The following is a 144,179-nucleotide window of genomic DNA, read 5'->3' as shown; positions in this document are numbered from 1 at the left end:
AAATGCTAACAACAACTCCATAATTTCATATCTGAAAATTTTCTCTCAAAATTCTCTCAACTTTTTCATCAATTTTCTTCATCTCCTTTGCTTGGTTCGTGGTTTGGTCATCATCTACAAGCATTATTGAAGATTGTTGAAGCCAGATCTTGAAGAATTCAAGCAAAATCGTGGACTGTTGAACCTTGCATCATCCATGGCAACTGAAATTTCAAGAGGAATCAAGCACTGTTGAGCTGAATTTCTTCATCCATTCATTCATTCAAGTGTTGAAGAAGATCTGTTTCAGCCTTTCCAAGCCTAGATTGCACGATTCCACTTCTGTTTCTCCAGCAAGGTTAGAATTCGACTCTCATGTTTTGTGAAATTGATGTATGCATCTTGTAGATCCTCCATTGCTGATCATGCTGAACTTTAGATCCATTAATTTCATGCAATATTGAAGTAGTTATGCTGATTTTAATTTTGACATGTGGAACTTTTCTTGCTCGATTTGTTTGATACAGTTAGAATTAGGTTAAATTAATTATGGCATAATGATGTATGTTAGAAGACGAATCCAATGGTATGCGTTTCATGAATTTCTGTGATGATTTGTTCTTGAGGTGATGAACACGATGAACATGTGATGAACACTTAGGGTTTTGCTTTTCCAGATCGTGTTTGATCCATGCCTGGCGCTGTATGCATGTGTTTTTGTGTTAGTCATCATGTATTGGACCAAGTGTCGGCTTCTGATTGGCCAGCGTTTCAATTAAATGAAACGCGGCGTTTAAACCTGGCGCCACTTTCAAATTTCCACGCGATTCGATTCTGGCCTGGATCACATTTCCACATTGGCCTTGCATTTTATTTCCTTATCCCATGCCATTCATGCTATGCCATTCCATGTGATTTTTATTTTTTTTCTCCACTTCAAAAATTCATAAGTCCATGAATAATTGTCCAAATGAAATGAGATTTTTTGCACATTGTTCCTTATCATGTCTACTTTTTTATGGATATTTTTTCAGAATTTGTGCTCGGATGGAATTTTAAATTGCCTAGGGTTTGTTCATGCATATGCTATCTTGCACCTTGCTTGCCATTTTATTTGTGAAATAATGATGGTTGATCCAATGAAGCTGAAAATTGATATGCATAAACTAAACATCCTAATGGTCATTTTGGTATAGAGTTTGTATTTTTCTCATTTCTGGTTGTTGAGATATGATATGATTAATGTAGGTGTGACAATGTGTGTCACACCTTGGCTTGCTTGATTTACTGATTTTATTTACCATGCCAAATAAATGCCAAATGATCTGATTTTTTGCATGAAGCTTCTTCTGGATGTTAGAATTGATCATGAATTTTTGTAGAATTTTTGAATCCATTTTTGATTTGTTTGAGATTTGCTTTGCTGGTTGGTCATGTTTGGACTTTTGATGAGTGTTGAATTTAGATGATTTGTGAAATGCTTATGCCTTATCATATGGACTTGAAATTTCACACATGTTTTCTAGACACTTTAAAGTTTGTCTTGGCTTTGGTTTGAGTCATTTATCACATGTCATCTCTGTTTTAGGATTGCCTTAAGTTGATGTATCAATTTGTGCCTCCTTTGAGCTTGTTTATGCTTACCTTGACTTAGTGAATTTCTTTTACTTGCCTATAATTGTCCAAATGCCATGATTTTGGGTGTGTAGATCATTTGATGTGTGCTGTTTAGCCTTGATTTTTCTTGGAATTTATTAAGCCATTTTGGAATTAATATGCCTCTGCTTATTCTGTTGCTCCAATGTGATTCCAACTTGCATACATTGACATGTTTTGTTTGTGAAATGAAATTGGTTGATGCTTTTGACATTAGACCTTGTGGATGTTGTTCTTAGTTGATTAAACTTGGTTCTTACCAATTTTCATGTTCTGTTTTGGATTATTTCTCCTTCTTGGACCCTAGGCCTTGTCCTAGTGGTTTGCTTCTCATGTTTGAGTTTGTTTTCAGGTTAAGAAGTACATGGCCATAAGGAGATTAATTCACATTGCTTGAGTTGGTTTATTTGATTGATATTGACTAACATTGACTTGTTTTGTAGGATGCTTCTAGCTCATTTGAGTTGGGCTTGTGCCTTGCACATTGTAGCCTTACTTCTTTGATTGTATATTGTCCGTTGACTGTTGGATTATCTGTTTGACTTTTTGAATTGAGTACTGATTGAGTTGGATTATTTTCAGGTACATTAGTTGCTTAAGTTCATTTTGAACTTGCTTGGTTGCTTAACCAATTAGGTATAACTTCTCTTCTTCATGTAGTCTGGAAGACCTGGCCTGTTACTTGGCCAGGCACCTGTCTGAAGTCCTCCTTAAGAGGCAATGTTTGTGATTGTTTATTTTTGTCCCCAAGCAGGAAAAGTCCTTTGATAAGGCAATTGGTAGATAAAAGAGATGTGTAGTCCATCTCCTACTATTCTGTGTGTCATCCCTTTGCTCACATTACATGTTGATGCATTGTGGATCTTAACCCAAGATCTATAGAGTCATTCTCTTGTGGAGAGAGATCCAACTTTCTGAACTCCCACACCTTCTGATATTCAAAGCTCTCCCAGGCCAGGGATAAGAGCAATGAGGCACACCCCTCATTTCCTTTTCATCTGCTTCACCTTAACTCTCAATGTTAAGGTTAAGAGCACCACTACCTCATTCCAGTTGACTTTAAAGTCTAACCCTTGCTTGAGCCTAATTGTTTGTATATAGTGTGTGCTAACTGAATCATTGATTGCTTATTGATCCATCTGTACATGTTTGCTTGTTTTCCTTTGTGCATTTATCATCATTGATTGTTCATTATTGCATGATCATCATTTCATATCTTTGTGACACATCTTTGTTTGTCCATTGAGGAATCAACTGTAAGTCCATTAATTGGCCATTATTCCTATGATTTGGAAGGGATTGAGTGTAAGACCATTTCATTGGCCACTTATGTCCTCTTTGCTTAGTGCTTTTGTTTGAATGTTGTATGTGAGGATGCAATTGTAAGTCCACGTTGTTGGCATTTGTTTTCCCATGATCATCTGTTGGAGATTAGAGTAAGCCCAGATATATTGGCATCTGACATCCATGTTTTGTTTTGTTTTAGGAGATTGGAATAAGTCCATTTATTGGCATCTGACATCCATGTTTTGTTTTGCTTTAGGAGATTGGTATAAGTCCATTTATTGGCATCTGATATCCTTGTTTGTTTTAGGAGACTGGTGTAAATCCATTGATTGGTATCCGGTATCCACCTTTGTTTGTGAGATTGGTGTAAGTCCAACAATTGGCATCCGGTATCATTTGTTTTGCTTATTTGTTATTGCTCATTTGCCTATTCCTAAGGACACACTTGAATCATCTTCTATATGATTTCAAGAGGTGAACTTCTAAGAAGTTTTACACTCCTCTCCACATCCTTTTGTTTCAAAACTCCCTTTTCACATTGTTAATTCAAAACTTTGAAATATTGTGCAAACATCTTCATGACTTTCCAAATTAGAAACTTGGACCTTAAGTCCTTGATTTTTCAAACTCCATTTCATAACAGTTCTTTGAATTGAATCCTAATCATACTTTGACCATACTTTGTGAATACTCATAATCAATTAACTTTCTGTACCCCAGTTAGGTTGATCCATCACTCAGAGATTTTGTGATTTCCTAATATCTCGGATCTTTTGCCTCCCCGCAGATCTTTGCTTTTCAGCATATAGATCTCCAGCAGATTGGCTTTCCAGTTGGATTTTTTCCCCTGGAAGTATAGTACCGGGCGTTTGATTCCTGGACCTGTTTGTGCTAGCTATGTCTGTTTTGTCAGCATTCATCAAACATAAATCACGCATATTCATGCATACTCATAAACATTCAGATATTCATGTTGCATTTTTGCCATATATCTCTTGTTTGTTGTCTCCTGCTATGGGTTTCATATATCTCTTCAATAGATCTTCCCAAGCAGATGTCGGGCGTTTAAATCTCTCCATATAGAGTCAGCCCCATAAGCAGAAAGTGTCTGTCGTTCCTTCTGCAGTTCCCCAACGAGATTATCCTTGTGGATGACGGTTTCTTCTGTTTCCTCCCAACACATATATTGGGATGGATGTTCCTATTGAGTTATATCCTCATTAGGAAGCATCTTGATTCAGTCTGTCTTTTCGGATTGATCCTGAATTGGCATTTGTCAGCTGTTTCTCGTGCTTCCCTGTGGAATAAATGAATGAATTGCCCAATAACTGGCATTAATTCTTTTATCCCCAGCGGAATCTTTTTGGGCCTCTACCCAGTAACCGGTAGTTGTAAGTCCTACGTTCCCTCTTCTTGGCGGAATTTGTGGTTATATACTTTTTATTCCTCAGCAAGAGTGGGTGGTTTGTTATAAACCCTATTTTGTTTCCCGTGCGGAATTGTGATTCGTTCATTCCCCACGTGGAGTTGGTGGTATTCTACCCAGTATTCGGTGGATGTAAACCCTAATATCTTTTATCCTTATCAGAGTTTTGGCCACTACCCAGTTTTCGGTAGTTGTAAGTCCTATCTCTTTTCCCCTAGCAGGGGTAACCTTTGTGGTTCGTTCTGGTTGATGGTGGATTTTTGTGCTGTTGTGGTTTTATTCCCAACGGAGTCTGTGCTTTTTGTGGATAATTGCCGGTTGCTAGCAATTTTATCCTTAGCCAGAGTTTTGGTATTCTACCCCGTATTCGGTAGTTGTAAACCCTAATTTCTCCCCTTTGCAGAGTTAACCTTGTTGTTCATCCTAACCGATGATGGTTACTCTTTGTGGTTATCTTCATTCAGTATTCGATGTTGATATTCCTTCCTTGCTTGTGGATAATTGCCGGTTGCTAGCAATTGTATCCCTAGTAGTCTTCTGGATCATTGCCGTATGCTCGCAATGTTATCCCTTTGAAGTCGTTAGCAAGTCCTTGTGGGTAATTGCCGGATGCTTGCAATTTATCCCCAGCGGATCGCCTTTCATTTACCCGTTTGCTTGGTAATGATTGTTGCTCTCTTTGATTGGTCATCTTTATATACCTAGTTTTGGTATCCCGATGCCTTTCTTTTCGGTTGATTTATCCTTTATTAACCCAGTAACCGGTTGTGGATAATCTTCCATGCGAGTGTGTTATGCACGTTCTGACGGTAATGGATAATATATCTCATGCACTCTTCAGTCAAAGCCTTTTGTGTTTCCCCAGTCGAGTAAGATTCGTTATTCCTTTGTGGAATCGAATATTTGTTGTTTCTTGGATAATTGCCGGATGCTTGCAATTTATCCCTTTGAGTTGTCTTTCGTTTACCCGTATGCTTGGTATCGATTGTCTCTCTTTTTGGTTGGTCACCTATTATATGCCCTAACCGGTATCTCTGGTGTCTCTTCCTTTTCGAGTATATTATTCACGTTCTGACGGTAATGAATAATATATCTCTTTCACTCTTGGGTTGGAGTCCTTTGTTGATTTTCCCCCACTCGAGTAAGATTCGTATTCTTTGTAGAATCGAATATCCATCCTTTAACCAGTTTGTGTTTTGGATGATGAGTGTTTTGGCATATATACCAATTCACGTTTTCGGTAGGACACCTATTATATACCCTGGTATCCTTGGTGTTTCCTACCATGCGAGTGTATTATCTACGTTCTGACGGTAATAGATAATATATCTCATGTGAGTATTCTATCCACGTTCTGACGGTAATAGATAATATATCTCATGCGAGTATTCTATCCACGTTCTGACGGTAATGGATATTATATCTCATGCACTCTTTGGGTTTGTGTCCCCAGTTGAGTAAGATTCGTTTTCCCGTTGTGGATTCGAATGTCCATCCTGTAAGTCGATTTGCTTTTTCAAGCCCTCCTTTTGGATGATGAGTGTCTTGACATATATAGCAATTCACGCTTTGGTAGGTCACCTATTATATACCTAACCGGTATCTCTGGTGTCTCTTCCTTTTCGAGTATATTATTCACGTTCTGACGGTAATGAATAATATATCTCATGCACTCTTGGGTCAATCTTTTGATTGTTTTCTCCGCAGAGTAAGATTAGTATTCTTCGTAGAATCGAATATCCATCCTATAAACAAGTCTGCTTTTCTAGTTTTCTTCAGGATGATGAGTGTTTTGGCATATATACCAATTCACGTTTCGGTCGGTCACCTATTATATGCCCTAACCGGTATCCCTGGTGTTCCTTCCTTTCTGCTCCCTATTATGACCTTGGTCCCCTGTGGAGTCAGATTTTCCTGAGTTGATGTACCTTTTTCAGGTCTTTCTCAGATGTTGGTTGATTGATATCTCTCACCCTTATACCGGTCTTAGATATTCATTCTTCCTGAGTTTGTTACCCTTATACCGGTAACACCTCATTTCCTTGTTGCTTCCCCAGGAGAGTCTCTTTGTTAGACACTTCTCTAGTGGAGTTTTCTGTGGTGATTTGCCCTTTTGCTGTATTGGTGTTTTCCCCGGCAGGGAGGTTCTTTGTGAATCTTTCCTGGTCCGAGTCCGGATTTTCATCCGAAGTATCCTTTGTGGATAGTTTGAGTCAGCTTGTGTCTTCCCAATGGATGTATTTTCCTTTGAAATTCTTCTGATCCCCAGTTTGAGTCCTTCACTCCCCAGTGAGGTCTCTAGTCCAGTCGTGTCTCGTTCACGCAGTGTCAGTTTTGTACCCTAATTCAGAGTCGTGTCCTGCTCACGCACTTCTTTTTCTTTCTATCCCCAATAAGAGTCCCCATAAGAGTCCTGTTAGAGTCTCTGTTCCTGGTGAGTGTATTACTCCGATGGATTGTCTTTTCTTCTGTATGAACCATATCCCCACAGAGTTTGTGTCTTTTACATGCATACATCTACATCATGAGGTCTCTTAGGGACCAAAATTTGTCTCATTACTGTTATTTAAGTCCATTCTACCGCGTCGAGACGAAGATTTCTAACCTTCACTTCTCCGGGTAGAATGACCTTAAATAGGGGCATCTGTAAGACCCCAATTTTGTCCCTAAGATCCCTCATGGCATCATATCATATTATATCATTGCCTCAAGGATCATTGTGCACCTTGCCTGCTTCCCTGTGGGTGGGTTATCTTTTGAGAGTGGTTCTTGATCACCAAGCATGTTTTGCATATGTATATCATTGCTGTTCATTTGTTCACTAACCAAAGGTACAAAAATATGTCATCTAACCTTGTTACTTGCAGATGAAGCAACACTAGGTCAAACCAGTCAAAGGCATTCATTGAGCTATAGATGGTGGCCATTCTGAAGAATTTGGGCACCATTGATCATTCACAAGAGCTCATATGAGTTATAATATCATTTTGAATCAAGATCTCAAGTGGTAGAGGCTTGGATTTCATCAGAGCATAGCTAGGTCAACTGAAACCCTAGAAAAGTCAACACCAGTCAACTGTGCATTCAATCATGGATTTGAAGGTGGGAAGAGCCTAGAAAGGCCTCATTCATGTCCATACAAGTCTCATTTGACATTTCAAATATCAACAATGAAGAATTTGAGGTCAGATGAAAAGTTTCGAAAAATAGTAAGTGACCTGTAATTCAAAATTGCCAAAAATGGAAAGGTTTTCTCCTCAAGTTTACATCATCAAGAAAGCTTCAAATGAAATTTTGTCCAACATGAAAGTTGAAGATCTTGCTCTCACCTTTCCAAAAAATCCAAGAACATCCATTTCTCATGTGTGGTTGAAAAGTTATGGATCAATCATTGCCAAGCAAATTTGAACTTCAAGCTAGCATAACTTTTGAACCAAAAGGCCAAATGGAGTGGTTCTTTTTGGAGCATTTCTCTCTTGATCTCTACTATCATAATCATGCATTACATTTCATCAATTCTCGTCACAAAAATATTGGATTTTTCACTTGAAATTCATTTGAATTTTGGAGGGAAATCTCCAATTTAAAAAAATATGCATTGCCTTTACATTTTTCCATTGGCATTTGATTCAAAATCACATTTGGGGTGCATTTCAAGCAAGCCACGAGCACTGTTCCATTGGCATACATGCATAAGGGTGATTTTGCCATTTTGCATCAACACTTGCATTTCATTAATCCTTTTGCATTAGCCTAATCATGATTAACCAGCTTCATTAGCAGATGGTATATAACCATAATCATAACAGAAAATGCTAACAACAACTCCATAATTTCATATCTGAAAATTTTCTCTCAAAATTCTCTCAACTTTTTCATCAATTTTCTTCATCTCCTTTGCTTGGTTCGTGGTTTGGTCATCATCTACAAGCATTATTGAAGATTGTTGAAGCCAGATCTTGAAGAATTCAAGCAAAATCGTGGACTGTTGAACCTTGCATCATCCATGGCAACTGAAATTTCAAGAGGAATCAAGCACTGTTGAGCTGAATTTCTTCATCCATTCATTCATTCAAGTGTTGAAGAAGATCTGTTTCAGCCTTTCCAAGCCTAGATTGCACGATTCCACTTCTGTTTCTCCAGCAAGGTTAGAATTCGACTCTCATGTTTTGTGAAATTGATGTATGCATCTTGTAGATCCTCCATTGCTGATCATGCTGAACTTTAGATCCATTAATTTCATGCAATATTGAAGTAGTTATGCTGATTTTAATTTTGACATGTGGAACTTTTCTTGCTCGATTTGTTTGATACAGTTAGAATTAGGTTAAATTAATTATGGCATAATGATGTATGTTAGAAGACGAATCCAATGGTATGCGTTTCATGAATTTCTGTGATGATTTGTTCTTGAGGTGATGAACACGATGAACATGTGATGAACACTTAGGGTTTTGCTTTTCCAGATCGTGTTTGATCCATGCCTGGCGCTGTATGCATGTGTTTTTGTGTTAGTCATCATGTATTGGACCAAGTGTCGGCTTCTGATTGGCCAGCGTTTCAATTAAATGAAACGCGGCGTTTAAACCTGGCGCCACTTTCAAATTTCCACGCGATTCGATTCTGGCCTGGATCACATTTCCACATTGGCCTTGCATTTTATTTCCTTATCCCATGCCATTCATGCTATGCCATTCCATGTGATTTTTATTTTTTTTCTCCACTTCAAAAATTCATAAGTCCATGAATAATTGTCCAAATGAAATGAGATTTTTTGCACATTGTTCCTTATCATGTCTACTTTTTTATGGATATTTTTTCAGAATTTGTGCTCGGATGGAATTTTAAATTGCCTAGGGTTTGTTCATGCATATGCTATCTTGCACCTTGCTTGCCATTTTATTTGTGAAATAATGATGGTTGATCCAATGAAGCTGAAAATTGATATGCATAAACTAAACATCCTAATGGTCATTTTGGTATAGAGTTTGTATTTTTCTCATTTCTGGTTGTTGAGATATGATATGATTAATGTAGGTGTGACAATGTGTGTCACACCTTGGCTTGCTTGATTTACTGATTTTATTTACCATGCCAAATAAATGCCAAATGATCTGATTTTTTGCATGAAGCTTCTTCTGGATGTTAGAATTGATCATGAATTTTTGTAGAATTTTTGAATCCATTTTTGATTTGTTTGAGATTTGCTTTGCTGGTTGGTCATGTTTGGACTTTTGATGAGTGTTGAATTTAGATGATTTGTGAAATGCTTATGCCTTATCATATGGACTTGAAATTTCACACATGTTTTCTAGACACTTTAAAGTTTGTCTTGGCTTTGGTTTGAGTCATTTATCACATGTCATCTCTGTTTTAGGATTGCCTTAAGTTGATGTATCAATTTGTGCCTCCTTTGAGCTTGTTTATGCTTACCTTGACTTAGTGAATTTCTTTTACTTGCCTATAATTGTCCAAATGCCATGATTTTGGGTGTGTAGATCATTTGATGTGTGCTGTTTAGCCTTGATTTTTCTTGGAATTTATTAAGCCATTTTGGAATTAATATGCCTCTGCTTATTCTGTTGCTCCAATGTGATTCCAACTTGCATACATTGACATGTTTTGTTTGTGAAATGAAATTGGTTGATGCTTTTGACATTAGACCTTGTGGATGTTGTTCTTAGTTGATTAAACTTGGTTCTTACCAATTTTCATGTTCTGTTTTGGATTATTTCTCCTTCTTGGACCCTAGGCCTTGTCCTAGTGGTTTGCTTCTCATGTTTGAGTTTGTTTTCAGGTTAAGAAGTACATGGCCATAAGGAGATTAATTCACATTGCTTGAGTTGGTTTATTTGATTGATATTGACTAACATTGACTTGTTTTGTAGGATGCTTCTAGCTCATTTGAGTTGGGCTTGTGCCTTGCACATTGTAGCCTTACTTCTTTGATTGTATATTGTCCGTTGACTGTTGGATTATCTGTTTGACTTTTTGAATTGAGTACTGATTGAGTTGGATTATTTTCAGGTACATTAGTTGCTTAAGTTCATTTTGAACTTGCTTGGTTGCTTAACCAATTAGGTATAACTTCTCTTCTTCATGTAGTCTGGAAGACCTGGCCTGTTACTTGGCCAGGCACCTGTCTGAAGTCCTCCTTAAGAGGCAATGTTTGTGATTGTTTATTTTTGTCCCCAAGCAGGAAAAGTCCTTTGATAAGGCAATTGGTAGATAAAAGAGATGTGTAGTCCATCTCCTACTATTCTGTGTGTCATCCCTTTGCTCACATTACATGTTGATGCATTGTGGATCTTAACCCAAGATCTATAGAGTCATTCTCTTGTGGAGAGAGATCCAACTTTCTGAACTCCCACACCTTCTGATATTCAAAGCTCTCCCAGGCCAGGGATAAGAGCAATGAGGCACACCCCTCATTTCCTTTTCATCTGCTTCACCTTAACTCTCAATGTTAAGGTTAAGAGCACCACTACCTCATTCCAGTTGACTTTAAAGTCTAACCCTTGCTTGAGCCTAATTGTTTGTATATAGTGTGTGCTAACTGAATCATTGATTGCTTATTGATCCATCTGTACATGTTTGCTTGTTTTCCTTTGTGCATTTATCATCATTGATTGTTCATTATTGCATGATCATCATTTCATATCTTTGTGACACATCTTTGTTTGTCCATTGAGGAATCAACTGTAAGTCCATTAATTGGCCATTATTCCTATGATTTGGAAGGGATTGAGTGTAAGACCATTTCATTGGCCACTTATGTCCTCTTTGCTTAGTGCTTTTGTTTGAATGTTGTATGTGAGGATGCAATTGTAAGTCCACGTTGTTGGCATTTGTTTTCCCATGATCATCTGTTGGAGATTAGAGTAAGCCCAGATATATTGGCATCTGACATCCATGTTTTGTTTTGTTTTAGGAGATTGGAATAAGTCCATTTATTGGCATCTGACATCCATGTTTTGTTTTGCTTTAGGAGATTGGTATAAGTCCATTTATTGGCATCTGATATCCTTGTTTGTTTTAGGAGACTGGTGTAAATCCATTGATTGGTATCCGGTATCCACCTTTGTTTGTGAGATTGGTGTAAGTCCAACAATTGGCATCCGGTATCATTTGTTTTGCTTATTTGTTATTGCTCATTTGCCTATTCCTAAGGACACACTTGAATCATCTTCTATATGATTTCAAGAGGTGAACTTCTAAGAAGTTTTACACTCCTCTCCACATCCTTTTGTTTCAAAACTCCCTTTTCACATTGTTAATTCAAAACTTTGAAATATTGTGCAAACATCTTCATGACTTTCCAAATTAGAAACTTGGACCTTAAGTCCTTGATTTTTCAAACTCCATTTCATAACAGTTCTTTGAATTGAATCCTAATCATACTTTGACCATACTTTGTGAATACTCATAATCAATTAACTTCACTCATTCAATTGTTTTGTGGCTTTGTCCATTTGTTGATATGTTTTCATACATTAGCCATAGGTTTCAATTACCATAGTGGTTGATTTAAATCCTACCTTATCCTTAGTTGAGTTGATTGTAAGTCTTCCATACTTATTATAGGGTTAACCCCTCACTAGTATGTTGAAGCCGTCCTCGCATGGTGGATTGTTGATTCAGGTTGAGTTTTCTCCCATTGGTAATGAAAAACCTTAGGGCTTGTGTTTTAAAATGAATTCATTAATTTTTGGAAATCTTTTAGCCGAACTACGGCGTTTTGATCCTTACCTTTTATGGAAGGTACGTAGGCAACGGGTTCATCCGTTCAAACACAAAAATAATAACTTGTATATTCTTTTCTCATCCCAATCATGTTTGCACAATATGTCATAAACAAATAAACTTTTTATACAACAAGTGTGAAAAGGGCTCCCTAGGAGTACCTAGGACGTTTTGGGTGCCTAACACCTTCCCATTGCGTAATTAACCCCTTACCCAGATTCTCTGATCTTTTCATTAGTTTTCTATGTGTAAAACTTCTTAGGCTTTTGTTCGCTTTTTAGCCATTCCTTAGGATAAATAAAAGTGCGGTGGCGACTCGAACTCTTTGTATGCTTTGCTTTTGATTTAATCAATAAATCATAAAGTGACGAATACACCGCTACAGTTATTACTCTGTGTTTCTTTGTTTTCAGGTTTTTACTTTAATCGGAGCCCCGGTCGAGAAAAGGAGTGAAAAAGAGCTAAAAACCCTAAAATTCAGCATTTTGTACTTGTGGCTTCCACCATGGCTGGCGCCATAGACCCTGCCATGACGTGTCCAAGCTCAACCTCCCTCAATTGCCACGTTCCCCACTACTTCCACTAAGGCGCCTCAGATTAGCCTTGTGGCGGGCGCCACAAGAGGAAAAAATTTCCCTCCCATTTTCAAGTTGAAGGGCATCCTTGTCATTTCCATCTTTTTACTTGCTTATAAATAGAAACTCGAAATCACTTTTTCAATCATCCAAACTTAGAACAAAGGCAAACTCAGAGCAACTTTGTTTCACTTAGGCATATATTCAGTATTTTAAAGTGGTAATCGCTTCGCATTAGGGTGTTACCACAATTGTGTAATCGAGTCTGTAATCGAGTTTGGAGCACTTTGGAAGGAAGTTAATCATGTCGCCATTTTCATTTCTGCTTTGCAATTTACTCAACCCTCCGATTGGAGCAGGTTTTTATTACTTGTCTTTATCTTATTTATTTTCCCGCACTCGCTTTACTTTTATTTATTTCTCGCACTCGCTTTAAATTATTTATTTCCTCGCACTCGCTTTAAATTATTTATTTCCTCGCACTCGCTTTAAATTATTTATTTTCTCGCACTCGCTTTAAATTATTTATTTCCTCACACTTGCTTTAAATTATTTATTTCCTCGCACTCGCACTACTTTTATTTACTTTCCGCACTCGCACTACTCTTATTTAAATTAATGCACTTTTACTTTACCATGTCTAACTAAATTTATAAGGTTAGAATGTAAGGATCGTAATCAAACCGATAATCCGTACAATTGATCGTAGAAGCACTTAAGGGCTATTTTAACTTTCAACTTAAGTTTTCCCGCACTTCAATTCCGTTGGGTAAGATCGAAAGTCGTCCGTCTATCTAAACTTAATTGTTTTTAACTATTTCAAAAATAGCGAAAGCGCTTTGTTTAGTTCATTAGGAGATTTTAACTTAAGAAGAAAAGAGATTTTAAAACTATTTTCGGACGTGTTTATAAGTTTAGAGTCTGGTTCGTAAGAACCTCTTTTGGTTAAGAAATCCAGGTTATAATACTTTTCAACTTAGTCAAGATACTATATTTCTTAAAAATAGGTTTACTACTCTAACGCAATGCGCGCCTTTTTATAAGTGACAATAAGAGGGTTTGATTAGAGAGTACAACTCGGTTCTGAATACGCGAAAGCGACAGTTCCCGTTAAATTAGTTCTTTTCAAAGTAGGAAACATTGCCCATAAGTAGTTTTATTAGCAAGTACTTGGATTATTAATTGATTATGTGAATTACATTCGACCCTGTCTTTATTAATTAAACTTTATTCAATACTTTACTTTTCATTGCACACTCTAAAAAACACATATTTTGATTGCCTTTGATAAACACCATAACAATAGATAACGATAGATTGACACTTGGTCTCTGTGGATTCGACAATCTTTTATATTACTCTGACGCGTTCGTATACTTGCGAAGAAGACCGCATCAATAGTCATTTTCCCTAATGTGAGTGACTTTGTTGATGTTGTTGCTACCAACATCTTTTGGGTTGTGAAGAATCTATAAGTAGATATAGTGCCATCTCTGCTAGGTGATGTATGTTACACCATAAGCATCTACCACAATAAAGAGAAGGGATGATTATGATGTTGCATTCCATTGTTGTACCAATGGTTTGCCTCACACCTTTATAAGGACATCCATATGATAGAGACCAGGGATAATCATGCTCGGGCTCAAAAGCTTATGTCCCTCAATGAAGGATCGATCCTCTGGTACCCGAAGAAGATAAACGCCAGGGATATAATTATTAATTGTGGGAGTTTTCCCAATGTACCCATTATTTGTTCAAAGGGGTGCATTAATTACAATCTTGTGTTGGCTCTAACACAATTGGGTCACCCCATATGGGAGAGGCCTAAGGAAGACGAGCTAGAGGAGTTTATCTTGCATGGAGAAGAGACCTCACACAAAGAACTGCTTAGAAAGGTTACTCGTGCATGGGAAAAGGTGCATGTTCCTTAACCCATGGGGAACATATCAGGTCACACAATTAGAAGGAGAAATCCAGTACCTAAGGGACCTTGCCGCTGCTGGTCAAGTCATTATCCAGGAACAAGGCGACTTGGCTGAAGCATGGAGGGTGGAACATTCCAATTTGGCAGAGTTCGCTAACAAATTAGTTTGGGACATCCCTAGGATGTACAAAAGAGATGATGATATTGTAAACTTCCACAACAAGTACTTGAGTTTATACGGCTGTGTGATTTCATGTTTAAGGAGTTTAAGGCCCACTTGAAGAAGGCCATAGAGGTACCACTCTAGTTTTTTCTTTATTTTAAGAATTTATCTTTCCAATTTTATTATTTTATGTATTATTGTCAGCGGGCATCATCCCCGTACGAACCTTTGCTTTGTATTTATGAATAAAGTTATTTTTATGGTATCTAAAATTGTGTTCATATTCCTAAAAAATGTGCAATAACGAATTTTGAATGTTCCCTAAAGAAATAAAAATAAAACATTTTTTACATGCATCATCAAGCATTCATACACACTTCATTACACATGCATTGAAAAGAAAAGAAAATCATATTTCTCATACTTTCCCAGTATCTTTGAACGCGACAACCTGACTCTCCAAACTCGAGCTCAACGTAAGAAGGCCATGGAGTAACTTGAACAAAATCAGGCAGCACTTACAGTGGATATGGACTCAGTCAAAGAGAAATGGAGGAAATGAAGGATAAGATGGATCAACTCGCGAGAGCCATTACCAACATGTTGGAAAGAGAGGTTGAGACTGATAAAAGGAAGGTTGTTTCCATGACTACCCCTCCACCCAGGGATGGTAACCCTCTACAAGGATTTACCTCTGACATCCAAGGGGGTGAAACTAAGGATGGTACCCTTCATCCTGAAGGGTCTATCTAAACCCTTATTCACAATGGGGCATCTCGTCCCGTACAAATACCAATTTCATAAGACTATGTGGATATAAGCTAACATTATGAGGAGGAATATCCTAGGGGTATGGTCCAAGAAAGTAAACCAGCTACTCACTCTGATGTCACTATTGGGGAAACAAGAACTAAAGACAAATATAAAATCCTAGAAGAAAGGTTGAAGGTAGTTGAAGGTTTCAGTATCTTCAGAGTTGATGCTATGGGGATGTGCTTGGTACCACATGTTGTTATACCTCCAAAGTTAAAAACACATGATTTTGAGAAATACAAGGGTGTAAGCTGCCCTAGGAACCATCTTTGGATGCTCGTCAGAAAGATGGCTGCCTACGCAACAAATGAGAAACTAATGATGCATAGCTTACAAGACAGTCTAAGTGGGACATCCCTAGATTGGTACTTTCAGTTGGAAAGAATACATATCAAGACTTGGGAAGACCTAGCTAATTCCTTCTTAAGGCAATTTAAATAGAACCTGGATATGGCTCCTAATTGCATGCAACTTCAGAATCTGTCTCAAAAGGGCAGTGAATCCTTCAAGAAGTGTGCCCAAAGGTGGAGAGAACCGGCTTCCTGCGTGCAACCTCCACTCTTAAAAATGAGTTAGTTGACATGTTTATGGGCATCCTACAAGACCCTTACTATAAAAATATGACCGGTTCAATATCTACTAGATTTTCTGACTTTGTAATAATTGGGGAAAGAATTGACAATGGCTTAAAAAGAGGTAAGATTGGAAAACATCCCTCAAATCAAAATAGTAACAAAAGGTACTCCAAGAATAGCAATTTGAAGAATGGTGAGACCAATGTTGTCACAATTGAAGGGAGCTCTCATGTGCCCTACAATTCTTACGTAGTTGTAGTAAGTCCTAATCACTATCCACAACATGCATACTCTAGGCCTCAAGCACAATAGGCTAGAGCACCGCCTAACAAAATTAACAAAATGGGTACGCCCAGAGGGATCGACATAGACCATGGAAGGAATTCGACCCCATACCTATAACATATACTTAGGTCTTGCCATACTTAATTCAAAAAGGATTGGTAGAGATTAAACCTCTAGCACCTCCGCCAAATCCTCTTCCCCTTGGTTACGATGCTAATTCCAGGTGTGACTTCCGTGCTGGATTACCAGGACATACTACTGAAAAGTGTTTAGCACTCAAGTTCAAAGTACAAGACTTATTAGATCACAAGATTATCTCTTTCACTCCAGAGGGTCCAAATGTGAAGGGAAATCCAATGCCATGTGATTAGTCTCCAATTCTCCTTATTTTCTGACACTCATTCGGCACCCTTGTAAGAAGTCGGTAACACATTAGTCCACTTATTTTATTATTTTGTTTGGTTATTTATATGTTTGGTATTGTTGTCTCCATTTGTTGAGTACATGTTATATGCATCATCATACTCCATTTTATGTCCTTTTGTGGTAGTTATTTTGGTTTCAAGTGTAAACAAGTGTACCCGAGGGATAGACAAGCAAAGTAGATGTTTTGGGCCCGTCGGGAGAAGAAAATTGGACCTACAGTAGCCCTGACACGGCCACCCATGTTGGCCAACACGGGCCGTGTCAGGAGAAGGGGCATGGAAGAGGAAAACAGGGAGCTAACACGGGTGCCCGTGTCAGCCTCCCTGAGCAGGCGCGTCAAGGCCTTGTGCCCCAGAAGCCAACACGGCCAGTGTTGGCTTGGGCACTTGATGTTCCAGTTTTGTGTTGTTTTTGGCACAGCTTATCCCGGAGGGTACTTTGGACTTTTACGCGAGAAAAATTGTCATCAGGAACTATTTACAGGAGATTTGAATATGGAGAAAGGGACTTTTTAAACGATAGAAAATTGGAGACAATCAAGATTGAAGTAGTGAAAAGCGAAGAAGAACGAAGATCCTTCAAGAGCGGACGCGATTGAAGATCAACGGAATTCCGAACTTTTTATAATGTCTTAATTTTATCTTGTATCTGATTTGAATAATATGATAGTCTAAACCCTCCCCCCCAATGCCATGGGGTGTCCCCTAATTGATCATGTAATGACCCTGTTGTTAGATTTTCCTTAATATATGTTATTTGTTTTCAATTTCACTGTATGATTCACGTAATGCTTTCTATATGGCAAAAATTAAGATTGATGTATGGTTAACGATTAGCAGGACTCCAATGGTTAAAGTTTTCATACAGTGAAACCATAGTAGATATCACCTAGGACTAGGGATACCCTATGGTTACCAGATTATTCTTGTTAAATTAAAATGCTTGATTTCATCATAATCACCTAAGGGCTTAGAGGTTAGATTAAATACCAAAGGTTTTCCTCTGAGGTCTTAGAGGTAAATAATCTTAAGATCCGGTAATTGAAACAATGTTCAGTATTAAGGAGTACACTCAAGGGTCATTACAGGAGATTTTTATACACCTTCCTTGGCATATTATATTAATCTGTGAAAATATTTATTTGTTTTATTTTTCCTTACATTAATTTTTACCAAACCCAAACTCTTACTTTTGTTCAATTGAGTGACTGTTTACTCTTATATTTTTGCGCAATCCTCGAGATCGATCTTTGGGAAACATCCCTCTTATTACTACATCCGTAAAAATAGTACACTTGCTATTTTTCCGATCAATTTTTTGGCGTTGTTGCTGGGGATTTCCAAATATAAGTTTAAAATTATCTCAATTGAAGTTTTGTTGCTCTGGAACTAAAATTTATTTTCCGTATTTTGAATATTTTATTTCTATTATATCAACTAATATGTGTATGATATTTATATGTGAGGTAAGGCCTCAACTGATTTTCTTTTTGACACAGAAATCGAGAGAACCTTGCGGGCAAGACTCAGACAAGCTCGATTAGCCAGGTCGGAATCAGACGAAGATCAATTTTCCATCCATTCAAGCTCAGATTCAGGTTCAAATAGAGAGATCGAAACTATGGCCGATATTCCACCGCCACCAGAAAGATTGTTGGAAGACTACGGAGGTGCCAATGCACAAACCGACAAATTAACTATTGTCAACCAACCAGTGAACGTGGATAATTTCCAGCTGTACCCGAGTACCATTAATCATCTTGAAAGGAAGCATTTTACTGGAAAAGTGAATGAAGATGCAAACAAGCATTTGCAGAGGTTTCTGACCATGAGCAACACTCTGAAAATTGATGGTCACACTGAAGAAGCCAAGAAGTTGAGAATGTTCCCGTTTACCTTAGAGGAAGAAGCTGAAGAACGGTTTTATTCTTTACCTGTCGGTAGCATCACAACTTGAGAATAAATGGAAAAGGAATTCCTGAATGAGTATTTTCCAGCGTTGGTATTTCAGCGGAAGAGGTATGAAATTTTGAATTTTAAGCAGAAGGACGAGGAAACTTTGGGAGATGCCTATAAGAGATTTAAGAGAGTCCTGGTAGCCTGCCCCACCCATAATATGGATGCAACTGAACAAATGAAAATGTTTGTAAAGGTCTTAAAATAAAGACCAAACAGCTGATCGATACTGCAGCCGGGGGTTCCACAAATTTTTTAACAACCACCAGTATCAAGAAGATCATTGAAGCTATTGCTGCTAATAAGCACATGGAGTTGTATGATAGGTGTCAAAGAAAACCAGAAGGGGTTATAGATTTAAAGCTGGAAACTAATAAAATTCGTATTGAAGATACTATAACTGCTAAAGTTGATAAGAAGCTGAAGGCGATGAATATAGGGACCCAACCGGTGGCACAGGTTCAACCGGTCCCTACTGTCTGCTGTGAAATTTGTAGTGGTCCGCACCAAACTTGTTATTATTTTGCAACTCCTCAACAAGTGGAGGAAATAAAATTTTTGAAGAAAAATAATCCTTATTCCAACATGTACAATCCGGGTTGGAAAAATCGTCCCAACTTCTCATGGAAAGACCAAAAAGGAACCGCTCCTCAACATGGTCAGTACCAAACTCGATATCAACAACAACAGTAGAAACAGGCCCTTAAGAAAGCTGAATGGGAAATTGCAATTGAAAGAATGGCTGCCCATAATGTTAAATTTCAAGAAGAAACCAAGAACAATCAGAAAAACACCACGACATCTATAAAGAATCTTGAAGTCCAAATGGGGCAAATCGCTCAGCAACTAGCTTCGAGTTCTCAAGCACAAGGTGCTTTACCTAGTGCAACCGTGACAAATCCTAGAGAGCATAATAATATGAAAGTGGTGACAACACGAAGTGGTAAAATTGATGAAGTTGTTGAAGAAGTGAATGAAGAGGAAGACCAATTGATCGAAGTGGACCTTGAGATCAAAGAAAATAAAGTTGTTAGAGAAGAAGTGGTAGCACCGAAATCGGTTGTGAAAGAAACAGTCATTGAGCCCAAGCCGGTTGTTAAGCTCTCATTCCCCACTAGAAACAAGAAAAAAGGGCAACATGAGAAACACTTTGAAAAATTCTTAGAGTTGGTCAAGAAGTTGGAAATTAACATTCCGTTGTTGGAGGAACTTGAACAAATGCCTAAGTATGCCAAGTTCATGAAGGATATCATTTCTAAGAGGCGTGTCACCGACACTAACCCAATTATTCTAACTGAAACTTGTAGTGCTATTTTGCAGGGTATGAAGATTCTGATAAAGAAGAAGAATCGAGGAGCTGTCACTATTCCATGTACTATTGGAGATAGGTCGTTCCACAAAGCTCTTATTGATCTGGGAGCTAGTATGAGTCTCATGCCCTTATCTATTTATAAGAAGCTCGGTATAGGGGCTGTACAAGATACCAGAATGACACTCCAATTCGCCGATCATTCGGTCAAGAAACCGTATGGCATTGTTGAAGATGTTCTGGTGAAAATTGATAAGTTTGTATTTCCGGTGAATTTTGTAATTCTTGAAATGCCGGAAGATGAAGAGATCCCTCTCATTCTGGGGAGACCCTTTTTGGAGACAGGATGATGCTTGATAAACATAGAAGAAGGAACAATGACACTGAAGGTTTATGATGAGGAATTGAAAATCGATGTTCGAAACACCATGAGGTACAAGGATGATATTTGTACCAGTCATACTATAGAGGTCATGGATCAGGTGACGACATATGATAACCCTTTGCATACACCCCAGTCATCTTTGGAAAGAGTGTTGAGTTTGTCCATTTTCGAGTCGGATAAAGAGGTGGACAACAGGGAATCTTAAGTGCTTGCCTTGTTGGACGCACAAACCCCGTGGAAATGATCTCGACCACGCCGGTGGGAGGATTTACGCCTACCTCAATGTAGTGAGGGGAATGAAGAACCTAAGAAGGAAACAGAGTTGAAACAACTTCCCGACAATCTCAAATATAATTTTCTCGAACCTGAAGGAAAATGTCTTGCTATCATAAACTCAAGCCTTCAGAATATCCAATAAGAAAAGCTCATCCGAGTCTTGAAAAAGTACAAAAATGCTATTGGATGGGAAATTGAATATTTGAAGGGTATTAGCCCTACTGTGTGCATGCATAAAATTCTCATGGAAGACGACCACAAGCCGGTAGTCTAACTACATAGGAGACTCAATCCGGCAATGAAGGAAGTGGTTTGGAAAGAAGTGGTAAAATTGTTGGATGCAGGTCTTATATATCCCATTTCTGATAGTCCGTGGGTGAGCCCGATGCACGTTGTCCCTAAAAAAGGGGGGGACCACCGTAATAAGGAATGAAAAAAATGAGCTAATTCCCACGCGGACAATAACCGGGTGGTGCGTTTACATTGATTACAGAAGGTTGAACACAACAACTAGGAAGTACCATTTTCCTTTACCATTTCTTGACCAGATGTTGGAGAGGTTAGCTGGGCATGACTACTACTGTTTTTTTAGATAGATACTCCAGGTATAATCAGATTGTTGTAGCGTCAGAAGACCAAGAAAAGACGACATTCACATGCCTGTATGGTGTTTTTGCTTACCGAAGAATGCCATTCGAGTTGTGTAATGCTCCTGCCACCTTCCAACTGTGCATGACTTCCAGTTTCGTTGACATGTTCGAAAAGCATATGGAAGTCTTCATGGATGACTTCTCAGTCTTTGGATCCTCATTTGATAACTGTTTGACTAATCTCTCTCTTGTTTTAGACAGGTGCCAGAAAATGAACCTAATTTTGAATTGGGAGAAATGTCACTTCATGGTGCGTGAGGGGATAGTGTTGGGTCATAAAATTTCTTATAAGGGAATTGAAGTTGACCAAGCAAAAGTTGAAGTGATCCCTAAACTCCCACCCCCGGTGAATGAGAAGGGTATCGGGAGTTTCTTAGGACACGCAGGTTTTTACCGCAGGTTCATAAGAGATTTATCGAAAATTGATAAAACGCTAACCACTCTGTTGATTAAAGATAAGGCGTTTCTATTCAACAAAGAATGCACCATGGCCTTTGAGACATTGAAAAGCAAGCTGATTTCTGCACCTATTGTTATTTCCCCCGATTGGTCTCTACCATTCGAGATCATGTGTGATGCTAGTAATATTGTTGTAGGGGAAGTCTTAGGACAACGAAGAGAGAAGTTATTACATGTCATTTACTATGCTAGTCATGTGTTGAACCCGACACAGATGAACTACGCAACCATGGAAAAAGAGTTGTTGGCCGTTGTTTACGCTTTTGACAAGTTCAGGCAGTATTTGTTGGGATCAAAGGTTGTAGTATATACGGATCATGTCGCTTTAAAGTATTTGTTTGCTAAGAAAGACTCTAAGCTGAGACTCCTCAGGTGGATCTTACCCCTCCAAGAATTTGATGTCGAGATCCGAGACAAAAGAGGGTGTGAAAACACAGTGGCGGATCATCTATCCCGCATGTCACCTATTGAAGAAATAGAAGAAAAGAGACCGATAAAGGATGAATTCGCTAATGAACACATCCTCGTTGTTATCGGTATCCCGTGGTTCGCAGACTACGCAAATTATTTGGTGGGGGTGTAATCCCCAACGATTCTGATTCTAACAAAAAGAAAAAGTTTGTTCATGATTGAAGGTTTTACTTATGGGATGACCCATTCCTATACAAAAGAGGAGTGATGGGCTGGTCAGAAGATGTGTCCCGGAGGAGGAGCAAAGGGATGTACTTAGAGCTTGTCATGATTCAGACTATGGAGGACATTTTAGTGGAGACTGAACAACAGCCAAAGTTCTTCAATCAGGTCTATATTGACCCACTTTGTTCAAAGATGCCCAGGACATCATCAAAGAATGCGACAGATGTTAAAGAACGGGGAACATTTCAAAGAGAAATCAAATTCCACAAAATGTTATGCTTGAGGTTGAATTGTTTGATGTCTGGGGAATAGACTTCATGGGGCCATTTCCACCATCCTGTGGCAAAAATTACCTCTTGGTAGCAGTTGACTATGTATCCAAGTGGGTGGAAGTTGTGGCATTACCCACCAATGACGCTAAAGTGGTGGTGACATTTCTGAAGAACAATATCTTTTCGAGATTTGGGGTGCCAAGAGCACTTATCAGTGATGAAGGCACTCACTTTTTGAACAAACTGATGGAGAACCTGCTGAAGAAGTATAATGTTAAACACAAGATCGCCACTCCGTATCACCCTCAAACGAGTGGCCAGGTCGAAGTGTCCAACAAGAAGATTAAGCAAATATTTGAAAAGACTGTGTACGCATTTAGGAAGGATTGGGAACTAAAGTTAGAAGATGCACTATGGACGTACAAAACAACTTTCAAAACGCCCATAGGTATGTCCCCGTATCAGTTAGTTTATAGTAAAGCTTGTCACTTGCCACTAGAGTTGGAGCACAAAGCATTTTGGGCATCCAAATTCTTGAATTATGATCTGGCTAAAGCAGGTGAGTCCCACATCCTTTAGCTCCATGAGTTAGAGGAATTTCGAAATCGAGCGTATGAAAACGCCAAGATATACAAGGAAAGGACAAAGAAATGGCACGATCAGAAGCTGCAGAAAAAAGAGTTTGTCGAGGGACAACTGGTGCTCTTGTTCAACTCCAGGTTAAAGCTTTTCCAGGAAAGTTGAAATCCAGGTGGTCGAGTCTATTTGTAGTTCACAAAGTGTTTCCCCATGGAGCTATCGAACTAAAAATACAAATAATGGAGATACCTTCAAGGTAAATGGACAACTGCTGAAGCACTACTATCAGGGACAGGAAAGTGGTCTAATTGAGAATGTTCGTCTCCAAGGATGAGGGAGACGACCATCGAGCCATGCGACGTTAAACTCAGCGCTTCATGGGAGGCAACCCACACGGTTTTTATCTAACTATTTCCATGTTTGGTGTGTTTATAGGTTCACTCGTAGGTTCACGGTTACATTGCGTAGTTCAGAAGAGAAGGGTTGATTAAGATGGTCGGACACCAGAAGAACAGGGATAAAACCAAAAAACAGTTGAAAAGTCAAAAAATTTTGAAAAAACAGGGCCCTGACACGGGCACCCGTGTCACCTGACACGGCCCGTGTTAGGCAAGCAAGGAAACACCAAGTTTACAGTAGACTGACACGGTCGCCCGTGTCAGCTGACATGGCCCGTGTCAGCCCTACTAGGAGAAGCCTCAAATTACAGTGGCTTGACACGCTCGCCCGTGTCAGGCCCAACGACCATATTTTTCAAATTTCGTCTTTTTGTGTTTTTGTGGACCCCACCCGAAATTTTCACCACTTAAACACATTTTACCCTTAATCTACCAATAAAATCTGATTTTCTTTCACTCTCTCTCTCATTTTCACATCATCCTTCTCCTTCCTCTCATTTTCTTTACATTCCTCAATTATCAAACTACCTTAAAACTCCCAACTTTACCGCCATACTCCGTCCATATTACCAGCACCCTTCACGAAAGTTGTTCTACTCGCCATCCTCTACAAAACTACGGTAATCTTTTTCCGTTTTCCTTAAAAAAAAATTGGGTGATAAATTGTGTTTCAGGAAACAAAAATGTCGCTGAAAAGAATCTCCAAAGGGAAGCAAGCAGATGCAGAATCATCCCGTCCACGGAAACGGACAATTTGTCATCCAAATTCACATGACATAACCTCGAAGCATGAACGGAAGTACGCATCTCATGTCAAACGGAAAATCACTCCAACAAGGTACCTTTGCTCCGATACTCTATTTCAATTATGTATGTCTAAAGAATTGGATAGGATGTTCCATGTTCTAGGAATGCTTGAGTTTGTGCGTTGTGAAGCGCCAACCTATGAGCGCATCACATTAGAATTTCTGAGCATAATTGAGTTCAAGCTTAAAAAAGGTTGGACGGGTACAACGATGTACTTTAGAGGAACGATGTCTTTCAGGTTATACAATGTCGACCACGAGTTGACAGTGGAGGAGCTGGGTGAAATTCTTTGCCTACCCCTTTATGGCCCCGGAGCCGTACCAGATAGCTTCGATGCTAAGACGTTCTGGTTGGCCATTACGGGACGATCCAACTATGTGGCTAAAGGGGCGAAGATATCGGGTATTTAAAATCCCTGTTTCAGGTACGCCCAGAAGGTGCTGACTTTCACACTTTTTGGCAGGGGTGACAAAACATGTGTAGCCACCCAAAGAGAGTTGTTCTTTTTGTTTTCCATGGCAAACCGAGTAGCTGTGAGTGTTGTAGCATTTAATGCAGATTATCTGGGTCGCGTAGGGAGATCAGCCCAAGGGGAATCTCCATAGGGGGAATCATCACTCAGATAGCCCATCATTTCGGATATGACCCGGCTGCACTTAATGAGACACCGGTAGTAGGTAAGAGCAAACTGGACATGAACGCATTGGTCCAACAAGGTATCGTTTCACAAGTTTCTGATTATTATGCCTTAATGAGTTCGGGTCAGTTTATTATGGCTCTTCCTAACACTACACGAATTAGCATCTCAAACATGGTCAATTGGCTATATGAAAGTGTCGTCCAATATGATATGGACAAGCACAATGCTGACACATTTGCTGCAGGTGACCCACCGGAGGAAGAAGTACATGAAGAGATGTAGGATCAGGAGCAATTTGCTGCTCCACCAGAGGACTCCATGCACCCATGTGCCGGTTCGTCAGATGTGATGATGGACCAATGGTCACGGATGCAAACAGAAATTGGCGATCTCTGAGTGGAGCAAACACGCCAAGGTGTAGAGAAAGCCTGTCAAGGGACTCTTATGGACGAGATGCACACGATGATGCAACGTCTGATGTTGCAATTTCCTCCACCACAGTGAACTGATGTGAGTCCCTCTCTATCTTGGATTAAACATTGCGGACAATGTTTAGTTCAAGTGTGGGTTTTTTTTTTATTATTTGTTGTTTTTGATTGTTTGTGTTGTTCTTAATAGTTTTGTTTTAATTAGTTGTGTGGTACTCTATGTGTTACAGATAAAGGACATCCGTACCGGATGAACGATGAAGCTTGGAGTGATTGGATGGAAGACACACCCCTCTACTTGCTCTTCTAGAAACCCCCGAAGGTTGATGCTACTGACCTGAAAAATCGGACGCGACTCTCTGTCACTGGATTTTGTCGGGACACTCCGTAACCGAAGAGAAGACGAAGCTACATCACACTGAGAGACATCTTGGAAGCCTGAAAGCTAGACAAAACATGGTGAGAACTACAAAATGCCAAACACTTGTCATCATGAGAGTTGTTCAGGTATGCCTTTGTCTCTCTGGGTTTGCATTAGAGATCTTGAAATTTCATAACACACTATACACACTGAGGCATTGTTTTTGTATTTTAACCTTGTGCCTTTCCAGCCAACCCGTCATTATTACCCTTCATTCACCAATTTTGAGCCATATTTCCTTTTGTTTGTTATTTCAACATTGTATATAGCCATATGCCCATACACTACCACACCTTGCTTAGATAAGTGTTGTTTACCCCAAAGCTGCTAAAAAGCCTAAGTTTGGGGTTTCATCAAAATTTGGGGACACCGGCAAACCTTAGATAAGTGCAAAAAGATGAGAAAATTCAAAGAGAAAAATAAAAAGAAAATATCATGCTCAAAAGAGCGATAAAAGAAAATATATGAGCCAATGAACCTCAACAAGAACAGTGTCCAAAAGAAATACCCCCGAGTTTTAAATTTGAACAACAGTACGAGGGTAACAACACGAAATCTGAGCCTAAACCCCTAGTATTTCCCTTTTTTGTTTTAACTCCCCACGTTACACCTTAGTCCCGCTACAACCGAAAAAGTCTTCGAATAGTGTGTGTTGTGTGTTGCTTGTTATGAAGGTATCTGTATTTCAAACCTAAGAGTTGACTTTGCATGCTCTATTTTTTTGAGTGTAAACACTTTGATCCCGAGAGATTTGGTGAGGGTGTGAAAAGCTACAGGATAAAAGATATGTCAAAGTTAAAGTGTGGCTAGAGTCGGAAATCGGGAAAGAGAAAAACTGTGACTGAAAAGTGAACAGGAGATCGCAAAAGATCGCAGTAGCATTGTGGATGCAAAATTTGGGGGCAACCGTCTTGATGTCTCGAGCATCACTTGAGGACAAGCAACGAGATAAGTTTGGGGTTGTGACCAGTCTCCAATTCTCCTTGTTTTTTGACACTCATTCGGCACCGTTGTAAGAAGTCGGTAACACATTAGTCCACTTATTTTATTATTTTGTTTGGTTATTTATATGTTTGGTGTTGTTGTCTCCATTTGTTAACTACATGTTATATGCATCATCATACTCCATTTTATGTCCTTTTGTGTAGTTCTTTTGGTTTCAGGTGTAAACAAGTGTACCTGAGGGATAGACAATCAAAGCAGATGTTCTAGGCCCGTCGGGAGAAGAAAATTGGACCTACAGTAGCCCTGACACGGCCACCCGTGTTGGCCAACACGGGTCGTGTCAGGAGAAGGGGCATGGAAGAGGAAAACATGGAGCTGACACGGCCCGTGTCAGCCTCCCTGAGCAGGTGTGTCAAGGCCTTGTGCCCCATAAGCCAACACGGTCTGGCGTGTTGCCTAACACGGCCAGTGTTGGCTTGGGCACTTGATGTTCCAGTTTTGTGTTGTTTTTGGCACAACTTATCCCGAAGGGTATTTTGGACTTTTGCGCGAGAAAAATTGTCATCAGGAACTATTTATAGGAGATTTGAATATGGAGAAAGGGACTTTTTACACGATAGAAAATTGGAGACGGTCAAGATTTAAGCAGTGAAAATATGATCGGTTCAATATCTACTGGATTTGCTGACTTGGTAATAATTGGGGAAAGAATTGATAGTGGCTTAAAAAGAGGTAAGATTGGAAAAGCATCCTCAAATCAAAATAGTAATAAAACTTACTTCAAGAATAGCAATTTGAAGAAAGGTGAGACCAATGTTGTCACAATTGAAGGGAGTTCTCATGTGCCCTACAATTCTTACGTAGTTGTAGTAGGTCCTAATCACTATCCACAACATGCATACTCTAGGCCTCAAGCACAATAGGCTAGAGCACCGCCTCAACAAAATTAACAAAATGGGTACGCCCGGAGGGATCGATAAAGACCATGGAAGGAATTCGACCCAATGCCTATAACATATACTCAGGTCCTGTCATACTTAATTCAAAAAGGATTGGTAGAGATTAAACGTCTAGCACCTCCGCCAAATCCTCTTCCCCGTGGTTACGATGCTAATGCCAGATGTGAATTCCATGCTGGTTTACCAGGACATACTACAGAAAAGTGTTTGGCACTCAAGTTCAAATTACAAGACTTATTGGATCACAAGATTATCTCTTTCACTCTAGAGGGTCCAAATGTGAAGGGAAATCCAATTCCAGGACACAATGGTCCAACTATCAATGTGGTGGAAGGACTAGACGATAATGTTCTGACCCAAATGGTAGATCAAGTGAGGACTCCCATATCAAGGATACATGAAAAATTGATCGGCTACAAGGAATTTGAAGAGTTACATGCTAACTGTAAAATATGCCAAATCAATCCAAACATGTGTGGAAGGATGAAGGAGTGCCTTTAATAAATGACGAATGAGGTTTTTGTTCAAATTGGGTATACCAGGAAGATAAAAGATGGCTCATTCAAAGAATCTCAGGGACACACACGTTTTGAGATCCCTTACAAGAAAATGGAAACTCCTACACCATTTCAAATATTGTTCCCAATGTCTTCCAAAACATCAGTATAAATACTAGTTCCAGTTCCATCTCAAATTCCATTTCAAATACCAGTAAAGTTGGAAAACCTTATTGTCTTCCATGTTCCTACACTGTTCCCATTCAAAAGCACTAAGTTTGTACCTTGGAATTATAACTCTACAGCATATATAGGAGACAAACCTATAGTACTAGACCCACTAGTCACTAATATTGTTGGAATTGGGGGCATGACCCAAAGCGGGAGAGTGTTCGCTCTTGAGCCACAATCAAAAGGAAAGACACATGAGAATTCAAAAGAGAAGGAAGCTGAATCATTCAAGAAGACTATACCTCAAGGAGATGCCGAGGAATTCTTAAGGTTGATAAGAAAGAGAGACTATAAGGTGGTAGACCAATTGAGCCATACACCATCCAAAATATCCATATTATCTCTAATGTTAAGCTCTAAGGCCCATAGAGAATCCTTGTTGAAAATATTAAACGATGCCTATGTCACTAAGTACATAACAGTAAATCAATTTGATGATGTGGTGGCTAATATTACCACTAACATGTATTTGGTATTTAGTAATGATAAATTACCACCAGAGGAACATTCTCACAATAAAGCTTTACACATATCTATCAAATGCCAAGATAGTCTCCTATCAAGGGTATTGGTGGACACAGGTTCGTCTTTAAATATCATGCCTAAAAATACTCTGGGAAAGCTGAACAATGTAAGAACTTCCATGAAAGCTAGTACTTTGGTGGTCAAGGCTTTTGATGGTTCGAAGATGATGGTAATTGGAGAAGTTGATTTACCAATAATTGTGGGACCTCATACCTTTATGGTCACTTTTCAAGTAATGGACATCAATCCATCCTATAGTTGTCTCATAGGACAACCTTGGATTCATGCCGCAGGAGCTGTAACTTCAACCTTACACCAGAGATTGAAATTCATAATTAACGATAATCTAATAATTGTCGAAGGAGAGAAGGACATGTTAGTTAGCCACCTTTCATCCTTCAGATACATAGAAGCGGATGGGGAAACATTGGATATACCTTTTCAATGCTTGGAGATTGCAGCAGTCAGTCGAAGAAAAAAAATCAATATCCCCATGGGAGAAGATGTCAAAATTGATCAAGGATAGAGATACCCAGGGTTGTGGCAAGTTGTTGGAAATACTAGAGAAAAAGGATCGGCTCGGGCTAGGTTACAAACCAGCTAATGAAGCAATTCAAAAGACAGACTAGAAGAAGCTTTGTACACTTCAAGAAACCTTCCATAGTGCAGGATATAGGGATGAAGATCAGGTGGCTGTGGTTGAAAAAGAAGAAAAAGGGATACCTAACTTGGTGTGTCATTGTTCACCAAATATAACTCTCAGTAATTGGAAGGCCATCGAGATCCCGGAGATGATTTCTAGTTCGAAGTAATTTACCATTTAAAAAATAATAATAATAAGTCCTTTGTTATGCCCAAGGAAAATGGACAAGCTTTGTAGGGCTCCCTTCGTTTCAATTACTTATTTATTAATAAATTTTCATTTTTGTTTTCAATCAAAATCCTTTTCTTTCATTTTAAATTTTCTTTTCAAAAAACAGCAATACCCTTTCATAATCTTTCATTTCTATCAAATCATCCAAAAGATAATAATAGATAAAAAATTCCTCACGTAGATTAATGAATGAACCTATTGAAAATGACACTGCTATAATCCCTTATAACTTCGAATTCCCAATTAACCAAGCGGGAGAAGGTGATGAGGGCGATTATGAACTTCCAGAAGAGTTAGCAAGGCTGCTAAAGTAAGAGGACAAATAAATTCAACCTCATCAGGAACCAGTGGATGTGATCAATCTGGGTACTAAAGAAAACAAGAAGGAGGTTAAGGTCGGTGCTTCCTTAAAAGATGAAGTCAAGAAAAGGTTTATCGAGCTCTTTCATGAATACTCAGATGTGTTTGCTTGGTCATATCAGGATATTCCTGGGTTAGACACAGAAACTACCGCTCAAACCATAGTGTCTGCGAGTTAAGCAAAAATTAAGAAGAACCAGGACATACATGTCTCTCAAGATCAGGAAAGAGGTCAGGAAAAAACTCGACGTTGGATTCTTAGCTGTTGCAAAATATACATAGTGGATGGCAAACATTGTTCTCGTTCCAAAGAAAGAAGGCAAGGTCAGAATGTGTGTAGATTATCAGGATTTGAATAGAGAAAGTCTTAAGGGAGACTTTCCCTTACCGCACATCGAAGTACTAGTAGATAACACCACTCAGTTCTCACTCTTCTCATTCGTGGATGGATTCTCTGATTATAACCAAATAAAAATGGATCCTACAGACATGGATAAAACCATGTTTATCACTTCTTGGGGCACCTTCTATTATAAGGCAATGCCTTTCGGATTGAAAAATGCCTAGGCAACATATCAAAGGGAAATGGTGACCATGTTCCACGACATGGTCCATAAATAAATAGAAGTATACATTGACAATATGATTTCCAAATCACAGACCGAAGAGGATCACATAGTCAACCTATGAAAACTATTTGATTGTCTAAGAAAGTTCAATTTACATCTGAATCCAACAAAGTATACTTTTGGGGTCAGATCAGGGAAGTTATTGGGGTTCATAGTCCGCCAGAGGGGAATTGAAGTTGATCCCGATAAAGTAAAGGCTATCCAAGAAATGCCAGCTCCAAGGATGGAAAATGAGGATCGAGGATTTTTGGGGAGACTGAATTACATTGCTAGGTTCATCTCATATCTCACAGCTACGTGTGAACCAATCTTCAAGTCACCCAGGAAAAATCAAGCCATTAAGTGGAATGAAGGTTGTCGAAAGGCCTTCGATAAAATCAAGGAATATTTACAAGAGTCACCTATCTTGGTACCACCAGTCTCGGGGAGACCACTTATGATGTACCTAACAGTTCTTGATAACTCTATGGGATGTGTACTGGGGCAACATGATGAGACTGGAAGAAAGGAGAACACAATCTATTACATAATCAAGAAGTTTACCATTGTGAATCCCGATATTCACTCTTGGAGAAGACTTGATGTGCCCTAGTTTGGGCTGCTCGACAGCTCATACAATATATGGTGTGTCGTATAACTCTATTGATATCCCGAATGGACCTTGTCAAGTATATCTTTTAGAAGCCTGCGGTAACTGAGAGAATAGCCTGATGGAAGATGTTGCTAATAGAATATGACATTCAGTATGTCACACAAAAATCCATAAAAGGGAGTGTGCTAGCAGATTATCTTGCACATCATCCAACATAAAATTATCACCCTATACACTTTGACTTTTATGACAAAGATATTATGGTAATAAGGGATTGCGAGACCCCAAGTCCCAATGAAGGACCCGAACTAGGATCACGACGGAAATTGGTATTTCATGGTGCCTCGAATGCAACCGGACATGGAATTGGAGCTGTCATAACCTCCCCAATAGGGTACCATGATCCCTTCATGACTAGGTTGTGCTTTACTTGTACAAATAACATGACAAAATATGAGGCATGTATCCTAGGGATTGGCGAAGCCATTGACCTAAAAATCAAGATCCTAGAAGTATATGGAGATTAAAATCTCGTCATCAATCAAATCAATGGAGAGTGGGGAATCCATAATGCTAAGCTAATCCGGTACCGATACCACGTCCAGAAGATGATCACTTACTTTGACGAGGTTACCTTCCACTATATTCCTCAAGAAGAGAATCAACTAGCAGACTCCTTGGCCACTCTATCATCCATGTTCAAAGTCAAGTGGTACAACGAAGCGCCAACTATAAGAATTCACTGTTTGGATGAGCCTTCCTATTGCATATCCATATAGGTAGAAGTGGATAATAAACTATGGTTTTATAACATCAAACAATTTCTTCAGAAACCGGAATATCCTGCAAATACCTCGAGTGAGGGGAGGTATTTTACAATAGGAATCATGACATGGTCTTACTCATATGTTTGGGCGGGTATGAGAAAGACATGCTTATCAAAGAAATTCAAGAAGGATCCTTTGGCACTCACGTCAATAGGCATTCCATGTCTAATAAAAGTTCTCCGAGCAGGATATTATCGGTTGACTATGGAAACTGATTGTTTCAAATACGTCAAGAAGTGTGACAAGTGTCAGATCTACGTGGATAAGGTCCATGTGTCATCCACTCCCTTAAACGTTTTAACTGCTCCATGGTCATTTTCCATGTGGGGTATGGACATAATCGAGATGATTGAGCCCAAAGCTGCAAATGGACACCGATTCATTCTGGTTGCTATCGATTACTTCACCAAGTAGGTAGAAGTTGCTTCTTACGCCAATGTGACAAGAAAAGTGATCGCACGATTCATCAAGAAGGAGATCATTTGTCGATACGGGGTTCCTAACAAGATTATCATGGATAATGGGTTGAATCTAAATAACAAAGTGATGGATAAGTTATGCGAGAGTTTCAAAATTAAACACCATAAATCATCACTCTATCAACCAAAGACGAACGACACAGTAGAAGCGGCCAACAAGAATATCAAAAAGATCATCCAGAAGATGGTGAAAACCTATAAAGACTGGCATGAGATGCTCCCTTTTTCACTACACGGCTATAGAACTTTCATCAGCACCTCAATAGGAGAAACTCTTTTTTGTCTGGTCTATGGTACCGAAGTTGTACCCCCTATCAAAGTCAAAATCCCCCCCTTAAGAGTCTTGATGGGAACCAAATTATATAAAGCAGAATGGCCGACTTAGACAAAAATTAGGGCATCCTGGTGGATTGAAAATTTGAAAAAGACATCCAGGCAAAAATTAGGGACTAGTATAAAAAAATAGAACCCGATAAGTCGAAAACCCAAAAGGGCGGCTAAGGAAAAATAGGGTATATCATCCCGGTGGACTAAGACTCGAAAAGAGAGGTCCAGGAAAAAAATAGGGATATCCAAAAGGTATTTGACCACGTCATTTATTTCTTCCTACGACAAGAATTCAGATGGGAGTAATCAATTCAATCATCACCGTCGGAAGCAAAGTATTGTGACCTCAAAGTCATAGGGATAATAGCATGTGTTGGGTTCAACAAAGACATGAATAAATCTGTTTTTCATTTCCAATTTTACATCTTCTTAGATTTTTGGTAATCTCTCCTTACAGGAATGACTTCTTTATGTAATATCTCTCATTTACGGGCCAAATCTCAATTAATGAAGTTTGTATTTTGAATCTTTTCCTTTGCTTTTCAATTTTTTTCTGCTTGATTACAAAATATCAATTATTTGTGAATAAAGCATTGAAACGTTGGGCATAATAAAAAGCTTGCAAGAGAAAACATATTTTACTTTGATTTCAAAAATGTCAAAGTGATCATGTTCTTCAAACATCACTTCTGAAGCAAAACACTGGATCCATAAATCAACAATCACGATCTAACCAGTACAAAAGTTTCTTCCTTTACAAAAAAGCACATTGCATATTCTCGGATATCAAGAGCCTCACGCCCGGTTCCAGGGACATATCAAAATCTCAAGGGGCCAGGGAGTCGAAATGTCACAAAAACAATGATTCCCCCAAAGTCATGCATCACATACACATATCATAAAAGAGGAGTTAGCCCGAACACCACATCATGCATAAAACATACACCAATTCAAAATATGCATACACATAAACATACATAATACATCGCATAGGATTTATGATTACTCTTAGAGGTTCACATCTTCATCTATATCAATACATTTCCCCAAGCAGGAACATTTATTGGTCTTCCCCAATAAGTAACTTCCATAAACACATTTTCAATAAGGAACTTCCCCAACAAGCTCATTCACTACGAGTTTTTCGGAATCTATCCAATTGTAGATCGTCCCAAAAGATCGTTATTAACTAGTGAGCAGGTCTTTACCTCTCACATCCCTAGCTTATCCCACACATGCGATACATTCCATCAAGTACATCAGGGATAATATCAAGGGATCTTATCAACAGTTTTATATCAAGGGAATTCAGCATAAGGGTCCATCAAGGTTATCACGGGGTTCTATAAAGCATTTTTTAGCAAGGGTTTCACTAGGGGTTTCGTCAAAGGAATTTCACCAGGATTATATTAAGATTTTTGTCACCAGTACATGAGATTATATCAAATGATTATATCAAAGGGGTTTATCAAATAATTCTATCAAGGGAATTCTACCATAAGTCGATCAAGGGGTTCTACTGGAATTTTATCAATGGGTTCAATCAGAATCTGATCAAGGGGATTTCACTAGTATTTTATAGAGGGTTTACCATGGGGTTTCATCATGGTTTTTGTCATCAGGGTTTCCATCATGAGATGGTTTGGAGGCCAGCGGAGTGTCATAGATTGTCCAATCCTTGCTCATTCCCAGGGTCTATTGACTTTGTGGTTAAAATTAGGGTTTCCTCTCTATATTTAACTATCTTCGCCTAGAGAAGATGAAGGCTCGTCGTCATCATCATCTTAGTCTGGAGTTGATTAAATAGGGACAACTGTCATACCCCAAACTTTAACCACAGTATTTGTCTTTACTACTAACTTAGGATATAGATCACTCATATATTCAGAGTCCCATATAGGTCATTTGGTCGACTCCAATGACCTAAAATGTCAAAGGAGGACCATTTTGACTTTTAGTTCCTCATAGGGACTTAATTTTGATTTAGGGGTATGATATAAAATATCATCATGCTAGAGGTATATAGGTTAATATTAAGATTATTATTAGTTAAATAAGGTTAATATTAGTATTTGTTAGATCGTATTTTTACTAATTAGAAATATATTAGGATAAATTAGGATTAAATTAATTTTTCATCAAATTCTTATATTGAGGGAAATATTAATAGGACTTCTTAATTAATGGCGTAATTGGGTTTATTAGAGTATTGATGTTATTATTAATGGTGAATAATTATCATTATTAATATTATTATGATTAAATTACTATTATTACTTATTAATATTATTAGTGTTAGTATTATTTATTATTATTAGGAATATTATCAATATTATTAAAATTAAATTACCATTGTTAATGTTATTATTATTTATTAATGTTATTATTATTAATATTATTGGTTATCAATATTATTATTACTTACTATTTATCATTATTAGAAATACTATTGCCAATATTATTAAAGTTTAGATAATTAGAATTAGTATTATTGTTATTGGATTATTATTAATATTGTTATTAAGATTTATCAGTTTTATTTTTGATGTTATTGACCTTGGGGCCTTTTAAATCGAGAATCAGACAGAGCCCGATCCAGGGCCCGTTTCAGTTGGGTCAACTGAGCAACCCAACTCCACATTTCAATTGGGTCACGTAGGACCCGTATTCACCTGAATCGGGTCAAACCCATGACACGAACCCTGTTCATCTTCTTCCCCAATCGAACCCTAAAATCACGCAAACAGAAATTGGAAATGGATCAAAATCACTCAATCAAATATTCCCATTTTTATTACAGCATACATTACAACATGGTGATTATAAGTAATCTCATACTAAGTACATCAAAATCTCAAAATCCTAATTTTAAATCTGAATCAACTCCTGAATTACAAATCAAATCTGATTCAATCAGATCTCAACCTAATACAGAATTACCTAAAACAAGTCAATCAAATTAAATTCTAAAACTAAAAATCACTCTATAAAAACCTAAGTCTAAAATTGAATCGATGACAGAGAAGAAAAACCCTAAAATGAATCCTCAGAATTCTTGCTTCTACAATCCACCGAACCTCACTAAGAGCTCCAAATTTTGAAGGGATTAGGGTTTCACATTGAAACCCTAATCTGCTTGAGCTTGGCCATCATCACTAGAAAAACCTTGTATCCAAAAAAGAAGAGTGATACAATAAGAGAGAGATAAGAAAAAAAGGGAAAGTAGAATCCAAAGAACTTACCTTTTACCTAAGAACTCCTCCACTCCGAAGGTTGGCCACACAGTCTCTTTATTCTATTTGCTTGGGTTGATTGCTTAATTGATTGTAATGTATGCCTGATTGTTGTTTGCATTAAGTTTCGGTTTGATCTGAAGGGTTTATGGGAAACTAGGGTTAGGGTTCTTTATTTTAGGGTTAGAGTTCATCCTACATAGGGTTAGGGTTCATACGATGAACCTTGGGATTCATTTGAGAAATAAGTTACGATTCGTGTTTGATTAGGGTTCATGGTCCTTAAAGGTTTCTGGGGTGATGTTCATCACCCAAATGAACATCGATCGAAGATTCTGGTTGAGCTTCAACCGAAAATCCAGGGTTCACGGCAGTTTCAAGGAAGGGGATGGAGGCGGGTCAACTTATGGGTTAGGTGTTCTTCATGTTCATGATGAACATGAAGGTCCTGGTTGAAGGTCGTGGTCTAGGAGGTGGATCACGGTGGGAGAAGGGTGGCTCAAAAGGGAGAGTTTAGATAGAAGAGAGAGGGCAAAAAGAGGTATTGAGAAATGGAGAGAAGTAGAGAGAGAAAGAAAATAGAAAAATGAAGGTTGTGAAGAGGGTTGGTTTATATACCCCCACCATCGTTCCCCATATTTGTGCCAAGTGGCGCCCTGGAGGAACTCGGATCAGTTGACCACCATGGTCAACTAAGGATCTCGTTTGCGCCCGTGCATCATGGTCCCCTGTTGACTATGAATCTGAACCCCTTATCTTGTGTACTTTGACTAGTCAACCTAATCAAAGGTTGAGATTACACACTACAGGATCCTTTGGATCTTGATCAAATGACCCAGAGAGAGTCAATAGCTGACTCTCCCCTTCCCTAGATTGCCCTCAACGTGGGCCTCATGACTAATGGGTCTCTCTTTATTTCTTTTTGCACCCCCGTTTTCATGGCCCACTTGCTTACTAGTTCAAAATTCACCCCTCGTTTCTATTTTATTTTTTAGATAATTGATTACTTAATTAACTATTAATCAAGATTTAGCCAATTTAATATTTAGGATTAATTCAATTAAAGTTAGTGTTTTTGTTATCTGTTTATTCATGATTTTTAAGGGATTAATTAATTATAATATTAATACTTTAATTAATTAGGGATTTATATTATTTACATTAGGGGTAATTAAATCAGGAATTATGGAATAAAATCAGAGATACTTCTTAGGGATAAGGGGTATAAAAATAGGGCAAGTAGGGATATGGGATATATCGTATGACATCTAATTTAATTTATTTGTATTACTTTTAATTTGATTTATTTTGTATTATTATATCATATTTAATTTTATTAATTAAATTAAATGATATTTTCATAATTTAATGAGACAAGGACATATGATACTATTTGGGATAAAATTGTGGGATTTTCAAGGGTTAAATTGGGGATAAAACCAAGATAAAGGGTTATGCCTAATACATAATTCTGAATCATAATTTATTTTCTTAAGTAAATTAAAATAATATTTTTGCAAGTAATAAAGGGATAAAATCAATTCAAACTCACTTCAAATTGTAAGACTTCTAGCCTAGCGTATTAAGGCGTTTTATAAAATTGAGTATTTCTCCGTCCCCGATGCGTGAGAATTTTTGAAGGGATAAAAACAACCAACCAACTAACATTGTCTAGAAGAACTACGGTACTCTGATCCTTCGCCTAATGTGAAGGTACGTAGGCATAGAGTTGTAAACTCTAGCGAGTACAATTATAAAAAACCTTTTTGGGTCTCTTAACCATTTAAGTAAAATACCTTCTGTAAAAACATGAATAATCAACCTGTAATTAAGTAAATACATTATGAATACACATTAATCCTAGAATTGAAGGAGGATCTCATTGAGTACAATGGAGGTAAGGGGTGCCTAGTACCTCCCCCTTGCTTAACCGACTCCCGAACCTAGACTCTCACCTTTAATCATTAGGTTTTATCATTATTTCCCTGTTCCTTAGGGACGAATAAAGAATGGTGGCGACTCTGTCATTTTTCCAACCGCGACACATGTGACTTAAGCGCCTATGCCAAAACCAAGAATCTTAACCCTTGGCGACTAAGCACTTAGTTCCATGCATTGACACATCATTCAGATCAATCATATAGAAATTTATCAATCCTAGAACTCTTAAACACAAGGTTATTACTTGCTTTTGCTCAATTAAAAACTTAGAGTATAAAAAATCACGGAGTACCGTTTATCGCATAATTGGATAATGCTAAGTAGGTTGTGTCTATGCCCTTTAACTAAAAGCATATTTTCAATGATGATTGTGGATGGATTTTCCACAATACCTTCACCTAAAATTTTATCTTTTATGTTTTCTCCATACGTCACGTGACCACTTTCTTTCTCATTGAAGTTGATGAACATGGAAGCATCCCGAGTCATGTGTATTGAACATTTTCTATCTAGGAACCATAACCTTTTCGTAGAGACAAGACCTTCCTACAGACAATCAAATGGGAAATTTAGATACCCAACTAATGGATACTTTAGGGTTAGTTGAGGTACACTTAGGTATCCATGTCATTTTATCATTGGGAACTTGAATGTTCCTAATATGACTAAGAAGAATAATGTCACTCTTATCACCATAATAATGACAAATAGCTTTAGATGAAATACTTTTTCTATTTCTCCTAGTGACATGAGGGTTTTTCTAAAACCCGATGCGTCTATCACTTGAAGAACTAGAACTACTAGAAGATAGTGGGATATCATGTGTTAATTGTCCTTTGAGAGTTTCAAGGTAATGTTTTAAGGTTGGATAAGTAACACACTCTACTTTTTCTATCTTTTCAACTAAAATGTCACAAACATTAAAATATTCATCCCACTGAGATTTGATCAGCGTCAGTACACCTACAGTAATCACCAAATGTTTGATGTGGTTGATCTTCCATTTCAACTTCTTCTTTGTGTTGTTGTTCAACTAACAACACATCGATCTTCGCTTTAAGGAGTGTTGTTGCAGATCCCTTGATCTCTAAGTCCAATGGCAGAAGTGTCGAATTTGAACATCGCATAACCATAAAAAACAATATGTTAGTAGCACTGTTCAATGCATAATAGAAAAAAAATGAAAATTAGCACAATTAAAATTAAACAAAATAAAATAAAGCAGGTCACACATTATGCCTTGTTGAAAATATCACCAATCGCCGATAATGGTGCCAAAAACTTTATGGACAGTTTACTAGCAAGTCTACTAGTGTTGCTATCAAGTAATAAAATAAATTAGTCTCCATAGGGATTGCGAAATTAAAATAAGATATGTTGTGCGATGTAATTTAAAATAGTAAATTGGGGGTTTTAAGATTGCTTTAGTCGAAAACACAAGAAAATATTTTTAGAATGATGATGAGAAAAGCGGTTAAGTCGCATTATCAGAATCCCCTATTTCTACTTGATTAATGAAACACACATTAATAGACATGCATTGACTAAAGAGTTACATGAAATACTAACTCTACCACTACACATAATCCCTTGGCATGTAGCTCACTAATATAGGTTTCAAGTCCCTGACCCCTCAAGCTAATTTTCCTGTCAAATTAGGCAACAAAACATGTTAATCCCTAGGTCAAAATTTCTAATCATATTATCCCTTGCCAAATAGCGAATTCAACAAGTAAAGTAGTTCAGATAAATAGCCCTAGGGTCAGTAGTCACTACTTATCAATATCGATTTGAGTGTCGTAACAATTAAAAAGCAATGCACACGATTATTAACTGAATATTAACAATAACTCAGAACAATAACATTAACATCATCCGACCATATGTCCAAATCAAGAAAATAATAGATTCATCATCAAATACGACCTAACCTAGAGGAATCTAGCTACTCATGCTAAAATTAATCAATTCCAATAGCGTAGATGCAAAGGTCATGAAAATCACTGAAGAAGAAGCTCTACAATGGCTTAAATGGCTTCCAAAAGCTCCTAAAATCGCTCTAAAACATCATTTCTGGTCTTGGCAGTTGAACCCCTTTCTTTTCTCTCTCTTTTACTTAAATAATTTTCAATCAAACAGATACAACCTGACCACACCACTTATCAACACGGGTGCGTTGCACAATCATTACCTCAACGTTGGCGTGTTGCTTTTTTGCGTTGGCGCGTTAGAGACAGTGTGGGTGCATTATGGGCTCGCAAAATCTAGGGGCTTTATGTGTTTTTTTTATCCCTTTTCACAAATTTTCTCACTAATTCCCTTTCTTCACCTAAAAGTGCTTTTTCCAGCTTTATCACTTAAATACTTTAAACATGCTCAATTCTTGTCACAATTCGACGGGTTTTCTTACTAAATGACGTGCATTGTTAGCCCGTCATCATTACATTATTAAGAATTTTATATATTGAAAAAAACTCAAAAAAAGTGAACTTATATTAAACCTTTCTTACCTCATTTTCTTCTTAGTCAGTCATAACACACATGTTGGCTTTTTTCTCTTATTCAGATTCATTATAGAGTTTGTGTTGTCATTTTAACATTCAAATTCATTGGATGAGTATGCAATGTTATTCCATTTTGTGCAAACGCTTTTATCCTCTTTCTAAATCTCTTTCTTTATAGTAGACTTATTCTCTTTAAGTTTCTTGAGATCTTTTAACTCATGTAAAATTTCCTGCAATTTATCAAGAATACCAGCTAGATTTGTAGGAGAGGAATCCTCAGGTTTATAAACCACAATTACTCTAGATTGCCAACAATAGTTTTTAACCCACATATTTTTAAGTCAATTTATTTAATATCTACCCAAGTGTTTTGAGATGGTTTATTTTATAAATAAACTATTTTTAATCTTAGTAGTATCTTGATATATTGATGATAATCGTCATTACGTGATTTTTAGTAGCAATTTCAGATAAAATCATTAAAATAATGAGCAAAAGTCATGTCAAAGTGTGAAGAATGGTGCAAAAGCTACTAAGAGTGGAAAACACAGGACTTAGAAAATTTCTGAAGAAAAAAGATAAGAAAAATCATCTTTGGCCTCTGGACTTCACGCGCACGCAATGCGATTCATCGTGGTGCAATGTAGGCTTTATCATGGTGTGATGTTGCACCACTCTGACTCATAGAAATTGTTATAAATATGGCTTTTTGTGTACTTTTAAGGAGTCCCAAATTTTGATAGAGAAAGTGACGGCTTGGAACACCAAAGTGACAATTTTCAGGGTTTTGGAAGTCATTGACGACCTTTATCATCCTTGATTTTCATATTTTCTTCATCTAAACTCATTGTATTTGTTATATTCACTATTAGTAGCTAGATTCCTTATATTAGGTATTTTTAGACAAATATGGTTGTACTTGTTGAATCATATGATTATTTGATGTTAATCGGATTATTTTATGTTATTGTTATTATTTATTTGTCCTTGTGTTCAATATTTTTTATGTATTGATGAATGCATTAATCAATATCAGATGAGTAGGGATTTCTTACCGTTAGCCTATTGATCGGATCTAAAGCAATACTTCTAATTACCCGTCCCTAGTTAATTAGAAAGTTGAATGTCTTTTAAATTAACGAACTTAAAACGATTAATTTAACTCAGAATTGACCTAAGGAATTCGAAAATTATTGTGTAGATTTGTTGTAATACTTTAACATATTATACATCAAGGAATTGAGTGTAGTGGTCGTGTTAATTCGTTGTAATACTTTAACATATTATACATTTGATTAATGTACAGTTAATTATCAACAAGTATACGTAAGGGAGTCGAAAGAAGATTTAATCGCCTTTAGTCATTGAATTATATTCCAAATATTTTCTCATTTTATTTGTGAACCAAATCAATCTTGAACATCCTCATTGTTATTTACTTTAACTCGCACATAGCTACCTTGTTAAAATTCTCAATTTCTATGGAGATCAATTTTATTTATTACTTCGACGATACTAGTACACATTTTTTTGCAGTACTATATTTTGATACACGACAATTTTCTTTTGTACCTAAGGCACAAGTTATTAAGTATTTTGCTTTCAAATTGTGTTGCTTTTTTTTTCTTTTTTTTCATCTATGGTCTAGAGATTTCTATGTTTATTCACCACTTTATTAGTTATTAAATGAGTGAGAATAAATGCACAATTTTAAATCAAATCCCACACCTCAAAATCATAATTTTAAAGAAAAATATTATTTCTTTCTTTCTAGAGATTACAACTTTCACCATTGAAGATGTAGTTTTGTTTATGGAAAGTCTCTTTTTAAAAGAAGTATTTGAAGTCAGCCTACCTTCATAGACAAATAGCCTTAAAACAAGATTTAGACTCTCATGCCACTTGTTATCCATGACTTCAAACACAAGGAAATGTCAAACCTTATTCATTCCACTTGAAATGTGATGTGAAACACTTATAGAAACTTTAAAAAATAAACCAAAGTTTAAATTTTATTTTAATAAGATATTTAGAAAATAAAAAGATGTGCAAGTAAATAAAGACAAAAATATGTTTAAGAAGAACACACGAGATTTTATCATGGTTCGATCCAAAACTACGAGCCCTACATCAAGTCCCCAATGATTGATCGTTGAGATGTCCACTTTCACATTACTTTTACAACATGATCATGATCCGATTCAAGGAATTTTGTGATCATGATTCGATTCATGACCCAATCATTTAAGGCAAACTTCAAACATTTGAACATACTCAAAAACAACTTTTAAAAGGATCATTTAAGGTTTTTTGCACCAAATTTGGGCAATTTCTCAAGCAAATATATAAAGGTTTTTTTCATTCTTAAAAAAATTGCATAAATAAAATAATCAAGAGTGATAGCTAGAAACAAAACTTCATTTCTCTCAAATCTCTATCTTCATCTTGTGCACGGAGAATCATCAATCTTTGTGTGTGCGTTTGACCGTGCATGCGAACATGCGTGCGTGTGTCTAAGTCCTCTTGCTTTCATAGAAATTAATTATATATGCTAATTAGGTATGATTAGATTGAATTTATCAAAAAATCTTATTGTTAATTATAATGTCAAATTATGATTACAAATTGCTTAATTATTGATTAATTCATAAATATATCAAATTGAATATTTGATATATTGAAGGTTAATTAACATATTTCTTCTTTTTAATTCTATATCATTGGTCTGAGTGTATCGTTACAGTCAAACCTTCAAATAGACATGAATAACATACATATTTTATAACATATATCAACACTTTTACCATGCACAAATACATTTATAACATATATATCTTGGACTTTTGATTTCTCAATCACATAAAGATTCAAATGAGTGGGACATAAAGATTCAAATGAGTGGGAGGGGAAGAGAGAGATTTTAATGGAAGGAAGAGAACAAGAGGAAAGGGGGAGTGCATGATTTTAATTAAAAATATGTTTAATTCACAAGAAAAAAAGAAATAATTTTATTAGTAAATTATATTTTTATCCTTATAATCTCAAATAAGATATATGATATACAAAGGTAAAAAAATCATAAATATCTTTTCGTAATAAAATATAAATAAATAATTAAACACAATTTTTTTAATATTAAATGATTAAAAAGTTATAACTTAGTACACAATATTAATGTTAAGAAAATTGAATACACTTAATTTAGATTATAACTCTCGGACATAAATTAAAAATATGTATTGATAACAACCTTTAAATGCGATGAACCATCTAACAAAACAATTACATAAAATTATATTACTAAATTATATATATGGATTAGTTTAAAAGAATTAATGGAAATAATCGAGATAAATCACAAAAAAAGAGAAATAAAAAAATAAATAAAAAAATAAAATTTTTAAAAAATAATAAAATAAAACTAAATATATTTAATAAATATAAAAAGAGTTAAATATCAAAATTCATATTTTCTCTTCTCCCCTTCAAATCCCACAACTTGGAAATCTCAAAAAAAATATGTTTTGAAAGATTTTGCTCTTCTCTCCTCCTCACCTCTTCCCTTCTAAATTTTAAGCCAAACACATTTAATTAAATGTCCTATTTTTACTTCTCACTCTTCCCTTCCTTCTACCTTGAATCACACCCTAAATTATTACTATGCTAGATTTTAGTTTTAACAACTCCGCTTTAGCAACACTTAACACCAAGGAAAATGACTGTACTTGATATTTAACTAAACAATTTTTAAAAACATTACAATATATAAGTATATTTGTGACCCTTAACTATAAGACCAAGTCAAACGACTCATGTCTAATTCCAGCAAGGGAAAACGATGGAAACAAAACAAAACAAAAAAGAGAAAATAGTAATTATGCACAAGAGCACGCTGAATTGGAACATAACTTGGACTATACTGCTATGTTATGTTGTCTCTGAATACAATATATATTCATTGGTCTATTCCATACCCAGCATCACTGAGCGAACACAAAAATGCATTATTTCTGAAGAAACATACACTGTCTTTTTTGAAAGGTCTATTTTCACCCTAGTAAAGGAACCCTAGTTATCTGTCCTATTTTTGTACCTTATATAGACACATAGCTACTAGCCTTTAATTTGTTTGGTTCTATTTTATCTTGCTGTGTCCTAACAAATCATGTTATGCTATGCTCAACTGAGTCCTCAGTCCAGATAAAGCTTTTTGTACATCCATTATCACCAGCATACTTGCGTGACCATCTTTGTGCTACAATTTCCTTCTTTTAACTGTCAGAGCAAAAAGTTTGTGACAAGATTCCCGGAAACAGAAAGAAAAAAAACAAGTTCAATATAGGCTTGATTCGTTTCAATTTATGTATACCAAGTGTATTCGAAATGTTGCATAAAAAAATGTATTTGTAATCTATAATGTGATCAATTTATTTGGAGATGAAAACTTCTTTCTTTGCTCACATTTTCTCTCTCCTAGTGGTTGTTAAAATTTGAGCAAATGACCATTGATACAAGTAGCAATATGAAAGATTTCACATCATTTGAATGTGCTGCGGATATTAAGGTCATCTTAGACACAATTGTAACAAGTTCATTAATAAAGATCAAACTGCACAACCAAGCCAAGTCATGCTCACTACTATGATTTTTGTATAATTTAGGAAGCATTTTTACACGCCTAATCAATTAGCTAGGGACTTAATCAAATTGATTAGAGCAAGACAAAATATTTCTTATACGAGTAAAAATACTCCTAAGTGATTAAGATGTATAATTGTTTTTTTGATTAGGGTTGCCGTCATTTTGGACCTTCTAATCAATTGAGTATTAGATCATCAAAAGGCACATGAAACTATTTCCTTTTAAGTCCATTTTTTCTCCTATAAATAAAGAATTTCTCATCATTTTGAAATACACTTGAGTTTGCAGCTCCATCTCGTGTTCTCATGTAATGAGAGCTTCTCATCACTATAAAATACACCTGAGTTTGCAGCTCCATCCCGTGTTCTCATGTGATTCATTACATGAATGAATCGTTTCTTCATTTCATAAATGTTTTCGTTAATTTTGATTATGAAGAGTTCGTACTCATGAGTTAATGTGTTTATCATTTTCCTTTTTTTACCTTTTTTGTACCATTATGCATAACTTGAAGGGTGTCCCACATTTGTTTTGCAGTATTGTAATCACAAACACCCAAAAACTCATCAAGACCAAGAGACACAATGATGATAGTTTTACCTTTCAAACTGCAGTGCGCTTTTTTACTTTCTCTTTTGATCCTATCATCTTCATCTTTGTTTACTGCCACCATTAAATTGACGTGTGGGAACAAAATGACCATTTTTTACAGCCTTCCAAATATCATAATCTATACCCTCTATAATGATTCACTTCCTCTCTTTCCACTAAACGTATCCTTCTCCACTAAAGGATGTGGATTTGTTTAGTGAATCGTTTGAAGTCATTCCTTTATCCAGTGACGATAATTATTAAAAGAAAGAGTTAGACTCTTATGTCATTTGTTGACTAAGTGACTCCAAACATAAGAAGTAGGTGAATTGTGATATTTAAAATTCATGATTAATTTAATTTTAATTAAAAAATATTTTATTTTATAAGTAACGTAGAAAATTTTGCACTTTATAAGAAGTAGGTGAATTGTGATAGAGTGTCTAGAGAGATTTTGTGGAAAGCTCTAGAGAAGAAATGAGTTATGATTGCATATATTCGAGCTATCCAAGATATGCATTAAGAGGTATCGACAAGTGTGTAGACACAAGGTGGAGAGATGAACGATTTTTCCAATACAATGGATTTTTACCAAGGTTCAACCATAAGCCCCTACCTTTTTACTCTAATTTTTGATGTACTTACAGAGGAGATCCAAGAGCTAGCCCCGAGGTGCATGTTATTTGCAGATGATATAGTCCTACTTGGAAAGTTGAACGAGGACTTAAATGAGAAGTTGAAGACTTGGAGGACTTAAAATAAAAGCTTTAGAATCATATGACTTTCACCTAAGAAGAAGTTGGACCAAATATATGGAATGTAAGTTCAGTAAAAGGAGATGTGTTTCTAATATATAGGTGAAAGTTAGAGACCATATCATCCCACAAGTTATGTAGTTTAAATATCTTGGGTTCATAATACAAAACGATGGAGGAATGAGATATAAACCATAGAATTCAATTTGGGTGGTTGAAATGGAGGAGAGTTTCATGCATTTTATGTGACAGAAAGGTACCACTCAAATTGAAAGCAGAATTTTATCAGACTGTGGTAAGATCTATGATGTTGTATAGGACAGAATGTTGGACGCTTAAGAATCTACACGAGAATAAAGTAAGTGTATCATAGATAAGGATATTGCGTTGGATGTGTGATAATACTAGACATGATAAGATTAGAAATGATTTTATTAGAGAGAGTGTTGGGATAGAACATATATTAGAAAATATGATGGAAAATAGACTTTGGTGATTTGGGAATGTAAAGAGAAGACTTGTAGATTTTATGGTAAGGAGAGCATATCAGATGGAGAAGAGTTAAATAGTAAGAGGTAGAGGAAGACCTAGAAAAACTATAAGAGAAATTATTAAGAAATATTTTAGGATTCATAATTTCGATAAAAGCATGGACCTGTATAGAATATTATGGGGGAAGTTGATCCATGTAGCCGACCTCACTTAGTGGGATAAGACTTAGTTGTCATTGTTGTTATAATTAAGGTAGAGAGAAGATAGAGATGAAGAAAGATACGCAACAAAAATAAAATAAATAATGGAAAGCAAAGAGATAATATTTACGAAAAGTATACCTAAGATTTATACTGGTTTGTTCTAACCACGTGACCTACTCCTGTCCCCAAGAGATTCCTCTTGAGAGTTTCCACTAAAATTATTTGAGTTGTTCACTGCATTTTGTAGAATCGTGTTTTCCATGTAATCAAAGAAATTCTAGATAATGTGCTTAGATAATGACAACTAAAAGGGGTGTTTGATAATGAATAAGGTAACTTGCATAACAAAATTTACAACCTATGAATATTTAAATATCACAAGCGGTGAAAGATGCAAGCAAACAAGTTTGGGCGTGATGATCACTACAAGCATCTTCTGATGATGGTACTTAAGTGAAATAAATCTCAAGCCTCATCTCCATGAAGATTCAATAAATTGTTTATATGATTGGTTTACTTGACAAGTCTTGAAGCTTCAAAGTGTGAAAGAGAGGAAGTGTGAAAGCCCTCCTTATCGCGTTTGAGTGAACAATATTTTGTAAAAACACAAGAGTTTTTTCATAAAGTTATTCTACTAAATTACACACACACACACACACACACACGCACACACTCACACACTCACACACACGCTCACACACTCACACACACGCGCACACACACACACACACACATGCACGCACACTCACACACACACACGCACACACATATAAAAACATGATTTGAAGCCTATATTTCTTAAGAAAATATCCCTAAAAATGTTTCGGATTCATGCCAGTTGAATCAAGAATTGTCTGGATGGTTTTTGACAAAAAATGCAATGTTCAATCGATTGGCACTCAAAACCAATCGATTAGGTTATGGAAAAAGTTGTCCTTAAATGTTTATGACAAATTCTTAATAAACAAAAACATAAATTTATATTTTCTCTCCTTTTAAACTTTCATAATTGTTTATTTTCAGAGCTTCCAATCAACTGGCACATTAACTTTGGCCCCATGGAAATTTTCCTTTTTGTTCCAACCTCTAGTCTAAAAATAGAGGCTATTTCCTTCACAATTTCACATCCAGAGCTGTGAGCATTTCCATCTCACTCCTCGCTCTCTCTCATTATCTCAAATATTTTCAACTTTCTCTCACATTTTAGTCGTAGCGCTTCGAGGGAGTCCTTTTGTCTAGTGAAGAATTTCTATATTCTAGGAAGGGCGTTACTGTAAATTCACCCAAGAGTATTTTTTATTGGTTGAATAATTTATCCATAAGGGAGTCTTTTTTGGGTTCAAACTTAAACCCTTTAAAATCTTTGGTTTGGGGATTTAGGTTCTAAGTCATTGGTTTGGTTCGTAAGTTAAGCCCGACTCAAAAGCTTACTTTGGTTCGAGATTATCCCAGTTCAAAATCTCAATATGGTTCAAGAGTAAAGACAAGTTGAAAACTTAACTTAGTTCGATATAAACCTGGTTCAAAATCTCATCCTGGTTCGTGGTCATCCTGGTAAAAACCTCAATTCGGGTTGTGAGTTCAACTCGGTCAAAAGCTCACCTTGGTTCGAGATAAGTCCGTAGAAAATCTCAATTTAGCTTAGGGACTAACCGCTTTAAGTTGTTGTTTAGAAAGAAGACTAACCACATCAATTTGTTGTTTGGAAAGAATACTAATCGCTTCAATTCGTTGTTTGGAAATAACATTAATCGTTTTAATATGTTGTTTAGAAGGAAGCCTAATTTTTTCTCTCTGCAAGTTCTTTTTTGGAAAGAAGACTAACTGCTTCTCTGTGTTGTTCATTGTTTGGTTAAAAGTTAGCATGAAACTTCATTTTTCCTTCTATAAGGGGATTCAAGAGCTTAACCTACTAAAATCTCTTAAGAATTACTGAATACTTTTAAGATCAAATCTTTGGGACATGACTAAGTCTTCTTGACTGATCTTGTATAAATTTCCGGTGTCTTTTCTATTTTCCTTAACTTTTTATTTTCTGCACTTTTAATTTTCGCTGCTAATTTTTAAAACGCTTTTAAAACATTCTTAAACTCTAAAAATAATCACAAAAGCTTTTCAAACCATATTTTTTCCTGAAACCCATCATTTGTAACACCCTAAACCCTAAAACAATTAAATCATAGAATAATTCAAATATTGATCATAGTCCACATGTTTAGGATGTCAATCATCATAAAACAACACATGTTCCATAACACTTATCAATTAAGGTAAAACATTCTAATACATATATCATCGCATGCTCGCCTTCACTTAAGATATCATCGCAACTAAAATAATCAAATAAGCATGCTTCACAATAATTAAGTCTCATTAAATACCTTATTTGAATTAAAACAATGAGGCAAAAGTCTCCACTATAACATAAACTCAAAATGTCAAGAGTATAACGTACGACTCTTGATTAGCAAAAATACAAATTGAATAGATCAATCAAACATTCCCAACCCCGATGTTACAGGATAAGAGCAAGACCTCTAAATAACGACGAACTAAACAAAGTAACTCCGGAAGCTAACTTTCACTTATTGCTGCAAACTCTACTCATGAATATATGCAAGATCTCCATGGTGGACAACATCAAAGCAAATGGGGTGAGAAACAAGAAACCAATATAAACAGTTTAAAGAATTCTAAGGTAGAGAATACACAACAAGCACATATTCATTGCGCATCCATCAACAACATATTCTCACACCCAAATCATGACAACATTTACATAATCACATCCAATCATAAACATCATGAACAATCAACTACATATGCAATCATATATGCAAATGTACTCAATAACTGACTTATTATGCATGTGGTACCATTCATGGACACTCATGTTCATCTCGCTCCCAATCCCCACCATAGGAAAAGAGCCCACCAAACTGTTACCATCACCATAGGTAACGCTTCATCGATCCCCACATGAAACTGACTACTTGCTCCCGATCCTCATCATATGACCAGAGCATACCAAAACTGGACCGAAGCTCGTACACCATGATACATGACTCTCAACAACATGCATTATCACAAAAAGGTTCACCAAAAGGATCCCCATACATATCTCACCATTTATGCATCACATTATTCATTATACACAACTATGAATCCATGCCACGACATCACTAAACAACAACAAACAACAACAACAACAACAACAACTCAACAAATGAAACTTCATAGGCATTCGTTCATGTTACTTCACTAAAATAACAACACATGATCTTATAAACATAAAGATTTACGAAAATATCCATCCAGTCCACAACATATATTTACACGTCACTTTAACAAGTTAATTTATCATATTGAGCATCACCAAACAACAACCAATCATCGCTGGCATAAAAAAATAGACCGACAATTCGACACAAAACAACAATTCAGCATTATCCCTCATCGTTGAGCAAAGCCTTTGCTTGCTAAGCGGCATATCTCTTGCTAAGCGGAACTCATATAAAACTAGAACCCTCACCCTGTCACATTCGCTTCAGCAAACATGGAAGCTCGCTGAGCGAACTCTTACTAAGAGAATTCACCCTCGTTGAGCGAATATGTCTAGACCTGCAAAAAAATACATAACGTGATTTGCCTCTACAGCAACCCCAAAACTCCTCCAATTCAGTCCCAAAGATCCCCAAACACCGAGAAAATTATATCACATGTTATAAGATGGACATGTTAAATCATAAAATTACATCATTTAATGCATTCAATCTCATCAATTTATGTTTACCCCAAAACCTTCCAAACTCTCAAACATGATGGAAAACATTATTATCTCAAAATAGAAAATAGTAAACATATAAGCACACAAAATTCATCATTGAAGCAACCAATAACATCAAAACTTCATAGAAAATTCAGAATCAATCTCATCCCAATTTCGCAAAAGAGAGTAAGGACCTCTCATTTATACCCTTCATGCAATACACCTATATTGGTATCCATTCCTCCCCCCCCCCCCCCCCCCCCCCCCCCCCCCCTTAACTTAGATTTCCGACAAGTGATGATGAATTGAACAACTTCTATGAGTTCCCTCTCCAAATTCCTAGCTTTTTCTCTTTCTCTCATTTTTGCCTCTTGTTATACGTATGTCAAATGTTTCTCTAAAAACCTAACTTTTCCCCTACTTTTAGAATATATAGTACCCCCATCACTTTTGCTTAATTAGTATTTTTGCCCAACTCATTACTAGTTCATCTACTCTTGCCACCTATTTTCTTAAATTCCCACAATTGGCCCAATTATACCATTTTACTATTTATTTAATAAATTCAAATAAAATACTATTCATTCTAATAATTAATTAAAATTCTAATCACTTTTAAACAACTAAACTAACCTCTTACTCTCCGTATGCCTTTATTCCAAGGATACTTACCCCTACAATCACATAATAGTAATTTAAAAACACCAATTACTCAAAGAAATTCTAAATAATTCAATTAAATTAATTGATCAAATTTGGGGTGTTATAACTCTCTCATACTTAGAAAAAAAAATTCCCTCGAAAATTACTTGAAGGAAACAAAGTTGGATATGATTTCCTCATCTGACTCTCCAGCTCCCAAGTTATGCTCCCACAAGCTGGTCCTCCCCACACTATCTTTACCAAGGCAATCTCCTTACCATGCAAATGTTTCACTTCTTGATCCTCTATCTGCATGGGCGATGTCTCAACCGTCAGGTTCTTCCTCACCTATATATCTTCCACTTGGATCCCATGAGAAAGATCCAAAATGTATCTCCTCAACTGAAACACATGAAACACATCATGAAGATTAGCTAGCGGCGGTGGTAAGGAAATCCGATAGGCCATCTCTGATATCCTCTGTAAGATCTGGTAAGGACCAACAAAATGTGTCATGAGCTTTTGAGAATTCAAAGCTTAACCGGCAGCGGTTACTGGAATAACGCTAAAAAACACAAGGTTTCCCTCTTGGAGCTCAAGTTCTTTCCTCTTATTATCATTGTAACTCTTTCGGAGACTCTGCAGAGCTTTCATTTTGATCTTCTACAAAGTTTATTGCACAATCTATGGTCCAATCACCACACTCTCTCCAGATTCATACAAACACAGAGGTGACATACACCTCCTACCATACAACGCCTCAAATAGGGTCATCCCAATACTCGAATGGAAATTGTTATTGTCAGTGTACTCAATCAGCGGTGACTAGCTATCTCAAGCACTCCTTATTCTAGCATACAAGCCCTCAACAGATCCTCCAAAGATTGGATAGACCTCTTTGTTTGACCATCAGTATGTGGGTGATAAATGGAAATCAACTTCATCTTAGTACCCAAAGCTTTTCGCAAACTCTACCAAAATCTCGACGTGAACCTTGGATCTCTATCCAACATAATGCTCGACAAAATACCATGCAAACTAAGAATGTTCTCAAAATACAACTCAACTAACTTCTGCAAAATATAAATGATCCTAATCGGTATGAAATAAGTCGATTTAGTCATCCTATCAACAATCACCCAAATAGAATCACATCCCTTCATGTTTAACGGGGTTCGTTTAGAACTATGCACTACTACAAAATACACATACTGTAACATGTTATTACCACATATATTAAACCAACCGAGGTAATATCTCTTATTTAGGCACTTGAATTTTTTTCTTTTACTAAATGACTTTTCACTCCAATCCATGTTAAAAACCGTAGTGATATCTTAAGGCTTATAGGCTTCGATTCCCAGCACCATCAATTTTCCTTTTCTTTTTGGTTTACAATATGGGTGTGTCACTTATAATATTAATATTTATATTAAAATTAAATATAATCCACCACAGTCTAAAGTAGCAACCGTTGTGAAAAGTACCTACATTTTATCACGGTTAATTTAAGTAATCGTGGTTAAAAGTTTAACATATATTTAAGAGAAAGATCCCTCTTTTAGAACAGAAAACTATATCTCTCAAAACAAAACACTAACATTCTCTCGCGCCTTTTCAATACGACAAAAATGGTTTATACCACTTCTTCACAAAACTACAACATATATTCTTCATCTCTTACGAATCAAGGAAAATATATTACAAAAAACTCATTTCTCCCATTCATCTTCACATTTTAGGTATGTTAGACTTTTCCACTTTTTATTTAGTCATTGATTTTAATTTTATTGTTATATGGTGTATGTTATTTAAGGTTTGTTGTTATTGATAAAAATTTGTATGTTGTTTATGATTTAGTCTTTGTTGATATATGTTGTATGTTGTTTAAAATATGTTGTTGTTGTTGTTGATGATAAAAGATGTATGGCGTTGATAATTTAGTTTTTGTTGATATATGTTGTATCTCATTTAAGGTATATTGTTGTTGATAAAAGTTGTATATTGTTGTTGATTTAATTTTTATTGTTATATGTTATATTTTGTTTAAGGTGTGTTATTTTTTATAAAAGTTGTATGTTGTTTATGATTTAGTTTTTGTTGATATATGTTGTATGTTGTTGATAAAATTTGTAATCGTTGATGATTTTGTTGTTGTTGATATGTGTTGTATGTTGTTTAAGGTATGTTGTTGTTGATAAAAGTTGTATGTTGTTGTTGATTTAGTTTTCATTATTATATGTTGTATTTTGTTTAAGGTGTTTTATTGTTGATAAAAGTTATATGTTATTTATGATTTAGTTTTTGTTGATATATGGTGTATGTTATTTAAGATATATTGTTGTTGTTGTTAAAAGATGTATGTCGTTGATAATCTAGTTTTTATTTATAAATATTGTATGTTGTTTAAGGTATGCTATTGTTGATAAAAGGTGTATGTTGTTGTTGATTTACTTTTTATTGTTATATGTTGTATTTTGTTTAAGATGTGTTGTCTTTTATAAATGTTGGATTTACTGATGATTTAGGTTTTGTTGATATATGTTGTTGATAATGATATATATGTTGTATGTCGTACGTTGTTGTTGATAAAAGTTGATGTTGTTGATGATTTATATGTTGTATGTTATTAATTTTTAATGATATACCTTGTACATTGCAACTTTCACTATATTAAACGAAGACTTCTATTATATGAGTTTACTATGTCATGTGTGGTTTGTCTTTTGCCAACCTGTCACTAACTAAATAACTTTTCTAATTGAATTAGAAATTTATAATATAAAAAACTAAGTTATGTTAGAAAATAACTTACATTGATCAATGTTTTTCAAGCTTTCATCCTTCCATTATATGTATCTATCTTCCTCTTTGAGAGTTAGAATTTGGTTTAATGCTTGTAGCTCTTCAATCAACACTTCCTTATTTACTACTTCAATAAACTAGTGGAGAATAAAGTGTTTTTTGAAGAGTCACAAGCATTGAACCTAATTCTAACACTCAAAAAGAGAGTGACATACGAAGAATGAAAGGAAAAAATTTAAGAAAAAATTTATCATTGTAACTTGTCCTACTTTAATTTTTTAAATTATTAATTTCTATATCATATTGAAAGGTTATATGTTTAATGAGTAGTTGGTGAAATAGTAATTTCATATTTGTTATATTAGATTCAAAAGATCATATCACCACAGTTGAAAGATAAAATTGAAGTAACATGTTGTGCGATGAGTCTTTCACTATAATTGGAAAGAATAACTGTGGTGAAAAGTTAAGAAAACAACCAGAATGCAGTCCTGTGAATCAAACTTTTGACCTATATCATTTACTACATTTGTCATTAAATACTTGTGATCGTAAGTAAGGCTCTACTGTGTTTTTACCATGGGATCCTGTCTGTTGTGGTAAAGAGCGTACTTACTACCACATTCTACTTTACCACAGTCTTCCATTGTGGTAATATCCTTCATTCAACTGTGGTTAAATGTACTTTCCGTGGTAGTGATGGAAATTTATATTAAAAAAATTATTTAGAGTATTAATTTTGAAATTTGGGAAACCCTAATCAACGGTCAGTTTATCCCTACTCACCAAATATATGGAGAAGTAGTTGATAAACCTGATTCCACTTGGACTATAAAAGATAAGATACAATTTAAAATTAATTTCAAAACCTAGAATTTTCTAGTAATGTCCTTAGATGATAGTAAACTTGTTTATGTTTATAATTATAAAATCTTCAAGGAAATGTGGGATACTCTGAAAATGATATATGGAGTTTCTCCTCGTATCCAACAAGAAGAAATGAACAAACAAGGCGAAGAAGATAAAGGTTTCACTTGTAAATGTTTTTAAAAATTTAGAAATTATATGGGAACTTTTGTTACTAACCAAAATCTAAGAATTAAGAATTGGAAACTCAAACCAATTCTTAAATCAAAATATGGGAGTGTTCATGAGTTTCAGGAAAAATAAAAGAAGGATGAAATCATAGAAAAGTTGAATGAACAGGTTCAATTACTTAAAGATGAAGATACGAGCTCAAAGATTGAAGAATCTTCAACAACCTCATCAAACTCCTATCAAACAACTCCCATGGTCTCCTTTGAAAGAACATACTCAATAGTTGAATGATCCTCAGAGGAATCAACATCAAAAGAAGAAAAATAATACGTGAGAAAATGTGAAGCAACGTCCAATGGAATCTTCGAAGTAAGATTAGGAAATGAAACCTCAACAAATGAAGAAGAATCAACCTCAGGGAGAATCATAGAATAATACTCTTCAAAAAAAGAAGATGAAGTTTGCTTGAAAGCATCTTAAGAGGTAACTAAGTCATATTACAAGAAATTGTTTAAAATTAATGCTAAGTTGATTGAAGAAAATGATAGGATTAAAAAACTCAACTTAAACCTTAAGGGGTATCTAGAGTTTCTTGAAGAAAGCTATAAAACGCTTAATTTAGAAATGGCCAACATTATAACCTCAACAGAAACTTGTGAGGCTTGTGTCTTGTTGAAAAAGGAAGTATTCGATTTGCATGAAACAACCCTAAGTAAATTTACAAAGGGAAAAGAAAACTTATATTTGATTTTATCAAGTCAAAGGTCTTCCTTAAATAAAAGTGGACTAGGATTTAAATTATATAAAGCACATAGTAAAGGATTAAACAGGAGGAAAAAGAATCGACTTCTCTATAAATGCTCACATTGCAATAAATTTGATCACTTAGAGCCATTTTTCTTTGATAATTAGAAAAGGTATAAAGGTAACAACCTTAGACCTTCTAGAAGAACTAATGCACCTGGACCCAAGAAAATTTGGGTATCAAAGGTGAAACCATAATATGTTTTACAAGGATGATTTGTAGCTTAAATCCCTAGTGCATATTAAATTAAGTTGTGCAAAGAAAATACTATACTTTCGAGTATACAATGTTTTTTAAAGTCTTTGATCCCAAAAGAATTATTGATGGTGGATATCAATGATTGTGATCAAAGCAAAGTTTTCCTGTTGAGTATATCTCAACATCTCTGGCCCTTAGTGATTAGCCAACCTCATTGTAGTTTAAGTGGAAACGTCTATGGTGGATATATTTATCTCATCGTTTATACCAACTCTCGCATCCAATGATCAGTAGAGAAGGACATGCCACAATGTGTTGGTGTTCCCCTTAAAGAGGGAAGTTTTTCAAGATTTCTTAAAAATTGAGGTAGAGCACTATTTTAAAGTTGAAATGATTCAAAACTCTGATTAATCCTTTAAAATAGTGGATTTAATTTTTCTCCTTAGATAAATCATTTTTCTAACCAAAAAGACGAGTTTTATAGTCTTTCATACAAAGGAAGTGCAAATAAAGATAGACAGAGGTGCAAAAGAGAAAGCAAATCCAACATAGAGCCCAAAAAGCACCAAGCAGGTTAGCTTACATAAGCCTTATCGATTGGCACCATGAGGCAATTGATTGGATAAGCTTGGCGCACATATTTTCAAATCAAAGCTAAATGTAGTCTCCAAGTCAATCAGCTCCTCACATTGATGAAAATTTCTCAAAAGCTTGGAAGTTATATTTTCAAATCAAATCCAAGTTGAGCATAAAAACCAAAATAGATTTTTTCACCGACTAAACTCAATAACCAAACATAGATTTTCACAGATTGAGCTCAAGAACCAAAAAGTGTTTCTATAAGCTAAAATCAATAACCATACAATCTTTTGACATATTAAGCATAAGAACCAAACAACAACCCTTATAAGATAATACACAAGGAAAACACCATGCTGAGTAAAATTAAAAAATAATACAACACTAGTACACCAAAATACACACAAGGGATTTTTTACTCTCAAGGAACTAAGACAACTTTTGTGAAAATAGAAAAATATAGAATAGGAGAATAGAAAGTGAGAAAGAAAGGTTACAATTTTGAAATCTAGTGTGTTATGTAATGAAGAGAAACCTCATTTATATAGGAAAACATTTGGATAAAAAATGAAACTATCCATGGGCCATATTAAATAATTTAATCAATTTAATCACCATTTAATCGATTAAGGCACTCCAAAATGAAAAAACCACAACCTTGAAAAGGAAACCTTAAAACAACTATATAATTTAATCGATTATTAGGTCTTATACTCAATTTAAGGCTTTTATCATTTCTTTAATTGAATGGACTAAATCCTTAATCGATTTAGGCAATGAGTTAGCTTCCCTAATTGATTAGAAGCACTTTTTAATCAATTACATATATGATTTAATGGGTTTTAAGAAGTTTAAGTATAATTAGAGAGGTTTTATAAACATCCTTTGTGTGTGTGTGTGTGTGTGTGTGTGTGTGTGTGTGTGTGTGATTACCTTATTACTTTGAGAGTTACTCTAATACCTTTTACATTAAAATGATCATTCAGACATGTACTAAATGCAGAACCATGTGAACTTTCATACTTCCTCTTTTTATTAACTTTTCTAGTACCTTACTTAATTCAAGATTGAATTAGCACTTCATATAGAACGTGATTCTTTTGAGTGATGAGGCTTGAGATAACTCTTGAATGGAAGCATTCATTAGAGATTTATGGGTAGTTGACATCTACTCCCCCTTTAACAGTTGTCACAGATTGACTTCACTAAATTTCGTTTAACACGAGGGGTAGTCATCATTGAGGTTACTTGATAGTTATCATTACAAAGAACATCTTGAACATTGACATAAAGGACTTCACTTAATGTTGCTTGACTTAAGATGTTGTCATCATCAAAATCAAATGTCATTTTACATAAGGTGTTATCATTATCAAAACCAAATATAGTTTGATATAAGATGTTGCCATTATCAAAGCCTATAGCATAAAATGTTAGATTTGTCTGCATAACACATATATCCACAAAGGCCACCAATCAATCTAGAGGTATTTGTCTTCTTAAACATTTATCATCATCTATCATTGTTACTACTACCCTTGATCATCACAAATAAACTATTACATTTATTATCCCAAAAGAGACATCCAATATTATTGGTATTACTATTTATGTCACCCAACCTCACAACTCATGCTTAATTTTGGAGTTACATTAGTAACATTGGCTTCAACATCACTAGCCCTTAGATAGTTATCATAGATTTCAATGTCTCCTTAGTGATCAATGAGAAAGCAATTTTAACCTTCCAAAGAAGATACCTTTATAAACTTCATTGATCCTTAAAACCTTATGGATCTACTAACCATTGGTGAAAGCTTTACCGGACACCACGATTGTCGTGTCCATATAATTCTTTCCACAAAACTAGATTGAGGTCCTATTCAAAGTCCATGTTGATCATAATCCCATTCTCATTCGCTTTGTTAGACTTAACCTTTCTAGGGTGTCATAACCTAATTTTAAACCCTAATATGACACCATCATTTGTATCATTTGCATGTCATCTAGCACCTTTTCATTACAAACCTATTGAAAATACAAAAAGATTTTCTACTTTGTTTATCTTAAGCTAGGGTTCTGCACCAGGAGATTTCAAAGATTGATCAATCAAGACTTGGCATGAGTTTAAACATTTCAAAATCCTCATCCTTACCAAGTTATCAAATGACTCCATCAACAAGAATCAAGTTCAAGATCATTCCATCTCAAATTCATCAAGGTCAAAGTTCATCTGATACCCTTAACTAGTGTTTTGACCCAAAGTCAACTGGTTGACTTTTTAGCCAAGGCATGATTCCAAAGCTTGAAGTATGGTCCAAATACTTCAAATATATCATAAGCTATCTATTCACATCATCCAATGTGCCCAAGAGATTCCATTCATTAAAGATTGCAAGAATTGGATTCATCTGATACAAAGTCAACTGAGGAAAAGTCAAAGTTTGACTTTTGACATTTTTGGTCAACCATGGACTTCTTTACTCAAGGAAAATGAAAATATAGTTGATGGATGCATTTTATCAAGAGAAAACAAGAAATTCGAGGTTACTTGTGTAACACCCTTCTACCCAAACGACATATTTAATTAAATTATCAGAGTACAACATGTAGAAGAGTTTACATTTCTTACAACATAACACTTATCGCATCACAACATAAAACATATTATTTATTTTATTAAAACTTCGCAGCGGACAACAACACAAATATTATCATTCATCATATAACAATTCATAATAATGTTTCAACATTATCTCAACAAAGCATCTCAACATATTAGTCATCATAAACAACGTAAATAATAACCAATTATCTATCGAATCCCATAACCCCGGTGTCACATGACCAGAGCATTTGACTCGACTCCGTAGAATAACTCTACACTTATTCTTCAAACCTCAACAATAGCTACTCCTCTTTATCTGCACATTGCTCATCATAGATGAGCATAAACACATGCAGAAGGGGTGAGAATTACATTATTAAATAATAATATAACGACAGAAATATAAACATAAATATATTTCACATATGCCAACACAGCTCATCATAATCATCATAATCAACATACTCATGAACATCAACAAAACAACATATCAAATGCAATGCACACACCCATGCATGACTCAACACGACTCGGTATACCCATTTTGTGACCAACTACAGGATCACCACTCCCAGATTCATCACCATAGAATCCGAGTTCCCCGCAAGGAACCAAGCCTCTCCACAAGCCCGGAGTCAACAACATCATTGGAACTTAGTCCGTTCATCACTAGGCATCGGCCTTTCATGAATGCATGCACACCAAACATGCATCATAATCAACATAGCAACAACAGCATCATATAGTCATGTTATCATCATCATTAATAGCATGACATACAACTCAACAAAACAACAACAACATTACAACGATATCACATCTGGGAGTTTAAAACGCGAAAGCTGTCCGTCAAACTGATATGGCGAACGCCATTAGGCTAATGGCGAACGCCATTAGCGTTAAACGCTCTTATTCTGGAAAAACTGTCCGTCAAACTGATATGGCGAACGCCATTAGGCTAATGGCGAACGCCATTAGCGTTAAACGCTCTTATTCTGGAAAAAAAAGCCCAAATGGCGAACGCCAAAGGCATAATGGCGAACGTCATTTGGTTGTTATGTGCATAAATAAGATTTTAAGTGCGGAAACAGTGGACGCGCGGCTTCTAAGCATATGACTCAACAAAACTCACAGATCGGAGAATTTCCATCAAAACCCCAAACTTTCCCAATCTCCCTAAAATCCCCAAAATCCATCAACAATCCAACATATATCATGAATTTGCTCGCATATTATCGTTTAATAAGGTTCAGACCCCTTACCTCTTTGGATTGAAGGAAGTTCTGAGCAATCTTTGGCCTTTTCCTCTTCCTTCTCTTTCTCTTCAGCGTTTCTCCCTTTCTCTGACTCTGAGGCAAAAATACGTGAAAACACTCTGAGTTCTCACCTTGGCCTCTTTTATCCATTTCCACTTTTACCCTTCCACTCTTCATATTCCATTTATTTAATTATTATTAAAATAAATAACATCTATAATAATAATAATAATTCCAATATTATTTAATAATTCATTTTACCTTCAAATAATCATATTAAAATAATATTTAAATTAATCTAACAATATTCTGGGTGTTACAACTCTCCCCCACTTTAGAAGTTTTCGTCCTCGAAAACATACCTCAAGCAAATAGAGCCGGATACGACTCCTTCATCTGATCTTCACGCTCCCAAGTCAAGCTCTCACCAGCTGGACCTCCCCAAACAACTTTCACTAGAGCAATCTTCTTACCTCTCAGGGTCTTCTCTTCTCGGTCATCTATCCGAATTGGCAACACCTCAACGGTCAAATTATCCCTCACCTGGATATCATCCAACTGAACAACATGCGAAGGATCCGCAATATATTTTCTCAACTGAGATACATGAAACACATCATGCAGATTAGAAAGCGATGGCGGTAAAGCTATCCGATACGCCACTTCCCCAACCCTCTTCAAAACCTGATACGGACCCACAAACCTCGGAGTAAGCTTTTTAGACTTTAAAGCTCTACCCACACCTGTCGTCGGAGTAACTCTCAAGAACACATGATCTCCCTCTTGGAACTCAAGTGCCTTCCTCCTCTTATCATGATAACTCTTCTGACGACTCTGAGAAATCTTCATTTTCTCCTGAATCATCTTAACCCTTTCAGTCGTCTGCTGCACAATCTCAGGTCCGAGTACAACACTCTCACCTGGTTCATACCAACACAATGGAGTTCTACACCTCCTACCATACAATGCTTCATATGGAGCCATACCGATACTAGCATGAAAACTATTATTATAAGTAAACTCCACCAACGGCAAATAACTATCCCAAGAACCACTCTGCTCCAACACACAAGCTCTCAACAAATCCTCCAAGGATTGGATAGTTCTTTCAGTCTGACCATCAGTCTGAGGATGATAAGCTGAACTCAACCTCAACTTAGTCCCCAACGCTTTCTGCAAACTTTCCCAAAATCTAGAAGTAAATCTGGGATCTCTATCAGACACAATACTGGATGGAATACCATGCAGCCTCACTATCTCCTTAATATACAACTCTGCCAACTTCTCTAAAGAGTGATTAATCTTCATCGGCAAGAAATGCGCCGACTTAGTCAATCGATCCACAATCACCCAAATAGAATCATTACCTTTCACCGTCCTCGGCAATCCCGTCACAAAATCCATGGAAATGCTATCCCACTTCCATTCAGGAATCTTCAAAGGTTGCATCATACCTGCCGGTTTCTGATGTTCAATCTTTGACTTCTGACAAGTCAAACAGGCATACACAAACTTAGCAACATCTCTTTTCATACCAGCCCACCAAAACAACTTCTTCAAATCTTGATACATTTTAGTTGCACCTGGATGGATACTCAATCCACTCCTATGGCCCTCTTCAAGAATACTCTTTTTCAATTCAGACACCTCAGGAACACAAACTCTACCTTTAAATCGCAGGATGCCATTCTCATCAATCTCAAAATTACCACCATTACCCTGGTTAACCATAGTAATATGATCAACTAGAGCGACATCAACTTGCTGACCATTCCGAATATCTTCCAGAATTTCACTAGTCAACTTCAGCATACCCAACTTTACACTATCAGCGGAAACTTCACAACCCAAACTCATATCACGGAACTGTTCAATTAACTCAAGCTCCCGAACCATCATCATAGACATATGTAGAGACTTTCTACTCAGCGCATCTGCAACTACATTAGCCTTACCGGGATGATAACTCAATTCAAAGTCAAAATCCTTCAGTAATTCTAACCACCTTCTCTGCCTCATATTTAACTCTTTCTGATCAAACAGATACTTCAGACTCTTGTGATCACTGAACACTTCGAATCTGGAACCATACAGATAATGCCTCCACATTTTCAACACAAATACAACAGCTGCAAGTTCTAGATCATGCGTAGGATAATTCCTCTCATGAACTTTCAACTGTCTAGAAGCATAAGCTACAACTTTACCATTCTGCATCAAAACACCACCAAGACCCATCAAAGAAGCATCACAATAAACAACGAAGGACTCACCAGGATTAGGCAAGATCAACACTGGAGCACTGGTCAACCGCCTCTTCAACTCAACAAAACTCGCTTCACAAGCTGCATCCCACACATACACTTGACCCTTCTTAGTCAACTGCGTCAACGGCAATGCCAACTTAGAGAAGCCCTCAATAAATCTGCGACAATAACCAGCTAACCCCAGAAAACTGCGTATCTCAGTAGCAGACTTCGGAGTCTCCCACTGTAATACAGCATCAACTTTAGCAGGATCAACAGAAATCCCACCACTCGAAATCACATGGCCAAGGAAACTCACTTCCTTCAACCAGAACTCACATTTAGATAACTTTGCATATAATTTCTTTTCTCTTAACACCTGCAAAACAATTCTCAGATGTCCTGCATGCTCTTCTTCCGTCTTAGAATATATCAATATATCATCTATGAACACCACAACAAAATTATCAAGGTACGGATGAAATATACGATTCATATATTCCATAAACACACCTGGAGCATTAGACACACCGAACGGCATCACAGTGTATTCATAATGACCATACCTCGTACGGAAAGCAGTCTTCGCAATATCATCTGACTTCACTCGGATCTGATGATAACCCGACCGCAAATCAATCTTACTGAAAACATGAGCTCCAACCAACTGGTCCATCAAATCATCAATCCTCGGCAATGGATACCGATTCTTGATAGTCACCTTATTCAACTGCCGATAATCGACACACAACCTCATCGTACCTTCTTTCTTCTTCACTAACAATACTGGTACACCCCAAGGAGAAACACTTGGACGCACAAACTTCTTCTCAAGCAATTCTTCAAGTTGCTTCTTCAATTCAACTAATTCAGTTGCCGACATTCTATAAGGAGACATCGACACTGGACTCGTACCTGGTACTAAGTCAATGGCAAATTCGACTTCACGTTCTGGAGGTAAATCACTTACATCCTCCGGAAACACATCCTGAAATTCACAGACAACAGGCAATTCTACACTCACCACTTTCTTATCCGCTTGCAGAGACGCAAATAAAGCGAATATCTGAGCTTCATCTTTCACAAAATCCCCCACCTGCCTAGCAGATAGAAATCTTGCCTCATCATTCTCACCAACTTCAGAAAACCGCACCGTCTTCCTATAGCAGTTGATAAACACGCCATAGAATTCTAGCCAATTCATTCCCAGAATAATATCAATTTGGTGCAAGGGTAAGCACACCAAATCAATCACGAACTCTCTCTCAAAGATCGTCAAATGACAACCTCGACAGACAACAGAAGTCTTCACAGAACCATTAGCAGGAGTATCTATCACCATACTTCCGCCTAGGGACGACATAATCACACCAATCCTGGTCGCACACTCATACGAAATAAACGAATGAGTAGCACCAGTGTCAACAATAGCAAGCAATTCAACATTATTAATCAAGCAAGTACCTTTAATCAGATTATCTTCTTTAGGAGCTTCAGCCCCACTCAGGGCAAACACCCTACTAGTAGTATGAGCTGCAGTAGCCGCCTTCTTCGGTTTCGAGCACTGCGAACTGATATGGCCTTTCTCGCCACAATTAAAACATGTCGGACCAGCATCCTTACATTCAGTAACTCTATGACCAGCCTGACCGCATCGGAAACATCTCAGCACTTTCTTGGTACAGCTATCAGCACGGTGGCCTGGCTCGCCACACTTGAAACATTTACCAGCTATGGGAGATCCTCCCCCACTTGGCTTCTTCTCATCTACTACTTTCTGCTTACCTTTACCATTCGGAGATGCATAAGGACTACCACGATGCTTATTCTTCTTCTCACTAAGACTCTTGTAATGAGCAGTCCTAGCCTTGCTATCTTCATCAAATATCCTGCACTTATTAACCAGTGTAGGAAACCTACGAATCTCCTGGTAACCAATGCCTTGTTTGATCTCGGGACGCAACCCGTTCTCAAACTTGACACACTTGGATTCCTCAGCATCAGCATCATTATAATGAGGACAATACTGCACCAGCTCCTCAAACTTCGAAGCGTAATCAGCAACAGACATGTTACCCTGCTTCAGTTCTAGAAATTCCATCTCCTTCTTACATCGCACATCAGCAGGAAAATATTTCTCCAGAAAGACCGTCTTGAACCTTTCCCAAGTCATCTCAGCACCTGGTACTTCAATTCTCTGGCGAGTGTTATCCCACCAGTTTTCAGCCTCTTCAAATAACATATGCGTACCAAACTGCACCTTCTGTGCTTCAGTACACGTCATCACCCGGAAAATCTTCTCAATTTCCCTCAGCCAAATCTGAGCACCATCTGGATCATAGCGCCCTTTGAATGTAGGAGGGTTATTCTTCAGAACCTTCCCAAATTCTTAAACTCGTCGACCGGCGGATTCTGCTGCGCCTGCATAGCCTGCGCCATAGCAGCCAAAGCCTCAGCAATCGCACGGTCATTTTCTCCAGCCATACTCTGCACAACACAACCACCACCGTTAAATATCGACAGTGTCATTTACACTAATCGACCAACAGGGAAAACATCACATTATGACTCGACTGGACTGACTATGCTCTGATACCACTAATGTAACACCCTTCTACCCAAACGACATATTTAATTAAATTATCAGAGTACAACATGTAGAAGAGTTTACATTTCTTACAACATAACACTTATCGCATCACAACATAAAACATATTATTTATTTTATTAAAACTTCGCAGCGGACAACAACACAAATATTATCATTCATCATATAACAATTCATAATAATGTTTCAACATTATCTCAACAAAGCATCTCAACATATTAGTCATCATAAACAACGTAAATAATAACCAATTATCTATCGAATCCCATAACCCCGGTGTCACATGACCAGAGCATTTGACTCGACTCCGTAGAATAACTCTACACTTATTCTTCAAACCTCAACAATAGCTACTCCTCTTTATCTGCACATTGCTCATCATAGATGAGCATAAACACATGCAGAAGGGGTGAGAATTACATTATTAAATAATAATATAACGACAGAAATATAAACATAAATATATTTCACATATGCCAACACAGCTCATCATAATCATCATAAATCAACATACTCATGAACATCAACAAAACAACATATCAAATGCAATGCACACACCCATGCATGACTCAACACGACTCGGTATACCCATTTTGTGACCAACTACAGGATCACCACTCCCAGATTCATCACCATAGAATCCGAGTTCCCCGCAAGGAACCAAGCCTCTCCACAAGCCCGGAGTCAACAACATCATTGGAACTTAGTCCGTTCATCACTAGGCATCGGCCTTTCATGAATGCATGCACACCAAACATGCATCATAATCAACATAGCAACAACAGCATCATATAGTCATGTTATCATCATCATTAATAGCATGACATACAACTCAACAAAACAACAACAACATTACAACGATATCACATCTGGGAGTTTAAAACGCGAAAGTTGTCCGTCAAACTGATATGGCGAACGCCATTAGGCTAATGGCGAACGCCATTAGCGTTAAACGCTCTTATTCTGGAAAAACTGTCCGTCAAACTGATATGGCGAACGCCATTAGGCTAATGGCGAACGCCATTAGCGTTAAACGCTCTTATTCTGGAAAAAAAAGCCCAAATGGCGAACGCCAAAGGCATAATGGCGAAAGTCATTTGGCTGTTATGTGCATAAATAAGATTTTAAGTGCGGAAACAGTGGACGCGCGGCTTCTAAGCATATAACTCAACAAAACTCACAGATCGGAGAATTTCCATCAAAACCCCAAACTTTCCCAATCTCCCTAAAATCCCCAAAATCCATCAACAATCCAACATATATCATGAATTTGCTCGCATATTATCGTTTAATAAGGTTCAGACCCCTTACCTCTTTGGATTGAAGGAAGTTCTGAGCAATCTTTGGCCTTTTCCTCTTCCTTCTCTTTCTCTTCAGCGTTTCTCCCTTTCTCTGACTCTGAGGCAAAAATACGTGAAAACACTCTGAGTTCTCACCTTGGCCTCTTTTATCCATTTCCACTTTTACCCTTCCACTCTTCATATTCCATTTATTTAATTATTATTAAAATAAATAACATCTATAATAATAATAATAATTCCCAATATTATTTAATAATTCATTTTACCTTCAAATAATCATATTAAAATAATATTTAAATTAATCTAACAATATTCTGGGTGTTACAACTTGCAAAAAGGGCAAGATTTGGTTTTGTAAATTTTTATAAGTTACGAAAAAAATACACGTTTAAGGAGCCAACTTTCCAAGTTCATAACTTCCAATCAAAGAAACCATTTTCTTTTCTCCAAATCTCAAATAAAACCTCTCTTTCCATACTACAACTTTGTCCTTGATTAATGATTCCAAAAAAATGCAAGGACTTCAAGTTATGAAGCCATGAAGTTGGTACCATAAAGTTGAAACACTTGGAAAAAATTTCAACCAAATATACCTTCAAAAAGTGACTTACTTGATCATAATGTTTCACCATGATCCACATTGATTCAAGGATAACTCCCAACATTAAAGTTGTAGAGGATGGTATTAGCTTTCCAAAAAGTCTAAGAGCATGAAATTATCATATTTGATCTATGAGTTTCAAAGATATGAAGTTGGCTCTCCAAATCTGAATTTTAGGTCATCTTCATGGAAAGTTCATCATGCAGCCTTGAGCCAAAGCTACATAATCTTACTTTACAGGATATTTTCTTCTAAATCTCACTCTAATTAGAAGATCTCATAAACTTTGAGCCATTATCCAAGAAGCTAAACCATTACACAATGAATTATTCCATTTTTGCATAAAGATCACACTTCCATTCATGTAAAGTAGCTTTGATCCAACAAGAAGTACCATTGAGCTCCCAAATGGATTTTGTTCTGATGAATACCAACTCTAAACCTCAATTCAAATCCTTTTCTCCAGAAAAAGCTCAACAAAATACTCCATGTACTTCATGCTTTTGCCACGCTTCCCACTTGGTGATTTGTGCAAGAACCAACCAAGCAAGCAAACCAGTATAGTCCATGATTATTTTATGATATCTGAAGCTTCCTAAAATCTCAAGGATCATTATAAATAGAGGACAAAGCCTCACCTATCCACACACCAAGCTTACCAAGCAAAACTTCATTTTTGCAAGCTTTTGACCTTAACCTCCATTTTTCCCATTTGGCTCGAACAGTCTGCAAACCAAAGATCCAACCATCTCCTGGGAACTCAGAGATTGTGAGAGACATCAAACAGTAGCTGGAAGTGGTATTGAAGAGGCATTGGATATTGCTTCAATAGGTATATTCTTGCATTTCAAAACTCATTGTACATGCATCATTTCCATGTGATTTCTGAAGCAAACATGTAACATTTTTTGTGTTAAGGTTGATCATTAACTCACATGCCATTTATCATGTTGTTTATGTGAATTTAAGTTGTATGAAACCTAAAGTTTCAGTTCTGGTTTTGGCCTTCGTGCTCCTTCATCTTTGAGTATTAGCTAAAACCTATCGTACCATTGTGTTCCTTACATTTTTCTAAGAAATTTTGATCTTTATTTCATGAAAAATGGTTGAGAAATGAGAGATATATGTTTGTTAGAAAATCTGAAAAAATGATGAAAGAAAAAAATGAAAATAAGAAGCTAGAGGTTGAAGAAGATGCTGACATGACATGGAAAAGTCAAACCAAATGTGTTCTTAGAATATATACAATTTCTTGTGTTATAATGAACGGATGTATAGCCACCCTAGTGGTAGAAGCGCGCACCTTAAGTCACTTACAACCAAAAGGTTTGGGGTTCAAATCCCCCTCGCCCCAGACTTTGGTTTTTATTTTTCCAAACAGTGCATGGAACCCCAAGGACGTGGATTCGAACTTGGCAAGTGTAATGTTTATTTTTTCTCACTTGTTAAATGTTCATTTTTCTTCTTAACTTCAAATATCCATAACTTCATGATCCCTTAATATTTTTGACCCATTTTTTCCATGTGTTCATGAGAATGTCTATTTTATGAATCCGCAAAAAATCCCAAAAAATAATATTTATTTTGACCATTTTTATTAGGTAGAAAACTAGTGCATTTTATGTTGTTTTTAGGCCTTTTTAATGGATTTTCTTTTATTGTTTCCTTATTCTAAGTGATCATAGATGTTTGTGTGACCATGTATATTTGTTTAGGTCTTGTTTGATTTTGGCAGCATTTTGTTTGCTTAAACATGATCATATTTTAGGCATTATAGCATGATTAAATGGTCTTGTTTAAAAATATTAGTGATTGATTATTTAGATGAAACCTAGGGTTTTGTTTAGATGAATATTTTGAAGCATGTTGATGCATGATTAGGGTTTCCACTTAAGCTTAGTCTTATCATGAACTTTGATTCAAGTTTAATGTTTATTTTGTGAAGACTTATAATGTGATTCATGTTTGACCTAAATTTATTCATGTTGTGTTTACCATGTACCAATGACTGCCTTTACCATGTCAAATATGATTTTGTCTTCACCATCAATGAGTTATGTCTTGTGATGTTATGTGAAACTTCGTCATGTATTGTTTATGTTTATCTCAATGCCTAAAAACCATGATCAATATTGTAATCCATACCTCACTCACCTTGTGATTGCCATTGTATTTAGCCATATTTTGTGCTTTAATGGTAATGCATGTTCAACCTTGTTATTGTCTATATCCAAGGGAAAGGAATCATGACATTCTTGTCATTTTGCATGTGTGTGTTCATCTGCATCCTATACAACTTTGTTTCCCCTTAATCCAAAACTTCTAGATACAATCTTAGGTTTCCCTCAATGTAAACCTTAGGATTCTCTCTCTCTCTCTCTCTCTCTCTCTCTCTCTATTTCTTATAACCACTTCAAAATACTTAAGCATATTCAAAGATCTTTTGATAAGACCTAAAAACACAAACTTAATTCAAACCATTTTGCCACTTTGGCTTTTCCATGTTTAAAACCTTTTCATAAAAGGATTAGACATGATTCATCCCTAGTTGAGATTTAAATCTCCTACCCCATAATATTATTGAGATTGATATTGATTCTTTTCCATTTGAAAGAGGTATGTGGCATACTTATTGATTCTATATCCAAGTGAGAGCCCTTCTTTCAATTTGATGCAAAGATCTATCTTCCATATATTTGTGGTGGTTTAAAAGTGAGTTTTCTCCTTGACAATTTGTCTCTTTCTCATAAAATTAAGCCCAACAAATCCCTTCTTACTTTTGAACCCGAATCAAGCCCAACAAATCAATGTCTTTCCAAATCATCAAACAAAAAAAGATGTTCTTTTTCTCATCTCCCCAATAAAATAGCAAACAATTTTAAACCAAACACATATATTTAAAAGGTTCTTGTAGAGTACTACAGATGATTAGGGTGCTAATACCTTCCCTTTTCATAACACACCCTCATACCTTAGAATCTCCCTCCCCTTTTGCTTAGCTTAAGTTTAATCTTCTAGCTTTACATATACATATTGAGTTATTTTTGAATCTTTTCCACTTCCCTTTGATAAATTAAAGTTTGATGGTGATATTTGGATTCATGAGTCAAGTTTAATCAATAGCTTGGTCTCCGATTCTTCACCGCGACAGAAACGACGACTTCACTAGGGAAAAAATATTAAGTGGGGGATACCTAATTTGTTTATATGCATTTATTATTATTATTATTATTATTATTATTATTAATTGTTGCTATGTTTACTTGGGTTTCATTATGGAGATCTATAAGTGGTGAGGAAATCCTAACCCAGGTTAGAGAATACAAATAAGATAGGATGGTGGTATAATCAAAGTTACATGTCTGGAGTAATCCTAAGCATGATTAACATATGATATAACCCCGCTCAGTGGAGACCCCTTTGATGGTAATATTTGTTGTTTCAAGTAAATCGTAGTGGCATTATTATCTTCGACCTGGGAGTCTAAGAAACCGAGGACCTTTAGAACCCTTTCAACCCCTATAAGCCTTTTTAGGATGTAGTGTGGAAATTATCCAGGTGTAAGATCTACGATAATTGTTACGCGATGCTACACTCAGATGAGTTTCTCTAGAGAATATTAATGGTCTGCGAGCAAGTCGTTAAATATATAATATCCGAAAGATGGATCTATGACTCTAGGGTCCACTTTAGAACCTTATTCTATAGGTACAAAATAAACCCATTAGTTCATACATTGTGGGATGATTAAACCCTTGGCTCCATGCTTAATGTCAAAACCCTGAATCCGTATTTGTGAAACATGCATTCATGCATTCATGCATCCATAAAAACCTTTTTGCATAAAAACCAAGAAACTCAATAGTTTTCTTTTGCAAATATCGATAGGTAAAATGGAACTTGGAAGGAGGAATACCAAGAAATACACTTTCAAAAGTCCTGACTTAACAGAGTTGAAGAAACTTGGTTTTATGATAGTTAGTCCAGAGGATTTCAGAGCTCGGTATGGAAGACTTGTGGGTATCTTGAAGACCAAGGTTGAAGATGGAGTTCCCAACACCTTGGTACAGTTTTATGATCCATTCTACCACTGCTTCACATTTCCAAACTACCAGATTATGCCTACTCTAGAATAATACTCTTATTGGTTTGGTTTTCCAGTCTTTGACAAATTACCATTTAATGGTTCAGAGAATACCCCCTACACTAGCAACTATTGCATAAGCACTTCACCTAGAAACGTATGTTATGAAAGGTGGTGGAACCATTCTTTGTTGTGCACCTCTCCTATATAAGTGTATTATTTCTCACTTACCCGGATCCAGGATCTTCAGGGAGAATCCAAAGAAGCTCAGATGGTCTCAGAGGTTCGTGTCCATTGATCAATGGAATATACATTGGTATGACCCCTCCTATGATGTTGGAGTAATTATTGACAGTTATGGTGAATTTCCTAATGTACCTCTCCTTGGTGTACATGGGGGAATTAACTATAACCTCATCCTTTCCAGACACCAGTTAGGATATCCTATGGCAGATAAACCCTATAACCTTCTATTGTCAGGTTTCTTTTACCTCAACGAAGAAGAGAGTTCCGTTTTGAAGGATAGAATCCTACATGCTTGGCGAAACATTCACTGAAAAGGAAAAGGCCAATTAGGAAGAAAGAATTGTGTTGCTTTTGAGCCATACACCCAATGGGTTTGTGATGGAGCCAGTGAACTTAAGATGCCCTATGCTCCTGAGAAGCCCTCATTCTCTTATTCTATAACATTATCATCCACCACTCCTATTGAGAATAGGGAAGAGTTTCAAACAAATTTGGCTAGGTTGAAATTGGAAAGAGACACTTGGGAAGGCAAGTACCATGTCTTGAATGATAAGAAGATGAAGATGGAGCAGCAACTAAAGGAGATGGATAATTTGATTGAGATTCTGGAACAACAAGCTGTGAAGAAACAGGAGGAACAAGAAGGTTTACTTCTCTATAAAGTCCATCCATTTCATGAGTACTCCATCATACCTCTCACCTCAGGTGCTTGGAAAGGAATAATTGACAAGCTTATAATTGAGAACGCTCAACTAAAGAGGAAGAAAAGGAAGCATCAAATAACAACATGACCTTCTATAGATGAGATTACTTAGGACTCATAGACTTAGTTGTTTTCCTCTTGTATTGTTTAGGATCGTTGAAATTGTATTTCATCCTTTGTAATCCCTCAAATGTTTAATAAAAAGATATTTTTGTTCACCTTATACCAAATTTTGTATCAATAGTATTTGCAATAAATTATTGAGTTTCTTAAAAATTAAAACTTATCTTTTGCATCTGCATATCATGCATCATTCAAGCACAAGCTTCTGCATTTCAAGAAACTTACACGTGTCTTCTCCCTCCAATAGTCAAACTGAATCACCAGTACAATACTCAAGCCAGTCGCCGGAGAAGGATGAGTCAGCTTGAACAAGAAAATTAAGAGCTCAGGGAGGAAGTAATCACCTTGAAAGACAGTTTGGAAAGGCTTACTTCTATGGTGGAGACTTTTGTGGCTGCTCAGAATCAGTCATCGAACAATTCTCAAGATCCAGTGCAACGAACAACAATTTTTTAGAACATCTCGACGCCCATTCCAGTGGCTCCCGTCAATGACCAATAATATCACATGCCACCCGGTTTCCCTTGGGGAATGCCTCACAGTTATATGCCAACTGGATACCACCCTTAAAACGCTAAAGCTCTAGTAGTGACTGTTGTGATGTTTGTACCTCCTAATGTGGTGCATACGACTCCTTATAATGAAGAAAACATTTATCACGCTTCTCCAAGCAAAGTTTTGGGAGTAGATGAAAGGTTAAAGGGAATTCAAGATTAGTTCTTAGAAATACAAAGGGAAATAAACGCTCTTCGAGGTAAGGATCTTTTTGGCAAGATCGCTTCCGAACTCTGCTTGGTTCCTAATGTTCAAATTTTGCCCAAATTCAAAGTACCAGACTTTGATAAATACAAAGGAAACTCATGTTCTCAAAGTAATTTGGTGATGTATTCTAGGAAGATGTCCACTCTTACTGACAACCATCAGCTTCTGATCCACTACTTTCAAGACAGTTTAACTGGTGCCGCTCTTAAGTGGTACATGGGCTTGGACAGAGAAAAGATTCATACTTTCAAAGATCTTGGTGAAACTTTTGTTCATAAATACAAATATAATGTAGATATGGCTCCGATTAGAGATCAACTCTAGGCCATGTCTCAGAAAGACAAAGAGAGTTTCAAGGAATATGCTTAAAGGTGGCGTGAAATTGCTGCACAAATTTTCCCTCCACTTGAAGAGAAAAAGATGACTAAAATATTTTTGAAAACTCCGAGTTCATTCTACTATGATTGCATGATCGCCAACGCACCCAATGATTTCACCGAGATGGTAAACATGGGCATGCGACTTGAGGAAGCAATTCGATAGGGACATTTGACTAAGGAAGTCGGCGCTTCTAATCATGTTACGAAATTCGCCAATAATTTCTCCAAGAAGAAAGAATCGGATGTTAGTGTCGTTTCATATGGCAGACAAAGAAGAAAGTATCAACATGTTGCAGTCGTTTCCCCAACCATTAGTCAACCAATGGTAGCACCAATTTATCAGCCACAGTTATCGCATCAACATCAACAACAATATCCTCAACAACATCAGCAACAATAACATGTTCAACATCAACCATCAAATCAACAACATCAATAGCCTCCATAACAGGCTCGCTCTCAATTCAACAATCAAAATCATATTCAAAAAAGGCCACAGTTTCATCATATCCCAATGTCCTATGCAGAATTATTTCCTGCACTGCTAGCTAAAAATCATGTCCAGACAAGGTGTCTACCACCCGTGCCAAAGGACCTTCCCTATTGGTACAAGGAAGATCAATTTTGTGCTTACCATCAAGGGGCACCAGGACACATCATTGACAACCATTTTGGTCTAAAATCAGATGTTCATAGGCTTATCAAGAGTGGTACCCTTTCATTTAAGGATATAAACCCCAATGTTCAAGTTAATCCTATACCGCAACATGGTTCAACCTCAGTTAACATGGTATATGGTTACGCGGGAAGTTTCCGGATCTATGATGTACGGTTCTTGGGCGAGAACTTAGTAAAGAAACACACCAGATATAGCAAGAATGGTTTTTTGCCTCCACATAACTACGCCTCTTGTAGGGTTTGTTCCAGGAACTCTCAAGGATGCCTAACTGTTGTAGCGGATCTTCAGGATCAAATGGACCAAGGTTACATTGTAGCCTACCAAGCCAGAGATTATAATCAGGTCAATATGGTCAATAGTGACAACAAAGTGAATTTCATAGTTCCTCAGTTCAACGACCCTGAGCCTATAAAGATTACTTATGACAGTCGGAAGACTTGTGTGACTCCTCTGGCCACTAACTTACCAGGCCCAGTTCCCTAAAAATATGATAAAGTTGTGCCTTACAAGTATAGTGCTACAATGATTAATAATGGAAAGGATGTTCCTCTACCCTCCATTGTTAATGTCGCTGATGTAAGTAGGGTCTCAAGGAGTGGGCGTATATTTACAAAAAGGACTAAGGATGTCGCAGCAGGAAAGCAGGCTCATGTTGAGATCCCTTTTGAACCGGTTGGCCAATTTGACAGCAGGAATCCAAAAAGTGATGACGATGAGGTGTTAAAGATCATCAAGAAAAGTGAACACAATATGGTGGAACAATTACTGAATACACCTTCCAAGATATCTGTGTTATCTTTGTTGACAAACTCTGAGGCTCGCCGTGAAGCTTCGTATAAAGTCTTAGAACAAGCTTATGTAGACCATGATGTGACGATCAGACAGTTTGATGGTATCGTCGCTAACATCGCGGCCTGCAACAACTTGAGTTTCAGTAATGAAGAGCTCCCCGAAGAAGGAAGAAATCATAACATGGAACTAAATATCTCAATTAACTATATGAATGAATCTTTGTCAAGTGTGTTAGTGGATACAAACTCGTCTCTTAATGTCATGCCGAAGTCAACACTTTCCAGACTTTCTAGATAACATTCCAGGTGATGGACATAGAAGTTGTGTATAGTTGTGTATAGTTGTTTATTGGGTCGTCCTTGGATCCATGAAGATGGGGCGGTCTCTTCCACTCTACATTAGTAGCTTAAATTTATGAAGAACGGGAAGCTAGTGATAGTTGTCGCAACGCGAAAAACAACCGGCGGAAAAAAAACACAGAGCCGCCACCGTGCGTTATTTATCCCAAAAGAGGGAGGAAACGCTCGAAGTAAACCTGAAAAAGAGAAAGGAATGGTCTTACAACCAGAGATTGCAAGGTACGGGAGTCGGTTACGTAAGGGGAAGGTATTAGCACCCCTCACGTCCGTCGTACTCGACGGGATCCACGCTCAAAAGAATAGGAAAAGGTTGCTGAAACTGCTCAAAGAATGCACACACACTGGAATAAGCAAACAGGTGAAAGAAGATGAAGGAAGGGGACTCGGCAGGATGTCGCATCCTGGGCCTACGTAGTTTGTCAGAAACAAACATCAGAGTCAACGTAGTTCGGGGAAATGGGAAACGGGCTCGCTAGGATATCGCATCCTATGCCTACGTATCTCATCTGGAATGAGAATCAGAGCTACCGTAGTTCGGCTAACGCACGCTGAAACAAAACACAACACAGAGACGCTGAGACGTCAAAAGAAACTCAACAAGGAAACAGAATGCAAATAGCTGCGCTTATATCCGACTCCAAACAAAGGCAAACAAGGAAACGGAATGCCAATAGATGGGCTTACATCCAACTCCAAACAAAAGCAAACAGGAAACAGAATGCCAATAGATGGGCTTACATCCGACTCCAAACAAATAAACAATCGCTAACCCGCGAACACCAAAGGTTCTCCAATTGACAAACTAAAAGGGAGTCTGGAACTCGAGCCTAGTAGTTGTCAAGAAAACACACGCAAAAAGAAAAAAGGGTTAACACACTCAAAAAAACAAAAGGTTGCCCGGAGAGATCTCGCACGATCTCCTGCCTATGTATCTCATCTGGTATGAGAATCAGGGTGACGTAGTTCCCCTAAACAGGGGAGAAACTCTCCTAACCAGAGACCAAGGGAATAACGAACTAAAAGGGAGACTGACTCGAGCCTAATAGTCGTCATGCAAATTATAACCCTAGGTTGAGGTCTCTAACAAGAGTTTGACTCACACAGGCAGTGAGTCAACTCAAGTCTATCTCTACGTACGTTCAACTTCCTAGAAAGTTGATCATACGACTCCTACATAATAGGAGATAAGAAGCAGAAAGCAGATAAATATATCAAAAGCAATCATCACACTCTATGTGCAAACAAGAGGCTCAGACAAACTGGTTGGGCTTTAGTCAAGGGGTCATATCAACCTCGACAAACAAGCCAAAACTGTATGGGTGTCTGAAGCTCTTAACCACTGACTGTAGCGATGTATTCGTCGCTATATGATTTATTGATTAAACCATAAGCAAAGCATACAAAGAAATCGAGTCGCCACCGCACTTTTATTTATCCAAAGGACTGGCTAAAAAGCGAACAAAAGCCTAAGAAGTTTTACACATAGAAAACTAATGAAAAGATCAGAGAGTCTGGGTAAAGGGTAAATTACGCAATGGGAAGGTGTTAGGCACCCACTACGTCCTAGGTACTCCTAGGGAGCCCTTTTCACACTTGTTGTATAAAATTGTTATTTGTTATGAAATATTTATTGTGCAAACATGATTGGGATGATGAGAAGAATATACAATTTTTATTGTTTTTGTGTTTGAATGGATGAACCCGTTGCCTACGTACCTTCCATCAAAGGTAAGGATCAAAACGCCGTAGTTCGGCTAAAAGATTTCCAAAAGTTAGTGGGTTCAATTTTAAACACAAGCCCTAAGGTCTTACGTTATCCACGGGAGAAAACTCAACCTTATACAAACAACAAGTCCACCATGTGAGAAAAGCTTCAACTTGCTAGTGAGGGGTTAACCCTATAATAAGCAAGGAAGACTTACAATTCAATCAACTAAGGACAAATAGGTGAGATTAACATCAACCAACTAGGATAAATCAAACCTATGGCTAATGTATGAAAACTTAACAAGAATGGACAAAGCCACAAAACAATTGAATGGGTGAAGTTAATTGATTATGATTATTCACAAAAGGAGGGTCAAAGTATGATTAAGATTGATTCAAAAGAAGTATTATGAAATGGAGTTTGAAAAGTCAAGGACTTAGGGTCCAGGTTTCTAATTTGAAAGCATGAAGATGTTTGCACAATATTTATTTCAAGTTTTGAAAGCAATGTGTGAAAAGGTTTAGGACAAAATGGATGAATGGATGAAGATGGAGTGTAAAACTTCCTAGAAGGTTCACCTCTTGAAATCATATAGAAGATGACTCAAGTGCGTCCTTTGGAATAGGCAATGAGCAATAATAAGCAAGCAAAGCAAAAGAGGAAAACAAAAGCGGATACCGGATGCCAATCACTGGACTTATACCAATCTCCTAAAACAAAACTGGATATCAGAGGCCACTCTATGGACTTATACCAATCTCCTCAACAAAGAAATAAAAAGGTGGATACCGGATGCCAATCTATCTGGACTTATACCAATCTCCAACAAAAAGCAAACACTTGGATGTCAGATGCCAATCTATCTGGGCTTACTCTAACCTCCAACATATGATCATGGGAAAACAAATGCCAAATTACACGGACTTACAATTGCATCCTCACATAAATCAAACAAATGCATCAAGAAAAGAGAAGATGAGTGGCCAATGAAATGGTCTTATACTCACTTCCATATCATAGGAACAATGGCCAATGAATGGTCTTACAATTGTCCTCAATGGGCAAACAACAAAGATATGTCACAAAGACAAATGAAATGATCATGCACTAATGAGCAATTAATGATGATAAATGCACAAGGCAAGCAAGCAGACATGTACAAATGAACTAGGTAATCAATCAACCAAAGTCATTCAGCACACTCTATAACCAAACAATTAGGCTCATACAAAGGGTTAGGCATTGAAGCCAACTGGAATAGGGTTAATGGTGCTCTTAACCTTGACATTGAGAGCCAAGGTGAAGCAGATGAAAGAATATGAGGGGTGTGCCTCATGCTCTTATCCCTGGTCAGGGAGAGCTTTAAATATCAGAAGGTGTGGGAGTTCGGAAAGTAGGAACTCTCTCCACAAGTTAGACTCGATAGATCTTGGGTTTTTACTCACTATGCATCAACACATGTGGTGTGAGCAAGGTGAGTGACACACAGAATAGTAGGAGATAGGTTACATATCTCTTGGATTCTACCAATTGCCTTATTCAAAGGACTTTTCCTGCTTGGGACAAAAGTAAACAAGCACAAACATTGCCTCTTAAGGAGGACTTCAGACAGTTGCCTGGCCAAGTAACAGGCCAGGTCTTCCAGACTACATGAAGACAAGAGATTCTACCTCAATGCAAATGCTATCAAGCAAAGCAATGCAAGTTCTTAAAAGAACTGAGCAACTAATGGTACCTGAAACCAGTCAAATAAAATCAGTATACAACTCAAATTCAAAACCAACATAAGATAAGGATCAACACAATCAGTCAAATGTGCAATGCACAAAGCTCAAAGCATATGAGCTAAGCATCCTACAAAACAAACAAGTTAGTTCATGATAATCAATCAAACTTAATCAACTTGCATAAGTCTCCTTAAGGTATTTGCTTCTTAACCTGAAAAGCAAACTTGAACATGAGAAACAAGACCACTAGGACAAGCCTAGGGTCAAAAAGAGATAAGAAATCCAAAACAGCAAGTGAAAGCTATTCAAAATCAAGTTCAAACAATTAAGAAACAAACCCAAGTGGTTTCATGTTCATATCATTCATCATTATCATTTCACAAACAAATTAGGTCAAGGCATGTCATACAGAACCTCAAAGAAGTCAACAGAAAGATTCAAGTCAAATCCAATCACAAACATTTCAATAAATCCTCAAATAATTCATGCTCAAACATCATCCATAACATGATAAGCATACCAAATTTCAGCTCATTTGGATCAAAGGAAGTAGGTCAATGAAAATCAGAAAGTCAAATCAAGTTCAAGCAAACTCATACAAAGCATCAAAACATGCACCAACTTCAATTAATCATAAAACAGTGACTACATATGATAAATGAATGGGACTAAAACCATGACAAACTTTAGGATGTCTAAAATTCACATGTCAAATTTCAAGTCCATCCAATTAAGAATTAGAATTTCACAAATCATATAACATCATGTGTCACAAGGGGTCAACAATTTGGTCAAACAGGGGAGAAAATTCCAAACAAATAGGAAATGCCAGAAATAATTCCAGAAAAATTCACATATATTCTCAACATCCACAAGTATATTCATGCAAAATTCCAGACCAATTTGAGTTCAATAAGCATGGTAATTAAAATCATGAAGTTGGACATGCATGGTGTGACACAAATTGTCTCACCCCTATTCAAAAAATCATATCTCAATAACCATGAATGATAAATTCACAAACTCTACACCAAAATCACCATGAACATGTCTAGTTTAAGCACAAAAAGTTTGGGAGGCATTGAATCATGTATCATCATTTCACAAGCAATTTGGCAAGGCATACACAAAATGGACAACATGAACAAACCCTAGCACATTTTAAAATCCAGACGTGCAAAAAATCTGGAAAAATCACCATAATAAACTAGAGATCATGAGGAGCATTTCACAAAAAATCCCATCAATTTTGGATTAGAATTGAGTGACTTATGAATTTTTTGAAGATTGTCATGCCAAATGAAATAAATATTGAAAAAAAGAAAATGATTTAATGAAATAATTAAACGGAAATGGCAATTTGGTAAATATTTGGTCCCTTAAGTGAAACGCCGCGTTTCACTTAAGGGTGTGTCGCGTGTTGATTGGCCACATGGGAATGGAACAGTGGATTTCATGCAAAATTGGTTCAGCAACGATCAAACACGGGATTTGGCCAGGAAAATTAGGGTTTCGAGCTACAGTTGCCATGTTCATCATCATCTTTCCAGATTTTTCCAGCAAGAATAAAATGCAACCAAAATCAATAATCGATATACCGATGTGTTCATCTCACAGAGTACATCAACATTCCAACATTCATTTTCACTAATTCAAGCTAACAAGAAAGAAATGAGCAAAACAACATTTAACAACCAAACTTTAATTCAATATATCTCCCTCAATAATCAACCATTTTCCACGATTCAAAGCTCAATATAATCAGCATGGAGAGATCTTTAATAAGCATAGCATGATTTTATCAAAAGCATGGTTCGAATTTTTACCTTGTCTGAAGAACAGTATGGAATTCGTGGTCCTTTGGTCTCAAAAAGCTGAAACAGATGCACACTAATGCTCCAGGAGGTGAATGGAAGAAGGGTTCTAGCTCACTCTTACTCAATCGTGCTCCAAAGTCCAACTGCCATGGAAGAGCTTCAATGGAACAGTAGCGGAAACAGCTCTACAGTTGGAGATTGATGCTTGCAAAAGGTTCAAAAATGATGGTAGGTGATGGTCCAATACCCAGAAGCACGAATCCTTTGACAATTTTTCAGAAAAGTTCAAGTGAAGGATGAGAGTTTTTGAGAGAAAATGAATTTTAGATCCGGTTTTGGTGAATAGTGGCTAGGGTTTTTCCATCAGAAATGAGTCATATATACTCTGTTTAATGAAGCTTAAGTTTGGTTAATGAAGTGGTAATTGCATTTAGCTCAAATGGAAATGTTTTGGTTAATTAGTGAAATTAACTCAAATTGCATGTGCATGTGCTACAGTGCGAAATGGGCTTAGGCAACACATCCCAAATGAGATTTCTGAACATTTACAATTGGTAGAATGCATTGGAAATGGTTAATTTGAAAAGTCACTTTTCACCTCCCTCTTTTTTAATTCAATGCACTTGAAAAAGGCCATTTTGATTGGAAGATTTTTGGTGAAATGTGATGAAGGATTTGGATAGAGCATATCAAATGTGACTTGTAGCAAAAACCCTCACTCAATTTGGCCAAATGGTTTGGAAGTTATCTCACTTTGAAGTTCAAAAATTCTTGAGAATGATTTGATCATAACTTGCCAACCACACATGAGAAATGAGTGTTCTTGGACTTTTTGGAAATGGGAGAACAAGATCTTCAACTTTCATGTTGGACAAAAATTCATTTGAAGCTTGTATGATGATGTAAATTTGAGGAGAAGAACTTTCCATTTTTGGCAAATTCCAATTACAGGTCAACTTACTATTTTTGGAAACTTTTTGTCTGACCCCAAATTCTTCACTGTGGATGTTTGACATGTTATATGAGGCTTATATGGACATGAATGAGACCTCTCAAACCAATTCCCACCATCAAATCACTGATTAAATGCACAGTTGACCACAGTTGACTTTGCTAGGGTTTTGGTTGACTGAACCATGTTCTGATGAATTCCAAGCCCCTACCACTTGAGATCTTGATTCAAAATGATGTCACAACTCATATGAACTCTTGATGAATGGTCATGGTGCCCAAATTCTTCAAGAATGGCCACCATCTATTGTTCAATGACTGATTTGACTGATTTGACCTAGCTGGCTTCATCTGCAAGTAACATGGTTAGATGACAATATTTTGTACCTTTGGTTAATAGACAGATGAAAAGCAATGATATACCGATGCAATACATGCTTGGTGATCAAGAACCACACTCACAAGATAACCCACCCACTAGGAGGGAAGCAAAGGTGCACAAAGATCCTTGAGGCAATGATATGGTATGATATGATGCCATGAGGGATCTTAGGGACAAAATTGGGGTCTTACAGATGCCCCTATTTAAGGTCATTCTAGCCGGAGAAGTGAAGTTTAGAAATCTTCATCTCGACGCGGTAGAATGGGCTTAAATAACATTAATGAGACAAATTTTGGTCCCTAAGAGACCTCATGATGCAAATGTATGCATGCAAAAAACACAAACTCTGTGGGGAATATGATTCACACAGAAGAAAAGACGATCCATTGGAGTAATACACTCACCAGGAACAGAGACTCTAACAAGACTCTTATTGGGGATAGTAAAAGAAAAAGAATGTGTGAGCAGGACACGACTTCAAGTTGGGGAAAAACAAAACTGACACGGCGTGAACAAGACACGACTCTGATTAGGGTAATAACAGAAATCAGACTGGAGACCTCACTGGGGAGTGAAGGACTCACACTGGGGAAAAAAAGATTCCAAAGGAAAAACATCCATTGGAGAGACACAAGCTGACTCCTGGGGAGAAGCAACAGGAAACTCCACTGGGGAAAGCACCAAAGAATTGAGGTGTCACCGGTATAAAGGTAACAAACTTAGGAAGAATGAACATCTAAGACCGGTATAAGGGTGAGAGATATCAATCAACCATACATCTGAGAAAGACCTGGAAAAGGTACAATAAACTCAGGAAAATCTGACTCCACAGGGGACCGAGGTCATAATAGGGAGCAGAAAGGAAGGAACACCAGGGATACCGAGGTATATAATAGGTGACCGATCAAAGCGTGAATTGGTATATATGCCAAAACACTCATCATCCGAAAGGAGGGCTTGAAAAAGCAAATCGACTTACAGGATGGACATTCGAATCCACAACGGGAAAACGAACCTTACTCAACTGGGGACACAAACCCAAAGAGTGCATGAGATATAATATCCATTACCGGCAGACCGTGGATAAGAATACTCGCATGAGATATATTATCTATTACCGTCAGAACGTAGATAATAAACTCGCATGGTAAGAAACACCAGAGATACCGAAGCATATAATAGGTGATCTACCGAAAACGTGGATTGGTATATGTGCCAACACACTCATCATCCGAAACACAAACTGGTTTAAGGATGGATATTTGATTCTACAAAGAATACGAATCTTGCTCAGTTGGGGAAAATCAACAAAGGATTCCAACTAAAGAGCGCATGAGATATATTATTCATTACCGGCAGACCGTGAATAATATACTCGAAAGGAAAAGACACCAGAGATACTGAAGTATATAATAGGTGACTAACCAAAAAGAGAGACAATCGATACTAAGCATCCGGGTAAACGAAAGACAACTCAAAGGGATAAATTGCAAGCATCCGGCAATTATCCAACAACAAAGAATATTCGATTCCGCAAAAGGGAAATAACGAAACTTACTCGACCAGGGAAACACAAAAGGCTTCGATTGAAGAGTGCATGAGATATATTATTCATTACCGGTAGACCGTGAATAACATACTCGCCTGGAAGATTATCCACAACCGGTTACTGGGTTAATAAAGGATAAATCAACCGAAAAGAAAGGCATCGGGATACCAAACTAGGTATATAATGATGACCAATCAAAGGGAGCAACAACATTACCAACACAAGGGTAAATGAAAGGAGACCCGCTGGGGATAAATTGCAAGCATCCGACAATTATCCAACTGTACCACAAGGCACAAACTCCGCTGGGGAGAAACATCACCACTTGGGATTTACAACTACCGAATACGGGGTAGAAGACCACAAACTCAACTGGGGATAGAAATCACCACAGGGAGACACCAACTCTGTTAGGGATAAAACCACAACAACAGGAATCCACTTATAATCAGGACGAACCACAAAGGTTACCTCTGTTAGGGAAAAAGAGATAGGACTTACAACTACCGAATACGGGGTAATAGTCATACTCTGGTGGGGATAACCACGAAATAGGGTTTACATCTACCGAATATGAGGTAGAAAACCAAACAAACTTGCCGAGGAATAAAAGTTATATAACCACCAATTCCGCTGAAAGGGCAAAGAAAATAGGACTTACAACTACCGGTATAAGGGTAGAGGCCCAAAAAAAAACTCCGCTGGGGAACAACCCACTGGGAATCACAAAACAGTTGACAAATAGCCAATTCGGGAATAATCCGAAAAGACAGACTGAATCAAGACACGTCCTAATGAGGATGTAACTCAAATAGGAAAATCCATCCCAATATATATGTTGGGAGGAAACGGAAGAAATCGTCATCCACGAGGATATATCTCAATGGGGAACTGCAGAAGGAAAGACAACAGACACTTTCTGCTTATGGGGCTGACTCTATATGGAGAGATTTAACACCCGACATCTGCTAGGGGAGATCTATTGGGGATCTGCATCACCATAGCAAGGAACAATCAACAAGAGATATATGGCGAGAAATGCAACATGAATATCTGAATGTTTATGAATATGCATGAATATGCGTGATTTATGTTTGATGAATGCTGACAAAACAGACATATCTAACACAAACAGGTCCAGGAATCAAACGCCCGGTACTATACTTCCAGGGGAAAATCAACTGGAAAGTCAATCTGCGGAGATCTATATGCTATAAAGCATAGATCTGCGGGTACTGCTGGGGAGCAGAGGATCAGAGATATCAGGAAACACCAAATCTCTGAGTGATGGATCAGCCAACAACCCAATCAGGGTACAGAAAGTCACAACGGGCAAAACAGCCACCAAGACGAATCTGTTGGGGAACAAGAGAAAATCTCGAAGATCCGCAGGGGATCTCAGCATCAACTGAGAAACAAAGAGTTCTGCAACTCCAAACAACTCCGAGGAACAACCCATTGAAGGATAACATCATCCAAGTAGAATCCAACTGCATAAACAACTCTACTGGGGAAAACTACTGCTGGAGAAAACTGAGTCTTCAACAACACTCTGCTTGCAACTATGCTGGGGAACAACCCCATCACAAGATCTGGAGAAAGAAGATACTACCAAACCAGGAATATGAACCAAATGTCTTACCTGTTGGAGATCATGCCACCCTTGGGAGAGCACTGAGATATTCTTGAGTATCCTTTCAACCTTATGGATATTCACTTTGTTTAAAACAACAAAAAATTTGAAAAATTTGATTTGTTTAAAAATAATGATATTTTATCAATTAAAAACATGCAAAACATTTGTTGAATTGAAACAAATAAGAGTGTAAATAATTGGATAAAAGCTCAAATTCATTTGATGGAATGGTAGCCTGCAAATGGCAAGACCCCATAGATCTGTACAAATTTGAAATCAGTGATATATATTGGAAGAGGGCTACATTGAACATAATGATCCTTTCTCTACCAATTTGAATTTCGATGTATTCGAAGCTTCAGTTTGATGACGAATCGAAAATCCTCTGACGAAATGACAGCTGTGGAACAGAAAGTCTTGTCAGGATGCAGTTATTTGCCAAATCCCTAATTTTTGCCTAAATTGCCCCAGGGTGAGGTACTCAATCTAGCGGGATGCAAATATTCTTCTTTTTTTTCAAGTCTCTAATTTTTGCCTGGATTACCCTTGCAGGTTCTCCACCGAGACGCTCATTTTTGCCTAAGCCGCCCTTTCGGGTTTTCAACTTAGCGAGCTATTCTGTTTTTTTTTCATTTGCATATACTTTTTTTCTCTAGGCAAAGTATCTCTTGACTGCATCTGAATTCACAGGACGAGTGAAATCCTCCCCATCCATTGTTGTAAGAATCAATGCACCGCCTGAAAAGGCTCTCTTAACAACATATGGACCCTCATAGTTTGGAGTCCACTTGCCCCTGGAATCGGGCGCGAAAGACAAGACTTTCTTGAGCACGAGGTCACCTTCTCGGAACACACGAGGCTTGACCTTCTTATCGAATGCTTTCTTCATTCTCTGCTGATATAACTGACCATGACACATGGCAGTCAATCGCTTCTCTTCAATCAAATTCAACTGGTCGTAACGACTCTGAATCCATTCAGCATCAGTCAACTAGGGACTTGAGGGTATACTTTTTCTTTTTCTCTTTTGAAATTTTTTTTTCCTGATTTTTGATTTTTTTCTTTTTCACCCTCTTTTTTTTTTTTCTTTTTCTTTTTACATTACATTTGTAATGCCCCAGTTTGACTGTTTTGCTGATTCTCATGATACAGTTGAATGAGCTTCCTTTGTGCTCAAGAAATCGGGTAATCTCATCAGGAATCCCCTTCAACATCACCTTCCTCTGCTCCAAATACAAAGAATTCAAGATTGGGAGATGGCGTTGGATCATTATGTTCAATGGGTTTAGAAATCCCTGCATAATGATTCTGGATAATGAAAAGCTTTTGTATTTTAAACAAGCAAATTATTTATGCAGATGAAAAATGCTGTTTTATTGTTTTTCAGGGTTTTTTGTGATCACTAATTTCATGCAAAAAAGCAAAAAGTGAAAACAAATGGAAAAACAAATGTTTAACAATGCATTAATTGAATGAAAACATCATTGTATATATGCTTTGCCAACAATGTCATCACTTCTCCTTTTGGCATGGGAGAAGGGTTTCAAACAAAGTGAACAATTACTCTGATCTATGGATGACCGTAGGAACATCTACAGCGACCCAATTGCGGCAGACACCACCAGGTATAACGAAGTTGTTCACATCCTCTGCATCCTCTTCCAAGATATCAGCAGCTTCTTCCTCAGGTTGATCATCATGGATGAATCCTCCACTTGTGAACAGACCTTGCTCATTAAATGCCCCAGAACAGTAGCCAATGCCAGCCCGGGATCGGTTAACCAGGAATAAATCCATCAACAGTACTTAGTCTGGCAAATACCTCTCTGAGTTCCCAATTCTCTTGCTCAAAATGATCCATCAATCTGGCAGAGATAGCTCTGGTATAGTACCGACAAAGTGCGTCTTCAAAATAAATGAAGATCACAGGGTCAGACCACAGGACGGGAAACCGGAACAAAACACCCGCTTATGCAAATGATGCATGAAGTGTTTATGCATATGCTTGTTTTTTTATTTCAAAGAAACTCAAGGGTTTTATTTGCAAACTTTGAAATATCAACATTTTGATCGTATATGAGAATATCTCATCAGATATATCAGGTGAAAAAATTTTCCCGGTTTTTTCATGTTTTGAAATTTTTTGCAAATAAACTCCTTTGAGTTCCTTGAAAATTTTCTTTTTTCTGATGACATGAAATGCAGATGAATGCATGAATGTATGAATGCAACAATCACACTCAAGGATCAAACAAGGCACACCAAACAAAGGTCATGGGAAAGCTCATTGTATCCCTAATATCAATCATCCATTTTGGTGGATTTAGGTTTTCACCTTATCGACACCCAAGTTCCATTGATATTAACGGTACATGAACCGGCTCGAACATCCTTAATATCAACCATCCGTTTTGGGGGATTTAGGTTTTATACCTGATCAACACCCAGGTTCCATTGATATTAAGGTTGTCTGAACGACTCAACCACGAATCACGGGTTTGCTGAGAGTCACGAGCATGGAGTCTCGGTTAAGAACCACCCAAAGGGAGTGTACTAGGGTTTAAACCTGCCAGACATGTTCTACCAGAGGTTCCCATAATCATCGTTCCATCTTTCGGATATTATCAGAGGAATGAATACTCGTATTCCAATAATATTCTCAAGAGAGACTCTTATGAGTGTAGTGTCGCGTAACAATCGCATCATAACTTACATCTGAACGACCTCCGCACTACGTCCTAAGAAAAAGGCCAAGATGGGCTTGGTAAACTACGGTCCTTGGCTTCTGCGGCACATGATTGAAAGAATAATGCCTAACCACAAATAACTTGTGTGACATTATTAATCCAACATGACCTCCACCAAGTGAATGGGCTCGCAAGTCAACTGGCTAAGGAATACTCCACACCAGTCAACAAGACTATGCCATTCTCCTATCCTAGAGTGCACTCGAGTTCGGGTATAGAACTCATCTCACAGATCACCAAAGCAAACAACAATTGTATATCAAGCAATTCAAACATTACAATCAATACAGTTATCCCAAATGGTACAAAAATATGTCATATAACAAATAACAATATAGCACACAACAAGGGTGAAAAGTAGGCAATACCACCAAGGATTTCTCCCCAACAGAGTCGCCACTTTTCTGTAGCGGTGTATTCGTCGCTATATGATTTATTGATTAAACCATAAGCAAAGCATACAAAGAAATCGAGTCGCCACCGCACTTTTATTTATCCAAAGGACTGGTTAAAAAGCGAATAAAAGCCTAAGAAGTTTTACACATAGAAAACTAATGAAAAGATCAGAGAGTCTGGGTAAGGGGTAAATTACGCAATGGGAAGGTGTTAGGCACCCACTACGTCCTAGGTACTCCTAGGGAGCCCTTTTCACACTTGTTGTATAAAATTGTTATTTGTTATGAAATATTTATTGTGCAAACATGATTGGGATGATGAGAAGAATATACAATTTTTATTGTTTTTGTGTTTGAACGGATGAACCCGTTGCCTACGTACCTTCCATCAAATGTAAGGATCAAAACGCCGTAGTTCGCCTAAAAGATTTCCAAAAGTTAGTGGGTTCAATTTTAAACACAAGCCCTAAGGTCTTATGTTATCCACGAGAGAAAACTCAACCTTATACAAACAACAAGTCCACCATGTGAGAAAAGCTTCAACTTGCTAGTGAGGGGTTAACCCTATAATAAGCAAGGAAGACTTACAATTCAATCAACTAAGGACAAATAGGTGAGATTAACATCAACCAACTAGGATAAATCAAACCTATGGCTAATGTATGAAAACTTAACAAGAATGGACAAAGCCACAAAACAATTGAATGGGTGAAGTTAATTGATTATGATTATTCACAAAAGGAGGGTCAAAGTATGATTAAGATTGATTCAAAAGAAGTATTATGAAATGGAGTTTGAAAAGTCAAGGACTTAGGGTCCAGGTTTCTAATTTGAAAGCATGAAGATGTTTGCACAATATTTATTTCAAGTTTTGAAAGCAATGTGTGAAAAGGTTTAGGACAAAATGGATGAATGGATGAAGATGGAGTGTAAAACTTCCTAGAAGGTTCACCTCTTGAAATCATATAGAAGATGACTCAAGTGCGTCCTTTGGAATAGGCAATGAGCAATAACAAGCAAGCAAAGCAAAAGAGGAAAACAAAAGCGGATACCGGATGCCAATCACTGGACTTATACCAATCTCCTAAAACAAAACTGGATATCAGAGGCCACTCTATGGACTTATACCAATCTCCTCAACAAAGAAATAAAAAGGTGGATACCGGATGCCAATCTATCTGGACTTATACCAATCTCCAACAAAAAGCAAACACTTGGATGTCAGATGCCAATCTATCTGGGCTTACTCTAACCTCCAACATATGATCATGGGAAAACAAATGCCAAATTACACGGACTTACAATTGCATCCTCACATAAATCAAACAAATTCATCAAGCAAAGAGAAGATGAGTGGCCAATGAAATGGTCTTATACTCACTTCCATATCATAGGAACAATGGCCAATGAATGGTCTTACAATTGTCCTCAATGGGCAAACAACAAAGATATGTCACAAAGACAAATGAAATGATCATGCACTAATGAGCAATTAATGATGATAAATGCACAAGGCAAGCAAGCAGACATGTACAAATGAACTAAGTAATCAATCAACCAAAGTCATTCAACACACTCTATAACCAAACAATTAGGCTCATACAAAGGGTTAGGCATTGAAGCCAACTGGAATAGGGTTAATGGTGCTCTTAACCTTGACATTGAGAGCCAAGGTGAAGCAGATGAAAGGATATGAGGGGTGTGCCTCATGCTCTTATCCCTGGTCAGGGAGAGCTTTAAATATCAGAAGGTGTGGGAGTTCGGAAAGTAGGAACTCTCTCCACAAGTTAGACTCGATAGATCTTGGGTTTTTACTCACTATGCATCAACACATGTGGTGTGAGCAAGGTGAGTGACACACAGAATAGTAGGAGATAGGTTACATATCTCTTGGATTCTACCAATTGCCTTATTCAAAGGACTTTTCCTGCTTGGGACAAAAGTAAACAAGCACAAACATTGCCTCTTAAGGAGGACTTCAGACAGTTGCCTTTGCCAAGTAACAGGCCAGGTCTTCCAGACTACATGAAGACAAGAGATTCTACCTCAATGCAAATGCTATCAAGCAAAGCAATGCAAGTTCTTAAAAGAACTGAGCAACTAATGGTACCTGAAACCAGTCAAATAAAATCAGTATACAACTCAAATTCAAAACCAACATAAGATAAGGATCAACACAATCAGTCAAATGTGCAATGCACAAAGCTCAAAGCATATGAGCTAAGCATCCTACAAAACAAACAAGTTAGTTCATGATAATCAATCAAACTTAATCAACTTGCATAAGTCTCCTTAAGGTATTTGCTTCTTAACCTGAAAAGCAAACTTGAACATGAGAAACAAGACCACTAGGACAAGCCTAGGGTCAAAAAGAGATAAGAAATCCAAAACAGCAAGTGAAAGCTATCCAAAATCAAGCTCAAACAATTAAGAAACAAACCCAAGTGGTTTCATGTTCATATCATTCATCATTATCATTTCACAAACAAATTAGGTCAAGGCATGTCATACAGAACCTCAAAGAAGTCAACAGAAAGATTCAAGTCAAATCCAATCACAAATATTTCAATAAATCCTCAAATAATTCATGCTCAAATATCATCCATATCATGATAAGCATACCAAATTTCAGCTCATTTGGATCAAAGGAAGTAGGTCAATGAAAATCAGAAAGTCAAAGCAAGTTTAAGCAAACTCATACAAAGCATCAAAACATGCACCAACTTCAATTAATCATAAAACAGTGACTACATATGATAAATGAATGGGACTAAAACCATGACAAACTTTAGGATGTCTACAATTCACATGTCAAATTTCAAGTCCATCCAATTAAGCATTAGAATTTCACAAATCATATAACATCATGTGTCACAAGGGGTCAACAATTTGGTCAAACAGGGGCGAAAATTCCAAACAAATAGGAAATGCCATCAATAATTCCAGAAAAATTCACATGTATTCTCAACATCCACAAGTATATTCATGCAAAAATCCAGACTAATTTGAGTTCAATAAGCATGGTAATTAAAATCATGAAGTTGGACATGCATGGTGTGACACAAATTGTCACACCCCTATTCAAAATATCATATCTCAATAACCAGCAATGATAAATTCACAAACTCTACACCAAAATCACCATGAACATGTCTATTTTAAGCACAAAAAATTTGGGAGGCATTGAATCATGTATCATCATTTCACAAGCAATTTGGCAAGGCATACACAAAATGGACAACATGAACAAACCCTAGCATATTTTAAAATCCACACGTGCAAAAACTCTGGAAAAATCACCATAATAAACTAGAGATCATGAGGAGCATTTCACAAAAAATCCCATCAATTTTGGATTAGAATTGAGTGACTTATGAATTTTTTGAAGATTGTCATGCCAAATGAAATAAATATTGAAAAAAAGAAAATGATTTAATGAAATAATTAAACGGAAATGGCAATTTGGTAAATATTTGGTCCCTTAAGTGAAACGCCGCATTTCACTTAAGGGTGTGTCGCGTGTTGATTGGCCACATGGGAATGGAACAGTGGATTTCATGCAAAATTGGTTCAGCAACGATCAAACACGGGATTTGGCCAGGAAAATTAGGGTTTCGAGCTACAGTTGCCATGTTCATCATCATCTTTCCAGATTTTTCCAGCAAGAATAAAATGCAACCAAAATCAATAATCGATATACCGATGTGTTCATCTCACAGAGTACGTCAACATTCCAACATTCATTTTCACTAATTCAAGCTAACAAGAAAGAAATGAGCAAAACAACATTTAACAACCAAACTTTAATTCAATATATCTCCCTCAATAATCAACCATTTTCCACGATTCAAAGCTCAATATAATCAGCATGGGGAGATCTTTAATAAGCATAGCATGATTTTATCAAAAGCATGGTTCGAATTTTTACCTTGTCTGAAGAACAGTATGGAATTCGTGGTCCTTTGGTCTCAAAAAGCTGAAACAGATGCACACTAATGCTCCAGGAGGTGAATGGAAGAAGGGTTCTAGCTCACTCTTACTCAATCGTGCTCCAAAGTCCAACTGCCATGGAAGAGCTTCAATGGAACAGTAGCGGAAACAGCTCTACAGTTGGAGATTGATGCTTGCAAAAGGTTCAAAAATGATGGTAGGTGATGGTCCAATACCCAGAAGCACGAATCCTTTGACAATTTTTCAGAAAAGTTCAAGTGAAGGATGAGAGTTTTTTGAGAGAAAATGAATTTTAGATCCGGTTTTGGTGAATAGTGGCTAGGGTTTTTCCATCAGAAATGAGTCATATATACTCTGTTTAATGAAGCTTAAGTTTGGTTAATGAAGTGGTAATTGCATTTAGCTCAAATGGAAATGTTTTGGTTAATTAGTGAAATTAACTCAAATTGCATGTGCATGTGCTACAGTGCGAAATGGGCTTAGGCAACACATCCCAAATGAGATTTCTGAACATTTACAATTGGTAGAATGCATTGGAAATGGTTAATTTGAAAAGTCACTTTTCACCTCCCTCTTTTTTAATTCAATGCACTTGAAAAAGGCCATTTTGATTGGAAGATTTTTGGTGAAATGTGATGAAGGATTTGGATAGAGCATATCAAATGTGACTTGTAGCAAAAACCCTCACTCAATTTGGCCAAATGGTTTGGAAGTTATCTCACTTTGAAGTTCAAAAATTCTTGAGAATGATTTGATCATAACTTGCCAACCACACATGAGAAATGAGTGTTCTTGGACTTTTTGGAAATGGGAGAACAAGATCTTCAACTTTCATGTTGGACAAAAATTCATTTGAAGCTTGTATGATGATGTAAATTTGAGGAGAAGAACTTTCCATTTTTGGCAAATTCCAATTACAGGTCAACTTACTATTTTTGGAAACTTTTTGTCTGACCCCAAATTCTTCACTGTGGATGTTTGACATGTTATATGAGGCTTATATGGACATGAATGAGACCTCTCAAACCAATTCCCACCATCAAATCACTGATTAAATGCACAGTTGACCACAGTTGACTTTGCTAGGGTTTTGGTTGACTGAACCATGTTCTGATGAATTCCAAGCCCCTACCACTTGAGATCTTGATTCAAAATGATGTCACAACTCATATGAACTCTTGATGAATGATCATGGTGCCCAAATTCTTCAAGAATGGCCACCATCTATTGTTCAATGACTGATTTGACTGATTTGACCTAACTGGCTTCATCTGCAAGTAACATGGTTAGATGACAATATTTTGTACCTTTGGTTAATAGACAGATGAAAAGCAATGATATACAGATGCAATACATGCTTGGTGATCAAGAACCACACTCACAAGATAACCCACCCACTAGGAGGGAAGCAAAGGTGCACAAAGATCCTTGAGGCAATGATATGGTATGATATGATGCCATGAGGGATCTTAGGGACAAAATTGGGGTCTTACACTGACATTGACCGCCAGGGTGAGCAGATGAAAGGTAATGAGGGTTAGACCTCATAGCTCTTAACCCTGGCCTGGGTGAGCTTGAATCAATGAAAGCGTGGGGGTCCAGAATGAGGGACCCTATTCCACTTGACCGACTCTATACAAGGATCTTGGGTTAGGTTCAATAGCATCGACACGTAGTGCGAGCATAGTGAACGACTCAACGAATAACAGGGGACTGGCTGCTAGTCCCTTCTATCTGTCAATTGCCTCTTCACTTAGGAGGACTTCACAAGTAACAACACAAATGTAAACAAACACAGTCATAGCCTCTTAAGGAGGACTTCAGCCAAACGCCTACCAAAAAAGCGACAGGGCTTCCAGACTACATGGAGTTAGAAGGCTAAACTACCTCAGTGGTGTACTAACCACACTCCAAAGCAAGCTAGAAGTGGCTAATGTACCTGTACAAAAGCTAACCAGTCAATATTGTATTCAGACAAACCAAAACAGACAATCACAGTGGTTCTCTTCCAATATGTACACAATACAAGTTCTATGTGTAAACAACTCAAGTGAGTTCATCACCATTGGACCCTACAACACAATAAGAGTTAGTAAATCAAAGCAAATGCATCTCAAGTAATGAGATCAAACCAAACATTAGTGCTACATGTTCAATACCTGAAACACAAAACTCAATTGGTAAGTACAAACCACTAGTGCAAAGACTAGGGTCAAAGGCAAAGCAAAAAGTCAAAATAGAAGTTGATATTCCACATGAGGCACATTTAATCAAGTAAGAACATGTCCTAAAAAGGATCAAACTCAAATCAAAAGTCAAAGTCATCTAATGAACAAGATAAGGCAAAGGCACACAATGGTGTTCACAATTGGATATCAAACATAGAAATTCCACATTAAAACAGAAATGAATCCAATGATCATGAAACTTTTTATACAAGCTTATCATGTTAAGAATGAACATCATACAAAAATTCAACTCCAGAATAGATCAAATGGCATGTGAATGAAAATGTACAAATGCACCATACAAATTGTGACACAAATTGTCACACCAAATGTCCATGTATCCAAAACAGTGGTAGAACAAGATAAAAATGCCAAATCAATTCTCAAAAATCCAGTCATATGTTAGGAACACACATGTCAAATTTCAAGCCAATTGGACAAATTATGAGCACTTCACAATCAATTGAATGAAGCATGGTAATTTTGCATACATGTTCAAACACACAATCTCAATTAAAAAACCAGAATCAATCAATTCACACAAATGACATCTAAAAATAATAGACATCAATACAAACAAGTGAAAAAAAATTGGGAGCAATTTGGATTTATTTACTATTTTTAGTGATTTTTGCAATTTGATGAAAATATTGAAATAAAATGAAAAGAAACACATGATAATTTGGAGGGAAATGGAATATTAGGCTAAAGTTTGAAAAAAGTGTTGGAGGCAAGAGTTGAACAGAGGACATCAAGGTCACAAACAGGCGCACTATAAAACAAAAGTAACATGGCAGAGATTCGAACCAAGGCACTGAAGGTCACAAACAGGCGCATGAAATAATAAAATTCACAAGTGTTGTGGCCAGGTATCGAACCAAGGAGGTAATGGTCACAAGCGCGCTCAAATAAATCAAATAAAACCAAGCAAGATGAGGATCGAATAGAGGAAACGTTGGTTCAGGGCGCGTTTTGTACAAAACGCAGCCGTTTCGTTAAATGAGTTGGCAAGCCAACTCACGGTCAAGGTACATGTGGAACAGGTCAAAGGCGTGCAGGCCAATCATTTCGCCAACAGAAGCATGCGTGGCAGCCAGCTAGGAGTAAACCCTAGCGCCACACCAGACGGTGGCTGGTGGAAGTTTCCACCATCTTCTCCGACCAGCCAGGCGGAGAAGACCTAAATATTTTTGCAGAATTTGAAAGTAGGCACATCAAATGAAAGCTCTCATCATGTAGAATGCAAATACCATATTATCTAGATCTAAATCACTGTGTATTAAGCAAATCGAAGCAAAACATCTTCACATTCAAAAGTTCAGATCAACATATCTCACTTAATACTCAACCAAATCAAGATCTATTTGCATTCAGAATTATCAGCATCAAAAGGTCTATCTAATCATGGCAATGAATTGGAGAAACATGAGATTCGAATTTTAACTTACTTGAACTTGCAGTGACCAAATCCTCGTGTTTAAGCCTCCTCCAGCTTCAGATCTCCTTCTCCACTCTTGTTATGAAGCTTTGGATAGGAATTGGCACTTGAATCAATCTGGATCCAGCTGAAATTCAAACTTCCATGTTCATGTTCATGTGTTGAATATGCACGAATCTTGATAGAATTCTTCAAACCAGAGCTCAAATCCTACTCAATGATCCATGATAAACCAGAATATGCAAGTGTTTTTTGGAATTGAATCAAGAAATTTGAAAATCCAAGAGAGAGAAATTTGAGAGGGAAATGAGAATTTCTAGATCTAGAATGTGTTCAACTGAAAATCCTGTTACAATTAAGCTTATATACCATGTACTAATCATGCTGAAATAGTAATTAGGCATTGGCTAATTGTAATTAGGAAGATATGAGGTGCATGACCAAATTAGAAAATTCACCCTTGCATGGCAAAAATGCACGTGAACAGTGCCATGTGAGTGTGTAAAACCATTTGAAATCAGTTAATGAACATAATTGGATTGGAATTAAGCATGTATGATGCACCAAAATTTAAATTAGGCATTTTCCCTCCAAAATACTCATGCATGGACAAATGATCATGTGATATTATTTCATGCAATACAATGATGGATTTGGAAAATATTGGTCATGAGAAGCAATATGCAAAAAGAGTGACTCCATTTGGAGTTTTGGATCAATAGTTATGGCACTTTGAAGTTCCAAGCATACTTTGCAATCATTTGTTCATAATTCTTCAACCATTCATCATATGCTCATGATCTTGGACTTTTTGGAAAGAGAAGAGAAAGATATTCAACTTTCATGTTCACCAAAAATTCATTTGAAGCTTCTTTGATGTTGCAAAGTCAAGTTGAATGTGGTCCAAAAACTTGCCATTTTTGGAAACTTTCAATTATAGGTCACTTTCCATTTTTGGAAACTTTTGCCTTGACTTCAAAATCTTCAAGATTGATGTTTGAAATGACAAATGAACCTCTTTTGAACATGAATGAGGTGTTGAAACTCATTTCCCCACCTCAAAGCCCTCAGCTCTTGCACAGTTGACTGTATAGGCCCTCAGATGACCTTGACATGCTCTGATCAGCTTGAGCCTCAACCACTTGGGGAAATGGCTCAGAAATGAAACCCTAGCTCATGTAAGCTCAACATGATACTCATATGATCTCCATCTCAATAGAATTCCTCATCTCCTTGAGAAACCCTGGCTGGAAGAAAGGCAATTGATTAGGGTTGACCAGAGGTCAAAACCCTAATCCAAAGGAACTGGAGCATGCACAATGAAACCCTGGAAGATGATAGAACCACGATGATGGTAATATATCCTTGCCAACAAGATAACACTCAAGATCTTTGAAGAACCAAGAAACCCTGATTGAAGCATAAACCCTCAGATAGCTGGTGATCAATTTATGGAGATCCTCAGGCTTGAATCATGTACCTTCTCATCTTCTGGAAAAGACTTTGGAGGATGATATTCTTTATTTTCAAATGATATGAAAAATGCAATGCCTAATGTCCTAAAACATGAAATGCAATGCTAAACTAGTCCCATGAAGAGGAGGGCAAATTTTGAGGTGTTACAACAGTCTGTGGGGAGCAAGCACTGGTTATGAGTCACTTATCACCTTTCTCTTATCTTAAACCTGAAGAAGTTGTTGGAACTCAATTCAAATCCCTTTCTTTGATTGACAAATATGTCAAGAGAGGAGTATCCATCTCTTCATTAAAGGATGCACAACGGCTAGTAAATGGTTGTATAACCGATGGTAGGGGAACCGTTTTGGATCTCCCAGAAAATAAACACCAAGAGGGTTTAGGCTTTTCTCTTACTTCCAAAAATATTGTAGAAGGAAGTAAATATGTCAGTTTAATCAAAGAAATTTTCCATAGTGGAGGGTTCATCAATCCCACTTTGCCAGAAGTTAGTGCCATCAGTGAGGATGATGATTCAGCATGGGAACCCTACTGCGACGATCCTGAATACGATCTTGAGGCAGAATATGCATATGTGCCTTTCTACTTTCCTTATCATAGAGAACTTGAATATATCTTTGGGTCAGAAGACGGAGCAATTGAAGCCAATGCCATTATGGAAGACAATCATAAAGATGTTCTGACCAACTTCATATCCTGCAGAGTGATTCACCAAATCAGGATCTTTGTTGATGTTACTGTTGTTGTTCACATTTCAACGTAATATTTTGTTGTTTGTTTTCTTTTTTAAAAAATCCTTTTGTTATGCCTAAGGCGAAGTGACAATGTTTCGGCTTGTGTTTCAAGAATTAAATGAATGAAAATGTTATTTTGTTTCCATATTGTTGTTTTTATTATTTTGCTATTTTTTCTGGAGAATGGTAATCTAAAATAAACAAATAAACACTTCTAGATAGCTTCACACAACTTCACACTTTTATCTATTTCTAAAATAAGCATAAAATCACATGTGCAGATTAATTCATGACATATCTATTAAAACCAATGACCCTATGCCCTCTTGCAACTTTGAATCCCCTGTGTACAAAGTGGAAGAAGAAGAGGAAGACATTCAAGATGAAATCTCTAGACCGCTCGAAAATGAAGAAAAGACCATTCAGCCATTCAAAGAGCTTGTGGAAGTAATCAACTTGGGGTATGAAGAGGATAGAAAAGAAGTCAAAGTTGGAGCACTGGTCGCGCCAGAGGTCAAAGAGAGGATGATAGAGTTTCTCCGAGAATATACCCATGTGTTTTCTTGGTCATACCAAGATATGCCAGGGTTGGACACCGATATTGTGGAGCGTCATTTACCATTGAGGTCAGAGTGCCCACCGATCAAGAAAAAGTTAAGAAGAACTCGTCCGGACATGGCGATCAAAATCAAAGAGGAAGTGCAAAAACAGATTGATGCAGGTTTCGTTGCCACATTAGAGTATCTGCAGTGGTTGGCCAACATTGTGCCAGTTCCCAAGAAGGATGAGAAGGTTCGCATGTGCATTGACTACAGAGATCTAAACAAAGCCAATCCTAATGATTACTTTCCTATGCCACACATTTACATGTTGGTCGACAACATCGCCAAGTTCAAGGTATTCCTTTTCATGGATGGATTTTCCAGTTACAATCAAATTAATATGGCGCCCATAATATGGAGAAAACATCTTTTATTACACCTTAGGGCATATTTTGCTACAGAGTAATTCCTTTCGGCTTGAAGAATGATGGGGCCACCTATCTGTAAGATCCTAATTTTGACCCTAAGATCCCTCATGGCATCATATCATTGCACATTGCATTTGCCTCAAGGATCATAGCATCTTGGCTCCTTAACCCTTGGGTTGGGACTTGTGTGAGTTGGTTTGAGACCACCAAGACTGCTTGAATTGTGTATTATTGCTTTTCTTATTTTGTTTACTAACCAAAAGCACAAAAGTATGTCACTAACTTTATTTGTTTTGTAGTTTGAGCAATCATGTGATCCAAGGCTCCTATGAGGCCCATATGCTCATTAATATGGCCAGATGAAGTGAAAGAAAGCATGAAAATGGTTCCCAAAACTCTCAATCATCATATATGCCTCCCAAGTATCTCAATTTGTCAATTTGATCAAGATAAACCAAGGGGCTTGAGGATTGTTTCCCAAGGAAACCCTAATTCATATGTGCATTGAATGTGCCTTGCTCATGAAGCAACCTCAACCCATGATCAAATACAATCAAGGTAAGTTCTTTCATTCATCATTTAATGCATATTTGAGCTTATTTGAGTGTCCTCAATCATCAATTCATTAGGATTTGAAGTTTGGACTTGAGAAGTTGATCAGTCAGTTCATCTGACTATTTTGAAATCCACTGAGACCTAACTTTTTATGTGTTTGTCAAATGAAGATGACCCCAAGAGAAAAAATGTTCTTAATAACCATATGGACAAATTTCATGTTCATAAAAAATCCATTTGAAGCTTGTAACGTCATCCTTAATTTCAAAATATTATATGTCATTTTGATTGAAACCCTAATTTTAGGTCAACTTCCCAAGGACATAACTCACTCATTTTTCATGATTTTGAGGTGGGATAAAATGCATTGGAATTTTGAAGATGTCTACTTCATTTTTTATGTTGAACAAAGTTTCATAATCCTAAAAGAAATACATGTAATAATACAAAACATTATAGGTCACTTTGGACCAAAGCCATTGAATCTTGAAAAAGTCCAACTTCAAGTGCCCATAACTTTCTCATCAATTTCTTAACTGAATTGAGATTTATTTGAGATTTTAGTTCAATTGTGATATTTTTTATTCATTTTTAATTGTTTAAAATTAGTTTCTGGTTTCTAAAAATGCTGAAATTTTTTGTCAAACTTTGTTTGACCATGTTGAACTTAGGATGATCCATTTGGACTTTTCCAAGTTAATTTGAAATGGATTTGAAGTTTGACCTTTAATTGTTTATTTTAATTCAAGTATTATTTTAATTCTCAAAAATACCAAAAATATTTTATTTTGTTTCTTGACTTCTAAGCTTCATCTCACTTCCGTTTACCATTGATTGACTTTGATTCCATTCATGTTTGATAAATGTGTGTTGGTTGTTTCATTTGAATTCCATTTATGTACATTTCCATTTCTTCTTCTTCTTCTTCTTTTTTCTTTTTGATCAATGAGTTAATGATTGGTGGTTAGCCTTGACATATGAGGGGCTTAACCTTCTTTGATTCAAACCTAATTCATCTTGATCAAAGATCAAGTGAATAAATTTGCATTAGAGATGGGTTACTTCTTGGTCAAGCAAAAAACCTAAATCCATACAAGATCATTCTTCTTTTCTTTTTGCATGGCAAGTTGTAGGAGCTTGGCTTACTAGTCATGGTCTGTAACTTGTGTTTGTTGCCTATAGTTTTATTGACCGGCCTCAGATAGGTGTGACTACTATATTAGTCCACTTACGATTGCTTAACATAGCGCTAAATTACCTTATGGCACACTAACACTAACTACTAATGACTAACTTTTAATTCAAGCATTTAATTCTTGCAATTTACTTTTATGAAATTTAATTTCTTGCACATTAATTCATTTGCTTTTTCCCTTTGCTCACTTGAGCTCATGTTTATGTTAATGCAATTTGCCTTTTGCTCACTTGAGCATATTATTGTGTATATATTATTGTGCTTGCTTTGTTTTGTTTGTGTGAACCCAATGCAAATGGAGAAAGGACTTAGACTTTAGGATCTTACCTATGCAAAAAATGGAGTCAAAGAGCAACTAGGCCTCATGCCTTTAGAATGCTAAACAAAGAAGAAAAATTGTCAAAGAGCAACTAGGCCTCATGCCTTTAGAATGCTTAATCTTGAAGAAGACATTGAAAGGACCTAATTCTAAACTCATTCTTGTCCATTCTTTTTATTGCATTGTGGAACTTTTTGATTTGTGTGTTCTTGTGTGCTAGGGATCCTAAACTTGAGCCAAGTAGAAGAACCATTGTCATGAGCATCCAAAGTGAGAGATACAAAAGCCAATTGGAAGATTCCTAGGAGCTTGATTGTTTGCTTGATTGCTTGAGTTATTTGCTTATTGCTTGCTAATTCCAAAGGAAAGGGAACAACTTGGATCATAACTATGATCTCAAGAAGGGAACTCCATGTGGTTTTATTTCTCTTCCTTCATCTTTACATGTTTAGGATCTAGCCATTCTCTTCTTCTCTCCACTCTAACCCAAGCTAAACTTTTTGTGCAAACATTAACATTGTTTTCAAAATTAGAAACCTAAGCACTATGCTTTTGATTTTCCAAACTCTTTTCACAACACTTATTTTGAATTGAATCCTAAGTCAACTTTGACCATATTTTATGAATACTTTTCATTTGTAAATACAACTCACTCAATTGTTTTTGTGGTTCCAATGACCATTTCTTGCTAAGCTTTTCATAAACATTATCTATTAGGTTTGAGTTATCCTTGAGGTTGATATAATGCTCATCTATATCCTTAGTGATGGGGTATAAGTCTTCCATGCTTATTATAGGGTTAACCCCTCACTAGCATGTTGAAGCTCTCCTCACATGGTGGAATTGTGGTTTTAGGTTGAGTTTTCTCCCTTTAATAACAAAAGACCTAAGGCTTTTGACCAATCAATTCACCAACTTCTTTTGAGATTTTTACCCCGAACTACGAGGTTTTGATCCTACCTTTTTAAGATCATACGTAGGCAATGGGTTTATCCATTCAAACACAAAATTGTAAATAACTTGTATATTCTTTCCTCATCCCCCCAATCATGTTTGCACAAATATTTTCATAAATACCAACCTACCATACAACATTTGTAAAAAGGGCTCCCTTAGAGTACTAAGGATGTTTTGGGTGCCTAAAACCTTCCCATTGCATAACCAACCCCTTACCCAGATCTCTGACATTTTTATTAGTTTTTGATTTGATAAAACTTCTCAGTTTTTGTTCGCTTTCTAACCTTTCCTTTGGATAAATAGAAGTGCGGTGGCGACTCGAATTGTATGATTTACTTTTGATTTAGTCAATAAATCTAAAGGTAACGAATACCCCACTACACTATAAATGACCTATGACTACTCTTTTTCATGACATGATGCATAAAGATATCGAAGTCTATGTAGATGATATAATAGCAAAATCAAAGACGGAGGAAGATCATGTTGAGTATCTTTCAAAATTGTTTCAGCATTTGAGAAAATACAAACTCCACTTGAACCCAAACAAATGCACCTTTGGGGTCCGATCAAGAAAGCTCTTAGGCTTTATCGTCAGTCTAAAGGGTATTAAAGTTGATCCCGACAAGGTTAAAGCTATTCAGGAAATGTCAGCACCTCAAACATAAATGCAGGTGAGGGGATTCCTTGGATGTTTGAACTACATTTCAAGGTTCATATCTCATATGAATGCTACTTGTGCTCCCATTTTTATGCTCCTCTGAAAGGATCAGGGTTGTGTTTAGACGGATGATTGTAAAAAATCCTTCGACAATATCAAAGAGTATTTGCTAGAACCTCCTATATTGTCCCCGCCAGTTGAGGGAACACCATTGATTATGTATCTGACTATGCTAGAAGAATCTATGGGTTGTGTCTTGGGTCAACAGGATGAAACGGGAAGAAAAGAGAATGTCATCTATTATTTGAGCAATAAATTCACTGACCACGAGTCCCGATATTCCATGCTATAGAAAACTTGTTATGCTCTGACTTGGGCTACCAAGCGTCTCTGTCAATATATGATGAATCACACAACTCGGTTGATATCCAAGATGGATCCTATTAAGTATATCTTTGAAAAGCCTGCATTGACTGGAAGAATTACTCGTTGGCAAATGCTCTTGTCTGAATATGACATTGAGTATCACACCCTGAAAGCTATCAAAGGAAGTGTCCTGGCCGATCATTTAGCTCATCAGCCAATCGACGATTATGACTCTATAAATTTTGAAATCCTAGATGAAGATGTGATGTACTTAAAAGCCAAATATTGCAATGAACCACTTCCAAATGAAGAGCCAGAGCAAGGTTCTCAATGGGATTTAATATTTGATGGAGCAATTAATGCTTATGGTAATTGTAGGTGTTTAATTGGCTGCATTGTATGGTAAAACACTAGCTGGATTCTAATGTCTTGACTGATGTCATCACATACTGTGAAGGTGTTTGTGTGACTGTATTGTAGGTTAGAATATCTAGCTGTACTCTGATGTCTTGATTGATGTCATGACATACTTGAGTAGTTTACTGCAGGATTAGCTAATACAGGATTTATTGAATGTCAAATTGGATGTGGTGACATTCATCCCTGTCAGCAGATACTGAGGAATAGAACAGTTGGTGTTCTGTTAGAACTCAGTATTTATTTTCAGTCTGGTGATCAAGGAAATACCAGATCTGGCATAAGGCCTACTGTCTGAATGTCAAACTGGATGTTATGACATTCATCATTGACAGCATATACTGAACAATAGACAGAGTGGTGTTCTGCTACACTTCAGTATGTTTATCAGTCTGTTCTTCAAAAGGATAACAGAAATGACTTAAGGCTAAATGTGTAAATGTCAAATTGGATGCTTTGACATTTATTAATCTAAGATGTTACTGTAGAATGGACAGATTGGTCCTGTACAGTTCAGCAAATTTGTACAGTCTGTTTTCAGGAAAAACAAACTTAGCATATGGACCTTGATGTCAAGCTGAATGTTGTGACATTCATTCCTGACAGCATATGCTAAATTGTAGGTTGTTTAGTTTTTCTGTTTCAGCTTTTTCTCAGGCTATTCTTAAGGGATTCAACAGCTGAGAGAAAATCCAGGAAATCAACAACCAAGCTACATTTAATGAACCTAACAAATAGCCTATTTGTTAGTAACCTAGATATGGAATTTAGGGGAACTCGCGTGTCCTTAAATTCAGGAGAATACAAGTACAAGGCCCAAGTACTGCAATATAAAAGGAAGTCATTCCTTCATTCAGAACTGGGGATTTTGAGGCGTGAAGATTTAGTGTGTCCATCATACTTCACTGCTGTATTTTTGTGAGTCTTGTATTAGACATATCTTGTAAGCCAAGTTATTATCACATAGATGATTGCATTGGTATAGGTTGTTCATTGAGTTGTAAGTGTTGTGTCACTCTAAGCTTTTAAGCGTGAGTGCTGTGTATCTTGATTAAAGTTGTTAAGCACAATCAAGAGTTGTTTGAAGTGTGTCTTCAAAATTGTCTTTAATATTGATTAAAGGTAGTAATCACTGAGGTGATTGAGGGGGAGTGAGTAGGAACTCTGATCTTCGTGTAAGATTGAAGTTGCATTGGGTAGGTATTAAGTGATAGGGTTAAACAAGTGGTTTAAGGTCTGAATTAATACTACTAATAGTGGATTTCCTCCCTGGCTTGGTAGCCCCCAGACGTAGGTCATGTTGGACCGAACTGGGTAAACAATTACTCGTGTTATTTACTGCACTTACTGTTTTCTGCGTAATCCTTATCTGCGCAGAATTGGATGTCATAACAACCCGCGTGACATCGAAAGTCTGTTAACTAGAATTTCAATTGGCATTAGAGCAGGCACCCTGCCTGTTAAGTTCTGGGTGAGATCTAGGGAAGTTACTTTCTAGTACCATGGATAAGGATGTAGGACACTCAAATAGACCACCCATGCTGGATGGTTCTAACTATGATGACTGGAAGCCTCGTATGATAGCCTTCTTAAGGTCTCTAGACAACAATGTTTGGAGAGCTGTCAACAAAGGATGGGAACATCCAACGAAGACAGGTGAGGATGGAGTCAGTGTGCAGATCCCTGAAGAAGAATGGGACAAGGAGAAAGAGGCATTAGCCCTTGGAAATTCTAAGGCCTTGAATGCATTGTTCAATGGAATAAGTAAGAACATCTTCAGACTAGTGCACCACTGTGAGCTGGCCAAGGATGTGTGGGATACCCTCAAGGTAACTCATGAAGGCACCTCCAAAGTGAAGATGTCCAAACTTCAGATGCTGACCACCAAGTTTGAAAATCTGAGGATGAGACTATTCATGACTTCCATATGAATATCCTTGAAATTGCAAACACCTCTGATGGCTTGGGGGAGAAAATGGCTGAAGAGAAACTTGTAAGAAAGATTCTCAGGTCATTACCTAAGAGATTTGCCATGAAGGTCACTGCAATAGAAGAGGCTCAAGATATCTGCAACATGTAGGTGGATGAGCTCATTGGTTCTCTCCAAACCTTTGAAATGGGGATGTGCGAGAATGTTGAAAAGAAGAGCAAAAGCGTAGCTTTTATATCAAATTCTGAAGAGGAGTCAGAATCAGGATATACTGGAGGTGATGAAAGCATATCAGAAGCCATAGACATGCTTGGGAGACAGTTCAACAAGTTCGTGAAGAAGATTGATCAAAGAGGTAGACAAAATGTCAAGAACATCCCGTCTGACATAAGAAAAAAATCAACCTCTGAAGAAAAGTTCAACCAAGGCAAGGGAATCCAGTGTCATGGATGTGAGGGCTATGGACACATTCGAGCTGAATGCCCTACCTACCTCAAGATGCAAAAGAAGGGGCTAGTTGTCACATGGTCTGAGGGAGATTCTGATAGTGAATCTGAAGGAGAATCTGCTAAACATGTCACTGCACTAACTAGTGTTTGTGCCACTGATGATGATTCAAGTGCAGATGATCTGACCCTTGATGAACTTGCTACATCATATAAGGAGCTATGTGTCACCAGTGCAGAAGTCCGTGTACAAGGTGAAAAGCAGAAGAAGCGCATCAAGGAGATGGAAGCTCATAATAAAAAGCAGCTGAAAGTCATAGAGGGTCTGAATGGTGAGATATCTGTGCTGACATCTAAGCTAGAGCAGATGACTAAATCCATCAGAATGTTGAATAAAGGAACTGACACCTTGGAAGAGATCCTAAAGGTGGGACATAAGTCTGGAACCATGACTGGTTTAGGCTTTGTGAAAAAATCCTCAGCTGAACTCAAACGCTCAAAGGCTAAAGTTCAGAAATTCAAGCGAAGGTCACCCCCAATGTCTCAACATCAAGGAACCAGGATGAGTAATCATCAAAAGAGGAAATTCCAGCAATGGAGATGTCACCACTGTGGTAGGCTTGGCCATATAAAAGCCTTCTACTACAGGCTTCATGGGTACCCTAACCAAGCTCCCCATGACAGACCTAAGCATAAGACATATAGGCACAATGTCCCCACCAAGAAGCGACAATGGTATGCTAGGTTAGCTCACACAACTCTAAGGGCTTATACCAGAGAAGACTGGTACTTTGACAGTGGCTGCTCAAGACATATGACTGGTATGGAAAATCTATTGGTGGATATTCAACCTCACACTACCAGCTATGTGACCTTTGGTGATGGTGCTAAAGGAAAAATAAAAGGTGTGGGTAAGCTGGACTGCTCTGGAGTTCCAGAACTGAATAATGTGCTGTTAGTAAGAGGACTAACTGCAAACTTCATCAGCATAAGCCAGCTGTGTGATCAAGGGTTCTATGTTCAGTTTACTAAGAAGCTATGTATTGTGACAAATGGTGACAATCAGGAAGTTATGAGAGGATCCAGATCCAAAGATAACTGTTATCTGTGGGAACCTAAAGTCTCAAACTTCTCCACAATCTGCTCCTCAGCCAAGGAAGAACAGGAGGTGAAGCTGTGGCATAGACGCCTTGGACATCTCCACCTACGGGGAATGAAGAAGATCATATCCAAGGAAGCAGTCAGAGGAATTCCAAAGCTACTTATTGATGAAGGAAGAGTCTGTGGAGAATGCCAGGTGGGCAAGCAAACCAAGATGTCACACCCAAAGCTGGGACATCCTACAACTTCCAGAGTTCTGGAACTATTGCACATGGACTTAATGGGACCTATGCAGGTTGAAAGTCTGGGTGGAAAGAGATATGCATACGTGGTGGTTGATGACCATTCCAGATACACGTGGATAAGCTTTATCAGAGAGAAGTCAGATACATTTGATGTCTTGAAAGACCTGTGCATCAGACTTCAAAGGGAAAAGGACAGTTGTGTTGTCCGAATTAGGAGTGATCATGGTACGGAGTTCAAAAATTCCAAGTTTGATGAGTTTTGCTCGTCTGAAGGAATATGTCATGAGTTCTCCTCTCCGATAACTCCTCAGCAGAATGGGATAGTTGAAAGGAAAAATAGAACTATTCAAGAATCTGCCAGAGCTATGATTCATGCAAAGAAGCTCCCTATGCACTTTTGGGCTGAAGCTATGAATACCGCGTGCTATGTTCACAACAGAGTCACCTTGAGAAAAGGAACCTCCTCCACTCTGTATGAAATATGGAAAGGCAGAAAACCCACGGTGAAGTACTTTCATATCTTTGGAAGTAAATGCTACATTCTCACTGATCATGAACAGAGAAGGAAACTGGATCCCAAAAGTGATGAGGGTATATTCCTAGGATACTCAACTAACAGCAGAGCGTACAGAGTGTTCAACTACAGGACCAATGTCTTGATGGAATCCATAAATGTTATTGTGGATGATAAAGAGGAAGGAATTGATGTCATAGAGGATGTTGGAACATTCCTTGACATTTCAACAGACATTCCAGTCAAGTCTGAAGAAGTACAGGAACCTTCTCCTGAATGTGAAGTAGATGCATCCACCAAAATGCCATCTATCAGAATTCAGAAAGACCACCCTAAGGATCTTATCATAGGGGATCCCAATAGTGATGTGACTACCAGGTCAAGGGGAATTAGCTCAAATTCCTGTTTGTATCCAAGGTTGAACCAAAAAATGTGAAAGAAGCCCTGACTGACGAATATTGGATCAATGCCATGCAAGAGGAACTTGAGCAGTTTAAAAGGAATGAAGTATGGGAGCTAGTTCCAAGACCTGAAGGGACCAACATCATTGGTACCAAGTGGATCTACAAAAACAAGTATGATGAGAAAGGAGTAATTACTAGGAATAAAGCTAGACTAGTAGCTCAAGGATATACTCAAGTTGAAGGGGTTGATTTTGATGAGACGTTTGCACCCGTTGCTAGGCTTGAGTCCATCAGATTGCTGTTAGGTGTAACATGCATTCTGAAGTTTAAATTGTTCCAAATGGATGTGAAGAGTGCATTCTTGAACGGCTACTTGAATGAAGAAGTCTATGTGGAACAACCTAAAGGGTTCTGTGATCCTAACCAACCCAAGCATGTGTACAAGTTGAGGAAAGCCTTGTATGGGTTGAAGCAAGCACCTAGAGCGTGGTATGAAAGGTTGACTAAATTTCTGACCTCAAATGGATACAGAAAAGGTGGGATAGATAAAACTTTGTTTGTGAAGAATGAAGACGGCAAAATCATGATTGCTCAAATCTATGTGGATGATATAGTCTTTGGTGGAATGTCAGAGTAAATGGTAAAACATTTTGTTCACCAAATGCAATCTGAGTTTGAAATGAGTCTGGTTGGGGAACTGACTTATTTTCTTGGAATGCAAGTCAACCAAATGGAGGACTCTATGTTTCTCTCCCAAAGCAAGTATGCCAAAAACATAGTTAAGAAGTTTGGTATGGATAGTGCTAGGCACAAGAGAACTCCTGCTCCTACTCATCTAAAGTTAACCAAAGATGATGGAGGGCCTAGTGTTGATCAATGCTTGTATAGAAGCATGATAGGCAATCTTCTATACCTAACTGCAAGCAGACCTGACATCTCCTATGCCGTTGGAGTGTGTGCTAGATACCAAGCAGAGCCCAAAGTGAGCCACTTGAATCAAGTCAAAAGGATTCTCAAGTACATCAATGGGACTTGTGACTATGGGATGTTGTACTCACGTGGTTCCAAGCCTGTCCTATCTGGGTACTATGATGCTGACTGGGCTGGGAGTGCTGATGACAGAAAAAGCACATCAGGAGGATGTTTCTTCTTGGGAGACAATCTCATATCTTGGTTCAGCAAGAAGCAGAATTGTGTATCTCTGTCCACTGCAGAGGCTGAATACATAGCTGCTGGAAGCAGTTGTTCCCAACTGGTTTGGATGAAACAGATGCTCACTGAGTACAATGTCACTCAAAATGTCATGACATTGTTCTGTGATAATCTCAGTGCCATCAATATTTCCAAGAATCCCATCCAACACAGCAGGACCAAACATATTGACATTAGACATCACTTCATCAGAGATCTGGTGGAAGACAAAGTGATTACCTTGGAACATGTAGCCACTGAACTCCAACTGGCTGACATATTTACAAAGGCTCTGGATGCTACTCAGTTTGAAAACTTAAGGGGCAAACTGGGAATATGTCTCTCTGAGAACTTATAGCAACCAATGATGGTTGGGATGTATTGTTTAATATCTCTGCCTATTAAACAATTGGAACTATGCTCTGATTGGTCAACAGATCATAGCTATGCCACTTGCAACAAGTGTGGCAACAAGAGGTTAAGGAGATATCCTAACTTGAGGCGGCCTATGCACCTGCAGGAGTTCAAGGACACTGTTCATGCAGGAGTGGTTCTGGATGTCAGACACAAAGTCATGGCATCTGATATGGCGGTACCTACTGTAAAGCAAAAGGGTGTGACAACTTGATCAAAGCTGTGAAGCAAGATCAAGTGGGTGTTAACTTGGTTGAAACTGTGAAGTAAAACCAAGTATGTAATTCTGTCATTTGTGTGTAATTCTGTTTTTTTATGTGGTTCTGTAATTTAAAGTGTTGCTTTGGCAACATTTTTGACAAAAAGGGGGAGTAACAGGTGATACCCCAGGACAACAGATCAGTTTGTTAAAACAGATATTCATGACAGATTCAAGATTCCCTCCCCTACTATGCAACTGATGTGTGAGGAAGTTTTTATTTAACTTCTATATGTGTGCTGCAACTAGAAGTTTTTATTCAACTTCTATTTGAGTGCTGATATGTGTGAAGTTTTTATTTAACTTCCATGTGTGTGAGTGTGCTGCCACTCTGAGTGTATTAGCTAGGTCTATTTCCTGCTAGATGTGTGATTTCCGCTGCTATGAACTCTGTTGTGGGATCAAAGTGTTTTAGCCAAAAATTTGCCAAATGGGGAGTTTGTAGGTGTTTAATTAGCTGCATTGTATGGTAAATCACTAGCTGGATTCTAATGTCTTGACTGATGTCATGACATGCTGTGAAGGTGTTTGTGTGACTGTATTGTAGGTTAGAATATCTAGCTGTACTCTGATGTCTTGACTGATGTCATGACACACTTGAGTAGTTTACTGCAGGATTAGCTAATACAGGATTTATTGAATGTCAAATTGGATGTGGTGACATTCATCCCCGTCAGCAGATACTGAGGAATAGAACAGTTGGTGTTCTGTTAGAACTCAGTATTTATTTTCAGTTTGGTGATCAAGGAAATACCAGATCTGGCATAAGGCCTACTGTCTAAATGTCAAACTGGATGTTATGACATTCATCATTGACATCATATACTGAACAATAGACAGAGTGGTGTTCTGCTACACTTCAGTATGTTTATCAGTCTGTTCTTCAAAAGGATAACAGAACTGACTTAAGGCTAAATGTGTAAATGTCAAATTGGATGCTTTGACATTTATTAATGTAAGATGTTATTGTAGAATGGACAGATTGGTCCTGTACAGTTCAGCAAATTTGTACAGTCTATTTTCAGGAAAAACAAACTTAGCATATGGACCTTGATGTCAAGCTGAATGTTGTGACATTCATTCCTGACAGCATATGCTAAATTGTAGGTTGTTTAGTTTTTCTGTTTCAGCTTTTTCTTAGACTATTCTTAAGGGATTCAACAGCTGAGAGAAAATTCAGGAAATCAACAACCAAGCTACATTTAATGAACCTAACAAATAGCCTATTTGTTAGTAACCTAGATATGGAATTTAGGGGAACTCGCGTGTCCTTAAATTCAGGAGAATACAAGTACAAGGCCCAAGTACTGCAATATAAAAGGAAGTCATTCCTTCATTCAGAACTGGGGATTTTGAGGCGTGAAGATTTAGTGTGTCCATCATACTTCACTGCTGTATTTTTGTGAGTCTTGTATTAGACATATCTTGTAAGCCAAGCTATTATCACATAGATGATTGCATTGGTATAGGTTGTTCATTGAGTTGTAAGTGTTGTGTCACTCTAAGCTTTTAAGCGTGAGTGTTGTGTATCTTGATTAAAGTTGTTAAGCACAATCAAGAGTTGTTTGAAGTGTGTCTTCAAAATTGTCTTTAATATTGATTAAAGGTAGTAATCACTGAGGTGATTGAGGGGGAGTGAGTAGGAACTCTGATCTTCGTGTAAGATTGAAATTGCATTGGGTAGGTATTAAGTGATAGGGTTAAACAGGTGGTTTAAGGTCTGAATTAATACTACTAATAGTGGATTTCCTCCCTGGCTTGGTAGCCCCCAGACGTAGGTCATGTTGGACCGAACTGGGTAAGCAATTACTCGTGTTATTTACTGCACTTATTGTTTTCTGCGTAATCCTTGTCTGCGCAGAATTGGATGTCATAACAACCCGCGTGACATCGAAAGTCTGTTAACTAGAATTTCAATAATGGTATTGGGGCAATAATCATCATTCTTCATGGCTCGCATATCCCTTTTACTGCAAAGTGCACGAACAACATGGTGGAATGTGAAGCCTATATCATGGGTCTAAAAGAAGCCATTGATCTTAGAATAAAAAATCTCGATGCTTATGGAGACTCGACTCTAGTTGTCAATCAAATTAAAAGAGAATGGGAAACTCGCCAACCCGGCCTAATCCCATACAAAGACTATGCAAGGAGGTTATCTACTTTCTTCAACAAGATTGAATTTCATCACATCCCTTGTGAGGAAAATCAAATGGAAGATGCCTTGGAAACTTAGGCTTCCATGATCATTGTGAATCGTTGGAATGATGTGCCTAAGATCGATGTTATGTGTCTTGATAGACCCGCTTATGTATTTGCAATGAAAGAAGTCTCTGATGACAAGCCATGATACCACAACATCAAGTGTTATCTCCAAAGTCAAGAATACCCACTTGTGGCATCAAACAAAGATAAGAAGACCTTTAGAAGACTGGCTAGTAACTTCTTTCTAAATGCATACGTGCTATACAAGAGAAACTTTGACATGGTTCTGCTCATATGTGTGGATAGACACGAAGCAGACCTGTTGATGCAAGAAGTTCACGAAGGTTCCTTTGGTACTCATTCCAACAGACATGCAATGGCAAAAAAATGTTAAGAGTGGGTTACTATTGGTTGACAATGGAAGTTGATTATTGCAAGTATGTGAAGAAGTGTAACAATTCCAGATTTATGATGACAAGATACATGTACCTTCAACTCTTCTCAATGTTCTCTCCTCTCTATGGCCTTTCTATATGTGGGGCATCGACATGATTGGCATGATTGAGCCCAAAGCTTCCAATGAACATCGTTTCATTATGGTGGCTATTGATTATTTCACAAAGTAGGTTGAAGCGGCCTCATACACCAATGTGACCAAGCAGGTGGTAGTCAGATTTATCAAGAATCAACTTATTTTCCGTTATGGTGTGCTAAGCAGAATCATCACTGATAATGGTTCAAACATGAACAATAAAATGATGAAGGAAATGTATAAAGAGTTCAACACTTAACATCATAATTCCTCTCCCTACAGACCAAGATGAACGGTGTTGTTGAAGCTGCCAACAAGAACATCAAGAAGATCATTCAGAAGATGATAGTGACTTATAAGGACTGGCATGAGATGCTCCCTTTTGCTCTGCATGGATATCATACGTCTGTTCGCACTTCAACAAGGGCAACCCCCTTTTTTGTTGTCTATGGCATGGCATCAGTGCTCTCAATAGAAGTAGAGATCCCGTCAATATGTGTCTTGATGAAATCTAAGTTATCCGAAGATGAATGGTGTCAAAGCAGGTATGACCAACTGAATTTGATTGAAGAAAAGAGGATGATGACTTTATGCCATGGTTAGTTATATCAGTAGAGAATGAAGAAAGCATTCGACAAGATGGTTCGACCTCGCGTATTCAGAGAAGGTGACATTGTGCTTAAAAAGATTCAATCTTTCATATCTGATTCTAGGGGTAGGTGGACTCCTAATTATGTTGGTCCATATGCTGTCAAGAAAGTCTTCTCCGGTGGGGCCTTGATTCTTACAAATATGGATGGTGAGGAGCTCCCACGTCCTATGAATACTGACGCAGTCAAGAAATACTTCGCCTAGAAAAATAAAAGAACAACTAGCTAAGCTGAAAACCCTAAAAGGCGGCTTAGGCAAAAATGAGCATCTCGGTGGACTAAAAACCCGAAAGGACGGTCCAGGCAAAAATTAGAGACATAAATAGAAAATGATTATCCTGGTAGATTAAAAACCTGAAAAGGCAATCTAGGCAAAAACAAAGGATTATGGCAAGTAATTGCATTAGATCAGATTGGATCACTTGAAGCAACGCCTGCCTGTCAAAGCTCTCAATTGGCTCTTATCAGAAGCCCAAATACATCTGGAATTCAAATTTGTTAGGGAGAATAGTTTCATTATATTTTAATGTAGTCTTTTCCCATATTACCATTTTTCTAACTTTGTAAATATCCATGGGATTACGCCATTTACGGATCACCATTCTATAAATAAAATTCAAGACTTACCCATTTATTGGCAATCCTTATTTTATTTCTGCTCCGTAAAAGTTGTTAGACGGTGTGGCTAGTGATCGAGAGGGGGGGTGAATAGATCACCTCTTAAAAATTAACGGATTTAACGTTTAATCAGAGTTTTCAAAAATGGCGGAAAGATCGGTCCCGAATCGACTTCCGTCTATTCTGAACCGCTGCTAGAAAGCCGGACACGCAAGTGCAGTTGCTGGATTTTAATGAGAATGACAGAAATAATACACACAGAATTTTAACAGATTGAATGCGCTTATCCTCAAATACTATTTCCAATGAACACAATCAAGTTAACCGTTTTGTCAAACAGTTGGTGTGTGAGTGTTTGATGATAAACAGCAATGGTGTATGACTAAAGGTTTTATTATCACTGCTGTCCAGAAATATGATCAATCACCACACACTGACAGAAATTGCAAAACAGTTTTGAAACGTAAAGAAGATTAAGGTAAGAGTACGATACGCAGAGATTTGTTAAGGAAGTTCCCCACGTCGTCCTCGCGTGTGGGTACGTCTCCCTCTCAATTTCAAATGAAATTGAGAACTTTGATTATCAATTATTGCCGAATCCGTTGATACAAGGTTTTGATACAAAGACAGAATTTCTAAACTCCAAGAACCTCTTCTTGTATAAACCTTCACTTGATCTGAGCTCGATCAAGATTTTCCTGCACAAAGTTGCAAACAATTCACCGGTTCCACGACCTGCTTGCGAAATCCCCCGATCTCCAAACGCAACGCTGCGGCTGAATCTGTTCTGCAAATGTGACTCCCAAACCCTCAAGAACACACCAGTTCTTGAAGGACAAACCAGTAGGTTTTTCCTAGAAACCCCCTTCAATCTTCGACTCAGCTAGATCCTCGATCGTTCCACTGCAACCCACAGCTAGATCCTTGATCGTACCACTGAACGTTATCTCAATCCTTTTTAATCCAAAGAACAAGAATTGTTATGTGTAAATGTTCTTGAAGGGAAGTGATTGAGAAGATGAAGAAGATGAAGTCTCTTTCAGGTTTCTATGTGCTCACTGACAATTGCTCCAACACTTCTTTGATCTTGTGTTCAATTGTCTTTTTGCTCAATGAATTCGTATTTACCACCTGCTGTTGAAACCTGTATTTATATCCTTCAAGAAACAGTTGCTGTTATGACTTAAAACAACTCTGTGTATTGATACATAGAAGTGTGTATCGATGCATACTGTAAGTTGTATAGATTTTTGGTGAAATTAATTAATCATGTATCGATGCAGGAATCGTGTGTATCGATGCATGTGAATTTTACTCTAATATGTATCGATGCCCAATGCGTATGTATCGATGCACAGGCTGACTCAAGTAGTCATGTATCGATGCAGGTGTCGTGTGTATCGATGCACAGAGTTTTTGGCCTTCCATGTATTGATGCATGGTTCGTATGTATCGATGCATACTGAACAAGAATTGTTTTGTGATTAATCACAGGCTACATGTATCGATGCAAAGGGTCATGTATTGATACATACTGACATAAAATGCATTTTAATTGTTATTTTAAAGGAAATTTTCAATGTAGGCTTATATGTGTGGTTATGCAACAATAGAATGGGATGAATTACAAAGTAAGAACACAAATATATCATGTAATGCAATGCACAACCAATTTGGATGATGATCACACAATTTGCTATCATTAAAAGTTAATTCAAGTTAAAGAATTCTTTCACAAACTCCCCCTTTTTGATGATGGCAAATTCTTGGCAAGGTGTGCGATACTCCCCCTGAGTTTGTGCATATCTGCATTTTTCTCCCCCTTTGTCAACATCAAAAAGAGGAAGAACCAAAGTTATCAAGCAGAAAGTGAAGCAGGGCATGGCAAAAATGGATAATAGGCTATCAATCACAAAGAAAGAAGCTGCAAGTTAAAGAATCATTCACAAAGAATCATTCAAACAGTAAGGGCAATAACAAATAGAGGTAAACAGAAATTGAAAAGCATTTTAAGTGTGCGAACAAGTTTAAGAGTTACATAAGCTAAACCATATAATGTGCAACAAAATAAAACATGAGCAATATGAAATGAAATGCAGTGAGATGAAAGGGTGGTTGGTTAATTTGGATTGTTGCCACCACAGGACTCCTCATCATGTCTGTCAGGATCTCGGTAGCTTGGCGGAGGCGGAGGAGGAGGCATTGTGTCTGGATTTTGGCCCATGAAGGAGTATCGCCTAAATCGATTCTGAACTTCAGTGCTTCTAAAGCTGTCCATAATCCCAGGGTTTTCACGGCAATCATCCATAAAGCCGGACATTTCGTTGTAGAAAACCTGATGCCATTTAACCAAGTCTTGGTGCCAAGCGTGTTGATTGTGATACATCCGTGTATGCTCATCATGCCAGTCCCGATGCTCGTTGTGCCATTCAGTTTGTTGAACATGCCAGTACCGTGCTTCTTCATGGCGTTCTTTGTTGACGATTTCCATCTGTTGAAGCATGTGAGTGATGTCCGCATTTGGTGTTGAGGCTGAAGTACCACCGGCGAATGGAGGGGCTGTAGGTTCAGGTACGTAGTTGGTGGGAGACCACCTTCGTGGCACCCACTCACCCCAACCAGTATTGGCCTCAGCTTGAGGCACATCTGTTTCAGGCGCATCTTGCATTTCTTCATCAGGCTGTTCTTCAGCAACATGGATGCGTTCCGAAGGCACGTCAAAGTTGTAAATTCTGGTTTTGGATTTTCTTTCAAAAAAGTAGAAGCACTTGCGGTCTTTGTCCCATCGATATCCCATATGCGATAGAGTGGCAGAATCAAATTCTTGAGCTACAGATGGAGATAGGAGAGGCACAATAGGTATTGTAACTTTCCAAAACTTGAGAATTTTCATTACTTGAGAGGCATACCCTAGCGCCACAGTTTTGGAGCTGTCTCGCACATAAAATAGACGTTTTACAAAGTAGTTCGCCCAATTTAAGTGAATCTTATTTTTCAGAATGTAGAGAAGATGTATGCTAGGCCTATCCAACCGAGAGTGGCCACTGTTGGTTGGACGCAGAATGTGAGTAATGATCCAGTGCAGAATACGCGGAGTTTGTTTGATCATACCTGACGTGACGTGTTCGTCCTCACTCAACGGTCTATCAATCTTTAGGATAGAAGTTGTAAACTCCTTCAGGTCAAATTCAGGATCAAAATGCAGGTCATGCCAGGACTTGAAAGCCATCGACGGAAGCGGCATTTGAAACACTGTTTCCCAATTACAGGCTTCAAAGGTATATGTTCTGACTCCGATAGAACACCGGAACATATAGCCTGTACCAGTTTGTAAACCAGCATAAAAGGCCCGGATGAAATCCTCATGATAGTCATCTTTTGTAGATAGAAAGGACCCAAGTCTTTGTGCATGTAACAGTTCAACTACTTCATTTAGGTGCAGATGAACAACATCTGTTTTATCAAAGATATGAGGTTTCATTACCAACCTGGCCTTGAATGATTCCTCAAATTCAGCAGCAATGGCAGGATGAAGAATGTCTAAGGCATTTGAAGGAACATCTGGTGGTTGCTGAGACGTACCGGCTGCTTCCTTTCCCTTTCCTTTTCCTTTGGCTCTGGCTGGGATGGTGCGTGGAGGCATGGTGATATGAGATTTAGGGTTTTACCAAGTTTGTGAGAGAGTGAAGATGAGAAGGATTAGGGTTAGCCACTGGTTTTGGGGTTTTTGAGGACAGATGAGATGAAGTAATGAGATAGGAAGTGAGATGATTGGCTGATGTGTCGATGCATGAGAGAGAAAAAGAATGCATTTAATTCAGATGACAGCAGTAAGTATCGATGCAGAGAGTTATGCGTCGATGCCAAGTATTTCAAAATTGTCATGTGTATCGATACATGCGATGGATGCGTCGATGCCTAGTGTTTACAATTGCCTTGTGTATCGATACATGCGATAGATGCATCGATGCATACTGAAGCAGTTTTTTAAAAAATTTAATTTCAGAGTATATGTATCGATGCAGGCTTCGTATGTGCCGATACATACTGATGCTGAACTGGTTTTTAATGAGTTTTAATGCAGTATGATTATGCAGTTGCACTATGTCATGATAATTTTGCTCAGAAATCAGATTGTTAATGAACACACATTATAGACAGGAAGTATATTCAAGCAAATTTTACATCAACTAGAGTAAGCATATTTGTTTTAACATACACAATCACTAATCAATAAGAAAATTGTAGAAAGGATTGATATTACCTCTGTTGGAGAGATCTTGTGAAGGATAATTGACATCTAAAACAGTGCTTGTCACACACGGTGAGGCATAATATAGTTAAGATGTAACATGCTTATGACATCAAATGAGATAGATCTAAGATTCCTAATTCACGACGTATGTTGAAGAAAGGTTCCGTTGCCAATGGTTTAGTGAAAATATCAGCAAGCTGATTTTTGGAGTCAACGTGCTCAAAGACAACGTCTTCTTTTTCAACATGATCGCGAAGGAAATGATGTCTAATCTCTATGTGTTTAGTGCGTGAGTGTAAAACAGGGTTTTTAGTAAGGTTTATGGCACTAGTGTTGTCACATTTGATAGGAATACGTTTGAGTTGAATGTTGAAGTCTTGTAGTTGCTGCTTAAGCCATAAAATCTGAGCGCAACAACTACCGGCTGCAACGTATTCGGCCTCTGCAGTTGACAAAGCCACAGAAACTTGCTTTTTGCTGTGCCAACTGACCAAGGAGTTTGAAAATAGGTGACACGTACCACTTGTACTTTTCCTATCTGATTTGCAGCCAGCAAAATCAGAATCGGAGTACCCTACTAGGCTACAATCACTTCCTTTAGAATACCAAAGCCCATATTTAGATGTTCCATGAAGATATCTAAATATGCGCTTCACCGCTTTTAGGTGCGATTCTTTAGGATTTGATTGATAGCGTGCACACATGCAAACACTAAACATGATGTCAGGTCTAGAAGCAGAAAGATACAAGAGAGATCCAATCATACCTCTGAATCTTTTGACATCTACACACTTACCGTGCTCATCCTTTTCTAGATTTCCGTTGGTAGGCATTGGAGTGTCGATTGATTTTGAGTCATTCATTCCAAAGCGCTTGAGTAGTTCTCTGCAGTATTTTGTTTGACATACTGCAGTACCTTCATCAAGTTGCTTTATTTGCAGTCCTAGGAAGTAGTTTAGCTCCCCCATTAGACTCATCTCAAATTCACCCTGCATAACCTTAGAAAATTCTTCGACCAAGTGTATGTTAGTTGAACCAAATATGATGTCGTCGACATAAACTTGAACTAAAAGAATGTGCTTCCCTTTGTGTTTAATAAAGAGAGTATTGTCCACTTTACCTCTTGAATATCCATGATCAATTAGGAATTTGCTAAGCCTTTCATACCAAACCCGAGGGGCTTGTTTAAGACCATACAAAGCTCTTTTTAATTTGTAAACATGATCTGGATTTTCAGCATTTTCAAAACCGGGAGGTTGTGAAACATATACTTCTTCATTTATGACACCATTAAGAAAGGCACTCTTTACGTCCATTTGGTAAAGCTTAAAATCCTTAGAACACGCATAGGCAAGCAAAAGACGTATAGCTTCGAGGCGAGCAACTGGAGCATAAGTTTCCTCATAGTCTATGCCCTCCTCTTGGTTATATCCTTGTGCTACTAAGCGTGCCTTGTTCCTAGTAATCACTCCGTTTTCATCAAGCTTGTTTCTAAAAACCCACTTAGTGCCTATGATATGATGATCTCGCGGACGAGGGACAAGTTCCCAAACGTCATTTCTTTTAAATTGATTAAGCTCTTCTTGCATGGCCATTAGCCAAAATTCATCAATCAAGGCCTCTTTGGCATTTTTAGGTTCTACTTGTGAAACAAACGCGAAGTGAGAACAAAAGTTACTTATCTTAGACCGGGTCATTACTCCCTTTGAAATGTCTCCCAAAATGTTGTCGATGGGATGGTCTTTTGAGGATCTCCAAGCTGTTGGAAGATCATTCACTTCAGCTGTCTTTTCTTCCTCAATTTCTTCATGACTTGTATCTTCCTCCTTCTCATGGGCAGCTGTTTTGGACTGATCAATTTCCTCAACAGCTTCCTTGAGTATGTCTTCTGTAGATACACCTGCGTCATCAAAAGAAATACCTTTTCCGACATTTTTCGGATAAGACTCATCAAAAGAAACATGAACCGACTCTTCAACAGTAAGTAAACGCTTATTATACACTCTATATGCTTTACTTGACATTGAGTAACCAAGAAAAATACCTTCATCCGCTTTTGCATCAAACTTCCCAATGTTTTCCTTACCGTTATTCAAAACAAAACATTTACAACCGAATACGTGAAGATGTGACAAGTTTGGTTTTCTTCCTTTCAAAAGTTCATAAGGAGTTTTGTTCAAAATAGGGCGAATTAAGATTCTGTTTAGGACATAACAGGCTGTGCTAACAGCATCAGCCCAAAAGTATTTTGGTAATCCACCCTCATTAAGCATTGTTCTTGCCAACTCCTCTAAAACACGATTTTTACGCTCCACAACGCCATTTTGTTGTGGAGTGCGAGGGGCTGAAAAGTTATGCTCAATGCCATACTTGTCACAAAACTTCTCAAAGTGATAATTTTGAAACTCACCACCATGATCGCTACGAATTGTAACTATTTTGGAATTCATTTTGTTTTGGGACAGATTTGCAAAATTTTTAAAAGCAGAAAAAGTTTCATCTTTGCTATGAAGGAATATAGTCCAAGTGAATCTAGAGTAGTCATCAACTATTACAAAGCCATAGTAGTTTCCACCTAGGCTCTTTGTCCTAGAAGGTCCAAAGAGGTCCATATGGAGAAGCTCAAGGGGTCGTGAAGTTGAAATTACATTTTTAGATTTAAAAGACACCCTTGTTTGCTTTCCCATTTGGCACGCGTCACATAGGTGGTCTTTTGAAAATTTTATTTTTGGTAGACCAACTACTAGATCCTTAGATACCACCTTGTTTAGCAAATCGAAGTTAACATGAGCTAAACGTCTATGCCAAAGCCAAGAATCATCATTCAAGGTGACTAGACATTTAGTATTTGTTAACGGTACATCAAACAAGTCAAGCATATAGATGTTGTTTACTCTTACACCCTTAAACACAATGTTTTGTTTAGCATGTTCAATTATGCAGCAAGTTTTTGTAAACGAAACTTTATAGCCCATGTCGCATAGTTGACTTATGCTTAACAAATTGTGTTTAAGTCCCTCAACTAAATGGACATTTGAAATAGTAGTGGTGGAGGGATTACCTACACTACCTTTGCCGAGTATGGCTCCTTTGTTGTTGTCTCCATAAGTAACATATCCCTTTTTCTTTGCCTTGAAATCTATAAAAAGCGATATGTCACCGGTCATGTGCCTTGAGCAGCCGCTGTCAAGAAACCACCTTCTATCTACGGAGGCAAGGCACTCATCCTACAACATCAAAAGAGAGAGGTTGGTCCCCAATTTTCATTGGGTCCAAGAGGGTAAGTGTTAACATGGTTGCCTTTTGGCTTCCATTGATAAATACCTTTAGGGACTAGAAATCTCCTAAATTTGCATTTCTCAATGGTATGGCCAGCATGACAACAATAATGACATAAACCATGATGATGTGTTTGTTGTTTCTTGTTCATCGAATCCTTTAAAATAAAAGAGTATTTTGCATATGGAGGATTCAATGACTTCTTAAACAACTTGGGGTCAACGGCATAAGTAATTTTAGGTTGTAGCGCTTTCTCTAGTTTGACCTTAAGAGTGTTTACCTCTTTTTGCCAAACATAACAAGCGTCACAATACCTAACTTTACTACATCCGTCAATGTCAATAGTTTTTGAATTTTCTGCAATACTAGTTTTCAATGCTTCTAAATCAATTTCAGCTTTGTTTACTTTACCTTCCAAAAAAGAGAAGATATGTTTGTCGGAAGCTAGTCGTTTAAAAGCATCTACAGCTTCGTTATGCAGTTTTTCAAAAGCTATTTTTAATTCCGAAAAAGACATAGAGGAGAAGTTATTGAAGTAGGCTTGTTTTACCTTTTTGTCATTGTTTTTCTTCTTGTGGTAGGACTGATTTTTTGTGTGAGCCATAAGGCACAGATTTGCAGCTTCATCATCATCACTTGAGCTTTGTGTGCTTGATGAATCACTATCACTTTCCCATGCAATATACGCTCTTCTTTGCTTGCTGTACCCTTTTGGTGAGTCTTTTCTTTGGTCCTTATACTTCATAGGGCAGTCCGTTTTAAAGTGTCCGGATTTACCACAATTAAAGCATGATCCTCTTCCTCTACTCTTCTTGTTTTCTTCTTGTTTCGAATTTATGGATTGTCTTCGAAACTTCATGAGATTTTTGTCGGAATGCTTGACTCCATTCTTTCGAATGAATCTATTGTATCTCCTTACAAACAGTCCCATTTCCTCATCATCCGAGTCTTTGTCACTACTTGAATCATTGTCGCTTTGCTCTTTTCGTGAGGACTTAGAGCTAGAAGCCACAAGAGCTATTGGCTTCTTCTCTCCCTCTTTGTCTCTTTTCTTCTCCTTTTCCTTCTTACTTTTATTCTCATATTTTTCAAGACTTTCCAGAGCTTGCTGATGTTCTTCCAGCTTTCCAAACAGTGTTGTAATCGTAAGTCTTGTAAGATCGTTGGCTTCCTTGATTGCTGTAACTTTAGGTTGCCACTCCCTGCTTAGACACCTGAGAATTTTATTAGTAGCAATTTCATTGGAAATAGGTTTTCCAAGAGCATTCAATCGGTTAGTTAGATGGGTGAATCTCTTTTGCATGTCGGAGATGGATTCTCCTTGTTTCATGCGAAAGAGCTCAAACTCTTGATTGAGTGTGTTAATGCGGGACTGTTTTACTTCAGTAGTACCCTCATGGGCAACTTCTAAAGCGTCCCACATTTCTTTAGCTGTCGTGCAATGTGATACTCGATAATATTCATCAACACCAAGTGCTGAAATTAACATGTTTCGAGCTCTCCAATCACACGACCACTTTTTCTCATCTTTCTCATTCCAATCATCTTCTGGTTTAGGTACTATGGCGCCAGCCGCATTAGTCATTGTAATTTGAAACGGACCGTTTTCAATGGCAGCCCATACTAACCTATCCACAGAATTTATATGAACTCGCATGCAGTCTTTCCAGTAGCCATAATTTTCACCGTTGAAAATAGGCGCTCTATTATACGCCCCCTTTGGTTCAGAATCCATACTGTTACAGGCAGCCACAGAGCACCAGCGAACCGGCGCTCTGATACCACTTGTTAGACGGTGTGGCTAGTGATCGAGAGGGGGGGTGAATAGATCACCTCTTAAAAATTAACGGATTTAACGTTTAATCAGAGTTTTCAAAAATGGCGGAAAGATCGGTCCCGAATCGACTTCCGTCTATTCTGAACCGCTGCTAGAAAGCCGAACACGCAAGTGCAGTTGCTGGATTTTAATGAGAATGACAGAAATAATACACACAGAATTTTAACAGATTGAATGCGCTTATCCTCAAATACTATTTCCAATGAACACAATCAAGTTAACCGTTTTGTCAAACAGTTGGTGTGTGAGTGTTTGATGATAAACAGCAATGGTGTATGACTAAAGGTTTTATTATCACTGCTGTCCAGAAATATGATCAATCACCACACACTGACAGAAATTGCAAAACAGTTTTGAAACGTAAAGAAGATTAAGGTAAGAGTACGATACGCAGAGATTTGTTAAGGAAGTTCCCCACGTCGTCCTCGCGTGTGGGTACGTCTCCCTCTCAATTTCAAATGAAATTGAGAACTTTGATTATCAATTATTGCCGAATCCGTTGATACAAGGTTTTGATACAAAGACAGAATTTCTAAACTCCAAGAACCTCTTCTTGTATAAACCTTCACTTGATCTGAGCTCGATCAAGATTTTCCTGCACAAAGTTGCAAACAATTCACCGGTTCCACGACCTGCTTGCGAAATCCCCCGATCTCCAAACGCAACGCTGCGGCTGAATCTGTTCTGCAAATGTGACTCCCAAACCCTCAAGAACACACCAGTTCTTGAAGGACAAACCAGTAGGTTTTTCCTAGAAACCCCCTTCAATCTTCGACTCAGCTAGATCCTCGATCGTTCCACTGCAACCCACAGCTAGATCCTTGATCGTACCACTGAACGTTATCTCAATCCTTTTTTAATCCAAAGAACAAGAATTGTTATGTGTAAATGTTCTTGAAGGGAAGTGATTGAGAAGATGAAGAAGATGAAGTCTCTTTCAGGTTTCTATGTGCTCACTGACAATTGCTCCAACACTTCTTTGATCTTGTGTTCAATTGTCTTTTTGCTCAATGAGTTCGTATTTACCACCTGCTGTTGAAACCTGTATTTATATCCTTTAAGAAACAGTTGCTGTTATGACTTAAAACAACTCTGTGTATTGATACATAGAAGTGTGTATCGATGCATACTGTAAGTTGTATAGATTTTTGGTGAAATTAATTAATCATGTATCGATGCAGGAATCGTGTGTATCGATGCATGTGAATTTTACACTAATATGTATCGATGCCCAATGCGTATGTATCGATGCACAGGCTGACTCAAGTAGTCATGTATCGATGCAGGTGTCGTGTGTATCGATGCACAGAGTTTTTGGCCTTCCATGTATTGATGCATGGTTCGTATGTATCGATGCATACTGAACAAGAATTGTTTTGTGATTAATCACAGGCTACATGTATCGATGCAAAGGGTCATGTATTGATACATACTGACATAAAATGCATTTTAATTGTTATTTTAAAGGAAATTTTCAATGTAGGCTTATATGTGTGGTTATGCAACAATAGAATGGGATGAATTACAAAGTAAGAACACAAATATATCATGTAATGCAATGCACAACCAATTTGGATGATGATCACACAATTTGCTATCATTAAAAGTTAATTCAAGTTAAAGAATTCTTTCACAAAAGTATCATTTTTACTTTGATAACGATTCTTGAAACGAATATTTGAAATTTTTTGTTTTTTTCAAAATAAAATTTTGTTTTCTTTTGATTTGTGAATGCAGAAAAGAACATCGATAGTTAAAACCCATGCGACGAGTAAGTTGTGAAGTGTTAGATGTTGGAACTCAATGCTCCCTAGCAAACTGCTAAGCCTGGATTTTCTATCAAGCTTTAAAATAAGCAGTCAAGCTTTTTCAGCGACCTTCATTATCCCCGATGGAAGATGCAAATTTTGACGATGTCCCCGGAAGAATCATTTTGATGGTTTTCCTGACCAATCTACACTCGTCCTTGAGAAATTGGAACCATGTAGCAAGATCTTTGCTCCATCAAAGTTTCACATTTCATTCCCAGACGAAGCATTTTCCTCTCCCTATAGAGAATTGGACCTCGTGACAATACTTTTCTCATTTGATGACCTTTAACTCATCTCTAGTGATGTTTTCCACCTTAATGAGACTAGCCAAGCTCATGTTGAGCTATGAAACATATTATGTCCCTAGCGTGTCTATTTTGTCAGCATAAACATAACGGCCATACATGTCGTAGCAGTAAATTTGTGACCATCAAGCTATGGATAAACTTGACGCTAGTAAAACCAGAGTCGCCACCACACTTTTATTGTTTCCAAAGGAAAAGGAAAAAGTACGAATAAAACCCAAAGATAAGAAGTTTTAAAATCAAAACGAATAAAATGCCATAGATTACAAGTAAGGGGGTTGGTTACATAGAGGGAAGGTGTTAGCACCCGAAGTGTCCTAGGTACTCCTAGGGAGCCCTTTTTGCGTGCATGTGTTTTTTTGGTCTAAATGATGTTTGATAAAAATATAGAGTGGGGGCGGCGGGGGGGGGGGGGGGGGGGGGGGGATGAGAAAAGAATTCATTAATTATATTTTTGTGTTTGACAAGACCTTCGGTCTTATGCCTACGTACAAACATAAAAATGAGGGATCAAAACCCTGTAGTTCATGGTAAAAATTCCAAAGAAGTTAGTGAATTGATTTTAACAAAAGTTAACAGGAAAAGGGCACAAAAGGGTCAAATGTTTGGATGAGGTTGTTAGTTTTTTTTTTGTCTTTTTGAAATTAAAATCAATATGGTTAAGTTTATTCACAAGTTTTATTTAAGAATTTTTTTTTGAAAATTCAATGGCATAAGGCCAAAGTTTCTAATCATTAAAACATGTCTAAGTTTGAAATCACAAGCAAAGAAAGTTTTTGAAAAGAGGGAGAGATTTTGAAACTAAAGAAGTGAGAGGAGATGGAAAGACTACCCTAAGCAAAATTTAAAAGTTAAGGGTTGAAAATATCTGACCAATGCGGTGCAATCCAACAGACAAGAATGTCATATAGAAACCCATTTTCCTTTGGACTTTGACAAGAAATAAGCAATAAGAAATGAACAATATCCAAGCTGAAGGAGAAGGGCGATCCAAAACGTAGCGGAATTTTAAAATAAAATCTCCTTTAGTGATCCTTATGAATGTGCATGATCAGTGATATAATCGTTACCTCTTGTGACGATCGAAACCTTTGATGCAGATCTACGGAGTGATCACGAACGATGAACGATGACAAGGCCTCTACTCAGTCCACACGAACGAGTTCCTTCAATCTCAGTGGTAGCTGCTACGAATGAAGGCTTTGAGTGAGAGAGAGAGAAACGAAATTGCAACTACACAAATGCTTATGCACAAGGGTTCTATTTATAGAACCACTTGTGTCGGCTGTAAGCTAAAAGGCCCACTTAAGTGTATGTGGCCCATATCTTATAATATGCCAAAATCACTTAAGCGCGTGGTACCTTACCATATTTCGTATTCTACTTAAGTACAACATACCTTAAGATGTCCTACAATTCACTTAAGTGCACCGTACCTTACAGTGTTCCTTAGTTACTCTATCTCTCATCAATCCTTCCTTTTGTGTGTGACCCTGTAGGTTTCCGCGACATTGGCAATTATATTAAATCACATATTTAACATAATAAACAGTGAGCGGTGTCTAGCAACACATCACTGCTACCCAAGACACGAAAATGTCATGTGATCTGACAAATCCTTTTGTGATAATACTTATGTATACAATTACCCTTTTGCCCTTATGTCTGTATTGAGCACAAGGCATAGACCGTGTCATCCTTGTCCAGTTCAATATTGGGCCCATAGACATTTATCATGTTACACAGGATAGGAAATTTCCATCTAGGTCACTCATGTCCCTTAGCATGCTTTGTGGAGTACCCATCAACTGTCTTTATGGTCATCCAGTTACGGAGAATGTTTGATCAGCAATAAGGCACTCGACCCTACATCTAGGGTCCATAGTGGTTTCAGGTCGAAGGGTGGTATACACCATTATCACCATGAGAATAACTTATGACACTTTGCATAACATTCTATACACGATCTGAGTTGCTTCGATTTGACCTCAAAGCAACTCAATCTTGTTGCCTACATTGGTAGGACTTCAGACAACCAATAAACAAAGAGAATGGTGGAGAAATGAGAGAGAATCAAAGGCTTGAAGTTTCTGAAAATTCACCTTCGGGTAGCTAATTTGGTTTGATCTTGATCTGAATTCACTTGGTTCTTCTTCCTCCTTATTGCAGTAATCAAATGATATGAAAATGGAAATGAATCCTTGGAGTTTGAATCTCAAAACATAAGGTGAAATTAAAACTCGATTTCAAAGAAATCCATAAGGGATTCTATGATGTAGGGTTCTGGGATGGCTTGGCAAGGCTTGGGCAATGTGTGTGTGTCTTGATCTTGAGGCAATGCAATTGTATTTATAGGTTATGGAATTCAGTTTTGCACCTTTTTGATTTTGGACAAAAATAGAAACATTGGTGCATGGGTGTGGGAGTTGAATTAGGCCCAAACCATGATGAAATCCAACTCCAATTCTTGCATAATGGATACTGAAATCATCACATGTAAGCATGCAAAAAGAAATTATCATTTGAGTTCAAAAATTTCCAAAACGAACCCAACAAGGGAACCATGCGCATATCCATTAATTCTTGTCCAAATGAAGTCATCTTGGATGATTTGGAAAGTTAACATCAAGGGGAACAACTTTTATGTTGAACACGTTTCTATTTGGAGCTTGGATCATGATGAATTTTGAGGTGCAAGTTGGAGAAATCAAACATAGTTGAAACTTTTCTAAGTACAAAGTCAAATGACCATTTTTTCCACCTTGAATAACCTTTGCTATGAGCTCCAAATGAAAATAGTTTCTTCACCAAAGTTGTATCTCCTTCATTTCTATTCAATTTGGTCACAAGTTTTACATCATTTGGATTTGGCATGAGGGAGTTATGCATTTTAGAAGTTGAGGAAAATTGCTTGTTCAATGATGATGGCCCAAAAGGACCTATAATGTTTCCTCTTGGCACATGCCCTTGCAAGTTGATTTTGTCATTTATCAATAAATCAAAGTTGTATAAGACATCTTGAAATTGATCATAAAACTTGTATGGCCTTTATATCATAAAAATTGAACAAGGTATGGTCCTTGGAAGTTGACCTCCTAACTAGGGCACAGACAAAATGACATATAATATTTCACCATAAAAAAATGACTTTCCAAGCAAAACTAGCTCTTGATGTCAACATTAAAGTTGTTTTAAATGTCATAAATAGTAACTTTTATCATGTAATCATTTTCATATGACAAACATTGTAGGAGATAGGGTCTAGAGAACCCCATTTTTGACCAGTTGACTTTCTCTGGTCAACCTCTTTGAACCAACTTACAAACTTGAAGTTCTCTTGGTCTTTGGGACTTATGGAGTATAATATATGCATAATATGATGTATAATGAAGTATACCTTGATATATTTTACCAATTTTTGAAGAAACTTGCTGAGGAAGTCACACAAGATACTTAGATGAATTAAGGCTTCCAAGGCAAACAAGCTTCAAACTCTTGATGAATTCTTGATCAAAATGATAAATGAAGAACACGGGGATCCATATATGATGTTTAGAAACATATTTAACCATTACTTGATTGATATCTTATCATGAGGGCTTCAAACCCTAGCTATGAGCTTGATAGGACATAAGTGGATGCACACACTACCTACAAAAGAAACAAAGTTATACATGGACATATTTTTGTTATTTTAGTTAGTAAACAATGAAAAAAAAAGTATGATACAATCAAATATGCTTGGTGATCTCTCCCAATGCAAACCCAATGAATGAGGGGTAAGGAGGATGCCAAGGTGTGATCCTAAAGCCAATGCAAATGATGAGATAACATGAGGTATCTTATGGTCAAAATTGGGGTCTTATACATGCATATACACATACATGAATATATATCATGAATAACCAAATTACCATCAATTTTTCATTCCTTGATGACATTTACCTCAATTTCTTTGACTATGTTCATCCTTGGGTGTTATGTTTCCTTCCCCATAGGAGTCATCAACCTTAAGCAGAGAGTTTATATCCTTTCTAATTCCCCACTGAGTTCATTCCTCGTGGAAGATGGTTACTTTAGTTGTCCTTTTCCATATTTGGATAGGATAAAATCCCAATTGAGCTTCATTCCCCATTGGTAGAGTCTTGCTTGATTGTTTTCTCTCCAGTTATTCCTGGAGTGAGCCAAATATATGGAAATTAATGGTGAATCTCTCTAGGCTGTTAATCACAACCAATGGTACTTTCCTCATTAAATCACAGTGGAAGTTTGTTGAAGAACCTTACTGTGATTTTCTCTTTATTTGAGAAATCCAGTTTTTTATAAGATTAATTGACCCGCATCCTTCGAAGATCCCCGGTGAAATTACTTCTCTTTCCCTAACGAGTGGTCACCTTTTTAGGAGCTTGTTCATTAATCCTTTCCGGGAGAAAGACTTGGTTAAAGAAGAAACCAAAGTCTGTTTACTGGCTTATGACCCGAAATCATGGATAGGTTTATTTTTCCTTTTCTAAGTGGAATACTTAAGTAAAGAAGAAGTTGAATCATGTTTTCATCATGTAAGCTTATTTGAACTCGTTATTTGAACATGCGATCATCTCTACCTTTGAGAAACTAGTTGCAAAAGCCAGAACTCGTTATTTGAACAGGTGGTCATCTCTACCTTTGAGAAACTTGTTGCAAAGATATTTACTCAGTGAAGCGTAATTTTATTTGGACTCGTTATTTGAACAAACGCTCATCTCTACCACTGAGAAACCTGTTGCGGAACCATTTCCCCGTTGAAGTTTATTATGGATTCGTTATTTGAACAGGCGGTCATCTCTACCTTTGAGAAACCTATTGCGATCCAATATATTTCTAACAAGACGATTACCTTTACTTAGGCTACCACATGTTTGGTAGTAGGTAATATACCTCCCTCCTTGGAATTTTCAAATCTTCTTCCTCAACTGAAGTTGTAATCTTTTCCTTAGTGGAATTTCCTTTTGTCTGTCCCCGCAATGGTGTTTCTTTATCCTTGTATGTTTTCTCAACTAATATTACTCCTCTGTGACATTGTTCCTCACAGAATTCCTGAGTCCTGCATGCATATCATATCATAAGCATTTGGTGTCCTGTTAGGGCCAAAAATTATGCATGTTTGTATTTAAGTATCTCCAATCATGTCGGGATGAAAGTTCCAATATTCATATCTCCGGATTGAAGAAACTTAAATAGGGGCATCTGTCATATCCTAATTTTCAACCCTAAGATGTCATCATCATTTGTATTATTTGCATTACATCTAGCATATTTGCATTACTAACCTATTGAAAATACAAAAAGAATTTCTACTTTGTTTGTCTTAAGCTAGGGTTGTGCACCAAGAGCTTTCAAAGATTGATCAATCAAGACTTGGCATGAGTTTCAACATTTCAAACTCCCCATACTTCCCAAGTGATCAGGTGACTTACATAAACAAGAATCAAGTTCAAGATCATTCCATCTCAAATTCATCAAGGCCAAAGTCCATATGATACCCTCAACTAGGGTTTTGACCTAAAGTCAACTGGTTGACTTTTTAGACAAGGCATGATCCCAAAGCTTGAAGTATGGTTCAAATACTTCAAATATATCATAAGTGATCCATTCACATCATCCAATGTGTCCAAGAGATCCCATTCATTAAAGATTTCAAGAATTGGATTCATCTGATACAAAGTCAACTGAGGAAAAGTCAAAGTTTGACTTTTGACATTTTTGGTCATCCATGGAATTCTCAACTCAAGGATCATGAAAATATGGTTGATGGATGCATTTTATCAAGAGAAAACAAGAAATTGGAGGTTACTTACAAAAAGGGCAAGGTTTGGTTTTGTAAATTTTTCTAAGTTACGAAAAAAATACATGTTTAAGGAGCCAACTTTCCAAGTTCATAACTTTCAATCCAAGCAACCATTTTATTTTATCCAAAGCTCAAATAAAAGCTATCTCTCCATACTACGACTTTATACTTAATGATTGATTCCAAAAAACGCAAGGATTTCAAGTTATGAAGACATGAAGTTGGTACCATAAAGTTGAAACACTTAGAAATTTTTTCAACAAAGTCTGCCTTAAAAAAGTGTCTTACTTGATCATAATTTTTCACCACAATCCACATTGATTCAAGTAAAAATATCAACATTAAATTTGTATATGATGGTCTTAACTTTCCAAAAGTCCAAGATCATGAAATTATCATATTTGAGATATGAGTTTCAAAGAGATGAAGTTGGCTCTCCAAATCTGAATTTTAGGTCATTTTCATGGCAAGTTCATCATGCAACCTTGAGCCAAAGCTACATAATCTTACTTTGTAGGCTATCTTGCTTCTAAATATAACTCTAATCATAATATCTCACAAACTTAGAGCCATTATCCAAGAAGCTAAACCATTACACAATGAATTATTCCATTTTTGCATAAAAGTCACACTTCCATTCATGTAAAGTAGATTTAATCCAACAAGAAGTACCATTGAGCTCCCAAATGGCTTTTGTTATGATGCATACCAACTCTAAACCTCAAGCCAACTCCTATGCTCCAGAAAAAGCTTAACAAAATACTCCATGTACTCCATGCTTTTGTCATGCTTCCCACTTGGTGATTTGTGCAAGAACCAACCAAGCAAGCAAACCAGTACAAGCAACGATTATTTTTATGATATCTGAAGCTTCCTAAACTCTCAAGGATCACTATAAATAGAGGATAAAACCTCATCTATCCACATACCAAGCTTACCAAGCAAAACTTCATTTTGGCAAGCTTTTGACCTTAACCTCCATTTCTCCCATTTGGCTTGAACGTTCTGCAAACCAAAGAGTCTAACCATGTCCTGGGAGCTCATAGACATTATGAGAGATATCAAACAGTAGTTTGAAATGGTGTTTAAGAGGCATTCAAACTTGCTTCAATAGGTATATTCTTGCACTTCGAAACTCATTATACATGCATCATTTCCATGTGATTTCTGAAGCAAACATGTAGCATTTATTGTGTTAAGGTTGATCATTAACTCACATGCCATTTATCTTGATGTTTATGTGAATTTAAGTTGTATGAAACCTAAAGCTTTAGTTCGTGTTTTGGCCTTCGTGCATCTTCATCTTTGAGCATTAGCTAAAACCTATCGTACCATTGTGTTCCTTACATTTTTCTAAGCAATTTTGATCGTTATTTCATAAAAAATGGTTGAGAAATGAGAGAGATATTTTTGTTAGAAAATCTGAAAAAATGATGAAAGAAAAAGATGAAAATAAGAAGCTAAAGGTTGAAGAAGATGCTGACATGGCATGGAAATGTCAAACCAAACGCGTTTTTATAATATATACAATTCCTTGTGTTATAATGAACGGATGTATGGCCACCCCAGTGGTAGAGGCGTGCGCCCTAAGTCACTTACAACCCAAAGGTCTAGGGTTCAAATCCCCCTCGCCCCAGACTTTGGTTTTTATTTTTCCAAACAGTGCGTGGAACCCCAAGGACGTGGGTTAGTACCTGGCCAGTGTAATGTTTATTTTTTCTCACTTGTTAAATGTTCATTTTTCTTCATAACTTCAAATATCCATAACTTCACGATCCCTTAACATTTTTGACCTGTTATTTTTGTCATGTGCTCATGAGAATGTCTATTTTATTAATCCACAAAAAATCCCAAAAAATAATATTTATTTTGATCATTTTTATTAGGTAGGAAACTAGTGCATTTTATGTTGTTTTTAGGCCTTTTAATGGAATTTCTTTTATTGTTTCCTTATTCTAATTGATCATAGATCTTTGTGTGACCAATGTATATTTGTTTAGGTCTTGTTTGATGTTGGTAGCATTTTGTTTACTTAAACATGATCATATTTTCGGAATTATACCATGATTAAATGACCTTGTTTTAAAATAGTGATTGATTATTTAGATGAAACTTAGGGTTTGGTTTAGGTGAACCTTTTGAAGCATCTTGATGCATGATTAGGATTCCCACTTAAGCTTGGTCTAAATCATAAACTTTGATTTAATTTTAATGTTTATTTTGTGAAGACTTATAATGTGATGCATGTTTGGCCTAAATTGATTCATGTTGTGTTTACCATGTACCAATGAATGCCTTTACCATGTGAAATATGATTTTGTCTTCACCATCAATGTGTTGTGTCTTGTGATGTTATGTGAAACTTCGTCATTTCTTGTATATGTTTATCTCAATGCCTAAAAACCATGATCAATATTGTCATCCATACCTCACTAACCTTGTGATTGTCATTGTATTTAGCCATATTTTGTGCCATAATGTTAATGCATGTTCAACCTTGTTATTGTTTATATCAAAGGGAAAGGAATCATGACATTATTGTCATTTTACATGTGTGTGTTCATTTGAATCCTATACAACTTTTCTTCCCCTTAATCCAAAACTTCTAGATACAATCTTAGGTTCCCCTTAATGTAAACCTTAGGAATCTCTCTCTCTCTCTCTCTCTCTCCTTCTTATAACCACTTTCATAATAAACTCTGACTTAGGTAATTGTTTTCCCTTTTATTTCTTAATAAAATACTTCAATCCACTTAAGCATATTCAAAGATCTTTTCATACTACCTAAAAAACACAAATTTAATTCAAACCCTTTTGCCACTTTGGCTTTTCCATGTTTAAAACCTTTTCATAAAAGGATTAGACATGAGTCATCCCTAGTTGAGATTTATATCTCCTACCCCATAACATTGTTGAGATTGATATTAATTCTTTTCCATTTGAAAGAGGTATATGACATACTTGTTTATTATATATCCAAGTGAAAGCCCTTCTTTCAATTTGATGCAAAGATCTATCTTCCACATGTTTGTGGTGGTTTAGAAGTGATTTTTCTCCTTAAGATGAAAATTTGTCTCTTTCTTATAAAATCAAACCCAACAAATCCTTTCTTACTTTTGAACTCGAACTACGAGGTTTTGATCCTTTACGAGTACGTAGGCATAAGACTTAATGTCTTTCCAAATCATCAAACAATAAAAAGATGTTCTTTTTCTTATCTCCCCAATCAAATAGAAAACAATTTTAAACCAAACACATATATTTAAAAGGTTCCTGTAGAGTACTACAGATGATTAGGGTGCTAATACCTTCCCTTTTTATAACACACCCCCGTACCTTAGAATCCCCCCCCCCATTTTGCTTAGCTTAAGTTTGATCTTCTAACTTTGCATATACATATTGGATTATTTTTTAATATTTTCCCCTTCCCTTGGATAAATTAAAGTTTGGTGGTGATATTTTGATTCACAAGTCAAGTCTAATCAATAGCTTGGTCTCCGATTCTTCACCGTGACATACAACTTTTCACCTTGAGGAAGTTTGGATTTACCATTAAGACTATGTGTAGGTGGTTGACCAAGCTCTGACTTCATCCAACAAAAATTTGGTGACTATCCTAAAAACTTTGCAAACCTTTAAATTTCCATCATTACATGTTTGTGAACATCTTCCATGGGAAAAATCAAATAGATTTTTTTTTGATGTGGAACAAGAAATTAGTGATGTCATGATTAAGTCCGTCATGGAAGGTATTTGGTATGGTGGTGAGATTCTTCGATGAATAGAAATGAAGGATGTACCTACAAGGTTAACACTCCAACACCCACGTCAATAAAATAATAGAGGTGAAATTTGCAACTATTTATAAATCGTACCTTGGTGTGACATAGAGCCACCCTTATTTATAAGTGTCGGTTAGAACCATACTTGGTGAATGAGGCCCTTGATAAGAGGGACCTTTGGATGGACTCTATCGACTAAAGTAAGTGTGTGTTAAGGATTAATTCGGTAACTCTTTAGTGAGGGTAAGACCTAGGGTTGTCCTTATATAATTTATCAAGGTCATCCTCAAGTATATATCGTTCTCGTTATTATGTAGATTTTTTCATGCTCTATGGGTTATGAGGAAGACCGGTGGTGACTTGAGTGAGGGGCAACAAACAAACTCGGCCCGCCGGTCATGCCCATTTTTCTGCACTTTTTTGTGGAACGGTCCAAGATTTTAGATTCGCACCCTCTAATACGTCAGACCCACTTTTTATGGGATTTTTCGGGCGCAGACATTAACATAATGTTTTGTAATTTTTAGAATTTAAAGTTGTAGTTCCCGTTGGCCCACCCTGTACCCCTTCTTTTTTTACAGGGTGGACCAAGGTTTTAGACCCACACCCTACACAATAGTCGTTGCATTGCACCCCGTTTTATATGGAATTTAATGGGGCAGGCCTAAACACGAGGGCATATTCCACCTCAAAGTGAGAGTATATGGTCATACACATATAAATCCATGACACATTACTTAAATGTTTTGATGTGAAATCCCTCCACATGGTCATAGGCCAATCGGATAGGGAGGTGACGCAATTGGGTGCTCAAGTGTTGTTTTGGAACCAAGGTTAGATCTGAACCGTTAATTGTTCTTTCATTATTTCTTTGAAGCTTGATTCTATATTTTAAGGCAACTAGTTTCACACACACACACACACACACACACACACACACATATATATATATATATATATATATATATATATATATATATATATATATATATATATATATATATATATATATATATATATATATATATATATATATATATATATATATATATATATATATATATATATATATATATATATACTCACTAAAAGTACAAACACGTGACAATCCTTAGTGATTAAGGGTGATGTTGTACCTCAAAAAATATGATCCCTCGTAAAACGCATCGCAGGTTTGCGGAAAAATGTGTTCGAACAGAGTCGCCACTGAAATTAATTTATTTCAATGAAGGAATATGGAAATATTAATAAAACCTTTGAAAATAACATGGTCTTCGCAACCATATCTGGGTTCGGGAGTCGATTACGCAAGGGGAAGGTATTAGCACCCCTCACATACATTGTACTCAACGAGAATCTTTTAGTTAGATTTGCGATTGAATGTATATCTTATATTAATTGTGTTCTTAATGTGAACAAATATGTAAACATAAAAGAAAAGGGGTCACAAAAAAGTTTTTATTAGGGTGCTTCACGAGATTGCGGGTCTTGCTCATACGTATACTCTAGTACAATGAGGAACTCAAAGCTTCGTAGTTCAAGGTAGAAAAATGTTTCTTTTGTTGGTCGATTTTAGAAAATTCTATTTTGTCTTAATCGATAGAAGAACATTGCTTGTTATCCAAAACAAGTGGAGAAGGGAATGTTTACATCACGGCAAAATGGATTTACAAATCAGCATTCGCGGGAAACTTTGCTAGCTTACTCACACATTTATGGACAAAACATTACTTTGCATCGTCTGGAGACGAAATATATTTTGATTAAAAAGAGTTTTAAGATCACACGACAGTGAAAATGAGTTTGATTGGTTGAAGGTTTTATAAGTGAGTGACACACGTTTGATGAGAACAAGACATGAGCCTCAGAACCAATCATTCAAGGGTTCCATCAGAATGCTATACTCCAACAGTCCTTTTTTATTCGAAGTATTTAATAAAATGTTTGATGAATAATGAATGCTCAATAAGAACAATACGTAAGCCTTGGAATCGATTTTTCAAGGGTTTCAACAGAATGTTAGACTCCAACGGTCCTTTTTAGTCCAAGTTTATTATGTGTTTTAGGAGTGTAAGGAAGAATGAATGACTAGCCCAAAACGTGTGCCTAAGTACTAATCACTTGAGGGTTCCATCGGAATGCTAGACTCCGATGATCCTCTTCTTTCACAGTTGATAATTTTTTTTTAATATTGCGTTTGATTAAGAAAAGTCACTTGATGTTGATCGAGGTTTGATTTACATAGGTGAGAAAACGCATGGCAAACGGCAAATCAAATATCATAAACAAACAAGAAATTCAGAAACCCCACCCCTTTCAAACCAATACCCCTTTTCACTATTTATTTCTCGATTACATTTATAGAGCAAGATTCGATTGAAAATCAATAACAAAAATGAGTTAACATTGAGGGGAAAAAAGCATTACCCAAAGGAAGAGAAGCTTACGAAGACCCCTTTCAGGTAATGTGTTCCTCTTCTTCTTATGATTCAGTGGTTCTCCTTCCATGTCTTAGTTTATTTCTGCATAATTGTGTATGACTAAAAGAGGCTTAGCTCGTTTACTTTGAGTTTCAAAATCAAGACTCAGTGAACATGATTGAGTAATGATATTTTAGCAGAGCTTCACCATCGCTTTCTTTTCGTCTTTGAGAGTGAGCTCAGATGCTCTACTTATAGGGTGATTAGGCAAATGAAGATGTGTGTGGAATGGCGAGGAAAATTCCTTTTGAGCATGTGAAAAATTGTTAAAGGGATTGAGATAGTTGAGTTGTGAGTGTACGAATATGTTAGGGAGAAATTCTTTCTAGATCTTGCGGTGTCCAAATGGATACAAATAGGGGTAGATTAGGGATCCTGTGAATGATTTTTGTTTGTAGTGAAATTTTTGCAGTAGATTTCTAGAAGCCCTTGGATGGTCCTCTCAAATGTGTGACCTTAACCTGCAAGTTTTTAAATTATTGATGTAAATGAGTTTTTTTTATTTTGCTTCAATTGAACTCGGTAAAAATAGATCTTACTTTTGAATTTCTCTCTTTGGCTCTCTATACACTTAAACAAACTCAAAATAATTGTTATGTTTCTTGCCTTGCATGACCTTTGATGTGAACTTCTACCTTCTCTTAATAACTTCATCCCTTTGTTGTATGTGATTCTTGATGGAGAATACATGTGTATGTTTGGTTAACTGATCATGATGACATGTTGGTCGTGTGCTTTGTTATGTTTGCCTTGGTTGTCCAATTTGAATTAGTTCATTAGGAGGTATGTGGTCTAATGTGTGAGGTTAATGATGAACAAGTGATTGATATGCTTGAAAAACCTCATATTCTACTCAATGATTGTTAACTCTAACTTGTTTGTTTGTTTTTTCATGTGATGAATGTCTATACTTATGTAAGGGCTGCTGTAGTGAAGCCTTATCATGTTACCACTAATGCATTAGTGTGGCTCTGTTTTGTAGGCAGAGGTTAGAAACACAAGGGCTCCATGAAACTAAGCACGTGGAGTGGAGTAAGAAATAGAGTTTGTGAGCATGGAGGCCTAAACTTAGAGGGATCAAAGGTCCTTCATTCAAGGGATGCTACTTTAATTGTCATTGCTGAAACTTAGAACCTTAGTATCTTTATGTAATGCCTTCCCTTTAGGATTTTGCTTTGTATCATATAGTTTGGAAAGCAAACGTAATATTTTTTTTCCTTTTGAAAGTAAATGTAATTTGTTCTTTAAGTAATGAAGAAAAACATTGATTTTTGGTATTTATGCTTGTATCTTTACCTTCTAATCATCTAATGCATCTTATAGCTTAATAATGAATGAATTAAAAATAAGTCTAGAAGGAAACTTAGGACTCTCAATTCAATGGTCTTCAAAGCAACACCTTAAAGTTAAAAGTTCATCACCCAAAAGAAAACATGTAATTGGATTTCAGCCTTCTGACTTAATGATCCTTATTGAACCACCCTTTACAATAAACTTGTTATTTAAGGCCCATTCCTATTTGGATCTTCTTGATTTCAAAGTAGCTTGCATGCAATGTTACCCTAAAATACATGAATGAGATAATGTATGCAAATGCTCATCATATTTGATAGATGGTATGATAATGCGGTATGGCCAACATTTTAGGAGTACAAGGAATCCTTAAATGGGTAGAACATGATTGGAAATGCAAATGCCCTAAGTGGAAATAACATGGTAATTTGAATGAGAACCTTCATTAAGCTCTAAACATGATAAAAAGCTCAAAAATAATGAAATGGAAACCTATTTTACAATGCCAAACACAAGGTCTAGACATGGATGACTATGGACAAATACTTTTTTATCATATGAAAATCAAAGTATTTAAAATAAAATGGTATGAAGAGGAATGAGGGGAAAATTGGGGTATGACAGCCGCCCCTATTTAAATATCTTCTACTAGAGAATATAAAGAATGTAAATCTTCATATGATCACAGCGGGAGATAGTTAAATACTAAAAGACCCGGATTTTGTCTCTGAATGCATATGACATGATATGATATGTTATACATGGAGAAATATTTTTTGTTTTGGCTTGCTAGGGATCTGACGCGATATCAGATAAACCCTAGCAAGATGTTTTCATGATGGACGAAAAAAGTCCGATAGATATGTGGGGAAAGATGTAGATATATGGTGATGATGATCCACGAGAAATGAAATGGAAATGAAGTAGGTGAAGACTCATTGGTGACCATAATCATGATGGAGAATTTCACTTGGGAATATTGAAAGTGAGGGTCATCAACTGACAAGCAGACACTTCAAAGTATATGAGAATTCAGAAGATCTCTGACAAGCAAATCATCCAATCAAATATTTTGGAGGTTCATAATAACGAATTCATTCAACACACGATTCTGGATTTTTATAACAAGCAAATCATTCAATTAAAAAAATAGATATCCCTAACAAGGAATTTAATCAAGACAAACTCGAGAGCTTTCTTATAAGAAAGGCATCCACCCAAAAGAAAACATGGATATTCTTTACAAAGAAATTATCCAAGACAAAACTCGGGAGTTTTCTAACAAGAAAAACATCCACACACAAGGCTTTGAAGATTATTAACAAATAATTGAATCAAGACAAAAACATTGGAGTCTTTAACAAGAAAACATCCAATTTTCTAGTAATTCCTTAAAATGAAGAGTCATACTCTAGGAAACATCAGGACAAACAGGGTAATAAAACCTCTTTGTATGTGCTAACAAAGTTAGAATTTGATCAAAAGCATTTGTAACAACCAAATTCTAGCAGCTTGGTGCCAGTTACAATGGAACTTTAAAAAATGAGGCCAGTGACAACTGGAATATAGGGATGCCAATGACAATTGGAATTTTCAAATGATGCCAGTGGCAATCATAATTTAGGTACCAATTACAATTGGATTTTAAAGAGGAGTGTCAGTTACAACTGGACTTTAGAGACATCAATGACAATTGGAATTTAAACACAATTTGTCAATTACAATTGGACTTTAGAGACAATATCAGTGACAACTAGACTTTGGGTGCCAATGAAAATTGGATTTTAAGGGTGCCAATGAAAATTAGACTTGAAAACGGTGCCAGTAACAACCGTACTTTTAGGTACCAATGACATTTGGATATTAAAAATGAATGCCAATAACAATTGGACTTTGAAAAGGTACCAATGACAGTTGAATTTAAAGACGGTGCCAATAAAAACTGGACTTTGGATGCCAATGACAATTGGACTTTGAAAATGAATGTCGGTAACAACCCGACCTCGAAAAGGGTGCTAGTGACAATTGGACTTTAAAAGATGCATACTAGTAACAACCAGGCTTTCGTTACCACCAACAATTGGAGTTAATAATCGGTGCTAGTGACTACTGGACTCTAAATTATGCCAATAACAACTGGACTTGGGATACCAGTAACATTTGGATATAAAATGAATGCCAATAACAACTGGGCTTTGGAAAGGGTTACCAATGATAACTGGACCTTAAACGATGTCGGTAACAACCGGACTCCGGGTCAAGGGATAAAAATCAACAAAGAGACGTGGCTCAATGAAAATGAACATGAAGTACACTTTGGGCTATTCATGATTTTAATTTCTATGATATATGAATGACGGTGATATGCAAATGCTGACGCTATGCAAACTGAGAGTTTATAGAGGCTGTTTACGGAGGTTCTAATTTATCAACATCGATAACTCAAACAAGAGCTTGTGACATATGTATTCAAAGGAGAATCTATCAAGCTTGACATTTACAACTAGCCAAGGGGATCCTTTTGGAAGATCTATGGATTGTGCTAGCATGATTTCTCAGTACTTGTCTTGAACTTAATAGTTACTAACGTATGGAAAAGTATGCTTGAGCGATTTGAAAACATGGAAAGGATGTTCCCCTCTATGGATTATCTTTCCCAAATCCACTAGATCTTTGAAAAATGCTTACCTTAAAAGGATTTTAGAAACAGCCTGTAATAGTATGACCTTAACATGACTTACCCCAATGTTTTAAAATTTAAAGCGGTATGCCCCTGGCTAACAAAATCTTGGAATGGTAGGCTTCTGGTTGGCCTACCTTTGGAGGGTTGAACTCATTGAGCTCTTTCTAGTAGCTCGCCTTAGTCTGGGTCTTGAAGCAATTTGCTCTTGACCAACTGACTCTTGGGGTGATTAGCTCGGATTGACTGATACTTAAAGTGATTTGCCCCTGAATTGACTTCTTTCACATGAACAAGTTCTTCAACTGAGTGCATTTGTTGGGATTCCTTTGATGCTCAGTGTTGACTTGCAGATAAAAAATTTCATTCAAAAATGGTAATTTTAATGCAAATCTTATGCAAAACTTGAAATCAATCATTATTGAGATGATGATGATATATAGTAAACGAGCCAAGGATCATAACACAATTCTAATCTAGCCATTCATAGTGTGATAGGTGGTGTGATCAACACAATTGATCAGTAAAGATTGTTTGAAGTCAAGTTAACACAATCTTGCTATAGTATGCTTTCAAAATAAACCCTAACTCGATTAGGTTTTTTAATAGTTGTAACAAGGACTGGTTCACAATTTTTAAACAAAAATATATAAGGCTCAAATTTTTATTTTAACCCACCCCTTCTTCTTGATGAACTTCGGTCCTACGTTCATTTAATTCGGCATACCCATTCAAATCTCAAGAGAGTTTAACAGTGTCAAGGTAAAGATGAGGATTCAAGATGAAATTATGTTGAAATGACAGTCACCTTATTTTGTTTCTATTTGTTTTTGTTTAGGAATTGATGAACTTTATTTATTTTTATCCCTTGTTTTGCCTGAACCGCTTCTTTGAAGCTTTCGGTTTGCCGGGATGCCTTGATTTTTGCCTAAGTCGCCTTTTATGGTGTTCGACTAAGTGGGCTCTTTCTTTTTTCTTTTGAACCATTTACAAAGAAATTTATTATTTTTGTGAAAAGGTTATGACTGCCATATTATTGGTCATTGAGAAATAACCATTATAATTTCTCTTGGCTTTTCACGACATCTTCGACACTTTAAGATGTGTGCAAAGTGTGTGTTTGATCCTAAGGTGGGATGTTTTCTCTTGAAATTTAAATGCAAACTCAGATTAACTGAACAAAACTACCATGCCCCTAGTTAATATTAAGGGTTTTAATTCTGAAAGAAACACCGACCTCTAGGTACAAAGTGGTTGACTAGGGAATGTGATAAACTCTTTATCTCTCTAGTGTTTTGGAATTTGAAACAATTCCGTACGTCATCAGTAAGGTTTTAATTGAAAGCATACAATCTACAATTTTGGGTATTTCAATTTCATCATTATGCGCTTGTTGGCGTGGATGTGCTACTTGATTTGGCCGATACCCTGGTGCAAAAGCTTGCGGATAGACTGGGTGAGAAGGTTGTTGGTAAGTAGGGGGAGTCACTTCCTGGTAGGCATGCATAACAACAACGACACATGGTGGTAGATAGCATGTCATAGGTGTAGATGGTTGTTGATATGATAAAGGTTGTTGTGGTCTTATTTGGAGATTCCTCCCCTAGTTAGCATAGATGGCACTAATCTCTTCCTCCTTCTTCTTTTGGAATCCTACGGAGGACTTCTTTGTAGTACTGGAGG

Source organism: Lathyrus oleraceus, chromosome 1 (genome assembly GCF_024323335.1).
Source record: "Lathyrus oleraceus cultivar Zhongwan6 chromosome 1, CAAS_Psat_ZW6_1.0, whole genome shotgun sequence".
In the NCBI taxonomy this organism is placed as follows: Eukaryota; Viridiplantae; Streptophyta; class Magnoliopsida; order Fabales; family Fabaceae; genus Lathyrus; species Lathyrus oleraceus.
This window is presented reverse-complemented; position numbering follows the sequence as displayed.